The sequence below is a fragment of the Psittacula echo genome, assembly GCF_963264785.1.
Source record: "Psittacula echo genome assembly, chromosome: Z".
Lineage (NCBI taxonomy): Eukaryota > Metazoa > Chordata > Aves > Psittaciformes > Psittacidae > Psittacula > Psittacula echo.
Window position 1 is genome coordinate 73,489,255 of NC_137742.1, and position 144,179 is coordinate 73,633,433.

Sequence of the window (144,179 nt, forward strand, 5' to 3'; positions counted from 1 at the left end):
ATTGTCCCCTACCTCCACCTGGCTGGAGGCAGGGTCCCTCTAACAGTCATCACAACGTTGGACACCTAAGTCGTGTTGAAAGGAATTATTCTTCGTTATCACAGGAGCTGGAGTAAAATCAGCTCTTCCGCTCCATCTGGGAACCTGCTCACCAGAGACTGAAGCCGCAGCTCTCATGGGATGATTAGTCTTGACCCTTGTTCCTATTTTCAATTCATGCACCCGTTCCTCCAAAGCTGAAGCAGGTTTTCCATCCCACTTCGTCATGTCTTCTTCATGATCCCGCAGGTAAAACCATAGGGTGGCCCGTGGTGTTTGCCTTCTATATCTTCTGTCTTGAACAATAGGACGTCTTTTGTTAACAGCTGAGACGTATGTTGGTACACGTGAGGAGCTGGATAAATCAGACAGATCGTCCCTCAATTGTTTGACATCCTGGGACAGTTTTTCCACAGCTGAGATGATGGAAGGGGTGAGATTGTCTTCGAACTCTCGGAGTTTGTGAATCATTTCATCCACTGTTGGTGTTACTATGTCACCCCAGGTTACCATTGCCAATGAATGGGCATATGATGACGGTGCATTCCGTGTAAGTTTTCGCCACATGGGTCGTGTACATTCGACTTCATCTGGGTCTATGGGTATATCTCCGTTATTCGGTTTGGTGTGATAGATCATCTCTACGATGGCTGATTCCCTCAGAGACTGGATGCCTTTGTCTAAAGTAGTCCACTTGGCCGAACGACTCGTAACATCATCCTTGTATGGAAACCTTTCTTTCACAGCTGCCAAGAGCCGCCTCCAAAGACTGAGGGACTTTTTCTCTCTTGCAATTGCTTTGTCAATTCCCCCTTCTCTAGCAAGTGATCCCAGCTGCTTGGCTTCCGTACCTCCTAGTTTGTGACCATCGGCCCCATTGTCCCAGCATCGTAGCAACCAGGTGATGATGTGCTCCCCTGGTTGACGGGTAAAATCTTTTCGCATATTCCGTAGCTCGGTTGAGGTCCGAGGTCGAGAAGTCACTTCTTCTTCTTCTTCTTCATCATGGGATGATGACTCCTGATCAGGTGGTGGCCCGGGTGGTGAATACATTGTTTCTTCATCTTGCTTCACCCTTCTTGCCTCTTTTTTGCTTTTTCTCTTGCATATGGGGGCAATCGATATTGGTACGAATTGGTCCTCTGGTTTAGCTGCAGTGATTATCACTGTGCTTTGAGTAGCAACTGTACTTGTCGCGGGGGGTGGTGTAGCTGCTGTGGTTGGGGCTGGGGTAGCTTCGCTATCTGTTGCAGTTGAAGTTTGAGTAGTGGCTGTACTTGTCGCTGGGAGTGGTGTAGCTGCTGTGGTTGGAGCTGGGGTAGCTTCGCTGTCTGTTGCAGTTGAAGTTTGAGTAGTGGCTGTACTTGTCGCTGGGGTAGCTGCACTGTCTGTTGCAGTTGAAGTTTGAGTAGTGGCTGTACTTGTCGCTAGGGGTGGTGTAGCTGCTGTGCTCGGAGCTGGAGTAGCTGCGCTGTCTGTTGCTTCGCCCTCAGATCCAGGGACATTTCTTTCCTTTTGAAGGTGCTGGATAGTGTTGAACAAGGCCCGGTAAGCATAGGCCAAGCCCCAGCACGTTGACATGATTTGTCCCTCTCTGGTATGACCAGGATGACAACACACCTCATTTAAGTGTTTTACTAATTCTTCTGGATTTTGCACTTGTTCGGTGGTGAAGTTCCAAAACACTGGAGGGGCCTACTGACCTAGATACTTGCCCATACTATCCCACACACTGCCCCACCACACCGCGGCGCACAGCACCATGCCATGCCGTGAGGCACTGCTCTGTGCAGCCCTGTGCCAAGCAGCACCATACACTGCCGTGCTGCTGCGTGCCACGTGTCATGCCGTGCTTTGCCTGCCGCACCACCCGCACTCATGGCTGTCCAGCCTCGGGGAAAATCTCTCGGTCCCCCTATTTTGTCGTCTAACCCCAGACAAGGCCCAAACCCGACTCTGCTTAACTCTTGAGATCAGACGTAATGGTTGTGGACAAAACACACTCTGTATGCGTGCCAACATGGTGACCCCCATCACAATCAGCAAACAGGTCTCAACAATATTAAAAGGCCACTCAAAAACTTCAAAACTCTCAAACGATGCTGTAAACGGTCTGGAAGGGGCACTGGGAGGGTAAAAGAATGTCTCCTTCATAGGTTGACCACCCAGGAAGGAGAAAAAAGATGTATAGTTGCTAAGCATTTGTATTATATACCTCCCAAAGTATAAAGGTGGTGACCACACTGGGAACATAAGCCAGATCAGTTTCATGATCAATTTTTCTATTGTATTACAAGTCATTACCATAAAATATAATGAGACAATAACCTTAGCCCAAGCCCCACACTTGAAAAACACTAACACAGCAAATACCGGCTCTAAGTAACCTACGGCATATTGAGACTGTGAGATCAAAAACAACAACTTTGAGAGCCAATAAATCAGCATTGTGACAAGTGACTATCAATCCAAAACACTGAATGCTTATCACAAATACGATTAGACACACTCCGGTCAGATCTGTCATTATCTCAACCCTTCGAGCCCCACGTTGGGCGCCAAAATAGAACTGTCGTGGTTTAAGCCCAAGATGTAAATCAGAACCACGCAGTCTACTGCCCCCCCCCACCTTTCTTCCCTCCGCTTCTGGAGGGACGGGGAGGAGAATCAAAAGAATGCAGCTCCCACGGGTTGAGATAAGAACAGTTTAATAACTAAGGTATAACACAAATCACCACTGCTGCCACCAACAATAACAACGACAAGAGAAATAACAAGGGAAGAGAATACGATACCGCCCGCCGGAAAAGACAGCCCAACCGACCAGGGGACGTGCCCTTCCGGGAAGCTCCCAGTTACATCCCCTGGCATGACGTGCTGTGGTATGGAACACCTCCTCGGCCAGTCTGGGTCAGGTGTCCTGTCCCCGCTTCCTCCCGGCCCCTCCTCCTCCCTGGCAGAGCATGAGACTCACAAAGTCCTTGGTCAGTCTAAACATCAGTGTTATCAGTTTTTTGTTCCCAAGCCAAAAGTCAAAAACACAGTGCTGCAACAGCTACTAAGAAGGAGAAAAAAAAAAAAAAAAAAAAAACAAACCAAAAAAACCTGACTGCCACTGCTGAACCCAGGACACAGAACTATATCGCTAACTACGAATATCACATGTATAGGAACTAAATACTTTAGTTTCTATTATTTTACATAGATTTTCAATATAATTTCTAATTCCCTTCTTTCCCTTTCTTCCCCCAACAAGGGACAACACAGCGCTAACCAAACAAAAGTCTTCTATATTTTCAAAATGTCTGAATGATGTGGCAAATTAACTGTTATATAATTAAACTGCAAGACGGATGGGTTTAATTTAACACCACTTGCAATTAACCACATTCCTGATTTTAACAACGTGTAAGTGTTCAAATCAAAGCATATGGGATGAAAGTACTTTTCAGACAACTTCATTTTTCCAGTCTAGGTGAGCATTCCAGATTTTCTTTGCCAGCACAGCTGTGTTAATATCCGACAAATGTGTTCCCAAGTTCAATATAGTTTCCAGCAGCAACTTGTGATTTTTCTAGAATATGTAATCCTGGAATCTTATTCAAAAGCAAATATCAACCATATCATGGTATTTTGGTGTAACTGAGGACTTTTAGAAGTTAAAGCTGTGTAATCATAAATCAAACCATTTTCCAATGTACCTGTGATGATTAAAATGCTACAGTGTAGATCTGGAAATCGAGTATCCTGGTCTCAGAAACAGATTAGCTTTCTAAGAGCAATGTGGTTTCTAATGGCTTAAATCAAAGAGAATTCAGAGTATGTCTAACCACTACCAGGCAGCAAAACAAACCCTTGTTAGTCATTGATTGATATTATTACACAAAATTATTTTTCTATCACTAATAATATGTATATTAAACTGGCATCAACTTCACCATCTCATGTTATGATTTTGATGGGCTTTTCTGCCCTTTGCTGATTAAATAGTCATCCCCAATAAATATAGCTATGTATCCAAGAAAAATGCCCTATTATAAGAAATGTTACCACACAATAAGGTGATTTGGACCAGCAGTTTAAGCTGCCATACTTAGGACTGCAAAGCTAGAGATGGTTTGAAACTGCTCTGTTCTTCTGGTCGGCCATTTTTGGCAACTCAAACAGGACAGCTCTTACAGAAATCTGAAGAGATTAGGTGAAATGAGAGTTACTGCAATAGTCCCAGAAGGCTGGAGAGCAAGTAAGTTTTACCCCATATACCTGTATTGCAGTCCGTCTCTATGGCATGTCGGCAGGGGACAAAGCTGTAAATATATCGATACATTAATGGATTTGTTCTCAAAAGAATCTATATTATTTTATGCTTCATCTTTTAAGTGTATTTGATTTAGAAATCTTTTTGCTAAGATTTTGCTTGTTTTCCTTCATTTTTTTATATCTTTTAACATGGAAACTCTAAATCAGGTTCCTGGAAGCTTGCAAATGCTGGGCAGTTGTGGAGAAGTACTTCAATAGCTTGGGCATTTACTTTGGGTTTCTCCTACTGACACAAGGACTAGATTTTTGATATAGAGTACCGATGATGGAACTAAACTCATGCAGGCTTTTGTCATGTAAAATTCAGCATTTGGGTATCTCCATAGTGGTGCTAGCAACCAGGAAGAGGAGCTGAACTTGGTTCACAGCATAAACACAGCCAAAATTAAACCAAAGAAGACTGTGGAATGCAGAAATTCGTGATTTCTGTATGACAAAAGACCAAGATTTGTCATTTTATAGCTCAGCAATGTCAAAGATCAAGTGAAAACCTTTAAAAGACAAAAAGAAAGAAGAAGTGTTCTAAAGTCTACAACTCAGAGAGATACAAGCATTTTGGAATATATTCCTGCATCCTGAAGTTCACAAAAGCTCGCAAAATCAAGTATGTGTTCTGTGTACCTGGTGTCTTCTTTTACTAGATACAAAGGTTGTAGTCTGATATTTGCTCTAAAAGGTACAGAAAATCCACAAAGGATTCACTTTGCTATTTATGTTAAAGGAATGCATAAGTATCAAGTGTATGTTCTGTTTAGCTCTAGAGCTACAAGTTATGTAACTAAACTTTTGTAAGTAAATTTTTTCCACAATGTAGTGCAGATTTTTTAGCTTTCTTTCTCCCATGGAATTGCTTTAGCATTTTTAAATTCTTTTTTGTCAGGTGATATCCAGTTTAAGTTGCAGTCATTATTGATACTACAATTATCACATCTCACACTGATACCTTTTCTATATTCCACTCAAATCTGAATTTTAACATGGATGGGTTGTTTTGTATTCAGTGACAGGTTATGATTATTCTTCTTTTTTTTTTTCTTAGGTATTGAAAATCAGTTCCTATGATATTAGGGTAGTGTTGGCTTGCTCAGTACTACATTTTGACAGATGGTGGATATGGCTTCTGAACAAGAGTCCAAACAAAATGTAGTTCATTTCAATTCTTTTAGTGGCATTGTAAGGACTCTTCAAAACTAGAGTTCACAGAAATATTGTTGAATGAAGTACAGACGAAAGATGGCAAAGTAAAAATAAACTTATTCTTGCCATTCTAGTTCAGTATTTACTGATTGGGTTATCAAGGCTTATGGGTGTTTTTCTTGGATATATTACCATGTTATAACTGCCTGGAAGCAGTTTAAGACTATCCAGCTTCTCTTCCAATTGTAAGATCTCGACTTTTGGCTATGAATAAAGTCCTATTACACGGGGGTTACGATTACACGTTTTCATTTTAAGATAGGCATTCTCTTTTCATCTTTTAGCAATTGCTTTTACTTGGCAGAAGCCCTGACATAGACCATGCATTATTATGTCTGTTTCCACAGATAAAACTGGTTCTCTTCTGGGATTCAAATGAAGATTTCTCATGGAACAGAGCTGCTAAAACTAGTTTTAGCATATATTTCTGTAATATATAAAAAAATCTACTCCATTTTAAAACATTTAAAACTAAATAAAAAAAACAACAACCAAACGTTTGTTAAAAAAAGTGTTAACCTTCCCCCACCCCCTTTTCCACTACTGCATGATAAGTGGATTGTAGTTAAAACTGTTCTACAGAGGAGATTATTGTAGGTACAGTTTGCTTACTTTGACTTCTGCTTGTGTCATAAACACAAAGATCAATCATTTTACTTATTTTTTAAAGCTGTTCACAGTTATTTCCCAAGGAGTGTTAACACATATGGTAACCATGTCAAGAAGAAAGCACCTAGTTACAGCACTTCCTTTCAAATTACAGTTTGATCAAGATCACCCTGCTGTGACAGAGGCAGAGAAGGGCTTTCGGGTGCTATAAAAGAGTTGTCATAACTATGGACTCTACCTCATAAGCAGGCAATTAGTTGAGATAAAACCTTGAATGCTGCATGTATATGGTGCAGACTTGAAGTCTGTGATGCAGTCTAACGAAGAGGTGTCCCAGGTAGTGCAGATTAGCACATTTTTCAGCAGCCTTCCAGCTGCTTGGTATTTGCTACTTTGTCCTGCTTACCTCCAGCTATTATGATTTATCATTGCTTCTGGTACATAGGGAGTGCATCTGAAGCAGTTCAGGTATCCTGTCTGCATTCTATCAAGCCTACATGCAATGTTAATATCCTCAAGTATACTCGAGTGCTGTTTTCACTCCTAATGCTAACAATAGCAGCAATAAACCTTCTTCTTCTCTTTCCCTTCTACCATCTTTTTTTCCAGCCTTTGGAGTCATTTCTTCTGTCAGGTACTTCCAGAAACTTTTAGAGTGCCAGCAGGTTTTATGCTGATACTGGCAGTGTCTTCATTTCCTGTAGTGCTATAGCTCCAGCTGCTTCTGTTTAACTTATGTGTCTGGAGAAAGAAGTTCTGGAGGACAAACACGACCTCTATTTCATCATTTATTTAGAAAATTATTCTGAACTACTTACTGAGACAAAAAACATTAGTGACACCTACCCTTCATTACCCTAGAAGATCACTGCAAAAACATTCCTTAGAGGGTGTGCAACCTCCTCTACCTCCATAGCAGACCTTGAAGGATATCATACAGGAATTTAAGGCATTACTTGTGTTCAGAGAATAAATCTAGCTTAGATGCTGTCAGGTGGGCGTTGAAGAATCTGACTGATACGAAGAAACAGTAATGCATGACAGGTTTAAAATTAGTCACTGTATCCTCTCCAAAGCAGGGTGACCTGCTTGGGGAGATGTAGCAGGGATGAAGATACCCAAGACAATAGAGCTATATCTATATTAGTATATTAAATAGTGACAGAGAAAGCTACCAGGCAATGGAATTCAATTTTGTCTGCTACTAAACTCTTACAAAATTCTCCACCATTATTTATTTCTTTATTTATTTTGGGCTGGTGTCAGCTAGGGCTTTTACTTGTCTTTCTGTGTGTGCCTTAGAAGCTAGTATGGGGTAGGAGGTCATTTCTAATAGGCAGCTCTGACACCTTTTAAAAGATAGTTTAATAATGCAGACAGAATTTGTTCTGTTCTAGTTCCTCAGTGTTAGGCTATGGTCCTCTCTTAGTTTACTAACAGTGAGTTTCTAGGATATTCTTGACTATCTAACAGCAGAGTACAAACAGGAATCTTGCTGCAATTTGTCACACATTCTCAAGAGAGTAAAATGATGGAAAATCTTTTCTTTAGGGTAAAATTGTCCCTTAAATTAAGGAAACATCTATGATCACAGAAAGGAAGCTACACTACTTTATTCCAATGAGTTGAATTAAACATTCAATTCTTGAAAATTTGCATGGTGGCATTGTGTAATGGATGTAAAGCTGAATTAGATTCAACTCTCTAACTGGGGTTACCTAATAGCCCTAGAAACAGGGCTGTAGACAGGGGAAAGAATGAGAAGTGCTTGGGTTGGGTGCTGTTGTGATTTAAGCCCAGTCGGTAGCTCAGAACCACACAGCTGTTTGACCTCCTGGAGGGATGGGAAGGAGAACCAAAAGAATGCAGATCCCATGAGTTAAGATAAGAATAGTTCAGTAACTAAGGTATAACACAAAACCACTACTGCTGCCACCAATAATAATGATAAGGGATATAACAAGGGGAGAGAATACAATTGTTCATCACCTGCTGACCAATACCCAGTCCAACTCGAGCAGCGATCTGGGCTCCCAGGTAACTCCTCCCAGCTAATATACTGGGCATGACGTGCTGTGGTATGGAATACCCCTTTGGCTAGTATGGGTCAGGTGTCCTGTCTTTGCTCCCTCCGAGCTTCTTGTGCCCCTCCTCACAGGGGCAGAGCATGAGAGACTGAACAGCCCTTGATCAGAGTAAACATTACTTAGCAACAACTAAAAACATCAGTGTATTATCAGCGTTCTTCCTAGGCTAACAGTCAAAACCACAGCATTGCGTCAGCTACTAAGAAGCAGAAAAATGACTGCTACTGCTGAACCCAGGACAGGTGCATTGACAGTTTAAATGTGACTGAGTCTTTTGGAAGAGGTCAGCAATGAAAGGTCTTGAGACACTGGGAACAACTCAAGAAGAACCAAAACATCTTACTGTAACTTTCCCAAAGCAGCATATTGCTACTGGCTGGCTCTGAATATTTAAATGCTTTGGTATAAGGCAACAAATTTAGAGGTTTCTCAGATGATTAAAATCTGTTTATCTGATTTATAGATGCATTTTGCTTATTTATTTCTGAATAAGTTCCCCAGTTGCATCTTCCCAATAATGGAGCAGATTGCCCTACTGTGTTTTTGAATACAATTATTTTTTCTTCTTTCCAAATCTTTAAATTGAATTCAGGAATGTGAACCTTTTTAAAAAAGTAAAAAAGCCAAGCAAAAGATAATAATATTGATAAAAAAATGTGATATTTTGCTTTGTTGTAATTCAGTGTGTGACCCACACAAGAGATTTTTAACTTGGTGGAAAGCATAAACTGGGTGGAACTGGGTGGAATACAATGTGAGTTGTACATTTTCAGTATAAACTAACACAAAGTCTGGTTTTTGGGGGTGGTTGGGGTTTTGGGGGGATTTTTTGTTTGTTTGTTTTGTTTTGCTTTTGTTTTTTTTTTTTAATTGACTGGATTTAAAAAAAAGATTCCAAGAATATTCCAAATAAGTTAATAGAGAATTCTGTTTTTATCTGGTTATTTTAAATGTATTACTTTTTCCATTATAAGAACTTTAGAAGTACCATTTTACAACCAAAGGTCATTCACTTCAGTGGTCTTTATGACCAGACTGAGCAGTACGCATGCTCTCATTTACAACTGAGCACTGAAATCTCCCTAATACCACTTCTGAATATGGAGCATTCCATAGACTTCAGTAGAATAAAACTGCTATTTTAATAAATGTAGGAAACAGTTTATGGGTCAGAAGTGGGGTTAAAAATGTACTCAGAGTGTTTTGTATATAAGAAATCTTCATCTCATCTATATAAAATATTCAGTCTAAGTTACCAAAGTATTACATCCAAGAAAAGCTGCTTAAAGTGGAACTTAGAGGGAGAGTGACTGTATCAAAATATAAAATTATTCTCTTGGACACACTGATTACCTTCTGTGGTGCTTTTGAGCATGTCCTCCCCGACTTTGGTGCAACTGATTACAGTTTCGGCAAGAGGTATTGTCAATCAGAATAATGCAATGTCGCAAAAGCCAGGAGTGTCTGAACTCCTCAAGGTGAGGATGGAATTCAGTGCAGATCTTCTTGTCTGGGTGGCAGCTTTAAACAGGAAGTGTTTATGGAAGCGGGTACTTCACTACCAAAAGCAGACTACAACAGCACTGTAGAAAATTATGATTCCTCCTCTGACTGAAAGAATGGCTGGAGATAGATACATTTATAGTGTATGGATCTCAAACAGCCTCTGATTTGCAGCTTAGTTGCCTTTCCGGGGTGTTTCTTGCTTGATTTCCTTTTGCTGAAACCAAACTACTATAAATAGAGCACTTATTGAGCTCAAGGAATAGGATCTCTTCAAGGAAAGATCATTAGAGCACCAAGCAGTGCATCAGAGTGCATCACCAACCAGAGCATCAGAGCATCCATGAAAAGAGGCAAAGCCTGCCCAGGAATGACACTCATTTGACAGTGTTTACATAAACAATTTTACTGTAATTACAGCTCATTTAGATGCTTCTCAGAAAGGATAATGCCACGAAAAGATGCTCAGTGGAAAAATGTTCCTGCCTGGTAGACTTAAAGATCTCGGGTAATAACAGTTATTAGAGGACAAATACCAAAAGTAAACCTGACTATTTCTCAAATGTCAAACTATGCATGATATATGCCTTTCAATAGACTACTGCCATGGATTTTACTTTATGCTTCTCAAAGCTAGCTAGAAAATGTTGACCAAAACAACTTTTTTTTTTCTTGGAGAACCTGTTCTATGATCATTTTGTGAAATTGTCTCAATTTTAATAAAAAAATTTCCAAGGGGACAGATTTCAAAGTTCCAGTTGTAGTCTTTAAGTTGTCAATGGAATGTTTTGGAAATTTGTTTTGCTTTTAATTTCTTTTAAGATATCTTACTGTTAACACTACATTGATTGATTATGTCACATATAGGTGGCATAGTTCTGAAAAATAAACTGTTTCAGCTGGTCACACATTTGAACTAACATGGACAAAATACAATATTTAAATTAATATATTACCATATACCCATCAAAATAGTGTACATATTTTATATATGAGAAGATTTAATATTTGAAAATTATTGATTAAAATTTAAAAATTTATACACTTGCTGATCTCATAAAACATAACCATGCAAATATTTTAAACTGAAACAGAAATTGAAATATGAGAATTTTGGATTCTGAAATTTCATTTCATGAGACATTCTTAAATATTTTTATATTGTGGAATGAAACAATTTGAAACTTCATGTGTGGCCAAGAGGAAATTCTGAATATTGATTTACTTTATAATCAAGAAAATCTTCATTATTTAACAATTTTTTTTCTCAGTTAAATGTGAATACTTTAGCCAGCATGTAAAATAAATGAAAAGCATCTTAAAAAAATCTCTAATAATTAGGACACTTATTCCGTTCTTGTACCAGTATTCTTTCCTCTCTTTTTTCTTATTTCTTTTCTATCTTTTTTTCCTTTTTCACTCCCTATGAATTATGATTTTTAATTTTACATTTGGTCCTTTCTGTGACATGATAATCTTTCCCTCTTGAAGTCTCTTTGTGTATGATTCAGTAGTTAAATATTATTGAATCTGGTCTAAAACTGCTTTCAAAATAGAAAGTGAGCTATGCCATCACATTTTAAGGAAAACCACTGTAGAGTATTGCTTGATATTTAGTGCAGCAACATGGTCCGATTTTTTACTTGCTTAATCTTTCAGCTACTGAAGGTAGTGGTTGATTTAGTAAGGGAGCATTTATTAATTTTTACCTTGAAATTTTTTTATATCTCTGCATTAGATCTTATTGCTTTGCAAGAAATATATTTTTTTTCTTAAACAAATTATTTAAATTTAAGACAAATTGTTACCTTCATTTTCTTGCTGTCACTATTGAATATCTTTAAATTGGTCAGTAAATCCTTTTATTTAAATAAAAGTGAATTTGATTTTACAGTTGTGGGTAAGGCTCTTCAGGTTTCTTTGCTTCAATAGGTATAGATTTATAAATAATGCATGAGCTCTATTGCTTATGCAGTCTCATATCTTGATATAATTAAAAGAAACAAGCATTTTCACTGGAACAAAGTACTTCAGCAAATTGGGTAATCTAAATCACAATTGTGGAGTGCAGAGGTGGTTGATCATATGGCTTTTCTTAAGCTGGCGTGTCTTTAGAGATATTAGTGTATTAATTGTAGCTTGCTTGCTTATACAAACACAAAATTGCTAAAAGAAAATTAATGGGATTTCAAAATTAATTATTTAAATGTTAGCAAATAGCAGAATGTATATTGACTGTGGAAATTTAGTTCACCTGACTGAATGCATGTATTTTACTTTCCACAGGACCTCCTACTTCATTGAGTGTTATTAGTAGATTCTGCACACTTACTGATCTGTTCAAACTATGCTCTGTGGACAATGTTAATAACTTACTCTCGAAATTGTTGTGGTATCTATCCTTATGATTTCAATGTTAATTAATTACTTTCATAGCATAGCTTTGAGGTGAGGGAGTGACACTAATCCCACTGTAGGAGAACACTCTCGCAGTTGCTGCATCTGTTTTTTTGTTGTCTTTACCTTGAAGGTAAGTTCATTACAAACCACTTTCATCCTAAAAGCACTGAAATCATGTTTGATTTTTAACATGTGAAGGTATGAGAACCAGCAAGGAAACAATAAAATGGATGGAGAATGTTTACATTGTACTCATTTTAGCATAAGATTGGAGTTAAGCTTGAACAAAGGCTGAGAGATTGTAATAAACTTTACAAAAAATAAATCTTTGTATAACCCTAAAAATAGGTATCAGCATAAGAATAACATGTTTAACTTAGTGTGAATGTGGTTTCTGGACAGTTTACATAGTTTAAAAAAATTCTTAATACATAACAAATCTGCAAATAATTATCGTCTTACTTGCCTTGTTTTGAAAACTATTAAACTGCCTTTATATCAACCCATGAGTTTTCTCACTTGTACCCTTCTGATTCTCTCCTCCATCCCACCAGGGTGGAGTAAGCAAGCAGCTGTGTGGTGCTTAGTTGCTGGCCAGGGTTAAAACACAAGAGACCTGATAAAGTGTATACAAATGCATGTTGTGCAGAGTAGGATCAGATGTTGTCTGTCCTTTATTTGAATGGACAGTCACCACATAGAGAGGAATTTGAACTGAAGACAGTAAATGACAATTTAATATTTACATTATTCAATAAAACTGCCTTGTGAATTGAACGTAATGCTCTACAGCAGGTTCATTCATGTTAGATTATTTCACTTGCCCCTTTTTTATTTATATTTATGTGTGGGCTGACTATGAGACTGTTCCAATTCTTTTTGATAGAAATACAGTCCTCCTGGAAATGGTCCTTAATGTTCCTCTTGGGCCTGTCTGAGTTGATGCAGCTAGATTTCATAAATGAGGGAGCAAGTTTAGGTCTATTTTAAAATAATAAGTATACTCCAATGCTCTGACTCTGTTCATAACCTGTACTCAGGCTGAAGAACCCTGGCTTGTTATCTGTGTGGATAGCGTATTGTTTGTTGACTCCATTGAGCTCTGTGCTTATCAGCTTTTGAAGACTTAACACATTGCTAGTATTTTAATCCTCTTCTGTGGAAAAAGAAGGATGACAGTTTTCACTTCTGTCCTCCACAGAATCAGCGATATATGTCTTTCTTTCTAGGATATTCAAAGCCCACAGAATGTGGGAATCAGGAATGCAAGACGTGTTCCCTCAGCTTTACTGTGAACAGAAGAACTGGCCAACCACATAACCAAGAGTTTCCATTCTTGGATGTTCAAGGGATCTTCAGATTAAAGGGCATTTTTTTAGAAGCCAGGAATAGTAGTTGGCAGCTCAATGTTCAGTCCAAAAGCATAGGAAATGTCTGGGAAAAACAAAGAATAAACCAGAATATACCACTATTGTACTGTCAAAATACTGAAGTAAAAAATACAGAGAAGGTAACAAGGATGACTGAAATTATTCATAATTTTTACAGGAAAAGAAACTAATTAGACTAGGACTCTCCAGCCTGGAAAAGCAAAGACAAAAGCAAGAGATGACAGATCCCTGCAAAATCAGATATGGTAAGGAGGGGGTGAGTGTAGACTGCTCATGGTTCCTTTTAGCAAAAAAACTGGCAGGCATCTACTGAAATAAGCAGGCAGCAGGTTTTTTCTGGTCTTTCTTTAAGGGAAAGGCTTTTTTCCAAGTGTACTTAATATCAGATTGTGGAATTAATTTCCACAGAAGATTGTAAAGGCCAAAAGTGTAAGTGAATCGGAACAAGAAAAAATTAGGCCAATTAATGGAAGATAAGTCCATGGGGACTATTGAATGCAGTCACATGAACGTCACAAAACCACTGATTTCAGGGAAGGCATGCCAACAGAGGAATTACTTTGTACATGCTTTAGAGAACAAACATTACAGGACTGCTGAAGGCGAATGGGCTGAACCAATATGACAGTCCTTAAACTCAAAAGGTTGGGAGTTACCTGACCTGGCCTAATTCCATCAAAATATATACATACTCAAAAAAAGAGCTTTTCACTTTTACCTCCTTTTCTCTCTTTCTGCTCTTGATATGCTGTGGGCCTTAGTTGAGCATTTTATTTTAATCGCTTTTTTCCTCCCAGAAAATATAAGAAAGGGAAGTATGAAAATAAAATTTCAGTACCAGATTTACAGCCACTTTTTACTGAGCAATAAATCCCCATTATGGAAAAAAAGGCTCAGAGGAGATGGGCAAGGGCAATGTCTCCCCATGAAGGTCAGAGAATAATGCAGGGTTGACTGACCATAACTGTTGCAAAGAAGCTGACTTTATCCCAACACGAAAGAGACCTGAGGGCAGCCCCCGTTTTGGGTAAACAGCTATCAGCAGTTGCGTGGATCAGCTGGTGGTGTAAAAGTTTTTCCCTGAGCTGATTAAACCACTGTGAAAGTCTCACTGTCTCAGGCAGCCCAGCATAGGGGGTGTGGAAACATGGCTTGTCTCATAATAAAGTATAAAAATCAGGCAACTAGCAAAATAATTTTGAAGAGGGCAATGGGCTTGAGCTGGCTTCAACCAACGTATGTTCTCCCAGTGACTTGGGAGGCCCAGCGCTGAGATAGGGAGCTTCTCATAGAAACCCGTAACGCGACTCACATTGGTATTGTGAATGAACTTCATATTGAAATTGCTGTATTTTGCAAAATGTAACTTGTATTGTGTTTTCAGCATATTTTGCATTACTCTGCTGAATTAGAAATACCATGTAACTTCTGCCCATTTATTTTGATTCTATAATAGCCTCTGTTTTCTTCTCTGAAAATGATGTGTCATGACACTTTAGTTCCAGTTTGGAGTGTTTGTAGATATAGTACTGACTACAATGTAGGCTTCGGTTTATTTTTCAGAACACATTCTGATGGTTGATGAATGTACATTGTATAAATAAGATAGCAAAAAGTAATTTTAATCTTTTCTGCACATTCATTTTATCATTTGCAGCACAAATAAATCTCAGCTCACCCTATCTACTTTGGACTTCACTTTCTTGTTGGTTTCATAGATTTTACCTTTCCAAATATTAAATATTGAGTTTTTCAATACTCTCCATTCATAGCTGCACTCCAAACACTCATACCTTATTTTTAAAAAATCCCAACTATATCTCTACCTTTTTTTTTTTTTTCCTGGGTAATTTCAGAGCTGAGGAACTGTTGAGCTCCCTGATAATCTTATCGTGTGTTGAAAACACATGCTTTCTAACGTAGATTTTCCTCCGACAATTATATGTCTGTTGGTGTGTTCTGGTTTCTCAACTTTTATTTCCACAAGTTAATCTGGAATCAGTAATTAAATTGAGCATGCATACCTTTAGTTTTGCATTTAATTCTTAGCTTTTTGTTGACCAAACAAGTTGATGAAACCATTTAAGTTGAAAACACCTGCAATTTTATTACTTTATTTACTTTTGCACAGCCCAGTTGATATACAGTTACTACTGAATATGTGAGCTGAGTCAGCTGTTGTATTCACTTGGCTGACAATACATTGTTTCATTTGAGATACGCTAAGGTTATCATTGTTAAATCTGCCATTTCAGGGTGATGACTAATCTGATTTAATTTAATTTTGGTAACACTAACACATAGAGTTATGACAACCATTAATGCAAACCCTGATTTACAATTCAAAGTTTCGTTGTCTCTCCTGTGATGGTTGGCCGACATATTAACTTTATCATGACAGAAAGTGTGGGCATGGATAATGTACATGTGATAGAGCAAAACCTGTAGTCCTTGTAAAGTACATTAAGTATATATATACTTTCGAGTCATTTGAAGCTTGTCTTCTGTCAGGCTTTCCATTTGTTAATAGCAGACACAAATAGTAAGAATGGAAGTGTCATGTTGCAGCAGTGTGCTCTTGTTAAACCATTTGCTTACCTCTGCATTTACTTTAACTATGCAAGCTGTAAAGTTACATAAATATACAGCCACATGCATACATATTTGTCCCTTTGGATAGCAACACACTTTCAGCTGGCTCTACAGAAAACTGGAAGTTGTTTCTTGACACTGATCTTCAGATGATAGTTTTCTATGTCAGTGGAATGTACAACGTTGGTACGATTCGTCCTAAAATTGCTTATCCTGTTTTGTCCTGGAACAAACTGGCAACATACACATTTCCTTGTGAGAGCAGTTCTCTTGTGAGACATGTCCACCAGATGCACTGCTGTTGCACCTCTGGCATCCTAGCTGTGGCAGTTTACATCACATTTTCCCATTATGCTTGCCACGGTTGTGCTCTCAGACTTGGCAGTGATGCCTGCCATTTTTACAGATAAAATTTTTTTGTTTGAGCTTGAAAGCTTTTTTTTAAGTTGATACTTGATTGAAAGCCCTTTTTAAGTTGATATTTGATCTCATAATTGCAGCTGATCAGTTCATATCATCATTGATTTGATAACTTAGACCCAGCTTAAAATCATTAAGCTCCTAGACCACGACAAATCTTTCCGCTTTGGAAATTACAGCTATACTATTTCCTTTGAGAGAAAATTATCTTACTTTGTAAGTCCATTATGATTTTATTCTTTTTATTTCATTTTTCATCTCCTATTTCTCTATATTCATTTACTCCAAGCAGTTTGACACTGTAGTTCTTCATGTTTTCTCTCTGTCAGCATACTTTCTGTTTCTGCAGACATTGATTTTGTGTTCCAGAAATATATCTGTAGAGTTTGCTTCTTCTTTAGTAACTGATTCTTCAAAGCCCTTTTGTTATTAAGGCCCATTAGTCTAGCAAATTCAACGCCAATCTTTTTCTTTTTCTTTTTTTTTTTTAAATCTCTATTGTGTAGTTTTTCTTAACACAGGTTTTTGACCTTTCACTCATTCCCTTACCTGAGAAATCAGTGAAATTATTTCTTCTCCCTTCTGCCCCCATCAGGTTGTCATTTGAGTGTATTTCTCTACCATCATTTTATGAAATTGTATTTTGACTATTTGAAAACTTTATTTTCATGATTTCTAAATAGCCTTTCTTTCTAAGAAAACAGACTACAATACTATAGCTTGAAACAATTGTTTTCAATAATAAAATAAAAAATTGACCCCTGAAAAGATTTTCAGCTACTTGGATTCCCTTATGGATGCTATTTGCTAAGGGAAAAATACTAGCTCTCTGGCAAAGAAATTAGCACCCTCGTTTTGGCCTAACACGGAAGAAATTTGAAAATTACTCTAGCAATCATTGAAATTACCTGTAAATTATAATTACATATATATGTGTGTGTGTATTTTTAAACCGGACTACACCTTTGAGGTAATAACAGAATCAGATGTTCAGTCTGTATCACATTGACTAAGGAAGATAAAGTATGGTATTATGATAGAAGCACTGTCCAAGTCAGTGAATTTTGACTATGTGGGAAAATAGTGTTACAGACTAGTAACAAATAAACATTCTCATCAGACACTACAGTAACATTTCCAAACTGAAATTTTATAGTTTTGACTAAAAGCTGTTGTTTAGTTTGGGCTTTTTTATCTACAGAGAAAAAAAAAAAAAAAAAATGTAGAAATTGCATAGAATATAACATTCCAAAAAAAATACTTTTATTAGCTCCTGCAGTTATCACTTATCTAGCCCTAAGCTCCAGGCATGAATATCTTTAATGTTCAATATGCATGTCATGCTCCTACAATAGTAACTTTCAAGGGAAGTGTAAGGAGAGCATTAACTGGAACACATTCACTTTATGACATGTTGTTATATGAAAGTAAAGCAATTATATCCTGTCATGACTGCATCCTCTCAAATTTCAGCTCTCTAACAGATGCTTTACTGCATTCAGTCTCTTTATACTTTATTATCACAGAAGAAATGCAGGTTTTTAAATGAGAATTATATAGCATACATAAAAAACAATATTATGAAGTTTAAAATAACACTTTATAGACAGTTAGCTTGGTAAGTAATAATGGCAGATCTTAGTTTTTCTAGTGTATTCATTAGTAGCAACACTCTCACCCAAACTCAGACCTCCCTGTACCTGAAAAAAACCCCATAAAGTCTTTTAAGCATCAGCTTTATTTCAAAGTGATCTAGCTACATGCAGCAAAATAATAAAGTATGATTTCTGTTTTAAATTGTTTTTCATACAAACCAGTGTTAAAGGTTTTTGTGTAGTAGCTGTTTCCAATTCCTAATTGCACACAGGTGGATAGGCCAAATAGCACTGGAGGCAAAGGTGTAAGATCCCTCCCTGGAACAGGAAAAGGGGAAACGAGAATCATAGAATTATAGAAGGCTGAAATAGAGACTGTTTTGGGTACATTAGATGTATTCAGATTGGATGGGCTCGGTATAAAAGATCTGACTCCACCTCATATTCAGCATTGGCCATTTAGAGAAAAATTTTGTAATATTAAAAATGTTAATGTACCAGAAAAGACCTCCAGAGGCTGAATCAGTCTACCTGTGCATCTATCCCAATTACATTTTATGTTTTCTTCTGTTCCTGACACTGTGTTTTTAAAGTTGCTCCCCTAATACTTCAATAATATTGCAACTCCAGAAATAAATTCAGACAAGTTGGAATTATTTTCACATTAATGAAAGACAAAGTAGGTACTAGCAATCTTATTTCATCTTTAGCAGGTCTGCCCTTTGAAAGCTTATTATTATAATGGCCAGGAATAACTGAGGCCCTGAAAATTCTAAAATGACTAGGTCATGTTGCAGACAAAGTTACAGCATTTTAACTTTACTGCAAGAAAAAACTTATGTCCTTTATTTCTTTTATTGAAAATAGACTTTGTGAAGAGCTAAATTAATTTCTGATTCTCAGCTAAGGTTTAAAATAACCCTTTCATTCCATTTCTCAAAGTACGTACACATTGACATGTTTCCAGATTTACATGAAGAGAAAAAAACTATACCATTTACAACTTTATTTTAGCACAGAAAAGAAGGAGAGCCTTACAGGTTTATTGGCATTAAAGATAACTTTTATTCATAAAGATACAAATCACACATAGTTTGGAATTTACATAAAAGTTGAACTGTATTAGTGAACTCAAAGATATAACCTTTTTTTTTTTCTTTTAATTTTTTTCTTTGCTATGTCTCTTTTTTTCACAGTATCACACAGTATCACAGTATGCTAGAGATTGGAAGGGACCTCAAAAGATCATCCAGTCCAATCCCCCTGCCGGAGCAGGAACACCTAGATGAGGTTACACAGGAATGTGTCCAGGCGGGTTTTGAATGTCTCCAGAGAAGGAGACTCCACAACCCCCCTGGGCAGCCTGTTCCAGTGTTCCGTCACCCTCACTGAGAAGAAGTTTCTTCTCAAGTTTAAGTGGAACCTCTTGTGTTCCAGTTTGTACCCATTACCCCTTGTCCTATCATTGTTTGCCACTGAGAAGAGCCTGGCTCCATCCTCGTGGCACTCCCCCTTTATATATTTATATACACTAATAAGGTCACCCCTCAGTCTCCTCTTCTCCAGACTATAGAAACCTAGCTCCCTCAGTCTTTCCTCCTAAGGGAGATGCTCCACTTTCTTTTTACTTCTTCTTTTCTTTTTTCTTTTTAGTCTATTTTCTATTCAAACATTGAAGATTAAATACTATCCAGATTATATGACCTAACAGAAATCTCATAAGTCCAGTGAGTCTGTGATTGAAAAATAGAATGGAATTTCTTTTTATTAGACAGATGAAGCTGACAAAGAGACCTTTCTCCCTTGCCTCTTTTACTACATCAAGAGTAAGAACATCATCAGCAGGTTTATTCTTTTTGTGTATAATATTGCAATTTATTGATATGGTGATTCCTTGTTATCGATCTAAAACTTAATAACATATGTATAGAAGACATAATTAAGCCTGGGAGGGATGGCATTAAAGAATTCAGCAGTTTAATAAGTACCTTTTTATTTTCTGGGGTTTTTTTCTGGTTTTGACTGAAGAAAGCATCCCAGTTTAGCAAATCATAGAATCATAGAATAGTTAGGGTTGGAAAGGACCTTAAGATCATCTAGTTCCAACCCCCCCGCCATGGGCACAGACACCTCACACTAAACCATGCCACCCAAGGCCTCATTCAACCTGGCCTTGAACACTGACAAGGATGGAGCATTCACAACCTCCCTGCACAACCCATTCCAGTGCCTCACCACCCTCACAGTAAAGAATTTCTTCCTTATATCCAATCTAAACTTCCCCTGTTTAAGTTTTAACCCATTACCCCTTGTCCTGTCACTACAGTCCCTGATGAATAGTCCCTCCCCAGCATCCTTGTAGGCACCCTTCAGATACTGGAAGACTGTTATGAGGTCTGCAGGCAGCCTTCTCTTCTCCAGGCTGAACAGCCCCAACTTTCTCAGCCTGTCTCCATATGGGAGGTGCTCCAGTCCCCTGATCATCCTCGTGGCCCTTCTCCGGACTTGTTCCAACAGTTCCATGTCCTTTTTATGTTGAGGACACCAGAACTGCACACAATACTCCAAGTGAGGTCTCACAAGAGCAGAGCAGAAAGGCAGGATCACCTCCTTCGACCTGCTGGTCACGATCCTTTTGATGCAGCCCAGGATACAGTTGGCTTTCTGGGCTGCGAGCGGACACTGCTGGCTCATGTTCATTTTTTCATCGACCAACACCCCCAAGTCCTTCTCTGCAGGGCTGCTCTGAATCTCTTCTCTACCCAACCTGTAGCTGTGCCTGGGATTGCTCTGATCCAGGTGTAAGACATTGCACTTGGCATGGTTAAACTTCCTCAGGTTGGCATCAGCCCACCTCACAAGCATGTCGAGGTCCCTCTGGATGGCATCCCTTCCCTCCAGCGTATCAACCAAACCATACAGCTTGAAGTCATCAGCAAGCTTTCTGAGAGTGCACTCAATCCCACTGGCCATGTCACCAACAAAGATGTTGAACAAGACTGGTCCCAACACCAATCCCTCAGGGACACCACTCATTACAGGTCTCCAGCCGGACATTGAGCCATTGACCACAACTCCCTTGTGTGCGGTCATCCAGCCAGTTCTTTATCCACCGAGTGGTCCACCCATCAAATTGATGTCTCTCCAATTTAGAGACAAGGATGTCATGTGGCACAGTGTCGAACGCTTTGCACAAGCCTAGGTAGATGACATCAACTGCTCTGCTCCTGTCTATCAGTTCTGTGGTCCCTTCATCGAAGGCTACCAAATTGGTCAGGCAGGATTTCCCCCTAGTGAAGCCATGCTGGCTGTCACCAACCACCTCCTTGTTTTTCATGTGCCTTAGCATGCCTTCCAGGAGAATCTGCTCCAAGAGTTTGCCAGGCACAGAGGTGAGACTGACTGGTCTGTAATTCCCCGGGTCATCCATTTTCCCCTTCTTGAAAATGGGGGTTATATTTCCCTTTTCCCAGTTGTTGGGAACTTCACCTGACTGCCATGATTTTTCAAATATGATGGCCAGTGGCTTAGCAACTTAATTCGTCAGCTCCTTCAGGACCCGCGGATGGATTTCATCAGGTCCCATGGACTTGTGTATGTTCAGGTTCTTAAGATGGTTTCAAACCTGATCCTCTCCTACAGTGGGCCTAGGGTCTTCATTTTCACAGTCGCTGTGTCTGCCTTCCAAGACTTGGGTGGTGCGATCAGAGACTTTGGCAGTGAAGACTGAGGCAAAGAAGTCATTAAGAACCTCAGGCTTCTCCAAATCCAGGGTAGCCAGTTCTCCCGATAGCTTCCAGAGGGCGCCTACGTTGTCCCTAGTCTGTCTTTTACTCGCTACGTACCTATAGAATCCCTTCCTATTATCCTTAACATCCCTAGCCAAGTTCAATTCTAACTGGGCCTTAGCCTTCCTAACCTGGTCCCTAGCTTCCCAGACAGCACCCCTGTATTCTTCCCAGGCCGCCTGTCCCTGCTTCCACCTTCTATAAGCCCCTTTTTTCCTTTGAATTTTCCTGAGCAGCTCCTTATCCATCCAAGGAGGTCTCCTGGCCCTCCTGCTGCACTTCCTTCTAGTTGGGATGCAACACTTCTGAGCTTGTAGCTCAGTCTTGCGCCCCCCTGCCCTCTAGGGCTGTATGCCATGGAACCTTACTGAGCAGGTTCCTGAAGAAGCCAAAGTCTGCTCTCTTGAAGTCCAGGGCAGTGAGCTTGCTGCACGCTCTTATGAATTGTTATGAAGATCTTGTTAAAGACTCTCTGAATTCAGTCTACAGAAGAAAAAGAAAAAAAAATATTTGCAAGGAGTCAATTCTTATACATTAAAAATAAAATACAATGCACAATTTAACACGAAGTCAAAATACTTTAGAAATAGTTTGAAAAATGAATGTATGTGGTAGATATATAAAAAGATTTAGTTGTTATTTTGAGCAGAACAGTTCAAACATTTAAATGTTCAAACATTATGTTTAGATTCTACCTAAATGTGGAGTTATGAGGCACCTGTACATTTAAAAATTCACCCAGTTGTACGTTTTCTGAGTATTACTCATAGCTTAGGTATATTTAGCTGCGAAGGTTGTGGTTTATTCACTACTAGAAGGTGAACTATTTCTCTTAGTTTTCAGGGTCTGACATTACAGATATTCTGAGTATACATGTCTGGAAATTGTTCAAATGAAATGCAGTACTGCATTTGAAACACATCTTATTGCAGTACTACCAATAAACCCAGTCAACTTTTGCATTTTTTTCTGTTTGAATGTATAGTTAGATATTTATCATAACCTTAGTACTCCAATGGCATTTTCTTATTATCAGAAATTTTGCTGAAATTAGAGATGCAACAATACAGATTTAGAGCATTATTCACCCTTCAGTCTTTAAACCAAGCCCCAAAATCCAAAGTATGGCACAGCAAGTTGACCAGGACTGATGAGTAGTTGCTTAACAGGACACTAAGGTAAAATCTATGTGAAATATGAATTGGTTCTGCCCTTTGTAAATTGGTAGGAGTGGGCACAGATTGAGACAGCTTCTGTAATGTTGTCTGTGAGCTGCTTTACTTTGGTGCTTTGACTTCAACAGCTCGTTTAAACTTTCCACATAAATAATATAGAATGTTAGCTACATATCTGCAGCATGAGTGGGACTCTTGTCTTTCTTTAAATTCTTCAAAATGCAGCTTTTCAAAATCATGGGATGACTGTAGTCTCCAGTTTATTCCAGTGTATGCATTAGATGAAATTTTTTTTTCAAACACAAAATTTTATTACTGATTTTAATGCTTGAAATGCTTCCTATATTTGGCACTTCTCCTTAATCTTTATTTATTTCTATAAATAATTAGACTACATATGCACCCTGTTCATAATTTTAGATCATGAATACGACTATGGCATTTTAAAAGTATCTCCATCTGTTCTTAGATGTGGTAAAAAAAAAGAATGAATCTGAAGAAAACATACATGTATGTAGAAACATACAAATTATATCTGTAAGAACTAAACAGTACCCTAATACAGAGTACTTTAGTTTGAAATACTTCCTTTTTTTCTTTTTTTTATTAAATAAAGCCTTATCTAAAAAAAAAAAAAAAAAAAAAAAAAAAAAAAAAAAAATTATTATGAATGTAATTTCTGAAGTAGTACAGGGGGAAATGCAGTCCACTACATACTGCAATGCAATGCTTGGCTCTGTCTTCCTTTATGCATTTATTATTTTGTAAGCATAGCTAAAGATTCTTGAGGACATATCTTACTGAGGAAGATATATGTCTGATTTTTCCTGCTGCCTCTCTGAAGAAGCGCGACTTTGAGTTGCAGGAGAAGACCACAGCTGTCCTTTTGTTCATAGGCCAACTGTAAACTGCAGCAAAGAACATTCTTGATATTGACACATGAATCACTCCATGTAACACATGTACAAGCATTAATCAATATATAAAATCTAACCATAGTATCTGATACATGTTTACATGTCCATAAATAAGCTGTTAATATAATGCCTAGAGATATGCAAGTGCATGCACAAAGCCAGTCATCAGGAAATTGTTTCTAAAAAATCTCTTTAATAGCCATTGCATGTATGCAGGTGAGTGGTGGTATATTTCACGCCCACCCCTCCCCCCTCGTGTTCCCCCTTATTGTTTTATTTAAATGAATCCAGTTACCTTTAGGTTGAAAAGCTTTGAGATGCTTCCCTGAGAATCCTAAAATACAAGGGCAGAAAATGGAGGTGACAAGGATAATACTGCAACGTCAGCTTTTAGAGATTCAGCTACTGCTCACATAAAAATGTTACAACAACAGTAAATCTGTGCTTCAGTACACACAAAAAATCTTACTTAGCAGGAGAATTGATTTAATTTTTTATATGGACCAAGGATAACTTAGGCACATTAAAGATAATTTAGTTTAGAGCATTCCCTACAACAGAAACGCTTTTCAAGTGGTGTATTGTCCTAAATCTTTTGTGTGGCAAACAGATTTAGGTCTACCAACTACTGAAATGGACTCCGTTGCAGTAAACTATTATTTTAGCTAAAATGCTAAACCATTTTAAATTCCTGACTGATAAAATAGTTCAACCTGCTACCAAAAAAGCAAAATGTATCCAGGAAAAAGAGAACTTTAAGTCTTGGCTCTGTAAAACCCTAAGAACCCCATCTGAGTCCAAAACTTCTTAAAATGGGCTCATCTGCATGCATAGTGCCATGTTAGGAGAATACATATGCTTCAAATTAAGGAAAATGGGACAATTTTTTCTTAATATTTTGCAAAATTTAGATCTCTATTTTCTCCTTTTGCTGGGCAGTCCCTGATGGATAGCATTTCTTCAAAGAGTTTATCACTGTCCTAATTTGAAATCTATCTCTTGTTACTTAGTCTGCTGTAATTAATGAGTTAATTGCAGGATGTATTATATATCTCCACTGTGTCCTGACAAACAACTCATTCTGTATTACTTATCAACCCCAGACTCTTTGCTTTTTTCACCCAGAGTTTATTTCAAATAACACATGTTGCTAATATTTCTGGTTTTGATTGTGTAACCTATTGCCTTGACTTTACATTTCTTTTGAGAACTGCCTCATTTCTTGTACGGATAGCTTGTTTCAGCAATTTACCCTTCTATGTTTTTCTCTGTTATATCTATGCTTAATTAGGTGGAATTTCTTTCTTCCTCTGTAGGAAGGACTACAGAGCCTGGGAGAGGTGGTTAGGGGCTCTGGAGCTCAGTCTTCTCATCAATTCTCCAGGATAAAGGGAAGGACCTTAAAAAGGCTAGGTGGATTTGCCAAGTTAATAAATGGATAGAACAATGGTGCCATAGTCAGCGGCTTGAGTATTTAGAACATGGGACCCGATTTGGGAGGACAGGTCTACTGGAGGCTGATGGAGCTGGTCTGACAAAGAAGGGGAAGAGCAGTATTGGTAGGAGGCTTGCCAGGCTGGTCAAGAAAACTTTAAACTAGATGTGTTGAGTGAGGGGGGCATCATTCCATCCTAACACTTCCAGTCAGTTGCCAGCACCTATAATAGATGCGCAGAGCCACGTAGAGATATTCCAGCTGCTCCAGCCAATGAGCCAGCTTCATTTGGAGCTTGGCTCAGATGCCTTTATACAAACACCCCTAGCATGGGGAATAAACAAGAGGAATTAGAGATGTGTACACATCTACAGGGATATGATATAATAGGTATCACAGAAACATAGTGGGATGGCTCATATGACTGTAGTGTTGGAATGGAAGGTTACAGGCTGTTTAGAAAAGGCAGGCCCAGCAGACAGAGAGGGAGAATTGCTATTTATGTTAGGGATAGTCTGGAGAGTATGGAACTCTGTCTGGGGACAGGTGACGAGCCAACAGAGAGTTTGTGGTTCAGGGTTAAAGGAAGAACAGCTATGGGGGACATTACTGTAGGGACCTGTTACAGACCACTTGATCAAGAGAATTCTGTGGATGAAGCGCTCTATAGACAGATTGGAGCAGCCTCACATTCGCAGGCCCTTATCCTCATGAGGGACTTCAGCCATCCTGATATCTGCTGGAGGGACGGCACAGCCCAGCACAAGCAATCCAGGAGGTTTCTCGACTGTGTAGAAGACAGCTCATTTCTGCAAGTAATAGAGGAGCCCACAAGGAGAGGTGTCATGCTTGACCTTGTGCTCACCAACAGGGAGAGGCTAGCTGGGAATGTGACGCTCCAAGGCAGCCTTGGTTGTAGCAATCATGAGATGGTCAAGTTCAAGATCCTCAGGACAGTGAGAAGAGCATGCAGCAAGCCTATAGACTACTGTGCTTCAGATTTGTGACTAAAACAGTGTTGATAGCACACTGGTATTTCAGCTATTGCTGAGCAGTGCTTGCACATCATCAAGACTTTCTCTTTTTACTATACTGCCCTCATGCCCTCCTTCCCCAGCAAGTAGGCTTGAGGGGTGGGAAAGGAGGTGGGAATACTACACAGTCATTAATATGTGGATGCACATATGCACACACATGTAATCCGTAAAACTCATTATATTTCAATCATTACCATTGGAGGATCTTAGCAGGGAGGAATCATGATACATGATAGTAGCAGATATAGTAACTCTGATTACTAGAAACAGAATAAATTAGGTAATGAATTAGAGTCCCTGAATATGTCTGTGCATCTCTCCCTGTCGCTATAAGGCATTTGGCAAAAATCAGCACTATTAAAAAAAAGGTAAGATGAAGCTCTTGCACATATGCAGTCCAATGGTTTATATGATGGAAATAAGTACAAATGAAAGAACTGAAGAAATCAGACATTATTTCCAGATGTGTGTGTAAAATTGCTGTAGTAAAATTATTTTTAACCTTTAGTAAATCTAATTAAACCAAATTAAAATTTCAACCTTCATATTCATTGCACAAATTCAGTAGTGCTCATGTGGTGTTTTCTCAATAAAATTTATCAATAAGTCAGGTCTTCCACATCATTACACAGCTCAACTTAAATAACATCCTTTGTATTATGTTTCTATCTCTAAATCAAAGGTTTATTTATATAAAATCTCTTAGTTATCTCATATTGTACTTCTCTGAAGTAACTGCAAGTTTGGTGGTTCTCAGGAAAATGCTGCCCCACCACTTTAATGTTTTCATTTTCCCATTTCTTTGCAGCCAGGGAAAAAGACCACTTGTCCATGGTAGCAGTTCTTTGCTTACTTTAGTGTACTTCTTCACAAATGTGGTTAGCTGTGTATGCTATGTCAACAACAGTCAGGTAATCTATTCAGTAATTTATATTTTAGAATTATCTCATTAGTTACTTTGCAAGAACATATAATTATACCATTTGATTCTCACATGATTATTATGTATGTTTCTTCACAATTTGCCTATCTGTAGTCCACAATCATATATATATTTACGAATATAATATCTCTTTATGTGGGATTGTAACCTTATCTAGGTGTTCCTGCTCTGGCAGGGGGATTGGACTAGATGATCTTTTGAGGTCCCTTCCAATCTCTAACATACTGTGATACTGTGATACTGTGGTTCCAGTGAGGGCTGAAGTCCCAGCTTTACCATCTCAGGCAGCCACCAGTTGCTGATGGAAGTAATCAGCTGCATAGTAAAGGTGCCTTTAAGAGAGAAGTATTCACTTTTTAAACACAAAGTGGTCAGTCTCACTTTAGCCGACACCAATGGACTGAAGTAAACAATTATGACAGTCAACAATTGCTTTCTTGAAATTCTTTACCCAGAGCTAAATATTTGGTGTGCTTTCAATCCTATTACTGTTAAAATGCTGTACTTTAAGCATATGTGTAACATAAAAGTTACAGATGTTTTTAATAACTTATACTGGGAAAGTTATCTTTCTATTGAACAAGGTAATAAGTAATTTTTCTCCCACTTCCATTCTTCAGAATAATGTTAACACAGATGCTATTGAAATTTATATACAATTATAAATAATTTTAATTTATAAAGGAATTGTAGAACAAAATTCTGCTTTGTAACATTCTATTTCAGAGTGTCTAGCAAGTACAACTACTGTTAGAGATAACTTCGCATTATTTTTCACTTTTCACTTTTCTTTTTCTTTTTCTTTAATAAAACAGCTGTCCTCAAGAAAGGAGACATTCAATGTGAAAAAAAGATTTGTTTTTTTGTTTTCTTTCAGCAAGACTTCTGGTTTGGAGAGAATTCTTGAATGAGTTAATACTTCAGTAGATAATGTGAAGGATAAGCTATTCATTCTGCAAGTAATAGAGGAGCCGACAACGAGAGCTGCCATGCTTGACCTCGTGCTCACCAACTGGGAAGGGCTGATTGGAAATGTGACACTTCAGGGCAGCCTTGGTTGTAGCAATCATGAGTTGGTGGAGTTCAAGATCCTCAGGACAGTGAGAAAAGCATGCAGCAAGCTCACTGCTCTGGACTTCAAGAGAGCAGACTTTGGCCTCTTCAGGAACTTGCTCATAAGGTTCCATGGCATACAGCCCTAGAGGGCAGGGGGAGCCAAGAGTGTTCATTGATTTTCAAGAATCACTTGCTACAAGCTCAGGACTGTTGCTTCCTGACTGAAAGGAAGTGCAGCAGGAGGGCCAGGAGACCTCTTTGGACGGATAAGGAGCTGCTCAGGAAAATTCAAAGGAAAAAAGAAGGAAAAAGGGTTTATAAAAGGTGGAAGCAAGGACAAGCGGCCTGGGAAGAATACAGGGATGCTGTCTGGGAAGCTAGGGACCAGGTTAGGAAGGCTAAGGCCCAGTTAGAATTAAACTTGGCTAGGAATGTGAAAGATAACAGGGAGGGATTCTACAGGTGTATTGTGTATAAAAGACAGACTAGGGACAATGCAGGGCATCTCCAGAAGTGATCAGAAGAACTGGCTACCCTGGATTTGGAGAAGGCTGAGGTTCTTAATGACTTCTTTGCCTCAGTCTTCACTGGAAAAGGCTCCGAACACACCACCCAAGTATTGGAAGGCACACAGGGACTGTGAGAATTAAGACCTTAGGTCCACTGTAGGAGAGGATCTGGTTCGAGACCATCTTAAGAACCTGAACATACACAAGTCCACGAGACCTGATGAAATCCATCCGCGGGTCCTGAAGGAGCTGACGAATTAAGTTGCTAAGCCACTGGCCATCATATTTGAAAAATCATGGCAGTCAGGTGAAGTTCCTGATGACTGGAAAAAGGGAAATATAACCCCCATTTTCAAGAAGGGGAAAATGAATGACCCAGGGAACTACAGACCAATCAGTCTCACCTCTGTGCCTGGCAAAATCTTGGAGCAGATTCTCCTGGAAGGCATGCTAAGGCACATGAAAAACAAGGAGGTGGTTGGTGACAGCCAGCATGGCTTCACTAACGGGAAATCCTGCCTGACCAATTTGGTGGCCTTCTATGATGGGGCTACGGAACTGATGGACAGGGGCAGAGCAGTTGACGTCATCTACCTGGACTTGTGCAAAGCGTTCGACACTGTGCCACATGACATCCTTGTCTCTAAATTGGAGAGACATCAATTTGATGGGTGGACCACTCGGTGGATAAAGAACTGGCTGGATGACCGCACACAAGGGAGTTGTGGTCAATGGCTCAATGTCCGGCTGGAGACCTGTAATGAGTGGTGTCCCTGAGGGATTGGTGTTGGGATCGGTCTTGTTCAACATCTTTGTTGGTGACATGGCCAGTGGGATTGAGTGCACTCTCAGAAAGCTTGCTGATGACACCAAGCTGTGTGGTTCGGTTGATAAGCTGGAGGGAAGGAATGCCATCCAGAGGGACCTTGATATGCTTGTGAGGTGGGCTGATGCCAACCTGAGGAAGTTTAACCATGCCAAGTGCAATGTCTTACACCTGGATTGGAGCAATCCCAGGCACGCCTACAGATTGAGTAGAGAAGAGATTCAAAGCAGCCCTGTGGAGGAGTTGGGGGTGTTGATCGATAGTAAACTTAACAAGAGCTAGCAGTGCGCGTTCATAGCCCAGAAAGCCAGCCGTATCCTGGGCTGCATCAAAAGGAGCATAACCAGCAGGTCGAAGGAGATGATCCTGCCTCTCTACTCTCCTCTCGTGAGACCTCACTTGGAGTATTGTGTACAGTTCTGGTGTCCTCAACATAAAAAGGACATGGAACTGTTGGAACAAGTCCGGAGGAGGGCCACGAGGATGATCAGGGGACTGGAGCACCTCCTGTATGAAGACAGGCTGAGAAAGTTGGGGCTGTTCAGCCTGGAGAAGAGAAGGCTGCCTGCAGACCTCATAGCAGCCTTCCAGCATCTGAAGGGGGTTTATAAGAATGCTGGGGAGGGAGTATTAGTGATAGTACAAGGGGTAAAGGGTTGAAACTTAAACAGGAGAAGTTTAGATTGGATATAAGGGGGAAGTTCTTTACTGTGAGGGTGGTGAGGCACTGGAATGGGTTGCGCAGGGAGGTTGTGAATGCTCCATCCTTGTTCAAGGCCAGGCTGGACAGAGCCTTGGGTGACATCATTTAATGTGAGGTGTCTGTGCCCATGGCAGGGGGGTTGGGACTTAATGATCTTAAGCTTCTTTCCAACCCTGACTATTTAATGATTCTATGATTCTAAAAGCATTTGTGAAGCATAATTTTCACTGGCCCTGCATATATTTATTGGGATTTGTAGAGCAAGTCTCTTTCCTCACACTAAATTTGTACCTTGCCTTTATGTCATGCGGAATGTGGCTACCGCCTAAATTCTGACTTGGATCTTTAAATACATATGATTTAGCTATATTTCAGGCTTGCAAAAAGATGAGTCTGCAGTTTCACAGGACATACTGCAATTTCCCCCAAAACTAAGCCTTTATGAATGAACCAAATAATTCTTTAAATTTCTGATAACTTAGTCTAGCATTTTTTCCCATCCCTGGTGCAACTCGTCATAGGTTCCTGGATCTTTAAATGTGTAGAAGTTCACACATCCAATTTCTTTACACTATAATTTCCTTCAAGAAGAACATAAAAGCTTTACAGAGGCTCAGACTGACAGGGGTGGGAGCAACAGTTAAGACTTTGCTTCGGTTTTGCTAAGTGTTTGTTTTCTTTCTCAGACCATGTAATGGAAATGTGACATACACAAGTGATGGCAAGAGAAAAAATTCTAATTTGCTGGGCTTTCTCAACTGCCTCACAGCATAAAGTGTTACTTCTGATGCTGAAGACTGCTGAATTAAACATGTATTTCTATAGATCTCCTTAGTCACATGGTCCAGAAACTTGGTGACAATGGCATCCAAAAGGTTGCAATGTTTGGATAGCGAAGGACACCACTGGAAGCTGAAGAAAGTTTGAAATATCAAATGAGCTGAATTTTCTTTTCCACCTTCCATTTCTTTTTAGAATAAGCCAGAACAGCCCAGATACTCACTTTGCTGCTGTGAGACCTTCCCTTTCATTTCAACCTCATTTAAACAGCTGAGAAGACCAATTGCATACAGTAAAGCCTCAGTGAGGAAGTCAGGTTTTAAATGGTTTTGCTTGTGAGATACAGAAACTCGAAGGGCATCATGAACACACAAGTTACAGAGAGACTGGCATATTTTTTCACTGCAAGGGAAACAGCAGAGCAACCTTGGACTAACTGCCCACAGAAGACCATTCCTACAGGATATGTAGAAATCAAGTGGCTGAAAGGAGAGGGCAGTTAAGTGTTTCAGCAGAGTTAAAAACATGGTGATTGCAAAGGTCTGACTGAAGCAGTGGCTTCAGTTAATGTTCACTTGAGACCTGAGACAGAAATAGAAAGTCTGGTTTACTTCATACAAAATTGAACATACAAAGTAACATTTTTTAACTGAAAAGTAAAAAATTTCAGTCTTAGTTGACTAAAATGTCCTTCTTGAGACAGATGATACTACTTGCAATATTGGAGCAACCCATTAAAACAGACAGATGAAACATGCTAAAACTTACTGGACCAAGAAGAAACTTGGACATAAGAATGTGCTTTGACACAATGATTTCAAGATCAAATTGGCTTAAACAATAAAATTCTTATCTAGAACTGTAATTATCAGAATCAAGGAGATGGAGATACAGAGGCTGTGACAGACAGCAAGCCAGGGCATTACTGGGCACATGGGAAAAAAGGCGCAAGAAAGGCAGCAGAGTTTGCATGGGCTATTCAGCAGCTACAGAGAGCACACAATGTGGGTAAAGACCACACTGAAAACTAGTACTCTCTGGTGCAATATAACAGTAAGCTATCTTTAAATATATTATTCTAATGTTAAGCAGCATTATTCAGCACAGTTCACCTTATGAAAATGCTACTTTCATTTGAATGATAAAGGATCAAATTCATTTTGCAGGAGTTTGAAGACATTTCCCAGGATTTAGGAAGTCATCTGTAACGTAAAATCTAAAGATGAAAATGAGCAAATGACAAGCAATCCAAGAGATTAAAAAAACTTCCTGTGCTTTTCAGTGGACAAAGCAAAACAAATACGAAATGCGGTGGGCCACTGACTAGATCTGGGGAGTCAGGGCAAAGAAAAAAATATTCTGTATACAAACCCAAAGAACTGGTAGCCTGACAGAAAAACATATCTATTATGGACAAAAAAAGGAGCATTTGTTTGGTATAGGATCTGTCAGTAAAGAAAGAGGTCTGTAAATACACAACAAAGTTTCATCTGGAGAGAGTCCATTTCTTCAAATTGCTTTTTGGGTTGCCCTATAAAAAGAATTTCACAAGGGAATACAACAGAATAGCATAGCCAGGATAAAAGTTAACCTAGCAAAGAACAACAATTTTTTGGAACAAGCTTAAGCTCATTCATCACCAACTTGCTTGCTTCCCCAAACTACAAGAGTACCAAGATCCCTGCAAAATAAGAACTTTATTCTTGAAAATCATGAGCCTGAATTCTAAAATCATTGTTCAAAGAATGCCGCTTTGCAAGATTAACAACTCAAATCTTGATAATCTGAGATGCTGACAGAAATGCTCAGAGGAGTTCTAATGTGAGACACATTAAGTTGTCCAGATGAAGATTCTGAGAAAGGTCTGCTAAAGCCCTGTTGTCATTTAAGCCCAGCCAGTAGCTCAGAACCACGCAGCCAGCCACTCACCCCTCTCCTTCTTTCCCCTTGCTCCCGGTGGGATGGGGAGGAGAATTGAAAGAATGTAATTCCCACGGGTTGAGATAAGAACAGTCCAGTAACTAAGATATAACAAACCACTACTGCTACCACCAATAATAATAATGATAAGGGAAATAACAAGAGGAGAGAATATAAACCTAAAAAGGGAAGATGAAAAAAACAATAAACACAAGTGCTGCACAATACAATTGCTCACCACCCACCAACAGATACCCAGCCCGACCCAAGCAGCAGTCTGGGCCTGCCGGGTGACTTCCTCCAGTTTATATACTGGGTATAATGTGTTGTGGTATGGAATACCCCTTTGATTATTTCAAGTCATGTGTCCTGTTTCTGCTTCTTCCTGGCTTCTTGTGCCCCTCCTGACTGCCAGAGCACGACACAGAAAAGTCCTTGATCAGGGTAAGTGCTAATGAGCAACAACTAAAACGTTGGTGCATTATCAGCATTGTTCTCAGATAAAGCTGAAACACAGCACTGCACCAGCTACCAAGAATGAGAAATAGCTGAACCCAGGACAAGCTCATTGACAATGGCATGGTCAAAGCAGGCTAATGCATTACAAGTGCTTATGAAAGCTGACTGCCAATACACTCATAGTGAGAGGTACTCCCATATTATTCTATAAAATCTGCAACACATTGACATTTGGGAATCAAGTGCCACCTAGAACTCATCATAAATCTTATATTGTTATTCACAAAAGGGTTTCCTGAGCCCTTCCTCATCTTGACAATACGGAGTTTTTCTGTGCTTTGTACCAGAGCTTGGGCTGGTAGGACCTGGCTCCAAAGCAATTTCCAGTCACTGCCAGGGGAGGAATGACATAGTACAGTACAGCTCTCTTCTGCTTCGTATTCCCTTTGCTTTCCATTTTTTATTTCAAGGCAAGGATGTGGAAAGGAAGCACAGTCATAGATATAGCAAATACGTGCTTTGCACTGTGGAAATTCTCCACTAAGAGTACACAACCAAACTACAGTGCTTTGCAGCAGCTTAGCAAAATCATTTCAAATTACTTGTTTCTGGGCGCAAATCTGTGTTAATCTTGAATTTTTATTTATCTTAGGACCAAGACAGATTTTCCCACTCTCCAGTCAGCCAAAATAGACAAGTGAAAATAATTTCTCAAAATTCTGCCCAGGTAGGTGATGATTTCCTGTTCAAGCACTTCAGACTCACATTTGTCCTTTCTGCAATAATTGGAGAACACATATGTCTTGCAACTTACAGGCAACATGTACGTTTACATACATATTCCTTTGCTTCATGCATTATTTTATTTCAGTCAGGTCTGAACCAATGATTTCAAAACCTCCGAATATCCTTTAGTTTTAATGTTAAAGTTCACAATCTGTAATAAGCTTAGTAAATCAAATTTACTTTCCACAGCATTTCTCTGAACTATAAAAATAGTCATTGAGCTATTCATTTCCATAAAAACTATCTATTTTTGATTTTGTGAAATAATTTCCCTTAAAGAGCTCTGAAACATAAAGTATTCTAAGTAAAAATAAAAAGTTCTCTCACTTTTATTTAATGCAAATCATACTTTTAAAAGTCAAAAGTCTGAAGTTCATACAGTGTTTATACATCTTCAGATGAAAAACTCTCAATATTGAAAGGCATCTAAAAGGCTTCTGTGATGAATAAGATTTCGAATGCTTTTTCTCTGTCACCAAAATATGGAGAAAATTTATTTTTCTCTCTATGATCTTTGAGCAGACTATAAGTAATAGGATTAGATCATTAATGCATTTTCTATGACATATATTTTTACTTTTTGGAACTTCAAGTTTTTAGTCTAAGATATAATATTTAATGAAATACACAAAGTAAAATTAGAGAATTTCTTTCTCGTTATGTTCTTGTTACATTTAGTGGCTTCCTATTTTGAATAAAAGACTGGAAGGTAGGAAGGATGAAGTGATATCTTAATCCTGACAAAGTCAATAGAAATTGTGACATTTACTTCAGCAGAATCAAAAACTAGACCACAGATCTGCTTCACGCGTCTGCCTTCTAGCTTGGGTGACATACCTAGCTTGGGTGACATACATTTAAAGAATGACTTGCCTGAAGGGGCCACTGCTTAAAGATCTGACTTGAAATGTGGTAGATGAGGGTTCTGTCCCATCTTAAGCAGTAGGCAATGGTATAAGCCTCTTGCTGTCACTCATACTGTAAAATTTCATTGAAAGCTGTCATTAAAAATTAGCTTGATCATAGCAACTGAAGTTTCACAAAACCACAGCAGAGGGTATACTGTGAAGTTATAGCATCTGTTGTCTGTAACACAGTAACAGTTTGCGTGTGTGCTTTTGTCTGCAGCAAATGGGAGTTTATGTTGAGGTAGCTTAGCTGACAACAAAAACGTCTTGCTTGTTCATCTGCTCATACAAGGTCTGTAAATTGCTGCTAAGGACAGCCAAAAACCTTCTCTAACAGCAACTGGAGTCTAAATCCTTTGTATGCCAGGTGGATGCATGTTGACGCGGAGGTCACGAACAATGCTGAGACGACCAATGTGATCAAGCAATTGCCAAAGTTTATTGCGCAGACACCGGGTTATATACCAATCTTATTCTTCCAGCTTACGTCATATCCTTGGATACAGCAATTCCATTGGCTAACATACAAAAGTTAACTTGCGTCATATACGTAGATACAGCAATTCCATTGGCTAACATTCAAACGTTAACAAATGCCAGCTTACTAAACATTACTTGCCAACCACAACTTTTTAACGTCTTAATTCAACAGTTTCACATCCTACTTCTAACCGTATATATACCAGCAATCTTACTTCCTCCAATGCTCTAATTATATGAAGGCTCAGGTTCTCTTTATTTCAATCACAGGAGTATGAGTTCTGTCCAAGACCCCTTGCCTCTGCTCACAGCTATGACGAACCTGCCCACAAATCCCCCCTTTTGTTTTTGAGCAGGGGCATTTATTTCAGTTCTTATATATGTCCATTCTCCATCATGAACGCGTTGACAATTCCTTCCGGTGGAGCTGTCGCTGGATAAGCCACACTTTGGATAGTACCTTTGCAGTCAACGCCCTTCCACAAGCAAATATTCCACACGCTATGCACAAGATCACTATGAGCATTAATAACAACTGTACCAAACTATATATCAACGGTTTTAACCAACCACTAACTCCCAGGTTCTTCAACCAATCATCTAATCCCATCTCAACTTGTATCTTATTAACATGCTCTTGCAATTCCCGAATTCTTGTGTGTATAGATTTTGAATGATCAGACAAATTAAAACAACACAGTCCATCAAAATCATCACACCCATGTCCATGAGCTAGCAACAAAAAATCTATAGCGGCGCAATTTTGCAAAATAGCTTTACGATTGCCATCAACGTCTTTCATCAGGTCAGTCAAAACATCCGACATGAGATTAGCTTGTTTTGCGGCCCAACATGCCAGCTTCTGCAAATTGGTATTAGCAATCGCTGCCGCACAGCCAGGAAAAAAATATGCTAGCTAACAGATTCTCTGCTTTTCCTATTAGAGCTACTGAGTCATTACAGGTTGCTGACAAGGTGTCTAAAGCGTGTTTACTTTGGGTTCTATTCCGCACCCTTAAGAGTTCCACCGATGGTGCCAGAAGGCTGAGCCTTCCCAAATAACAAGGCACTCCAAGTGGAAATTTTGGGATACCTTGCCAAGCGCGATCGCCACAAATCAAAAAGACTCCCTTAGGCAAAGCCAACAACATGTTTGGGAAAAGTTCATGTTGCTTATAAAAGGTTTAGAGAAGAGGAACAGCTTTCTAGGAGGATTTACACTTGAAGGAGACAAAGAGGCTGTATGACCTGCATTATCAGTGGAATTCCTCTCTGTAGAAGAAACAAGCAGGCTTTTACACTGTCAGAGCAGAAAAAGCCATCATTAGCCAGATGTCAGCTCTGAGGCATTACTATAACGGGTAGCTCAGCGAGAGAGCACACAGATTTTATGTTGCTCTAAATCTCCATGTTCATATTCTGGTGTCAGGCATGGAAAAATACATGTGTGTACAGGCCCTTGTATAGGCTGAGTTTTCTCAAAGCATAGGTAGGACAAGTAGACTAGAGCACTGCCTTTGCTAGCGATGTAACATGTAACACTGCTCTTTAGTGTGATGTTAAAAGCCCTCCTGCCTTGCATGGAATAAGGTGAGTGGCACCATACCTGACGGACACAATGCAATTTGATTGATGGCCTGTCAGCTCCTTTCCTTCTCAGTCCTCAAGTATCCCCTCCCAGCTGTAAAACCCCCACACTGTTTAGCCCTTTGCTGGGTGGTGAACACTGGGTAAGCCAAAGGCCCCATGTCGGCAAATTCCTCGTTTACAATTGCATCCCTCATAAACCCGCGCCAACGATGTGCCGGATTTCTCCCCCCTCCCGATCCTGCCGGTTTTCCCCCCGCCTCCGGATCCTTTCCCCGACTCCTCCCCCAGAATCCCTTCCTTCGATATGAGGGTGGAGCAGACAGCCCAGCAGCGCCTCCCCCGGCCTCCAGAGCTTCCAGCTTTTTCAGGATCAGTTGAAGTTGTTCATCTGCCGGGTCAGCTGCCCTCTGTCGGTGAGCTGAACAGACCGCTCGGAATCAGAATCGGAGTCGGAGTCGGAGTCGGGAGGATGTGAGTCCGGTTCTGACTCCGGGGATCCCGGATCAGGGTCCTGTGCAGCCTCGGGGTCTTTTCCCTCGGGATCTGGGACGCAGGTGGTCGTTCCTTTTACTCTTACTGCGCTCTGTGATTGCTGTCAAAACTTTTTCCTCCCCGCCAGTTGTGACAGTTTTTGGGGAACAGTTGCAGGCACAGTAGGAGGAGCAAACGCCATGGATATCGTGCCCGCCCCTGTTCCTGAATGTTCTGAAGAGGGGGCGGTGGCCATAAGTACAGACGCCACCGCCGCCCGTTCAGATTTCATTTCTTTTAGAGTGTCTAACATCAACCTCCACAGAGTGGAGTGCGTTTGTGTTTCTTTTGTCCCCTTACTAATCTCATCCCACAGTGCTTGTCCTATACGCTCCCACTCAGAAGTCTCGAACGCAGCTTGCACAGTGGGGATAAAGCCATGATCACGGGACCATTTCAACAGCCTTTGCAAGGCAGCACTATCATATTGCACTCCTCTCTTAGAGAGAATGTGTTGGAGCTCACAGCTACAACAAACCTGCCCACAGATGCAGAACAGTCTACATTACCAAACTGATAGATCTGATATCTTCCACTGACCAGAAATTCAGATTTGGACATAGAGAAGACTTACTTTTATTGAAACTTATAAAGGCATGTGCTGGTTTTGACTGGGATAGAGTTAATTTTCTTCGTAGTAGCTAGTATGTTTTGGATGTTTGGGACTATGTTTTGGATTTTTGATGAAAACAGAGTTGACAATATAGGGATGTTTTCCTTATTGCTAAGCAGTGCTTACACAGAGAAAAGGCCCTTCCTGCACCTCACACCACATCGCAAGCGAGCAGGCTGGGGCTACACAAGGAGTTGTCAGGGGACACAGCTGGAACAGCTGACTCCAATATATGGGTATCCCTCTCCATATGGTGTCATGGAGGGGAAGCATGACACTGTATGTCATACGGTGCATATAAAGCTGGGAGAAGAAGAAGGAAGAGGAATGTTCAGAGTGATGGCATTTTGTTTTCCCAAATAACCCTTACCTGTGATGGAGACCTGCTGTCCCGGAGATAGCTGAACACCCACCTGACCATGAGAAGTGGTGGTCTTGTTTTTCTTAGCTTTTGTGCCCGGCTTTTGCTTTACCTGTTAAACTGTGTTTATCTCAACCCATGAGTTTTCTCTTTTACCCTTCTAATTCTCATGCCATTCCACTAGGGTGGAGTGAGTAAGTGGCTGTGTGGTACTTAGTTGCCAGTGGGGGTAAACCACAAGGTGACATAAAAGTGTTGCTGAATTGCAATTTTCTAATTAGGAAACAAAAAAAGGGGGAAAAAATCACAACAAGCTGTAGTCTTGATCTCAGCAAATGCGTCAAAGAGATAAGTAAGAAAATACTGCTAGAGGCATATGGGAAGCTCTTTTGTGTGACTTTATCTAACACAAAGCAATGGAAGTCAGGCAATTTTGTAGTATCTATCTATATAGTTTAACTACCATTAAATTAAGAAAAATTAAAATTAGCAATAACAAAAAAGAGTATTAGTTTCCAAAGAGTGAATGGCTCCTGATGTGGTTCAAATTCAGACAAAAAGCTTCTTTCCCGTCCTCCAAATCTGTATAGACTAGGCAGGTATCCTGCAGGGAACTATTAGTAAAATCATGGTTCTCACCGTAAGGCCATTCACTGTTACTAAAATATAGTAGAACCTCACAAATCTATCATATATCTTCTCAGAAAATCTCTTTCCAGTTCTCACACATGGAAAATTCATGCCATAATCTCTCGTATTATATTTTCACTACAATGTGTTTAGGAACTATATGACCCTACATGCAGTAATGAGTTATGAAGTGTTACAAATAATGAAACTAAAGCATAGCCTTTCAAATTAATTAAAAAATAATATAATGTTTTATCTGCCTTGCTTTTATAACCATGACTACACACTTGAACAAAAATATCAATATGCAATCTACTTGTAATCTACATGCAATCTACTTGCAATCAATGCAATCTACTTCCTTCACGCACTAATCGATGTGTAAAGCAAGTACTATTATGTCTTTCAGAAACTTCCTTGAACTTTTTTTCTTCAGTAGCAACTTGAAGAGTAGTCTGGTAGCAGGTGTGCTGACATGTTAACTACAATTAATCACACTGATCCTTATCTTAAGTTTGCCTACTGCCAGTTAGTAAAAAGCAGGACTTAAAATTTCAGGCAGACCCAATCAACATTGCTTCTGAATCAATATGTTGGTGCAGAGTTTTTTGCATGACTCTGGGCTGTGTGGAAGCCTAAATTCATCTTTCTGTGCTTCCAGGTCTTTGAGCTCTAAAAGCTTGCCTAAAGCACAGAACAGAACAGAGCTTGTTCTAAACCAACTTGAGCTTTTTGTGCAGCGTTTGAATGAAGCATGCAAGAACAGAGATGATTGGCCTGACTATGATCTCACTTCCTATTTTCGATGGCCTACTGGAAACACCATAAAACCAATACAGAGCAGACATTTGTCTTCCTGTTGTCCCATGTAGTAAGGAATTTTTCTCGGACAACTGACCTGAGGTCTCCTAAAACCAGCACAGACTCCATGCAGCTAAGTTAAAACTAACCCTAACCATAAGCTGTAGCCCCTAACCTCTAATCCTAACACCATAACCCTAAACTCTAATGACCATAACCATAATGCTAATGACTCTAAGCCAAACTTGAACCCTAAACCCTAGCCTCAACCATGACCGCTTACTCTAACTCCTAAGAAGAGCCACTTTGGATCAACATTTCACTGCAGGATGAGCAAACACCAAAACTCAGGACTAACCCAATGCTAGCATATTGTCATGATCTTTCTTCACCTTTTCTTCTGCAATATGATATAATCAGAAAGAGGAGTGCTTTCTGGAGCTGTAATCATTTATCTAATTATTTTTTAATTATTTAAATTTAAATTATTAAATTAGCAGATTAATAAACTACAAGGATGGAAATATGGCCAGAAATTTTCTGTAATTCCTTCCATTTGACCAAAAGAAACTTTTAAGTAAATAGTAGTCTCCTAGCTAACTGTGCTTTATGTTCCATAAAGATAAATTCTTCAGACTCCAAAACACAATTGTATATGAACAGTGAAGTGAACACAGGCTTAGGCACATTCTTAAATGTGTTTACAAAGGAGACAACTGTTTTGGTCTTTCAGGAAGGACAACTCAAGAAAAAAGGTGGACACACCGTATGTATTTCTTACCTCAGCTTCTTTAGTACGCCTGAGTCAGTCATCCTCCTTCATTCAACTTGTACCTTTTGTGGACTCTCAACATTTTTTCCCATTTATTTTATTGGACCAGATACAGCTTTTTCCCTCTCTGTCAGTTCCCAAACCCTTAACCCCTTCATCCCCATCCTTCTTATATGTCTACTTCCTCTTCTCTTTTTTTCTTCTGTGATTTTCCCAGTGTCATTTAATCCTTATTTCTGTTTCACCATTTCTTCTCTTCATCCCAACTATAAGAAATACAGGATGATTATTTTCCCTAAGGGCAGACTGCCTTGAGCCTCACTGGAAAAATATGGGAAAGTAACATAGCTCATCATTATCAAATTTCACACATATGAAATGAATGGTATAGCCATTTGGATTTAAAGCAGTAAGGTTTTAGCCTTCCTGAAAGGCATACTAGCTGATAACCATTTTGAATTAGCAGAAAATTTGCATGTCTTTAATGAAAATCTATAGGACACTTACAATATCCTATGTCACAAAAGTAAGATCATGACAACTGACAATGTCTTCTTTTAGGTTGGCCTCTATCTGTATGATCACTCTCCTTGAAATGTTAATATAATTCATATTTTACCATTATATAAAAGTGTGCCTCAATCACAGAATTTTGCAATATAATAAACACAACAGTGAGTGCCCATGAATTAAACATCCTTCTTGGCTGTTACACTGCAATTTCATCTGGGGACTTCTGCACTGGATAAATACGTTAGTGCACAGAAGAATGTAAAACAGAGAATATGGCTTCATTGGGATTTAGTTCCAATGCTTTCTAATGAATTGCTGTAGCGTTTATTCTAGAGAAAAGGATGTTCTCTTCCTATCACACACACAAAGAAATGGTTAAGAGATTCAGATAAGCTTACTGCAACAGTCTCCACATTATTGATCCTTTGTTTTCTCTGCAAGGCAATTGCAAACACTGAGTCATCATTGCATGTTAGTCACAAACATGACAGGGAAGGTGGATCTGAATATGTATTCTGACCTGCTTTTTGTGTCTTTGAACATCAAGAGAAATTTAAGCGTTGCAAACCTAACCTTGAGTCCTATGCAGTGGAATAATTACACAAAAATGCAGTTTACTGCATCATCTTTAATTCTGCTGTCTAAAGAAAAGCTGTTGCTTTATGAAGCTTATATATGTAAAATGCTGCTATTTGCAATGTCAGTAATGCTGAAAGTGCAATACAGGACTATGCCTCTACTATAATAACAATTAGATTACATTTCAGACAAGAGGATAGCTAACAAAAGTGATATATAGGTGGTGACAAATAGAAGCATAGAAGATATTCAAATTTTGGCTGTAAGAGTACTTCTGCAAAGTATTAGTGTCCTGTGCATGTTAGCATTAAGCAAACAATGGGAATGTCTGGTGTCTGCTTGAGCCATTAATGAAAATATCACTTAAGGATATTGATGAAAACTAATTAGTACTCAAAAATTTCTCAAAGAATCATTCACTGTTTTAACTGATGTTTCTTTTTTACAACAAAGTTTGAATAGTTAATACTATTAAACACATTGCATAGGACTAAATCACAGTTAAGTGTTAAACACATGCAAGGATGAAGCATCAGCCATGCCTATTTTTGAAACAAAAGCAAGAACAAAAACATGACCTTTTCAAAATAGTCTATTAAAAGCTACTATATGGAAATCAGAACACTCTACTTGCTGTAATTTGAGCAGATTTACATAAAAATTATACATTAAACATTTAGTTAGAAAAGACCTGAAAAAGTTACTTCATTCATCCTTCCCCCATGGGTTAAGAATCTAGAGATTTGTGTAACTTAATCCTAAAGGCATCCAGTGATGGAAATGCTACAGCTTCTCCTCTCTTTAAGTGTTTCTCTGTCTTCAGTGATAGCGAGGGCTGAATTAAGTCAGAAGATATTTCTAGGCACCCACACACAACATGAAATACTCTTAATGCAAAAAGGAGTAATGTATTTTAACAAATGTAAACGTTTCAAGCTACTTTATTCAGCATGAAATGCTTTCTTTCAAGAACTCTTTGCCGTAGGAGCTAATTAGCACTCTGAAATTTGAAATGCTTAAACACATGATTATTTGTATTATTCACATTTTTGCTCCTTCAGTGGTCTTCATGAAAGAAATTTTACTGTCATCACCAGCTGCCATGAAATATGATTTACTGAACATGTTTCTGGGTTCACAGAACTAAACCATCTCTTAAAGTCATGTAAAATAAATCATACGCTTGTTAGAGTTATGAAGTGCTGTTGATGATAAATTAAAGAAAGGTAATTAAAGGAATTGGTGAAGTACTAGATATGAATGTTTAAATTCTCTATAGAGTAATCTCATTTTGTGTTTTAAGAAACTTTGTCATTGCAAAGGAAACATACCACCTGGCTCAATTATGTTATATGTATGCTCATATCTATATTCTACATGTGTCTGTACTTGAGTATATTACAGAACTAGAGAATAAGACTAGGAGGGAAACCTTGTCAGAAATGCTATGAGATGAGTCTTCGTTGCTGTAATCACAGCTGTAAGGCTATTTCTGAAACAGAGAGGACCAGGACTGATTTGGAAGAGACTAAACAAGCTTACAATTTACCCTGGATCAACTTTTAAATGACTCCTGTGACTCTTGGAACCTGCTACACAGATAACCACAGAGCTTAGAATAATAGGATGCACAGAAGATGAAGACAGTGAATCACCACAAGATCAAATCAATTGAGACAACAGGTGGTGGAGTTGCTAACAGCAGAACTCTTGAAGAACAGGGTAGGTAGCAGTGGCAGCAGCAGCAGAAATCTCCCATTACTGTCACCAGAAGCAGGGAGCTCAGATCACCACTGACAACTTTCTTTTGATTATCATACTAACAAAGCATGAACTTTGACAAAACTGGGCAACTGCAGCAGTGATAAAATCAGAACTGATGTTAGCAGGCAACGATTCAGCATCACACACCATCTCTCCTGCCTTGAAAGAACAGATGAAGCCCAATGTAATGGACTTATATAACTCAACAAACTTTTATAGGGATGGCCCATGAACGCAGCAATGATATCTGTCCATAAGTATTTATATATCTATATCTATCTATATGTCTATACCTATATTTATATCTGTATCTATCTATATCCATAGACACAGAAAAAATGATAGTATATTGGAAACTGTGGGATCTGAGAATGATGTAAACGGTATGGAATAAGGAATGGATACTGTCCTGGCTTAGCTGGGAGAGTTATTTTTCTTCCTAGTAGCTGGTGCAGTGCTGTGTTTTGGCTGTAGTCTGAAAACAATGCGGATAACACACCAAGGTTTTTAGTTGTTGTTAAGTAATGCTTACCCTGATCAAGGACTTTTCAGTCTCTGATGCTCTCTCAGTGAACAGGGAGCAGAGAAAGGACACCTGATCCTAACTAGCCGAAGGGGTATTCATATCACAGAGCATGCCCAGTGTATAACCTGGGGGGAGTTACCTGGAAGGGACCAATCGCTTCTTGAGTCAGGCTAGGTATCGATCAGCAGATGGTGAGCAATTGTATTATGCATCACTTGTGTTTTCTGAATTTTCTATTTTTTTTTTTAATTGTCATTCCCTATTATTATTATAGTTATTGTTGGTATTCTTTCTATTATCACTGTTTTTTACTTTATTTTAGTTATCAAACTGTTCTTATCTCAACCCATGGATTTTACATTCTTTCAATTCTCCTCCTCATCCAGCCCAGGGAGAGGGAAAGAGGGAGCTGAGCGAGCAGTTGCGTGGTGCTGAGTTACCATCTGGGCTTAAACCACTATGTATGAGTCAGGTACTTGAGTGATATCCCAAATGCTGCCGTGTGACAGGGGATGTGCTGGGTTACCTCTCAGGATCCCATAGTCGTCTTCTGACCCAGCAATATGCTTTTGTGCTAGCAGAATGTTAGGCATGGGAATGGCCTCATTTTTCAGGAAAATGACCACAGATTATTAATGTGTGCTTTTGGAAAAGCTTTTCTTTGTATTTTACTCAAGTGTAAACTGACAGTTTTACATTTTAATAACTGAATAAAAGTTTTGGAGTTTTAACTGTTTAGAGCTTGTAGTTACAATATTAGATAGGGTGCTGGGAGCATTGTAAAGCAAATGCTGGTACTGTTGGTGGTACTTAAAACACACAGGCATAAAAAACCCCCGAAAACATCTATTTGCCCAGATGAGGCTGCAGTGGCTACCTGTACATAGAGTCATCTGGAGTCAACTTTTTTGGTGCTTGTAGATGATGAAGATCAGTTTTCAGTCAGACTGATTGCAAGTGTAGTGAGCACAAAGAAAAAAGGGCACTGCTGGACAAGGCATCTCATGACACCCATCACTCTCAGTCCTCAAGTCTCTTGGATGCAAGCAAGGATTCCTTGTGTGGATTGAGGATTAGTCCATATAAAGTAGGAAGGGAGATGGATTTTAAGCTTCAATGGGAATGCAGCAGAAGATGGGGAAGAAGAAGCTGAAGACACACTGCTTTCTGAATGTGCACATGGCCTGGCATGAAACTGAGAGCTGCTGTGGCTAACAAATATTGTAAGCAGCCACTGGTGTCTGTGGGTGGAATCAAGCAAAACCACCAGTGAAGATGGGTGAATTTAGGATCTTCTGTATACATTTTCAATTATCTGTTGCTGATGAGCCTGTCTAATTATAAAAGCAATCTAAGAGACAAAAATAATGTAATGTATAAAAAAAGAGCACTACAGATGTTCATCAGGGCTAACAAGACAGATGGAATCCTGGCTTTTAAGCTGAACAAGTGATGCAGTTTTTACAATGGTATTAAATAGGGTTTTACACTGAATACACTTTTTTATTTTCTAGAAGAGACTATCTGATATGAATTATACCAAGTGAAATTTGAAGTTGATGCTCACAGATAGAATGGGTTTTTCTCCTTTTGCTACTGATGCTATTTAGAGTTCACTTCCTGAGACTCGGTTATCAAAGTCACAGCAGAGAAGAGCACAAAAACCAGTTTGATCTGGCTTGTGTGGAAAATTGCAGTTTCCATTCCATTCCACTGAAGCTGAATTAAACCTCTCCTATTAAACAAAATTGATTTTTAGAACATAACAACTATTAGCAGCCTTGACTTTCTCAAGGATTTCTCTAACCTTTCTTCACTTTTAATGCCTGTGAGGGAATATTCTCTGAGGAAACAAAAAAACATGTTTATCTCCAAATCTGCTTGCATCTTGCTGCGAAATGTCTGTTAACCAAACAGTGCTGCAGATAACATATCAGATTAAATAGACACCGGGAAGATTCTGTCTCCTTGACATAGAAGAGCTCCTGCTCTAAACTTAAGCTAGAAGGAGAGGAGTCACACTAGATTTGTCACAAATCCTTCCTGGATCCCCGTGGGAGAGTGATGTTGGTGTTGAAGCCTGCTCTATAAAAGCAAACTTAAGGGCTGTGGGCAGATGCCTGTCACATCAAATGAGGGTAGTCCAGGACAGCCCAAACACTTCAAGGAAGGCAAAGAAAAGTGGATGTAACTCATTATTTCTTTTTTATGTTGCATTATACGTTTAAAAGGGGTTTTGTTTGTTTTGGGGCTTCGTGGTGTTTTTTTTTTTTTTTTTTTTTTTTTTTTTTTTTTTTTTGAGGGATGGAGGCGTTGGTTTTTATTGGGGTTTTTTTGGTGCTTTTCAGGAAAACCATGCTACAAGTAGGAAAGCAACGGTCATGTTGACACCGTGTAAATGGAACGGGGAGCGCGAGCTGGGCGGTGGGTTTGGCCGGGATCGGGGTTATCCTCCCGAGGCGCATGTCCAGAGGCGGCCGCTTCCCTTCTGCCTTTTCCATCCTCCCGGCCCCGCGTTCTCCCGCTGAGTGTCGGGGCTGGGTGAGATGCGGGGCTGGGAAAACGTCACCCAACATTCAAGGTCCATCAGGGCTGAGTAAATAAATAACTAAATATAAAATTGACAACACCCTAAACCTCCTCAGGAAAGGAAGCGTGACGCTCCTTTAGTGGTACCGGCAGAGCCGGTCCCTGATCAAACTTTCCGACGCTCAGTAGACGACGCGGTACAAGGTGCCCCAAGCGGCCGCTCTCCAAACACAGCGGGAACTCAACAGAAGGAGAGCTCCAGCCTTAGGTCTCCTCGGCTCCAACCCGGCACCGCCCGTAGCCGCTGCCGGTCTCAGCGCCGGGTGCCCGCCCCGCGCGGCGCCCATTGGCCGCGCTTCGGCCGCCACCGCCCCGCCGTGAGGAGGGCGGTGCCAGCGTCGCCCCTGGGCCGCCACCGCGGTCGCGAGGGGGCCGCAGCGGAACCGGGGCGGCAGCGGTAGTAGCAGCGACGGCAGCAGCTGCAGTAGCAGCCGCAGTAGCAGCAGCGGCAGCAGCGGCGGCGGGAGAGGGAGGAGAGCGTCTCGGCAACGGCACGACGCACCAGTGCCCCCGGCCGAAGACGGCGAGCGTCCGCCTAGGAGCCCGGCTGCTTGATCAGGAGAGAGCAGGATGAAAGACAGACAAACTTAGCTGCCAAACAACCCCAAGCGCCCGCGCCCGCCTTGGCGTTTATTTTTATTTCCTTTAATAGTTGCTAAAAAAAAAAAAAAAAAAAAAAAAAAAAAAAAAGAAAGAAAGAAAGAAGAAAAGAAATATTACTGTGTTTTCGGCGATCCTTGCCGCGTGTGGAGTTGTTTTTCCGCACAACCCTGACAAACAAAGGAAAAGGGGGAGGGGGACCGTCGCGTTTCGCAGAAGACATGCGTTCAGTCAGGAAGAGGTGGACTGTGTGCACGATAAGTCTCCTCCTCATCTTTTATAAGACAAAAGAAATAGCGCGGACCGAGGAGCGTCAGGAGGCACCTCTCGCCGGGTAATTGCGGGGCGCCGAGCTGGGAGGGCTCCCCCGAGGGTCGGTATCGCCGTCTGAGGTACTTTCCCTGGCCCCACGGGGGTCTCTTCAGGTTCCTCCGGCGGTGGCTGGTCACAGGTCGGGCTGGGGGAAGGCATGGGGGGAGAGGGGGTTGTGCGGGACGGGTTACGAGCAAGTTGAGGTGTCGGAGATCAGTGGCTGGAGGTAACGGGGACGGGCGGGGGATGCCCGGTGCTGCGTCCACCCAGCCCCGGTAATAAAACCGCGGAATTCACCTGACTGAGCCTGCTCTCCGAGGACCGGGCCTGCTGGAGCAGCGGTGGCGACTGCCGGAGCGCGTTGTGCCTCGTTTCCTGCTTTGGAAGCCTTTAGGGAGCAGCGTGCCGAGGTGCGCGGCCGCTGGCAGCTCCAGGTGCTCCTACCTCTCTGTCCTTAAAGTTTGCCTTAACTTAGGTGCTCCTTGGGGATATTTGCGGGACACCCCCCTTAGTTCCCGAGGCCCCTCCGCTGGAAACTCTTGGTCTGTCGCCGGGACCCTGGTACCTATTTTCAGTCTCCTACCTGTCTTCGGTTGAAAATAAAAGGCGAAAAGTCTCTTTCCATGTTTTTGTTTGCATCTCAGCTATCTGTGTTGCGGATTAAGTTTGTGTACGTGCTTGCCTGTATTCTCCGGTTTTCTCCCAACTTGCAGCTGCTCTGTGAAGATGCTGTGTTTACAACCAAGCCTGTTTTCCATTGGAGGGGTGTAATTTTCTTTCGTTTTCGCAGAAGGGATGCATAAATTCCGCGGTGGCTTGGTGAAATCAGCAAAGGCGGGGAAGGGGCTCACACTTTGCTTGTGCAGACCGACTGTGGGGCAGATTCGTCCTTGGTGTAAGCCCCTGCCTTAATTTGAAGAGGAGGCATAAGGAGCTTGTAAGTGTGTGTACGGGCCTGAAGAAAGCTGGGACAGGTACAACCTACTTCGTGCCCTGCGGTTCCCAGCATTAAAGGCAGAAAGTGCATCTCTTTTCCCCAGCCCTTGCCGGAGCAGGCTGTGGGCAGCAGGGCACAGCTGGGGACAGCTGTGTGTCAGTGGCCTCGGCACCTCCCCGGAGCAGGGAGCAGGAGCTGGCCACGCCTGTCTGTCTGCATTGTTAAAGATGCGATGTTTGCTTCCCTTGGTGTTAAAAGGTGTTCAGAACTTGCTGCTAACTCCCTCTTGCTCAGCCGAGTTGTAAGCCCAGTTCCTGCCGTAATGCTGTGGTATTAGCACGCTTACGAGATGTATGGAAGTTTTGGGGTCATAGGTGTGCAAAAATACATGTGGAAATAAGTGTGTAAGGGAGATTCAGCATTAAAGATACCCATATATCTTAATATGTACTCCTTCCTGTCAGACTAGAGGTAGCTACTAAAATGATTCAGAAATTAGTCACTGGGTAGAACCCATATATATTTGCAGAAACAGAAAAGCCCTCTTCAGTTTGCAACACATTGTTTTGCATGATCTAAAAGGTACTAAAATGAACTAATGATTTAATATTAAAAGAAAGAAAATAAGTATATTTAGTCATCAATATGTATATCCTTAACACCACTTTGAAACATAGCTGTCATTTAGTGACATCTCTACTTTGGTATCAGTGAGATTTCTTGTGCAGTCTCGTGCTTTTGCTAAAGATACTGGAATATAGTTTCTTTTCCCAGCTTCTCATACCATCCATTACTGAATGAAGTAGGAAAAAGACCCCCAGGTGCATTACTAGTGTCTGCTGCCACTATAGATGTTACACTTGCCTTTCTCCTGAGGGAAGGGCTCATGCCATTTGGTTATTTTTGACTGGCCGCATGAGCAAGCAAAGTCAGTTTTCTGTGGGATTTTTTTACTTCCAGAAGTACCAGTAATGTAGAACTGTGAATGTGTGAGGTGGTTGTTATTAGTGACACTAATCCCAGGTGAATCCCAGACATTCAAAAATGGACAATGTGCATTTCTGAAGTATGCACTGTGTTCTCATAGCAAGTGTCCTAGGACAGTAATTGTGAAAGCATGCCCTTCTAGATAGTAATGTCCCTTTAAAAGTTAAGGAAGTAGTGAAACATGCTTACTGCGTGGAATGTGTGTAATCTGCTGCTGATATGGAATATGCTTGAAAGCAGTTATTTGTATTTAATGAACTGTCTTGATGAGAAGATATGGTCTTATTATACTTGTCTGATTGGTCACTGAGGCAATGTAATTCCAAGTGAACGTTGATACTTGTCAGCCACAAGTTGCTGTCACGCTGTGGCAGTCTTTCGTTTCCATCAGAGAGGATTTGCAGTGATCCTAGAAGATACAAAGTAGCCTGAATTTGTTTCACAGTTGTTTGCACAATGAAGGATTTTCTGGAGTAAGTTTAGTTTTTTATCTGCTAGTTCATTTAATATTACTTTAGGTGAAAATTGAATAAAACAATACCAATAAAAGGGAAAGGATCATGTAAGTGAGCACCTTTGTGCTCATTGTAGAAGTTTAACACAAACTGCCTAGGAACTCCTTTTACTTCCTGACCACTTAATTTAATGTAGTTTTACTGCAGACTCTGTAGGTCACTGCGGATTTAAATTGTGAATATGGAAGACAACCGTATTTCAAAGGCTTAGGTGCTTTAGGTTTTGGCAACATGTTTTGTTGTCAAGTTTTGTCACCTGTGTTACTGTTCACGTGCCTACTGGATATTGTTTAACCCAGCATAAAATGAAGACATCTCTGTAGTGCTTCTAGACTGAGTACTTTGCCTGGAAGTATTTTGGTAATCTCATTTTAGATGTGTAAACTCCATGCCGGAAAACATAAGTAATAAATATATTTATAACCATTATCGAATTTTCTTAAGGGAAAAAAAAAAAACAAACCCAAAACAAACCACCACTTTAAAATAGCAAAAAGTATTACCTACATTCTGTTTTTTTTTTTGATTCAGGGAGTTGTGCAGCATCCTCCCATATCCTTAAGTTGGTGATTTAGGTAATTTACATATATATCTTGTACCTAGGGTTACCTGAAGTTGTAAGCTTTTCGGTAGGTGGCAGTCTTACCTATGAGTCTGCGCAATGTCAATATTCAGAGTGTTGGTGTAAACAGGGTGAGGGAGGGAGTGCTTTGCTAGCAATGCTGGCTTGTTTTTGATGAGGTGTAGAATATTAATTTATTAGTTACAGGGCTTTTGCATTCACAGCAATTTTTGAAAATGACTAGGTTACCAGTTTTATTAATTTAGCTTAATTAATGTCCCGTTTCAGGTTAGTTTGAATTTAGTTTGCTATATAATTTAGCAAATGTTAATACTTTTTATATATATTATATGCAACAATAATGTTGCTGTAGCTCTTTCTAAGGGCAAGGATCCAATTGTTTTAAGAATTTACAATCACAGGGAAACAAGGGTCAGTGATTCCCTAGAAAGCTTACAGATTCACATCTTTTCTATTCTGTTGTTTGAGTGGCTGGTCAAAAGTTCTGTATGCAAACTAAGTGAAGTTGCTGTTATTGGCAGTATTTTGGAGCAAGCATATTTAACAGATAAAGAGATTTCTATATGTTACTGTTATTATATATTTCTGCATGACTGATACAAAGTGTTCTGTGTGGTAGAATGATTAACAGCTATGTTTGAACTCAGCTGAGTGTTGCTCTGGCACCCAAATGGAAACAATTTGGAAGGCAATAGAAACCTATGGACCTAAAACTAGATTTTAGACATAACACCTTCAGTTGTGCTTGTGTTTTTCTAGCTTCTCTGCTAAAATTATGATACCTTATCACAGGTTAATGATCATCACCCACAGCTTACTGTATTTTTTTTTTTATTTTTTTAAGCTCACCTTACCAAAATTTATGACTATGTTAAGATTGATGAAGAGGATAAGACAACTGGGGTTGCTTAGATGTATGCATATGAAAGTTTCAGGAAGCCTTGAGGAAATTTTGTAGTTTGTATGCTTCTGAACTCCAGATTTCTGTGCATGAAAGTCTCTTAGCATTGATAGGAGCGAAAGGGAGTCTACTAGGCCATCATTATAGAACGTGAACAATTGCTGGTCAAAGGCTTGAAAGTTAACACTTAATTCTTAGTTGAGTACGGGAATATGGAAGTTCAGAATATGTCTCACAAACATAGTAAAGTTTGGGTCAAACGTCACAATTTGGAATTTATTGTTACACTTATTTCATTATAAATATAAAGGTGCTCTTAAACTGCATATCCAAGTATTAGTTACAGATGTCCCATACATTTCTCACAGGTATAGTTTATTTGCTTTGGCAAACAGAGAGACAATTCCTTCTTTTTGTTATGAATAAATGTATGTATCACTGATGCTTGTGACATAAATTTCTTAAAACCAGAGTTAGCCTTGATGTAATTCTGTCTTTTCTATATTGTGTTGCAGAGATGGTGAATTGAGTTTGAGTAGATCAATGATCAATAGCTCTGATAAGACAATTCAAAAGAGTGGCTCCTCAATCTTCCACCATCCTGTAGAAGGCTGGAAAATCAATTCTTCTTTGGTCATGGAAATAAGGTGAGTGTTCTAGATAAAAAGCAGTTCATTATATATTATCTGTAATTCTTTTCATTTCATAATGCCTGTAATTCCTGTGGTCTGGAAAACAGTTGTTTGGTTTATGGCTCCAGGTAGATGTTTTATAACTGTATACAGAGTTCAGTGTTAAATGCAAATAAACTATATTAGACTCCGAAGTCAAGCCATCCTTCATAAGAATAAATAAAGTGTTTCTATCTGACCGTGTCAATCAGACCCTTGCAGTCAGTATCTATATGATGCATGTCCACATTTGAGTTCTCTAGAACTCCATAGAACACTCTTGCAGTCAGAGGTGAGAAACTGGCACTTTTAGGACATGATTTCCTCTCATCCTAAAGGTCTGCAATAGAACAGATGGAAGTACCCTGAACATACCAATTTTTCTTCCTTAACTACAAAGGGAGCTTAAGGAGTCAAGAGCTAGGATATCAGGTGCTGCAAATCCAACCCTATCTGTGGCTGGCCCAAGTCATAAGTTCTCATGTTGACAGTAGCCATATCTTATGCAGGTTTTTTTCTAAATTTTGAGAGGGTGAAAAGAGCCTTAAGGTAATGTTGAGGTGGGAAGGAACAGTATTAGAGTTAACATGAGTTCTGGTGTGTCTTAGTAGTTACAGTTGGTCTGCTCACCTTGGGGCCTGAAAAGCAGCAGCCTGTAGTGTTTTTTATTGCGATCATATTTTCCCTGTCTTATTTGGGAAGATGGCCAGTAAGAGAAATTTACGGAGCATGGGTTGGCAGTGTGAAGAGCCAGGAACATCATATTCTGTGAAAAACAATAGAAAATATATATTTTTAGGAGAAATCAGGCACATGGCTGCTCCCCAGACACCTGGGTTTCCTACTGGTGAAGGCCTGGTGGTTGCCCTAAGATGCAGCTCAGGAATGATGTTTTCTCCCAGGACCGTCCCTTCTGCTGTATCCTGTTTGACAAGTGTATGGTTGTTCCATAAAGGCTAAGTTCTGCTCCGAGGTAGTCCAGGAAAGATAAGCAGATTTTCTGTATCAGTAACAGTATTCAAAATTTGTATGCACGTAACTGCCAGTTTAAGTTGGAGAAATACGGAATAAGTTCAGAATAACACCGCTGAAATTCCAGATCATAGGTTATGGTTCTGACAAGTAGAAGAAAATTGCATGCTGTGAATTTACTTGTGATGTAAATTGATTTGGAAGCCATTGAGTGACTATAGGTAGAGACAAATAACCCTTTTCAGTCATTTTGTTGAAAAATTAAGCGTCATATTTCAGAATCATGACAATTCATAATTCTACTCAAGCCAAACGTGAAACAACTAAAAATATTGCAATTACGTTTTGATTATAATTGAGAGAAAATGAAGCTTGGGTTTTGTTCATTTTTCACCTGCTCCAGAAGCAAAATACATCATTCAGACAAAGAGGCAAACCAGTAGACAATGCTTTAGATTTTTTTAAGCCTGTTACAACATGCGTATCATCTCAATCTACTAAAATAATGAGTTTCAAAACTATTTTTTTCCTTATTGTTGGATTGGGGAAAGTTTTTTCATTTTATAAATCACTAACATGTTCTCAAACAAATGATGCAATTATGTGGTATTTTTTCAGAATTGTACAGTGAAGGTTTTGTTTTGGATTTTTTTTTTGTCTCTGTAGAACAATGAAATGAAACATGTATCTTGTACACTGGTTTAAGCAGTCAAGCTTTCACTTTATCAGCATAATGTTTTTTCTGTACAGTAGAAAGCATAATGCTGAGGTTATTTAGATGTCCACATTACTAGTCTTGTTTTGAGATGAAATGGCTATACCAAACACTGGGGCAGAGAGCAGGTGTTTTCACTGAACCGGTAAAAGATTTTAGATTATGTGACTTAGGGCCAGAATTTTCCATGAACTATGTGAAATGAATCACTGCTACTGGAGAATACTATTCTTTCCAGAAATCCTTTTTGCTAGTGTGCATAGAATACTCAGTTATGGTACTCAGCAGTGAGGAAGGGAAGTTTGGCATTCTTTTCCCTGAGAAAGCAGTCCCCTATGATAATTGTTGCACTCTGATGTTGACTAATTGATATGCATTCTTTCACTTTTACAGGCAGTTTGCTATACACCTTTCTTCCTTGGCACAGCAATAAGAAGCATCTTAGCCGTAAATACTTTTACACTTACGGACGTATCATCAGGACTAACTTCCATTGTGTCTAGCAATCTCTTAGAGTGTTCTCATGGTTAAACTAACTGTTCAGCTCTACAAAGTACGTTACATGCACTGTGTAGACTGTGAAGATGATTCATACTCTATTATTGCAACTGTAAATGTGAACAGTGATGCTCCTGTGGTGTAAGGTTGACAACAGCAAATCACAGTAAGAATGAAACAAAAAAAACCTAGTGCCTGTTGAATAATGTATAAAAAGGTATTGGTTCTTAGCAGTGGAGAAGTAATTTGTGAAACCGTTAGTGTACAGCATAAAGACATTTCATAAAACTTATAATAAATGGCATAAATGGCAGCTGGTTTTGAGTCTTATATCAGTTTGACACCCACACTAGCAATTTTAAAACACAGAAGATATTTGATAGTTTTGCTTTGTGCAAGGGCTGTTGATCACTGTTATGTACCTCCTTGGCTGGCAGATGGAGTATTATGCTTTCTTATTTGCTTTGTTGACCATGGGCATCATCTCTGGCCATCTTATTTTTATTCAGGTTAGTGACCAGTCTATCAGTCTCAAAAGTCCTATGAATTCTTGACGAGGCCAGGCACAGGTAGGAGTCAATGAATCGAAAAGCTCCTTCATGGCAGGGGGGTTGAATCTAGATGATCTTAAGGTCCTTTTCAACCCTGACTATTGTATGATTCTACGATTCATCAGGACCCCTTGGAGGCGATGAAAAGCTTACATGGGTCACAAGATGTTCTGTGTGACTTTGCAGCCACTAGTGTCAGCCTGTGGAATGTAGCAGCGATTTTGAGAGAGCAGCAGGCTCTTAGGGATGTTAAGCAGGCTTTAGAAGAAAGAGCTAGAATTTCTGTGATTCAGGTGGAAATTATAGGTATTATTAATTACTTGTGACTGTAACAAATTTGCTGCCTTGCCAATTGTGATTTGTCTTGTAATTTTTCCAACTGATGTTACATTCTGCTTGACAACAACTTTAAAGAAAAATTAGTAATGCCTGTGCCTAAGGAAAGGCATGAGACTGCTTGTTTTGCTCCCTTTCTGTCTGAATGATTTCAGTCATGAAACAGAGAGAGAATCTGCTACCTTCAAGGTTTTGTGTCTTAAGTCCTTTCTACTTTCTGTAGCAATCTGAAGGTTTTCCAGTTACGGAAATCAGGAAATTTCAGTTGTATTGAAGGCCGTAGTCTCAGAAAGGAGTCATTTAGCTAAGATATTACAAACCTGTCTGAGGAGATCTTTCACACAGGACTGATGCCAGCACATCTGTGACGTTTCAGTATGTGACTTTCTTCTTCGCCTTATTTTTGATTTAATGTGCGCATTTATGTTGGAAGAAGCAGATGAAGGTTTTGAATTGCAGGGAAAGGCAAAAAAAAAAAAGTTAAAAAAACGTGTTGAGGATGCATTTAATCACTTTGCAGTGTAACAGAGAACTCGAGTGGAAATTTCCTGTCAGAAAAAAGTGAGAACTCCCAAGATGTTAACAGCATCAGAAAAAAAGTGCAACTTCCTCCTTAGAAAGGTTCAGATTATTATCACTGTTTATCTTTCAAGTTAATATAAACCAGCTATGATAACTCCCTGAAGCGTAAGCAGTAAATACTGAAGTGGCATTGGAGCGGTACAATTGCTGTGAAGCTTTTGAAACAACATTTTGGGGCCACTTGCACTGTTTCCTTCAGGGCTTGTCTTTAAGACATGCAGACTGAGCCTTTCTTATTATTAGTTACAGTAAACCTTAAGGGTTTTTTTTGCCTCTTTAGACCCTTTCCTCAACTGAAAAGTCAGTATTCACTGCAAGTTTGAGTAATTAACTCTTTTGACGCTTTTCTTTTTACTCTAAATTGCTTAACTTCATGAAAAAGGTGACATATGGCTGGCCTTCTTATGGTAAGCAGTAGTTGAGTCATGCTCTGTTTAAAAGCCCTCTTTTCCTTTTGCATCTCCACTGAGGATTTGTACTAGTAGTTGCTTCAGCTAGTGACCTTTCTGATCAAGGGAGAATGGGGTGCCCTAAAGGGCATGAGGAGGGCTAGAATGGGAACTTACGTTTGTGGGGTGCTCCGTGGGCTAGGAAATGCCAGGAACTTTTCCACAGTTAGCTGAAGTTAGGCATTTTTTTAACTAATCCAAATTGGGGGTTGGACTAGATTACTTTTTAAGTCCCCTTCGAACCCAAACTGTTTTATGATTCTAAATGCTGCTTCCCTTGAAGGGTTGTTCTTAAAACTCCCTTTCAGTCAGACTAAAGCCAGCCATCTTCAAGGGCAGGCTGTGACCTTGTGTTACCACACACTTTGTTCTTGGGTTTGTTTTTTTTTAATTAAACTGATTCAGCTGGCTAAAGATATGCTTTACCTATGTTGTAGTTCTTGGTGATTTCAAAGGATGAGAGCTTCCAGATGGGGAGTGCAAAGCAGTGTCTAGACTTGCTAGGGTTAAAAAATCAAATTGTTTAAAGACCTATGTCAGAGGAAGTCTGCAGGAGAGCAACAAGAGGGGTAGAAATCTACAACACACGACTTGTCCAATAAATCAAAAATGAAAAACGGATGGCTTCTAAGTGTCAGGTAAATGAAGGGTACTGCCAAGAATATGGAATAGTCTGTCCTCCAAAGGCACAAGAACAGTATTCATTTGCTGTGGGAAAGACCAGAGCTAGCATGAGCAACATTGTGCTGCTGGTAAGGCTAGGGAAGCACTGACATAGACTTCATGAGGAGTTTGCTGAGTCCCCACCACAGGAGATTGTTAGGAATATATTACATAGACATAGACTGTGGTTGATATATTATAGAATCATAGAATGGTTTGGGTTGGAAGGGACCTTAAAGCTCATCCAGTTCCAACCCCCTGCCATGGGCAGGGACACCTTCTGCTATACCAGGTTGCTCAAAGCCCCTTCCAACCTGGCCTGTGTATATAGATAAAGGCACATAATCAGTGGTGGCAGAGTGTGGACTGGGTAATCACTTAGTCCTTCTCTGTTTCCATAATGTAGTTTCTTGTGAGCTAGCCCAGCTTCCCGGGTACTGTGGATATACTTCAGGGGTGTCCCCTCATTGTTGAGGTCCAGAAAAGTCCAGATACCCCAGCAGCGAGGATATGTGGCATTGTCTTGATCAAAAGGAATAATTTTCCCAGGGAAAGTGTTGAAGGTCATATTTCAGTGTTCTTGACAATGTATAAAATTAATACATTTATTTGTAATGTGAAATGTTTAAGTGATTTAGTTTCTTTCCTTAATCCACACACGTGAGGCAGGTAAGGGAGAGTTTACCCTTATATAATAGTTGTGTAGTGCAAAGACTACAGTACAAAATAAAGCCAGGAAAATGCACATAAACAGAAGAATGTTACCATGTTACCCCATAGCAATACGTATTTACAGGATTTGGAAAGCTTTCAAAGCATTTTCAATGCTGTCTGTTACATGTACTTTATCAGATAACTGGGAGTTGTAGTTGGTATTTAAATATTATGAACATCTGTTTCTGGTTACAAAAGCAGAACCTTAGGTCAACCACAGATAGTGACACCATGTTTCTGTGAGTCAAATAAACATGTTGCACACATCTGCTTGGGGGAGCCATATCTGCCTCTCCTGCTCACAGAGGGTTCAGGCAACACCCTTAGTACAGTTTCATTTATCAAAACAAAGCTTGAAGACCAATTCAAAGAAAACAACTTCTTTACACATTTTAGCTTAAGGTTGGAGAACACCTCTGCTTCAGGGTTTATTAAAAATCATGCTGGTTTTTTCTTCATCTAACACAGCTTACTTTTGAATTTTATATGCAGCTGGATGTGGGTTAGCACTTATTTTAAATTATTTTGTCAGGTCTGTTTAATCAGAATAACCTTGTTGTGCTATTTCCAATGCTCTTTGTGGGACAGAACAGAGGTTTAAACAAGTTCTTATTATTAGCCAGCATCGAGACTGACTGAGACGCTCATGTATGTACTTTCAGTTTTTGTCATATCCCTTGGTATTTTTTTTTGTCTCAGCACTTAAATGGAAATAGGAAGTGCTACTATACCCATGGTACAGATGAGTCAGTAGCACAGAGGAACTTAAAATAATAGCATGAAGTCTGCATTCTTAATTGTATATTTTTCAGTATTGAAAGATACCTGGATACAGTCAAATTAATCAATTAAAATATTTTCATGTCAGCATTATTTTGCATCTCTTATACAAGGATTCTTATGTGTACTGTAATACCTGTGCATACATTTAATTGAATGCGCTACTGACAACTTTAGGTAAGAAAACAGATGAGAAGATACTAAGATTCAGTGACTTTTGCCCATCTCAATATTTTATTGAAAAATAAGATCCTTAGACATCTGGAAATTTCAGCTCTGTTAAATAAGTGGCTGATTAATTCAGATCCACTTAAAACCCTTTGGAGAATTTATATGAGCATGTGTGAGCACATAGATAATTAAGTTTTTACTGTAAGTAACCAAATTAATAGTGGAAGCCAAGGTGCTTTTATTTTCTTGGCACTGTTTGCATAACTTCACTGCCTTCCTCTTATGTTTCAAAATATTACACAAGATACTCTATTCATGCACAAATGTTGCTATTTGTTTACTAACAGAAACTGTATTAGGACCATACATTCTAGGTATCAGGAATGGGTGCTTCAGATTATTAAAGTGAATTTTCTGGTGATCACATGTGACTTTTTTATGCAGAGCCTGAGGATTCTGTGTATTTCATGGTTTCTTTGGCTTTTTGCATCTTGTTTGTGGTCACCCCTTCTAATGTCAGAGTGCATGTGAAGTGAGTCTGGATAGTTCAGCTGATGCTATTGATAACTTCTGATGCCTTCATCTTGTCCTTTAGTGCCACAGCTCTTGAGGCTCTGTTCTTAGGTAAGGAATCATTTTAGTAATTTGTAATACTTCTAGATCGGCCAATTCCTTTTTTCATGCTCTTTCCCATTTTGTATTAATTTCTGTATTTGTTGCAGATTATCCACAAAATGAAGCTTAACACAAACCCATGGAGAGTCTTTCAGCTTACAGGCTGAAGTGAAGTCTTCATCTTCCTTTTGCCTAGTCTTACCAAAAGCTGTAGACACTCAGGATTTTAAGACTGTTTATCCTTCTCCATTATTCTGAGCCCCTCATATGCCTCAACACAAGCTTTGTTGAAAAAAGCTTTCTTTGGTCTGAAGCAGCTTCATTCATACATGACTGGTGTAACAGACTGGCCCAGGCAGCCTCTTCTTTCTTTTCTTCTCTCTTTTTTTTTTTTTTTTTTTTTTTTTGGTCAAAGTTTAATAAACAAGAGGAAACACTTGAAAAAATATTTTTATCATGTTTCACTTCTCTGTGGCTTGTAAGATCAGTTTCAGGGTATTTTGTATCACTAGTTGCAAGGTTCAGACGTGTCATTGCCTCAAGAGGAAAGAATAAGAGCTGGTTGATGAGGAGAGTGTTCCGATAGTTCATCCTTTTCTACTTGTGGGGGATTATTTCCCCTTTATGTCTCTGAGTCAGTGTTGCAACTGCTAGTGACATCTCTAGTTATATTTTCCTGTTTTGATCTCTAAGGAAGTTCTGCTCTAGAAGCTTATTACATAAAAATAGCGTTCTCTTAGTCAACCAAATGTCTGTTCTGTTTCACATTCCACCTCACCTGCTGACAGCTGTGGAAAATACAAAGTTCTTGTTTTTCTGCTTGTCTTGTTAGAGTTGCAGAGCCAGAAGTTTCTATTTGAATTAACAAGCAGTGAACCTTGCCCGAGCTCAGCACTCCCCATCTCTTCCTTAAGTTATTCTGCTTCAGTATATGCTTCAGTTCACATGTGATCTTTATGTATCTTCACAAACAAACATGCTTTGCAGAGCAGGGATGAACACCAGCTTGTAAGGTTTAGCTTATTTGCGACCCTGAGGTAGCAGTGGTTCCTGCAACTCTGACCTGTATTCTTTTTCAGCTTTTTACAGCAAGGATAAGTGTGTACTGAAAAGTGCTCAACATGACCAGTGCAAGTACCAGTCATTACGTAGTTGCAGTCATTAAAAGTGTCTTTTTTCAATTTAGTGTGTGTGGTTTTTCAGACCCATGCCCCTACTCCTGTAAGCACCTACAATTACTGTAACTTTTTCAGCTGACATTTAAGCAGACATTCTTCATCTGTTACTTGCTGTAGACTGATAGTATACAACAGTTTCATTACTGTAGTTCTCTTGACCTATGGTAGCCTCTTAAACCTTCATCTCGTCTGAACCCAACTAATAGTTAATTAATTGCAGAGAAGAAAGATAAAAGATGGGTTAACCTGATCATTAAAGCAATGTTGGAGTTCTTAAGTGTTTCTATGAGTTCAGCTAACAGCTTGACTAGACCTTGAGCTGCAGTAGTTTAATTTGCAGCATGTTTTTAAGCTAATTTTGCTTAAATTGGTACAAAAGACTGTGGGTGTTCGTATTTCAAGTTAATTAGGGTAACTTTGGCTGAACTTCAGTTAATTAGGATCAAGTTTACATTAAACTGAATATGTTTTCTTATGGTAAAATAAGAATCTATAAGAAAACATGGCTATTCCTAAACCAAGCTGATTTTTGAGAGATGAGATGGTAGTGAAGCATTTATTTCTTAAATCATAAATAACTCATATATTTAACTATGTTTCTGATTTTATTTCAAATATGTGTTTATTCCAAAGTTTTGCAGAATAGTTAAAAATAGTATGCCTTCCAGTTTCCAAAATTGTCTTCCCTTGTCTCTCAGTGCCTTTATAGAAGGTCATTAAGCTCTATCACCGTAGTATTTATATGTCATATTGTAACAAAGATTTCAACTCTCTCCTAACAACTTTGCTCTAACTCCATCCTAGAGCATGGGAAATTACTCCTTAGTCTGTCTGACACTCTCTGCCCTCTGCTTTACGTTGTATGCACTGTACAGTCTGTATTACTTAATAGTATTACTTAATAGACTCCACATGAGCAGTGAGTGTTGTGTTTTATCTCTGCATTTTTCTATCAACACAGAAAGAGCATTCTTCAATTCTTGGATGCTGAAAGAGATGTATCTGTTGTCAAAAGCAGTTTCAAGCCAGGAGATGTAATCCATTATGTACTGGACAGACGTCGTACCCTTAACATTTCTCGGGATTTGCACAGCCTTCTCCCTGAAGTTTCCCCAATGAAGAATCGCCGATTTAAAATGTGTGCAGTTGTTGGGAATTCTGGTATCCTTCTGGATAGTGGATGTGGAAAAGAGATTGATAGCCATGATTTTGTAATAAGGTGAGTTTTCATCTGCTGTTGAAGGTACAGCCTGCTATGTTTATTGGAGAAAAGCTGGGAGAAGTGTTTTAATTTCAGATTTCAGGCAGTATCTGAAACTAATCTGAAATGGTATCTTTTGCTGTGTGATTCCCCAAATTTAAATACGTGCTCATATTGTTGACAAGAGGATTATTTTTGCAGTGAAAATGAAACAGGAGGCAGAGGAGAGAGGTTTCTGCTACGTGTTTTTGCTGTTTGTTGATTTTATTCCAGACAAAATAAATAATATTCTTATGAAGGCCTTGGTACAACAAATGCAAAATGTTTTATCTTTAAAAAATACTCTTTCTTAGCTCTTGACTGATAAAGATGGCCTATTATAAATTACTACATTACTACATTACTTACATGCAGCATGGGGTAAAATTTCAGCGTGATATATTGATGTAGAAACAGATGGCTACCGTTAAGGTAATTGGAAGTCACACATCTAAATCCTTTCACATTGCTCTAAAAATGTATCCCTTCAGTTTGGGAAAAAATATTATGCTTCACTTGTTCATTCATTCTTCAAACACTCACAATAGAATACCTTTGGATTTCACATATTAATAGGAAATAAAGAGTAATAGCTGGCCTAATTTGACAGCCTGGCGTTATATTTATATAGAGAAAGGTGGGCAAAAGATGGGTTCTTTTGCTTCTGAAGCAGATGTTTTGATTGGTTTGGTTTGAAGAAAGGTGAAAGAGCAGAAAACAGAGGGGCAGTGACAGAAAACAGTATAGAAATGGTTGTCATTGCTAGTAATTTGCTTTTCCTTTTCTCACATTGAAGGAGGATGGTGGCAAAAAAAACTATCAAAAGGCTACGGAAAAGAAAAATAATAGTTTTTCAGTACATAAATCAAAACAGGATATACTCATGAAAGTTGCATTTTATTTGAAAAGTGTACTAGCAAGTGGCAACTGAGACAGTAACACACCACTCTTTCATTTTCCTTAATTTTGCTTGTACCACTAGTCTTTAAAATTAGCATACTTATTGCAGAAGAAATCCCAAAATACGTACCAAATTTTAAACCACATTTAGCCTATGACATGGTTTATACCCTTTCAGAGATTAAATGTGGTTCATTTAACAGGACTACAGAAAAATTTAGAAGCTAGATCTTCCAGATGAAAACAACATATTTTTACTTAAGTCATGTGCTGGATTTCTTCGAAGTCATCTCCATGCTCTTCCTTATATTTTAACTAGCCATGAAGCTAGGTGATGATATCTGATAGGGGATTTTAACTAATTCAAGCCATGTGCAGTAAAGATATTCTTAAAGATTAGCATATGAATAAAAGAATGGTGAAACTTAATAGGAACATTAGGAAGCTATTGTTGCTGCTCAGTTATTTAGACTGGAGGAACATGTGGGCTAGTGAAATGATCAGTGTAACTAGGCTGATGATACTGTGGATAATAAACTTGGTCAGGTAAGGAGTAGAGTTCTTGACACTGTGGCCGTTAGAGGATTTTAATATAGTGAAATTTTTGGATTTACAAATCAAAGTTAAAACATTTTTGAAATTCACAGATTATCTCACAGGTTAGACTGTATGATATTAGGATTATGGTATCAAAATGTACCATGATACTCTGTTACTTTCTTTGCTTTCAGCTGATTTCTCTAAAAGTAAAATGCATTTATTCTACTCACCACCGATGCTGTTCTGAAAAGCAGTTGCTGTATGTACTGTATGCAGCTAGGTGAGCAACATCTTTGTAGAATCTCCTGGTGCCGAGTGCATTATGCCTATGTGCTGTGACAAGTATGTCATACTGTTTTGGTTAAATATGTCATACAGTTAATTTTAATAGTACTGTATGTTCTTTTTGAGATCTGAAACAAGTGGTTTTGAGAGAGTTGTTTCTTAAAGCAGTAGTTCTAATGTTAGTTCTACAACAACTATACCATTAATTAAATGAGAAAACTGATAGTGAACATCTGAGAAAGTGAAAAGGACACAACAGGCATCCAGCAGTACGTGCATTACAGTACAATAGACTTAATATCCTGAATCTTAATGCTGCTATAAAGGTGGTATGAAGATGTTAGCAATGACTGATAAAGACACAGAATATATGCTTTATTAAGGGTAAAGAAGATTGTCACTGCCCAGTACTTAATTTTTTTTTATGGTATCTGTCAATGTCTTTGAAACTAATCCAAAGTTCTGATAACTGTCTGTCTACCTTTTATACATTCATGCCTATTCAGTGCCTTCTATATAACAATGCCTCTCAAAGAACATTGATCAAGTAGAGACACCAGATAATTAGAGTACACCTATTATGAAAAATGTTTAAAAATAGGCACCTAAACTAGAGTAAGTATGCCTGCAAGCCAACATAGAATTCTGTCAGCAAATTTTACAAGTAAAACAGTGCAATTCTTCTTCAGACATCCATGTGCTGCTGTCTTCTCTCCCCTCGTTAATAAATAAATTTGTTGGTTTATCCTGTGCAAAGAGGAAGATAATCTAACTTCCTCTTTGATGTCTTGGTTTTGTGGGAAACCAATTGCGATATGAGCAGAAGACAGGGTATCTGTTCAGGAAGCAGAAAAGTCAGATCTTCTGACCATATCATGGACCCATGGTTGCTCATTTAAAGAGAACAATTTAAATTTCTCTACTAATAGTAATACATGAGCAAAGAGTGGCAGTAGCTTCTTTCTTCTGTATTGTTCCTTTGGCTGATAGGGAAAAACAGTCATAAATTTGTAAGAGTTAAAAGATTTAGGATATTAATGTACTTACATTCTGGAACTTTTCTTCTGTTTCTGTAACTTGTTTCAGCTTTTATGTCAAAGGATTTAATACACATCGCTTGGATCATAAGCATTGTGCCAGCGGAGCCTGCAGATACCTTGAAGGCGAAGTTGCCTTAAAAGATTTATTTTAAAGCATGGTTCTTTCCTTAAAAATAACATTTCAGTATATCATGGCTAGCCCATCAGACCTTTTTCACCTCTCAACTGTGGCAGCTCTATTCCTACAAATTATTACACTACATTGAAACGTTAAATGAAAGCAGAAGAAAGCCATTGTCTTCAGATGTTCTTGCACAGCCATTAAGGTGCCTGAGAAAAGGGGAGCACCAGTGTAGCTGTTCAGTGTTTCCTGTCAAGTTAGACATGGGTGGCTTCCACCTCAGGAGAACCTTGGAGAAGGCCTGACTTCTTGTGGCTACATTTTCCCTTTTTGGCTTCACCTCACCCCTTCTTCAGCTGCTGGAAGGATCCTTACATGACCGCTACTCCAGGCAGCTCACCATGAAGTGAAAGCTGATACAGGGATGTCTTCTTACAAAGTCAATCCCTTCCTCAGTTACTAGGTAGCACCTGATGCTACTTACACTGGTAGACCACAGTAATGGGTACCGTCTGTGAGAATTTATAATTCCAACTTTGGTGCACTTCCTTTTCTTTAAAGGGAAGTTGATTCTTAAGTAGGTGATGTGGGTGAAGATGTAAGGACAGAAGTTTAGAAGGCTCAAAAAACAACTGTAGTTTTATCAGGAGCCAAGCAAGTGTACAGAACATGTGAGAATCCATACATTTTACTAATCATTAGATTCAGCAGGAGGAAATTGGACGTTTGTGCCTGGGTATTTTTTGTAAATCTCCCTTTTTAGGGGTAGATGTGTGTGAAAGTTACTACAGTGCTTTGCTGCTGCACACCTTTATTTGAAGAACTGGGTGCAATTTGTTCTTAAAATGTCAAGAATCTTTGAATTCAAGGTTGCAATTTTGATTTTTACAGGAATCTAGATATGAACCTGAATATAAAAGCTTGCAGACTATTCAAGAAAGTGTGTGTGTTATCAGTACTAGTTCAAGTAATGCCTTATGTTTCAGAAAAGTTTAATATTATGTCCTCCAGCAACAATCTAATTTTAATTTTTTGGCTTCTCAAAGTGTATGTGATTAGTATTGTGAGATGGATATTTTCAGCTTTGGACAAGGAGGAGATATTAATGAAACAAGGCATGTTTCTGCAGCAATTTTGTGCAGCTTGGGCTTTAGAGTGGTTTCTAAATATTTATTTCAACCAATAAACCTGAAGTGCACAGATTGTTAAAGGATTAACAAATGTACAGATTCATGCCCAATTCTTGTATTATTACTCTATGAAGAATATGTTCTCAATGTCAAATAAATTGGAAATAGTTATCACTTTAGCTCAAATTTTCATGGGTTTTATTTAAAACATGAAAATATATGAAAATATAACATGAAAATATTGATATATGGTCCATGAATATTATGTATTGGACATTTGCATGTATATACATGGAATTTATTAGTTTTATTAATAACCAAGCTAATTCAACTGAGAATCTCTGTGGAATAACTGACGTATCATTTAAGCTTACTTTTGTGGATATGATTTTATTATTTTCTTTGTTAAGCTCTGGTATATGAAAGTATGTTATGGATGTGTGTTTGGGCCATAAAAGTGTCACAGCAAACCCAGGGCTGATTACTTTGATGTGTGGTATAGTAGCACTTACTCTGTTCTTCAGTCTTTTCTTATGGCGTGCAACTCCAGCCACTGGCAGTTTGGTTCTTTTCTCCCAAATTTTTCTTAATGTATCCCAATGTAATCAGTATATGCAACAGACAGATGTGGAAGAAGCAGAATTTCAATCACTAAGTCTGTATATCTTAGGATCTCAGTTATTCTACAGATACCCAAAACCCATGTGATGCTTCAGACAGATAGCGATGTTTGCTTTCATCCCAGATCTCTTCTTAATGATAGCATTGCAGTGCATGTTCTTGTTCAAAATCTTCTGCTATCACACTGAAAGCTTGTTTTGGGAACTCCTGCATTTTTATTGTGAATGTTTTTAACATATATTTGCCTTTCAGTATCATGGTTACACACATATACTATGTAAATTAGGTGGCCCTGTAAATTTACTCATTACCTAAGTCATATAATTGCTGCTTGATAGTAAGTTGCTCTGAGGTTCAGATATGGTCTGAGCTGACGTCATGGGAAGAACAGGGACCACAGCATTAATTTGAGGTACCTTGCATATTATTACCTCCTTCCAAAGAAAAAAAAAAAAAAAAAAAAAAATTAAAAGGGTTTCTGTTGTTGTGTATAAATTCCTAGGCACATAAAGGTAAAGCTTGTGGTGCAAGCTCCTCATCATTAGTTGTCAATACCTTCGGTGTTCTGTGCCTTACTACAGATGAGCTAGAATTAGGGAATATAGCAAGCTAAGGGCATTGCAGTGCTTATTTCAAAGTTGTTCAGTTAATAGGCTTCTTAGTTTGACCTAGAAGAAAATAAGTATGTGTTTATGTGTATCTCTGACACTTTCTTGAAAGGGTCCTGAGAATTGACACATCATTGACGTCTGCTAGCAAACATAAAAATTCCAACAACTGCATGAAACTGTGGCATAGCACTAAAATGCATTAGAGGTTAAGGTAAAAATCTCTGAGGTAACAAAAGATATTTACATATTTACATATAGTACTTAAGACTATATGCAAATACACAATAGCTAGTTTTGTTAGCCCTGAAATATATAATAAAGCTGTGGACAAGCTTTTTAGCAGGGCCTGTTGTGATAGGACAAGCAGTAATGGTTTTAAACTAAAAGAGGGGAGACTCAGGCTTTATGTAAGGAAGGCGTTTTTTACTGTGAGAGTGGTAAAATACTGAAATATGTTCCCCAGAGAGGTGGTAGATGCACCATCCCTGGAAACATTCAAGGTGAGGTTGGACCTGAGCAATCTCTTCTAGTAGTGGAAGGTGTTCCTGTGCATTGCAGGGGGTTGATGACTTTTGAAGGTCCCTTCTAACTGAAACTATTCTGTGATTTTGTGATACCTTTTTATAAAATTTTCTTGAACTCATCTGTAAATATAAATTACTTGGTACTAGCAGTTTAGGATGTTACAGTTCATCACAAGCACATAAACTCTTGAACTCATATGGAAACACTTCTGACGTAACTGCCCCATTTAATCACTGCTGAAGAACGTGCTGATTCTAATTAATGGGGTTTAGCAGGTGTTTTATATTTTCTGACTTTGTGGATAGCTGTGGAGTAAATACCATTCTCATTTAATAAGCACTAAAATCCTTCCTTGAAGAAAGTAATCACTAAGAAAATGAGAAGGGACTTAATGAGGGTAATATTTTTATAACTTGGTGAACTACAACTAATTTAGTAATGTTTATTTTCTTTAAAGAGCTAAAAACTTGTGTAGAGCTTGTCTTGCATTCATGTTCTACTAAAATAATAATCTTAGTGTACTGCTAACAGCAGCTAGTTCTTAGGAAACAAAGCCTTTCAAAAGCGCAGATTTATTTATTACATTATTTCAAACTTCAGCACTGCTACTAATTCAAATTTATATAACTGAATTTTTGAAAAATCAAAGTTAAGAGGTGCTCAGCATTTGGAAAGCAAAATGCTTTGCCTACCTCTAATATTATAATCAGGTATCTATTTTGAGACAGTAAGGTTTGAAAAATATGACTGATACACTAAATAACTATTCATAGAAAAAACCATTGTTACTGAGCACATTTGAATTGCTTATTACTTACTGAAGTTGTGCACTATTTGATATTAAGTATACCACTGATTAAGCAGTAATGACATTCAAGGTAAGCAGGCATTAGAACTAATAGAATACTACTTATATAAGAAATATAATAATTGGCAAATGTTTTGAAGGACCTACTTCTGACATTGCTTCTTAGAATCCTTCACCTCAAAAGAACAGTTTGTTAAATTGTGAAAATAATATTCTATCAGGGTACTTATTTAGGGCTTACCAGCTACAGGCTATTTCACTGAGAATGTTTTGGAGGTGATTAGTTTCACTTGGATCACACCAGTCACTGAAATCACAGTTAATTTCTTAATTGCATTTTGTCACCTGTATCCAGTGGAGAATGCTGCCTCTGTGTGAATACATATATCTGTATTTATACAACTGAAGTAAAAACCTGCTGAACAAAGGCCTGGTGAGATCTTTTTCTCAAGTCCAGAGAAGAACATAAAGCTACTTCAAAACTAAACAAGACTTGAAAATGAGACATTGAGGAAAAATGGAAATATTAATATTTTCCAAAAAATAATTTCTAAATTAAATGAAAATAGTAAATTTCAAAACATCCAATCAGCTGCAGTGATAAAACTAGACACCAAAACACTGAACACTCATTAACATGGGGTAAAGTTTATTTGAAAAAATTTAAATACTGTATTGTAAAAACAAAAAAAGAAAAGGGCAATGACTAACCTATATAAATTAGACCTTAATTGGCTGTCACAGCTTCCTTTAGGAGTTTGAGCTGTTGGTAACATGATGACAAACAAACCCTCAGGAAAGGTATCGGGTGTTAGAAAACATGCCCTTATACATAAGTGCTACCCAAGCTGTTGATGCATTTGAAAGCATGATGACGTGGTTTTCAAATGTACAAAGAACTTTTTTTTTCTCACAGCATTATGTGCATTGAGTGGTTTAAAAAAAGTATGTTGAACAAGTACCTACTTTGGATAAAATGCTGACATAATGGTGCATAAAATCACTGGTATTTTTTTCTCATGTTAAATTGAAATGGGCTTACATGTTCATTTTCAGCTTTGCTTTCATGCGTGCTTTTTTCTGAGTTAATGTTTCATACTTATTTTTCCATTAATTTCTTCCTCTTCAGGTGCAATCTAGCTCCTGTGGTGGAGTTTGCTGCTGATGTGGGAACTAAATCTGATTTTATCACCATGAACCCATCAGTTGTACAAAGAGCATTTGGAGGCTTTCGAAATGAGAGTGACAGAGAAAAATTTGTGCATAGACTATCCATGCTGAATGAGAGTGTCCTTTGGATTCCTGCTTTCATGGTCAAAGGTGGAGAGAAGCACGTGGAGTGGGTTAATGCATTAATCCTTAAGAATAAATTGAAAGTGCGAACTGCCTATCCATCGCTGAGACTTATTCATGCTGTCAGAGGGTAAGTATTTGGAAAAGACTGGTCTGTCCTTGGAACAATGAAGCTCGTAACTAGAATTCCTAGCTGGCAGAAAAGACCTCAAGTAAAGTGTTAAAAGGATTATATTTTTGTTGTTGTTGTAATAGATTGCATTTATGATATAATGTTTGTTTGGTAGTAAATGTATTTCACCTATTTAGCCTGCTGTAATGCAAACAACATTAGCACCATAACTTTTCGCTTTCAATTTTATGTATAAAAAATTTTATGATCATTATAGTGATAAATTAATGAAAAAATAGTCTGAATTCAGAGGATATTTGTGAGTTACTGAATTGGGGGCAGCCAAAGTGCTACATGTTTTTTGGGAGGGCAAGATTGTGGCGATAAAAAGGAGAATTTAAATAGCATATGGGGTAAGGTTACAACCATGTAAATAATGAAGCCTGGAAGATCTGAAAATAATGATGCCCTTCCTAAAACGTCTAGGATTTTGTAGCAATCTTCCTCCTTTTGAATTTGGCCAGATGCTTGGGCAGTTCAAAAACATGATCAGAATGACTGAAAACATTAATGCAGCAAGTTGTTTAAAAAAAAAAAAAAAAAAAAAAGGATAAATTCAGCTTGTGTTCCTTGAATTACAGTTTCTGTGAGATTTTGAGAGGTGCCATAAAGTATTTGTATTGGCTCGTATACCAGTTACTGATTATGTATTGGCCTAAAAAGTTGATACTGTTAAAGCAGCAGAGGTAAGATCAGAAGGGATGTTTAAAAGGCTACCAAAATCCAGTGTGAAAGTATGAGAATAAAACTTAGAAATATGTTATTCTTCAGGATGTTAGGACTTTTGAATATAGAACTTTGAATGGGACTTTTCTGCTTCTGCTGTGTCTCAGATAGATTAACTGCTGTTTTCTTCATGTGTACACTTCTGGCACAGGGAGAAGATAATCTCTTCCCTTTGGAATTCGGAAATCCTTTGAAAATTCTTAATTTTTTTACTCTGTTGGTCAGTTTCCATAGTTACTGGATAGTTGTTCTGTTGCACAGCTAAACTTCAGCTATTTATGGGCCTTGAATGTTGAATTTTCAAGTAATCAAAATGTCTGTAACACATGGGTTATAGGTGTAGTAAGTTTTGTGTGTATATAAATCTGAATAAGATAACTTCCAGTTTACAAACAGCTGTTCTTATTTCCATTTACTAAATCTGGGCAGAATTTTCAGAGGTAAATGGTAATTCAGAATGTGCAGTCTTTCAGGTGACCAAGGTCCTTTAGGGGGCTTTGTCTTTAAAAAAAGAGTTAGCACCTACGTGGTGTTTGTGGAAGAAAGGCAACAAAAGCTTTGCCACCAGAATTGGTGCTGAGAATTTAGACTGTATTTCATATTATACCTATCAGTGTCATCTGGAATGACTGCACAAATCTGTCAGATTGTTGAGTCTGTGCTCTAAAGCTTAGATCCCCCATTTCAAGCCTTTTTGTTTAATCACCTTGCTTTCCCTTTTTTGTTCATGTGGGAAGTAACGAAATATAATCATGTATTCTTTACTGTTCTTTTTTTTTAATCTGAGTAAGAACAAAGCAGGAAGTCAAATTTATCTTTGGTCTAGCTCTTGACTTTACAAAGTGAGATGCATGAGGTAAATATGTCTTTGTGAGTCAAATTTGGAAGTGGTTCAGTTAGCAGTAAAATGCTTGAAACAAATATTCTTTAGATTTCTTAGACAGCAGCCCATACTAATGAGGTTTGTATTACAGCAGTTAAATCTAGGGGAAGCGGATTGTCTCTTTAAATGTCAAATTACATCTCTCCAAGTTCTGTTGGGTTTATATGTCAAATGGAATGCCATGTTAGTATGAGAAATTAATAACTAAAAATGGTTCTCAAATTAAATGGATCCTAAGCTAAAAATTCGTATTTTCTACAAATAAGTAAAATAACTTGAAAAATAAATTAAAATTTAAAGCTGCATAACCTGCTAATCAAATCAGTCCATTTTGAGCAGTAAGATTTGGGAAAGTTTAAGCAAGTTACAACTGCTAACTTCAGGTTGAAACTAATGGACAACTAAGTCTGCTGCCATTTAAAACAGTGTGTGCAACTTACATAGTTAGTTTTAAAAAAAATCTTTGTGGTAGTGTATTCTGTCTATTAAGCTCATGGTTATGTCAAATTCAATGTAAACTGATGATCTGTGAGCCTGTGAAGAGACACTACCTAGAAGGAACTCCTTATTTTATGAATCTCAACTATTTTCATGCATTTGTTTTGATACATTTGAGATATTTATATTTGATGCTTTTGCAAACTCTTCACTTGCAACTTTGTCTTTTGTGACCAAGTTAACAGTGATAACCTAGTGACAATCTGTGGTGCTGCAAAAAAAAAAAAAAAAAAAAAAAAAAGGGTGAACTAAATAGTGTGAAGATTCCTGTTACTTTGTGAAAAGCAAAAACAGGAAATCTACCCACAAAATGTACATCTTAAAACACACGGTAAGACCTGTGCAGAGCATCAAATCTCCCTTGTAGAGTCCCTAAATATATGTACAAGACTGTAAATGCCTGGCTTACACTATGTGTTTCAGCCTTTTAAGCTGCAAGAGGGAGATGCCATTTGACGAAAGCACGATAAGGAAAGCTGAACTGCAAGAAGCAGTTTTCATAGACTCTTACTTCACAAGGAAACTACTTTCCTCTGCAAACTTTATTTAGTGGATTGTGAAATAGTTCAAATAAATCAAATGTAGCTCAATGAATTTCATTGAAGGCTACTGAAGTTTAGAGCAGAGAAATGGAAATTTGCAATCACTGTACTGTATTAATATTTAGAACATCTCCAAACTCCTCAACCTCCATAAATGTAGGTTCCATTCACTTCTTTTATTTCCAGTTTCTTGTCTTGGTAATTCCAAAGCATTCTGGCTTTACTCTTTATTTGAGTATGTATATTTTGCAATAAATAGTACTTCATATGAAGCTAATAAGAGCTGTTCTAAATTAGGCTTTGAAGATAAGAAAATCAGTAAAGAAAGTCAGTGTGGATCTTTTGTTGCTTTTTATATCTTGAAAGCCTCTCAAATTTTTAACTACTTAAGATTTTTGTTAGACCATGCCAAAGACGTCGTACTAGGAGGGTCTGCTGAAGAGCTGTCCTCAACTTGAAAACATAATCTTATGGAGACAAATAAAAGGTGGAATTTTATGTTTAATAAGCTAAAAGGTTTCATTAACCTGTTTCAGACATGAAATGCTGTTTTTGCACCCAGTCTGTTTTTCCTGTATAGAAAATACATGTAGATTACATAGATAGCAAAGGTCTATAGCATATCAATATCATTCAGTGTGTTGAAATGCAGCTGGTATTTGAAACTTTAATGCATTATATTGCAACTACTTATCTTCGTAATCCAAATATATAAAACACTGCTACAGGGCTGAAAACTGCCTAAAAAAGAGGTAACTGTCATGAAAATTGCAATTATAAAATCATCTTTGCTTTTGCAAAAACAAACAAGTTTTCAGTGTAAATTTAAATGGATATCAAGAGTTCATTGATATAATGCACGTCAAATTCTTACAATTATTGAAACATAATGTATTGTGTGCTTAGTAGTTTAGTAACTAACTAATCATCAATAAGTAAAGTTCATAATTCCAACCTGACATGTAAGTTCTAATAGAGGTGCTTAATGCTGAAGGGCACAGGCTGACAACCAGAAGGTTTGGAAAGTATTGTCTCTATTCCTTTTTGTGTGTTTTTCCTTCATCAGTCTTTAAAGCATAAAGCACAGGCACTTTCTAAAGACAGAACATTACCTTTCTTAGACTTCTGTTCTGATCTAGTGAAGCCAAATTCTGTATTCCTATGTATTGTTTTCTGTAATAATAGGGCAGTTTTGCGGCAGTCACATGCAACTGAAAAAATTATGATGAGATGAATTTTGATAAATAATTTTGATAAAAATATAAATCTGGATAATTTTGAAAAACTTTATTTTTTCCTGTCCATTTGTGCACTTTTTTGGGTCATAAAAGAGTAATATGGTATTGGAAAAAGAAATTACTTTTTTGCAGATCCCTTCCCTATTAGACTTCCACAAATTAAAGCAATTCCTCCAAAATCTCAAAGGGATCCAAAGGACAAAAAACAGATGATGCAAACATTAAGTCCATCATGATAATTACTTTTGTAATCAGTAGTATATTTTAAATAGCTGTTGGATTCAGATTTTTTACTTCAGTAGATTTAGATCAAGTGGTTTCATGTGATAAATTATTTTCTCTGTTTTGTTTTGTACTTCTTGATAAGCAAGTTTGTATTTCAAGTTAGAATATTGGATTTGGAAATCATTGCACGATTTCTTCACCAAGTGTTTCTAAAGGCTGTTTTATGGAACTTTGAATGTAATTGTGCATATCTTATTGACAAAATAATTGAGGTAATCAGTGCATAACAGAGTTCAAGATAGAACTAGAATCTGTAAATGAAGAATTTAACTGATTAAAAGGATCTGTTTGCTCTTTAATGCCACTGCCAAGAAAGTTAATTACAAAGTAACTAATCATGAGCAAACAACACAGCATTTTTTAAAATTTAACGTAGCAACAAATTTCAGAAACTTGATTTATTAATAAGCCTGAGATTTAATGCTGAACTCTTTCATTAGTATTATTTTTAATGCTTTTTTCCAAGTAAGGTGATAGTCTTTGAGGTGTGGACAGTGCCTATATAGAGTCTGGGCTCAGCAGCAGAGCTCTAATGGAATATGCATAAAACAGCAGGCAAACAGGAATTGAGTCTGCTGGGATTAGAGTCCGGGTCTTGTTTACTTTTGGTGTTGGCAGATAACCAAACCTGAAAGTAGTATCAGCAGATGCTTTCTGCTATGGATTTTGCCTTGCAGCTCCCTGGAGAGAGTAGAGAGGGCTCCTGAGACTAAGAATGTTGCTGGTACATAAGGTGGAGGCCAGAGTAAACTTCCAGTGATTTGCACAGGTCTTCTCCTGTTTCTAGCGAATATCTGAAGACATCTGCTAAAGAAGCAGAACACCCCCACCCCCACCAAGTAATATAATCTTTTATAGTATAGTAGTTTTCTGAGAATTTTCTTCTTGCATTTCCTCTTCCAACTCCACGGAACAAAATTCTCACACTCATCTTCATGTGTAAGAATGTTTTCTTGGCTTTTTTTCTTCCTGGATTGATCCCACAAACTATTAGTCACTCTGCAGTAATAGTGCTGAAATTGCTTCACATAAGATTCCTTCCCGTCTATTGGGTACGGAACAATCGCGTGGACATCCTGTGGGATTTGCCTAAGCTCAGCTTTCCTTCATGATGCTGCCTGTGAAAGAGCTGTGTTAGACTTGGTCTTGTATTAAACATGGCAGAGTTCCCACTGAAATATCTGTGGTTTGCCTGTGTAAAGAAAATGCTGTGCCTATTTATGGTCACTTTTCATTAGAGTCTTTTTTTCTTTTACTAGTGAGAGCAAACAGCTGTTGTTTGAATGTAGTGACCTTTCTCACAACTTTGCCATGGATCCAGAGTCCTTTACTGTGGGAATTACAGAAAAAATACTTTGAGAAACTCAAACATGCCAAAATCAAATAGTTTGCTGGCAGCTCTGTGCAACTAAAGAAGCAATTGCTGGGAGCAGTCCGTATCGTAAACACTTCTGTTTCTTTTTTTACTGCTAACTGACTTTTTTCTTTAACACTAAAATGTATTTCTTAAGCCATTTTTGAGTACATGAGTTAATAAATAACCACTGCAGAAAACAAAAAAATTAAAAAATGGGTGTTAAGCTAAAAATACAATGCTATTGTATCGCTGATTGCAGCGACCATGAGATGGTCGAATTCGAGATCCTCGGGACAGTGAGAAGAGCATGCAGCAAGCTCACTGCCCTGGACTTCAAGAGAGCAGACTTTGGCCTCTTCAGGAACCTGCTTAGTAAGGTTCTATGGGATACAGCCCTAGAAGGCAGGGGGGCCCAAAACTGTTGGTTGTTATTCAAGGATCACCTGCTACAAGCTCAGGAGTGTTGCATCCCAACTAGAAGGAAGTGCAGCAGGAGGGCCAGGAGACCTCCTTGGATGGATAAGGAGCTGCTCAGGAAAATTCAAAGGAAAAAAGGGGCTTATAGAAGGTGGAAGCAGGGACAGGCGTCCTGGGAAGAATACAGGGATGTTGTCTGGGAAGCTAGGGACCAGGTGAGGAAGGCTAAGGCCCAGTTAGAATTGAACTTGGCTAGGGATGTTAAGGATAACAGGAAGGGATTCTATAGGTACGTAGCAAATAAAAGACAGACTAGGGACAATGTAGGCGCCCTCTGGAAGCTATCGGGAGAACTGACTACCCTGGATTTGGAGAAGGCTGAGGTTCTTAATGACTTCTTTTCCTCGGTTTTCACTGACAAAGTTTCTGGCCACACCACCCAAGTCTTGGAAGGCAGACACAGCGACTGTGAGAATGAAGACCCTAGGCCCACTGTAGGAGAGGATCTGGTTTGAGACCATCTTAAAAACCTAAACGTACACAAGTCCACGAGACCTGATGAAATCCATCCACAGGTCCTGAAGGACCTGTTAAATGAAGTTGCTAAGCCACTGTCCATCATATTTGAAAAATCATGGCAGTCAGGTGAAGTTCCCAACGACTGGAAGAAGGGAAATATAACCCCCATTTTCAAGAAGGGGAAAATGGATGACCCAGGGAACTACAGACCAGTCAGTCTCACCTCTGTGCCTGGCAAAATCTTGGAGCAGATTCTCCTGGAAGGCATGCTAAGGCACATGAAAAACAAGGAGGTGGTTGGTGACAGCCAGCATGGCTTCACTATGAGGAAATCCTGCCTGACCAATTTGGTGGCCTTCTATGATGGGGCTACGGAACTGATGGACAGGGATAGAGCAGTTGACGTCATCTACCTGGACTTGTGCAAAGCATTTCACACTGTCCCACATGACATCCTTGTCTCTAAATTGGAGAGACATCAATTTGATGGGTGGACCACTCGGTGGATAAAGAACTGGCTGGATGGCCGCACGCAAAGAGTTGTGGTCAATGGCTCGATGTCCGGCTGGAGACTGGTAACGAGTGGTGTCCCTCAGGGATTGGTGCTGGGATCGGTCTTGTTCAACATCTTTGTTGGTGACATGGACAGTGGGATTGAGTGTGCCCTCAGCAAGTTTGCCAATGACACCAAGCTGTGTGGTTCAGTTGATACGCTGGAGGGAAGGGATGCCATCCAGAGGGACCTCGACACGCTTGTGAGGTGGGCTGATGCCAGCCTTATGAAGTTTAACCATGCCAAGTGCAAGGTCCTCCACCTGGGTCGGAGCAATCCCAGGCACAGCTACAGGTTGGGCAGAGAAGAGATTCAGAGCAGCCCTGCAGAGAAGGACTTGGGGGTGTTGGTCGATGAAAAAATGAACATGAGCCAGCAGTGTCCGCTCGCAGCCCAGAAAGCCAACTGTATCCTGGGCTGCATCAAAAGGAGCGTGACCAGCAGGTCGAAGGAGGTGATCCTGCCCCTCTGCTCTTGTGAGACCTCACTTGGAGTATTGTGTGCAGTTTTGGTGTCCTCAACATAAAAAGGACATGGAACTGTTGGAACAAGTCCAGAGGAGGGCCACGAGGATGATCAGGGGACTGGAGCACCTCCCATATGGAGACAGGCTGAGAAAGTTGGGGCTGTTCAGCCTGGAGAAGAGAAGGCTGCCTGCAGACCTCATAACAGCCTTCCAGTATCTGAAAGGGGCCTACAAGGATGCTGGGGAGGGACTATTCATCAGGGACAAGGGGTAATGGGTTCAAACTTAAACAGGGGAAGTTTAGATTGGCTATAAGGAAGAAGTTCTTTACTGAGAGGGTGGTGAGGCACTGGAATGGGTTGCCCAGGGAGGTTGTGAATGCTCCATCCTTGTCAGTGTTCAAGGCCAGGTTGGATGAGGCCTTGGGTGACATGGTTTAGTGTGAGGTGTCCCTGCCCATGGCAGGTGGGTTGGAACTAGATGATCTTAAGATCCTTTCCAACCCTAACTATTGTATGATTCTATGATTCTGTATTCAATATAAAATGACCATGTCTTTTGCATCATATCATACAAATATTATTAGGAAAAAAACAAAATGACACATTTCCCTACTTTCCAGTAGACAATACTTTTTTCATATATGTGGATATTAAAATAGATGTTCTTTATTACTGTATCCTTGGGCCCTTGTGTGACATATCAGCAGAGCTGGCTTTGTGTGATAACTTACACAAACAAATGGGATGCCTGTTAGTTCAGGTTTTCAGAACTTGGTCTGTTGTGTGAAGTTGTTCTTCGGAGACACTCCAGAGCTGTTCTTTCAGACTAGCAGCTGGTTACCATGGCTGCAAGGCCTGTGCACCTCATGAGGGTGCTTCCTCATCTGGTTAAAAGTTTCTCAGGATAAGCTTTTATTTCCTTTGTACAGATATCCGATTTTGTTGTGTTTCAGGAAGATTTAGTGGGGTCTGTTAAGAGATATGTCACCTTGCTGAGAGGAAAAGGAGAAGTTTTTCGATGTTGGCAAACACAGTTGAAGTAGAGGAGGACATAAAGGAGAAGCTGAATGTGCCCTAAACTGTCTGCCTTTTATATTTTTCATTGTGTGGTCCATTCCACAATGAATGACAATGAATGCTATGAAAAGGCACGTAATAATTGTAGGGAGAAAACCGTTATTTTTACTTGCCTTTTGATAATAAAATTCTGTAGGTTTCTGGTTTGGTGGATTTTTTGTAGGTTTTTTGGTTTTGTTTGGTTTTGGGGTTTTTTCATTCCTTTTGCTGTGGCAACTGCTTTGTTCCTGATTATCAGCAAGACCTGTAAAACTTACTCTTCTAAGGCTGAGTTTCTGATTTCAGCTAGAGGAGAGGAACAGAATTAGACTAAAAAAAATAGTAATCAAATCGCCCATTTTCAAGTTTCACTGCTTAGTTTATCTACCATGAGCAACAGCACTATATTTAATGCTAACTAGCAGCTAAGCAGGAAATCACAGTTTATTCATACAGTGTATTTGCAAATTTATATTTATTTTGACAGTTACTTTTCTACTGCATTATTTTTATTCTTCAATTATTTTTTATTTAATTTCTCTTGCATAAAATGTGTTCATTTCTGTGTTTCTGAAAATTATAAAATGGTGCAAAATTTATTAACTCTAATTTGACCATATCATACTTCTGTAACAAAAAGTGCGGCTGTGCAAATAGTATAAATAAGATGGAGGTGAACTTCTCTCTTTTTTATTTTTTATATGAGAGGTGAGCTATCTGTTGATTCTGTATGATACATGTGTTTATGAGGAAGTTCTGTCAAGTTTCCCTCTATTTTGAAGTGATATTTGTAAGGTAAAACAGAGTAATAATAATTCTGCTATTTTTTGTTTGTACTGTAATGTCTGCCAAGAGTTTTCAAAGGCACATGTATTTAGCTTTGATCTTACTGAGCTTTTGTGATGAGAAGCAGTTGTATTGAGCATCCAGGCAGTAACAGATTTATTAGAATTCTTAGTAAATTACTGAGGTAATGTGGAAATAAGCAAGCAAAGCTATAGCTTTATATGCTATATGGTACGGCATTTCCCTTTGGTCTATTCATGTCAGCTGGCCTGGCTATGTCCCTTGCCAGCTCTTTGCCCAGTACCAGTACCCAGTAAAAGTGGAGAGTTGTGATACTTTGTTATCATATGACAAATTCTACTAGTTCTAAATATATTTATTAATCTTCTTCTCTGATTTGATCCCTTAATCTGGAATTAAAAAAAAATAATAGGAAAACTGAGTTTAAAGTACAGCTGATTTTTATGTTTTCATCTTTGTTATGTGTTTTCAGGGGGGTAAGGGAAGGAACAAAGCAAAAAGCCCAAACAAAACTAATACAGAGAAGATGAAAATGGGTACACATGCCTGTGATAGATCCTTTTGTAATTCTTCTGTATTATACTTCCAGCTGCCACACTGGAGTTAGCAGAGCTAGGTCAAGAGCAGTATGGATGGCATTTCTTTCTGCATCAATGACCATGACAGATGAAAGATGACACCACCAGGTGCTGTCAGTTACCTTATACTCCAAGTCATTGAGTTGTTTGTGAAAATGAATAAACAGTCCAGTCCTTCAGTGAAATAATAGGCTGAGATAAGCCTTACAGTGGTGTCAGCATAGGAAGAAGGAGTTTGGCTTAGTATCTTCTGTAGCTTTGCTTTTTAGTTCATATGAGTTTCTTCAAGAATGCTTTAATAAATTTGTTTGAAGTCCCTGGGTTTTTGTTTGTACATGGAGAAAGACATTAAGTGCTTCAGGTCAGAAGCACTGGGTAGCATTTGGGCATTTTATGTCTGAAGTTACCAAATGCTAAGGCTAGTAGCTACCTTCCTCCCAAACACATCTGTCCATCTCTTCCTTTTACACAAGGAGTCCACGTATTTCTCAGTTGTGTGGAAGAAAAGATCCTGTTCATTCCTCTTTCTGAAGTGTGCTGGGTCTGGCTGGGTTGGAGTTAACTTTCCGTTAAAGTCCTTGGCCAGAATACAGGTGCTGTGTTTTGGATTTGTAGGTAGAGCAGTGTTCGTAACATGCCAATGGTTTGGCTGTTGCTGAGCAGTGCTTGCATAGCCTCAAAGCCGTCTTCATGTCTCACTCTCTCCCCACCACTGAGTAGGCTGGTAGTTGGCAAAAGTTTGAGAAAGGACGTAGCCAGGACAGCTGATCTGAACTGACCAAAGGGAAATGCCATGTCATTTAGCATCATGGTCAGCAAGCAGTAAAACTGTGACAGTGGAAGAAGGGCGGGTGATTTTCTTCCAAGGTGGCTGTTGCTGAGAGACCAGGTGGGCTTCAGTCTGCTTGCAGGTGGTGGTGAGTGAGTGCCTTTTTTTCCCCCCTTCTTTTATTCACATAGTAAGCTGTCTTTGACTTAATACATGAGTTTTCTTGCTTTTGCTCTTCCTGTTTTCTCCCCCATACCACTGAAGACATTGAAGAGGGAGCAAGACAATAGCTGTGTGTGTGAGAGTGGCCAAATGTAGGTTTTTTGGAGAGTAAGGGAAGCCTACTAGGCTGTTCCAATTTGCATCAAAGAATTAAGAGACTGAGTGAGAAAAATTCAGACACTAAGTAAGAAAAAGGGTGAGAATTGCATACTTGAGCATACCAAGTCTATCTTCCAAGAGGTTCCAAAAGCCTTCCCTTTCCAATGAAGGTGGTTGGAGTTAAGGGTGCTTACAGGCTTACAGAAGCACTCAGCACAATTGTACAACAAAGCTACACATTTCCTTGAGCTGTGGAAAGAAGCAAGATATGCATCACTGTCCCTGGAAGTGTTCAAAAGCTGTGTAGATGAGGCTTCTAATGACATGGTTTAGTAGTGGACTTGGCAGCGCTGGAGTAACGGTTGGACTTGGTGATCTTAAAGGTCTCTTCCAACCCAGTTGATTCTATGATTTCAGACACACGGGAGGTAAAGAGGTGATTAGGTGAGCACTGTCATGCCTTATGATGTTTTAAAGCACAGAACATATTTTGAATGAAAACAGCTGGCTCATCAGGGGACGGGTCTGGATTCTGCTACTTTGGTGTCAGGAGATGCACCATATGACTTAGATGATGGGTGCCTGTATTTTGCATGGAATGAGATTTAAATCTCTCACCAGTCCTCATTTCCTTCCTAGGCTAGACTGAAGTCTCTACCCCTCTGTAGATTCTGTCTTATGCATCAGTAGACTTTGTTCCTGTGAATTCTATTCTTAGGTGTCCTACTGTCCTTATGCTCATGTGTAGACATAAGGATGTGTCTGTACATGAATGGGAGATCACCATTGTGTGTGGCTTACATTACAAGTTTAATACGACAAGGTTACTGTGTTGAAGTCCTTTTTTGAAATTTGCCCTTCAGGTCTTCAAGAAGTAAATTAAGGGACCACAGAAAGTATTAAGAAAATAACCACTACTTCTAAAATGTAAAACCCCACTACTTTTATTTCTACCTTTTTTTTTTAATAATATTTCTGTATTGAAATAATAGTTTATACCTCATGTGGAGACAACATATTTACATTTTTCTTTCTGTATTTAGTGGGAAAAAGGGTCATCATTTGCATTTTTTGAAGCATCTTTTTAGAAGTGGTAAAAAAAAATTGACTTAGAGAAAGTCATTGCTAGAACTTGCCTTTTCATTTTAAATTTAGTTGCACTGTATTAGCTAGCATCAGTGAGATACAGGGGAATTTCCCACCAGAATGAGTAATCATTTTCTCTTCCCACTTGAAAGCAAAGAAGACCTGTAAAATGATCTGAGATAAGATCCTATTGAGAACAAGTGCAACTGCTGGTTTCAGAATATTTGGAAGGCTCATGAGAGGATTTTTTTTTTCTCAGTTTTTTCAGTCTCAGTATAATGGTGGGCACGCTCATCAGAGGTGTTGGCAGAGAGGAAGTAGTGTCTCTCGAGTCATACTGAAACTAACAGGTGGCACATGTTATTGCTTATATCAAAATGTCCAGGTTTGGATTAAATTTAATTTACAGAAGGGCAGTATGCTGTTTATTCCAGACTGCTCCTACAGTGTAAAACCCACCTGTGGGTTTTGCAGGCTTTGAAGGATTCACGTTTGGCATGAACTTGCCAGATGAAGCCTTTCTCACCTTTAGTCTGTAGGGGACAGAGCATAAAAGAAGGTAGACTACAGAACATAGCTCTAAGTGATGGCAAACTTTCAGAAAGCAGTCTCAGAGTTTCTTTTTATCTTACTTTGCAGAGCTAGCAGTCATTTTAAAATCACCAGAGCAAAACTCTGAGGGCTTATAAAGACAGAAACCCCTCCCTCAATGCTGCAGCACGTTCTCCTCTCTAAAGTAAAGCACCAGCTGGGAAGTTGCATAGCTGCATGAAACCTCACAAGCAGAGGTGTGAGCCATACTGGGGAGACTGTGTGCTGAGTAGATGGTGCAGCACAGCCAGCTGCAGGAGATCCCCTGGCGGTGTTCAAGGCCAGGTTGGACAGAGCCTTGGGTCACATGGTTTAGTGTGAGGCATCCCTGCCCATGGCCCGGGGGTTGGAACTGCATGATCTTAAGGTCCTTTCCAACCCTAACTATTCTGTGAGTCTATGATTCTATGATTACTGTAAGCCAGCATTGGAAGCAAAAAGCAGGGCTTGACCTGTAGACCAGTGTTGGCAATTGGGATTTCTGCTGTCTGCAAGGGGTTTGTCATGGGTTTTCATAGGGGAATTAATTTGCTGTAGTTTGTGGGTTTCTCTTGAGTCCCCAGGAACATTTTGTAGTAGGAGCAGGTCCTCAGAGATGACACTGGCTGGCTGTGGAGTCAGTTAGCTGGTGAACTGAATGAGTTCTGGGAAGGGAGAACATGTTTGAGAGAATATGGGTAGAGGAATTATTGGCTCTGGAAATCTCAACTATCTGATGTTGTTGGTATAATGGTCAGCTGATCAGAGGTGAAAAGTAAGAGGAAGCCTCTCTTTCTACTTTTGTTTTCAATTTTTTTTGAAATTCTATAAACTTGTTTGTAATAAGCAAAGCAAGTTCCAGGCGTGAAATATCTGGGAAATGTGCCAATGTGAAAAAATGCTTCATTTCTATAACATTGATGACTTGAAATTGAGTAGCTTGGATTCAGACCGAGGATCTTGCTTCAAATTACTGTTAATTATATGGCTGATGGTAATTTAGTAGATCCACTGGCAATACACTGTGACTTTTAGCATAATATTGAGTAACAGTAAGATGTTCAGGTTTTACTTAAAGGCTCTAATGAAGACAGTAACAAAAATTTTCTTTTAAATGAATTTTTTTTAACTATATTTATGCAGACTTTGATTTTTTTATTATTATTTTAATTGTAATCTTACAGTTTAGTGAAGTGGCTACATGATTTGGTTCAGGATTATCATAATTACTTTTTTTAAAAATTTGATTTATAACAGTAGTAATTAGACATTTTTCTGCTATATGCCTCTATTGATGCATGAAAAGTGGATGACATCCATGGAAAGAAAATAAAAGCACTTATGCAATGGAATGGACTCATATCTAAATTTTTTAGCAAATGCTAGCTGATCATCACAAGGTCTTCTGTCAGATTTCTCTAGAAATAGACCTTATAGCAGCCTTCAGATATCTGAAGGGGGCCTACAAGAATGCTAGAGAGGGACTCTTCATCAGGAACTATGGCAATAGGACAAGGGGTAACAGGTTTAAACTTAAACAGGGGAGATTTAGGTTAGGTATAAGGAAGAAGTTCTTCCTTGTGAGGGTGGTGAGGGGCTGGCACAGATTGCTCAGAGAAACTGTGGCTTCCCCGTCCCTGGCAGTGCTCAAGGTTAAATTGGGCAGGGCTTGGAGCAACCTGGTCTACTGTGAGGTGCCCCTTCCCGTGGCAGGGGTTTGGAACTGGATGATCCTTTAAGATCCTTTCCAACCCAAACCAGTCTGTGATTCTGTGATTCTATACTCCTTTCTGAAATCTGTCGTAGGAAAGAGAAATTGATGCAGAAGGCTGTTGTTGTATCAGCAGATCTTGGAGAAAAGCAAATTAAAGACAGGAAATCTTTCTGGAGGAAATCCAAAGCAATTTCTTTTGGGAAGTTACAGCTTGTAAAATCAGTAGTGGGATCTTCAGCCTCTCACGCAGGTATGGCATATTTGTTAGTGACCAAGTGTATCAGTGACTGGAAACAGTTTTTTCATGGTGTACTGCATGTCCTTGTGAAACCCGTTGGTGGGCTTGACAGAACTCCAGTCACATCTCATTGCTGCTAACAGGCATTTTGTTTGGCATTGTTTGCAGTGAAGCTAGAGCTTAAGAGGATGTGAAAAGTGAGCAGCAGCCCTTCTTTAAAGGCACTGTTCCATTGACGTTTCAACGTGTGGACTCCTGTGTATTGTTTAAGTGTGCTTTTCATATTTATTGAACTTTGTAAGGCAAATTCTCATTTCTGAGCTCTACATTAAGTTGTAAAGCAGCAGATTTTTTTCTGTTCAGTCACATTGTTCAACGCATACTTGCAGGTGCTTCAGGGAATGCTTTGTAAGTGTTTAAAGGTTTTGTGTAATTTCAATCCTGAGAACTTCTGGCTTCTTATTTTACTGAAGTCATTTGCTATTATTTGCATGAAGCCTGGCTCTTCTGGTTGCTTAATTCAGTGATGGCTTTGAGATTTGTTACAGCAAAATCAATAGCTTTTAGATCTCATTAATCTGCTCTGGTTCATTGCATTGACCAAATTTAAGGGCCTGTAATGGATATTTTGTATAATAATACCTAGAAGAGAGACTTCAGATTGTATTGATTTAATCAAAAGAGATCAGATTTTCTTCTGTATAATTGAAAATAGTCTAATGAGTAACATGGCATTGAACGTTTTAGTCTATCTACCTGAGACAATGTTAGATATTATTGACATTAGATATCAAGGGGAGTTAGTCACAAGTTGAAAGCAGTTTTAACCTGTTCATCAATCCAATGGGCAAAGAGCATCCTGAACGTATTCTCAAGTTCACAGACTACATTTTTCAACATCAGTTTCAGTATCAGTGCCATTCATTAAATGCTCCATGATACAGGGCATAGTATTCATCATGGGATCATGTTTATAAATTTCCCCCTGTTGCAGGGATACAGAATATAATATTCCATAGCAGGGAGCAGAATGTCCCATATTTGTGGCTTTTTGTCTTTTTTAGAGAAGATTTAATAGGTAATAGAAGTTGCTAGAAAAAGGGCTCTGAAGAATACAGGCCTGTGGAATAGATGTTTTGGGGAACAAACAAATTGTTCCAGGGTTTTCTGAATTAACAAAGAGAAATTTAACAAATTGAGTAGGTCCTTCCACTATTGTGTTCCTTGTTCCTTAATATGTATAGTGGACACACTGCATTTTATTCTTATTCCCCCTTTTTTTTTTCTTTTCTGAACGTGATAGCATTTGCATTGTTTTGAAAAGAGAGAAAATTCATTAGCTAGAAAATTCATCAGGATTTTTTAAACAGAAATATGTTTACTGGGCATAAATGTGAAAGCAGATACTCAGTATGAAAGACTAGATCTAATGGTGAAAGCTAGAAGTACATATTTCTAGCTTTAATTGCACGACTCCAGTAACATTCTGCTGCAGTTGCTATAGGAAAAATGCTGATCAGTTGCAAGTTGTAGGAATGCTTTCATAAAACTTTAAGAATTCTGTAAGTTTTTGAAATGTGTGGGGTTTTTATAAATCTGAACCAAAGTTACCTGTGTGTTTCAGAGTGCTTAGCAATGTCGTCCAGTCAATCTGCTGCACATAACTCTTATTGTAACTTGTCAGTAAGACTAAATTGTTCTTTTTTCCTTACTAGTCTTCAGCTGAATTGTTATCTTTGTTTAAACAAAAGATTTTTCCCTGTTCTTAATTTGACATGGGTTTTGCAAAGACGCATTCACTGCTGTGGTTGAAGAGGCTTATCCAATCCGTCCCTCTCTTGTTCCAAACCAAATTCTTTTTCCACTCCATTTGCCCATGTTTGACAGGGGAGATAGCTTTGCATGTGGTAATTTTCAATGAAAATTTTGTAGTGCCCTCAGCAATCCCCAGAAGAGGTCAGAACCCCAGGGCACAGTTTGACGAATCATGTAAGTTCAAGATTAACGTGATCATGTGGTTATGTTGTATTATATGTTATTTCACTGACATGAGTATGTATTAATTCAGTTGCAACTGAAAACTAAAATTACTTAATTTCTCTCATAGCTGAAATATAATCTGTGTAATTGCCATCATGTAACAGATATTTAATAGTTATGCAATAGTAAAATTATTGGTTTCCATTTATTTGAGGATTCGTCATTACTGTGCAGGGCATGGGTCAAATTAATTTCTTGGCAATGGAAACTGTGCTGACTCAAATCATTATCAAGTTTTCCTACCAAGGAGCTGCTTCAATAGACTTTTTGAGGCTTCAATAGCTACTCTGCTACATAAATAAAGGCTCTTTCAGGAAAGGAATATGACTGGTAGAAAGTAGGCTGCTTATTTATCATACTGCTCAATCTCTGTTAAAATTGCCCCTGTGGGCCACGTGGAATCGGACACACTCTTGCGTTCTATTTCTCAGTTTCACCTCCAGCAATACAAAACATCCCTATATGGTCTTGTGTCTCTGCCCTTTAGCTTGAGGCTGACCTCTGGTATCAACCCTGCTGATGTCAGACCAAACATTTGCCTAGGAATCTAGCCCACCATCACAGTTGGTCTGGATTAACACCTAGGTCCATGAAGTGTGCCAGCAGCAGGGAGCAGAGGTGCTGTCTCTTGTGCCTCCCCTGACTGGGGAGGGAGCCGCAGAGGATGAGAGGAAAGGAAGGATTTTCCAACAGTGGTTACCATTTGGGGCAAAGCTTTCCTTCAGCGGAGGAAAAAGTTCTGTTTCAAACCCGGACTGAACATGATGTAAGTCAAAATACAAACTTAGGCTGTGAGCGTCCTAATAACTTAAAACTCTTAGTGAAGTAAAATACTGGTTTCCTATGAATGCCAAATCGTGGTGGGTTTTTTTGTTGTTGTTTTTTTTTTTTTTTTTCTGTACACTACATGCTTTCTTTGTCTGTCACTTTGCCATACTTTTATTTTCTGGTTTGCTTTATTTGCCCCTACCTTTACATACATACATACATACATATATATATATATGTTTCTGTGTGTGAAAAAGTTTGGTAGGTGGTCTTATTTTACTGAAGAGAAAATCAGTTGTGAAGGCAAAGGTAGTTCCTTCTCTAAACCCAATAAAATATTCTGTGCCATCTCCAATCTAAATATGATTTTTATGCTCTTGCCATTCTTCTCTTTGTTTAATTACTTTTGTTTAATTCCAACTAATGCAAATAATCATTTTAGAGAAGGAAATAAGCAGTATTTAGACTATATATGAGAGGAAAATAAGCAATTGACTCTCTCTAAAACATACTTAAATTTCTAGCCCCATTTTCATAAAATACAATTGCTTTCTATTGCTTATTTTTATAACTGTTTTGTTAGGATTGGGCCCTGTGGGCTTTCCAGAATGGGAATCCAGCACTACTTTTCCTGCCAAAGTTTTTTGTTTGCACTGTCAGTATGCTTAAACTTTGTAAGTATTGTTTGCTTGTGTTGAACTATTGATTTGGGACTGAAGACATGATGGTGCTCCAGTCTTTAGTCTCTAAAGATTTGTATAAAAGTCTGATTTGCTTAACCCATTACAATGAGTTTAGAGATGTTTACATATTCCCTAATGTATGTTTAATCATGAAGGAAAACAGTACAGCTCAGTACTTATAAAAGTCACTGGTCTGAAGAAGTGTGTTCACTTGGAAAAGCAAAGACATGCTTTTGATTGAAGCACATCAGCACAACTCTATGAGCAAAGCAGCTCAGTGCCTTTCCCCCACTATGCTTAGTATATTCACATATGAATCAATGATCATGAGCAGTAGCATTCTCAAATTTTCTGAATATATTTCTCTCTTCAGTCATGAATGCCAGAGGACTATTGATGTTATCACTATTGGGTAGGTCTGTAGGACTATATGATAGAAGCATCCTTCCAGTCAACAAACTTGTCTTGCTCAGAAAAGCTTTGCTTGGTACTTTGTGCCTTCCTGCTTCGTTATAAAAGATGGCCAGATAGTGAAAGCTTGGACTTGTCACACAAAATCTGCATAGCACAGAAAGGGTAGAGCTGAACTGTCTTCTAGATTATACACAAACATAGTTTATGAGGTTCCAACCAGGTATTCTTACCAATTGTGTTGTAGGAAATGGGGAGATACTTGTGTAACAGGAAGGCATGGCGTTAATGAAAAGGTGATATGAGGAAAGATTCCTGTTTGATAATGTGAATGAAACCCAAAGAAACATTAACGTATCTTCATATCTTTGTACATGACCTGGCAATACACTCTTGCAGCCCAGAAAGCCAGACTTCTCCATAAAAACAAATGTGGCCAGCAGGTCGAGGGAAGTAATTCTGCCCCTCTACTCCACTCTGATGAGACCCTACCTGGAGTAGTGCATCCAGCTCTAGGGCCCTCAGTGCAAGAAGGACATAGACTTGCTGGAGTGAGTCCAGAGGAGTGACACAAAAATGATCAGAAGACTGGAACACCTCTCCTATGAAGTGGGTCTGAGAGAAATATGATTATTCAGCCTAGAGAGTAGAGGGCTGCAAGGAGACCTTATTGTTCATTTCAGCATTTAAAAGGGACTTATAAGAAAGGCAGAGAGAGAATTTTTTCCAAGGCCTCTAGTGGAAGGACAAGGGGCTGTGGTTTTGAACTGAAAGAAGATAGGTTTAAATTGGACAGAACAATGCTTTATGATGAGTGTGGTGAGATGCCGGCACAGGTTGCCCACGGAAGTTCTGCATGTCCCATCCCTGGAAGTGTTCAAGGCCAGGTTTGATAGATATTTGAGCAACCTGGTCTAGTGGAAGGTGTCCCTGCCCATAGCAGTTAGGATTAGACTAGGTGATCTTTAAATGTCCCTCCCAACCCAAATGATTTTGTGAGTCTGTAATTCATTGAATTTTGTATTTTACGCCATTATCTGTGTTGCAAGAATATGCATTGTCTAAGTATGTCACAGAAATAAGGTAGACATGGAACACCCCTCTGAGAGATGCATCTCTTTTCAGCAAACCTCAGGAAGGGGCTGATTTGCCAGAAATGAAAACCTTCTCTCCAGAAATCTATTAGCTTTCATAGTCTGTAAAACGTACTCTAGGTCTGTTCTACTGCAACTTTGCTATGTACCTATGTGCACATCTAGTGCACCTGTGATCTCTAAATAAATTATTTACAACTGGCTTCTTTTAAAATGAAAGTATTTTTTGCTCTTAAAAATGGTTATGTCCACTAGCTGAGGGAGCAACACTTTCCAGCAGAGTGCTAGAATGAGTGTCAGCTGTTGACTTCCGTGATTCTGAAGCAAGGCTAAGTGTCTGCATTGCTGTGCAACAGAAGACTAACCACGCTTACTGTCAAAAGGTTCAGTGCCCTTTTTGGCGTAAATGTATTCTTAAAGGCTGAAATTACTTTTGAAAAACATGTTTATGTGTATTCTTTGCAATTTTCAGGAGCTACCTAGGTAAGAAGTCTCTACTTTCTCTTCTGTAGTGTGATGTATCACAAAGAGTAGCTCTAACTACCCAAGCAGCAGATGAATGTTTCCAGCTGTTTTGAGAGCTGGAGGAAAACAACAGACTGGGCAAACTCCGCTATTTTGGAGCAGGAGGGAATACTGACTGGTAGACAGATCACAACATGTTGCAAAAGTAACAAGTGCAGCCTTGTGTAGTGGAGACAAGTGAATCATTTCTGTGGCTTAAAAGTCACTGTGAAAAGAGAAGTGATTGAAGTGCTGTCCCAGAAGCTTGAACACTTTGAGAAAAGAGGAAGTGAAAAGGAGCTGTGAAAAGGCCCATTCAAGTGTTTCTGTGTGAGAATGCTTGGTAGTTAAACGTAGCCTGAAGACAAAGGTGTCCCACAGATGTCAGCAAAAGGTTTGCTCAGTGAACTTGTTTCAGAAATTGTCATGAATGTGATCTGCATGGTGAGAAAAGCATGACAATAAAGAGAAGATGCATCTTTCCTTACAGCTGAAAAAAGTATTGTGTGGCTAATCATAGATGACAGTGAATAAATGATCTGGAAGACCAGTGATAAGCAGGAAAAAAAGCTTATACCAAAACTCAACAACAAAAATGATTTTGCCTTCTGGAAGCTATTAAGGGAATTTTTGAATGGACCAAATGCACACAAGAACTTGTTAAGTTGGTCTTAAAAATAATATGTCAACATTAGAGGATGTCTATGCATTCCAGCTTACCCAGTAAGCTATGAGAAGATGGTTAATGTGAAGTGAATAGAGGAAATGTGGTCATGATGATCCTTCAACCAGTAATCAGTGTAGGGTAGGTCAAGCTCAGTCTGTTAATAATAGCGTTATGTTATAAACAGTTCCATTTTGCAAACTTTCCTAGTGATCCTTATTTCCAACCCAATTCTCCAGCATTTACCAAAGTTTCACAAATTGTGATCTAGCATCAGCTGAGATTTACTATGTGCAAGCAGTTTTGCGTACTGGCATAAGTGTTTAGGGAAACAGCTTGGAGTTTTATAAATTTAAAATTTTGGTCATATGATTTAACTTTTGTTCATATTCTGGAATGCTTTGGTCATGATAGCAGTGAGCAGGGTGCCAGGTACCTCATTGCTAAGCTTTGCAGAGGTGTGGATAGCTTGATCTTCTCACAGCCATGTAAGAAGAGCTTGGTCTTGTAGGTGTGCTCAGAAGTGGTTCAGTGCCTGTTAAAAGTAAGCTTTCACGCAGATATGGTGCTATTTTCTTCCAGAAGTTACTCAAGTAGATGGAACACAATGACTCTCATTCTTTTGTACTGCAGCTTCGGTATACCGCACTTCCAAAGGCTCAAACTTGCCTCTTCCACCATCTGACGAGGTTGAGGCCTATGTTTTCGGCAGTCGTGCCCGATCTTGTATTGGGAGCTTTTCTGGGGAAAGGGATGTCATCTGCCTGTCCTGCTGGAATACTTCTACTTTAAAACCAAAAAAGGGAGGAATTTTGAAAGTCCTTGTTTATGAAGGAAGAATCAAGGACTCTGCAGCATAAGCATTTTATATTTTGAAACTAATGATGGGTTAACATACAAAAACTTTGTCATTTGTTTGTCAAGGATTGAAATATGGCTCTTTTCCTTTGCATGAATGCTTTTATCAAATGTTTAAAGAGATTTATTCATCCTGTGATTTCCTTATAAATCTAAGTCAATAATACTTATTTATTAGTTTATTTATTTATTTTTAAGATGAAAACTAAAAGAGCTAGCGTGGGTTCAAATAAAAGTATTCCGTTAGCTTGGAGATATTGCAGAAGTGGGACAGAAGTTGAAGCATGTTCCCATATCCTGTTAATTAGTCCTCAAGGCTTTCTCCTTCATATATAGGCCTTACTGCCCCATCCTTTCAAATATTATTATAGGGCATGTGGCTTATGTCTTCAGAAGATTGCAGTTGTTACACCAAAATCTTTTTATGTATGAGGAAAGATTTCATAGGCTTAACTGGTGTTCATTTTAGTGAGTGTTTCTTAATTCACTGGCAACAAAAGGGTAGTGTTATGCTGTATTTTGATACTTCTTTGTCCTTAGCAGATCCCTTTCCTATTAACGTGATTATCCAGAAGCTGATTAAAGCATCTCTAGGTGCAGATCATGCCTAGAGCAGTGGGGCAAAGCAAAACAGTTTCCTACATCAAGGAAGCTAACTTTTTTATTTTAAGGCAGGTAAAAGTGAGCTTTAATATGTTCTTATTTTAACATAGCGGGTATAGACTGTGTTAAAATTCTCTGCAGTGGTGGTGACACTGAATGGCAGTCTACTGGCCATGCTCTTATTTATCTGTGGCAATGCAAGTTATGTAACATGACTGTGTTCACCATTGATATCTTGGTATTTTCTTTCTTTTTCTAAGGAAGATTGCCAGGCAGACCACTGTTTCGCTCGAGTTGTCCTTGAAATCTGCTTTATTTAACATTAGTGAATTAAGTTAAAATAATGAATTAAAGGAGAATTTAAAAAGTTAAGGTAGTGAATGTTAAAGTAGTGAATTAAGCAGATTACAAGTTTGGGGAGTATTTCCACTCCTGATAATGTACATTATTCCTTTTAATGAAATGGCTCTTGTGTATGCTATTTCAAAATATTGTACATGGAAAGCTATTGTACATGCAAACACTCAGCAGTGTTTCTGTGCTGGGTAACAGTAACACTCTTAATTCTTTCACAATCTAGATTCCTTGTTCAGCCTCCTGTCCAAGGCATATCTCAGTCAGAAAAGGAAAATTATGCATTTTTATTTATACGTTCACATAAATTGATAGGGAATTGAAGGACCCTTCATATGATTTATGTGATTAATCCCACTGAAGACATGAAAACACAAGCAAAATCTTTATTCTTTCTCAGCGTAAGGAAGTTCTTTGAGCTAACACCTTCTAGAGAAAGCAGATGCTGGTCCAAGAACGTAAAAATGTCAGTTTGAGTAGATCCATCCGTAGCCTGTGGTCTTAGCAGTGCCAGATGCCAACACAGAGGCTTATTAGAAAAAGAGGAAATGTCAAGTGTTTACTCTGTGATAAGTGCTTTCATGGTCAGCAGCTTGAAGATGAAGCCGCTTCTCCTTGAGAAGGAGCTTCATCTGCACCACTGTGTTTGTGAATTTTAACAATATATGTCTTTTTAGCCTGTTGGCCATTTTGGTCATCCAAAATATTCTGTTGCAGTGAATTCCACTGTTCAGTGGCATCTTGTATAAAAATGTACTTCCATCTGTTTATTTCAGACCTACCATTGAATGACTTCACCAGGTCCATAGTTTTTATGTTACAGTGCTTGTGTTAAAAGTAGCAATTGAATCCCTATTTGCCACCTTTACACACTACATAATTTTGTATATGTCTCTTTGCCATGTCCCTTCTTAGTTGTCTCTATTTCAAGCTACTCTGTTTAATCTCCGCTCATACAGAAGTTATTTTATTGTTGTGACAACCTACGTCACTTTTCTCTTTGTCTTGTTCTACAATATTTTTGAGAAAGTACTTTTTTCAAGAAAACATACATCATCTGGCTTCTTCCAGTGACAGAGACACTCGAGTAACACTGGAATGTTTTGTCTTTTTTTGCACAATGTTTTGCTTCTACCTTCTTATTTATGCTAGCATTTTAACTTTTTAAATATCATATGAGATTTCTCAGAAACTCTTTTTAAAATATTCCCTCCATGTAACGGCTTTAAAAGGAACAGAATTTCAGTGACAGGCAAGCATGTATGATTGAGTTTGCTTGGAGATCAGCGTGCCATGCAATGAACAGAGCTTGGTATATATAACCTTTGGAGCTATTCAGGTTATAACATGTATTCATGTTATATGTATTCATGTATTCATTCAGTTTCAGTCTTGTTCAGAGAAAGGAGTTAAAAATCAGTTGAAATATGTCACAACCAAATTCTTAGCTCATTTATACTTAGAAATTCTGTCAAATTTGTAGGTATGGCAAATAAAGATGTTAAATATGCTGGCTTGTCTGATGTTTGAATGTAGCTGATCATACCAAGTTTCCCTTGTCTCACACGACATATATAATTCTGAATAGAATCATGGAATAGTTAGGGTTGGAAAGGACCTTAAGACCATCTAGTTCCAACCCCCCTGCCATGGGCAGGGACACCTCCCACTAAACCATGTCACCCAAGGCTCTGTCCAACCTGGCCTTGAACACTGCCAGGGATGGAGCATTCACAACTTCCCTGGGCAGCCCATTCCAGTGCCTCACCACCCTCTCAGTAAAGAATTTCTTCCTTATAGCCAATCTAAACTTCCCCTGTTTAAGTTTTAACCAGTTACCCCTTGTCCTATCACTACAGTCCCTAATGAATAGTCCCTCCCCAGCATCCTTATGCAGGCCCTCTTCGGATACTGGAAGGCTGCTATGAGGTCTCCACGCAGCCTTCTCTTCTCCAGGCTGAACAGCCCCAACTTTCTCAGCCTATCCTCATAGGGGAGGTGCTACAGTCCCTTCATCATCCTCATGGCCGTCCTCCAGACTTGTTCCAACAGTTCCATGTCCTTTTATGTTGAGGACACCAGAACTGTACACAATACTCCAAGTGACCTTGGAAAGCATGTTCCATGTTTTAATGTAGTCAGGAGCCATCTATTCCACAGTAGTAAGAGTTGTCATTAGAATTCCCTAGTATCCATTTAATGCAATGACAATCAGCACCAGGTGTTGCATATATTAGTCATTGTAATAGAGTCCTGTTAGAAGATCATTTTAACATTTACTATCTTTAAAACTGATGTCTATGGTTTTCATGTGTTTATTTGAATTTAATTTTTGTCAGTAGCTGCAGGAAGTCATCTGCCAGAAACATGCTATGCAATTAGCAGTTCTTCTGCAAACATGCTGATAGTAGTACGTTTCATTCTTATAAATGTAAAAATATCTTGCTAGGTATGGGTGAAAGTGTGGTGGTTTTGACTGTGGGTTAAACCGTAGGAGATAGTTTGATCTGGCAGAAAGAGATTCAATATTTTTAAAGACCAAAATACTGAGGTTCCATAAACACTTAAGATAAATGTGTCAAAGCAATCTTTTAACAGAGATTAAGGATGTAAAAAATTGATTTATCTCATATTCATCAGGGCAGAGTTTTACATTTTAATTACTTTTCTTCAATCTTCAGGTGTTGAAAGATTTTTTTCCTCTCATATTCCTTTCTTTCATGGTTCCTTTCATTTTTCCAGACCATTACAAAACATATCAATTTACTGCTCACTTACAAGGCTTAACATCAATGTACAGTAATTTTTAACTTGTACTGCATTGTAACTGAGCCCAGTGGCAAAAATTGGTTGCAATTGTTGAAGTGTTGTAGCCAGTAACTGAGGGCAATCATTTTGCCAGAAGGTTACTTCTGAACAAAGAAGGAATGTTTTATATTACATTCTGTTCACACCGTGGTTTTTATTTATTTCACTTTATTTCAGATTTCCTTCATGCAAGGTTAAGTAGTTTCAGGTCAGCTGGGGTTAAGAAAAGATGAATGCTTGTGAGGACTTAAAGAAAGTAAAATGTTACAAAGAAAAGAAATATGCTCAAATATATATTCAGAATTCCAGAGCTCGAATGAGAGTTTGTTGACATCAGCAGAAACAAACTCTTAAATTTCCACTTTCCAGTGTAATCCCGGTGGAGGTACAGCATGTGTGTGACTTGAGGTTCCTCTTAGAAGAAGTTTTCCATTTTCTGCTATTTTACTTGGAGTAGAAAGCCTTCTTACTGCTTCTGGGATGACAAAAATTGGTATGCAAATACATCAGATTACAAACATGTTACAATATAGGTATCTGTGGTTTGCTCTGTTAACTCGTATGCAGTTTAAGACCATCTCTAACCTCCGCAAGCATCTCTGAAGAACTACTGCTTTAAGAGGTTTTGCCAGCCTTTGCAGGCAATTCTCTGTATAACTTACATTTCCTGTTTGTTAAATTGTTGTGTTTGTTTTGGTTTTTTTTTCTCAGATCTGTCAGGTTGATTTTGAATTTTCAGTCTTACCCTCAGTAACTGATAATAGGTTTCAAACCAGTTTTTCTCCCCGGTATTTTGCTACATTTTTCTACTAATATTTTACTACAGAGTTACGGGTTTTAGCTTGCTTTTAGTTGTAGGAAAATAGTCTTCCACAAGAAAATGTAAAAGTATTTTTGTTTCTAACATTAGGAATTAGAATTTATTGTTTGTTGTCAGTGTGAATAAAAACAGAACGTGATTTATCTGACAAAGATAAGTCCCTTTTAAAATGGTAAAATAACAGATTTTTATAAACATCCTGTACATTGTGTATGAGGGAAGAACACTGCATGTTGTATACCTGAGTGGGAGCAAGGTTTTCTGCACTGTCTCCCACAATATTCTTCTATCCAGGTTAAGATACTGTACCATGGATGACTGGATTACTAAGAGGGTCAAAGTCTAGCTCAACAATTGGGCTGGATGCATAGCCTAATGGGAGCCTTAGGAAATCCAGCAAGGACAGAGTGCTGCACCTGGGAATGAGTTAACACTTGCAGCAGCACGGGCTAAGGGCTGACGGAGTGGCAGGGATCAGTTCTGTTGGAAGGACCCTGGACATCAGCAGAACCTTGATAGGCTAGAGAATTGGGCAAAGAGAAACCTAATGGGGTTCAGCTAGGGCCACTCTAGGGTACTGCACCTGGGGAGGAAAACCCCGAAGTGTCAGTGCCCGTTGGGGGTGATCTACTAAAAAGCTGTTCAGCTGAGAAGGACCTGTATTGGTGGATGACAAGTTGACCATGAGCTGGCAGTCCGCCCTTTTGGTCAGGAGAGACAAGAATATCCTGGGGTGCCTCGGGAGAAGCATGGCCAGCAGGTCAAGGGAGGTGATCCTCATTCTGCTCGACTATGGTGAGGCCACATGTGAAGAGCTGTGTCCAGTTCTGGGCTCCTCAGTACAAGAAAAACAAGGAGCTACTGAAGAGAGTCCAGTGGAGGCCACAAGGATGATCTGGGGTCTGGAGCATCTCTCTGAGCAGAGATTGCAGGACCTGGGCCTGTTTAGTCTAGAGAAGACTGAGGGGATGTATTTAAAGCATATAAATATCTCAAAGGCAGGTGCAGGAGGATGATGCCAGGCTCTTTTCAGTGGTGCCTAGCCACAGAACAAGGAGCAATGGCCATAAATTAAAACACAACAAGTTTCACCTCCACGTAAGTTGGAACTTCCTTACTTTGAGGGTGGCAAAGTACTGGAACAGGCTGCCCAGGGGAGCTTGTGGAGTCTCTCTCTCTGGAGACAATCAAAACTGGCCTGGACACGTTCCTGTGTGACCTGCTCCAGGTGGCTCTGCTCTGGCAGGGGGTTGTACTGGATGATCTCCAGAGGTCCCTTCCAACACTAGTATTCTGTGATTCTGTGATCTGGCAGGAAGCAAGAGCTCAAGTCATCAGTGCTCCTTGGCAGCAAAGGGCCAAAAACGTCTAGGGCTGTATTGACAGGAGGGTAGCTGGTCAAGTGAGGAAAGTGGTTGCCTCCCCTACCCAGCACTTGTTAGACCACATCCAGAGCACTGTGACCTACTTTAGCCCCCCCCCAATACAGGAAAGATATTGCCAACTGCAGCAAATTTTGCTGGGAGCTACAGAGGTGGTTGAGCTGGAGCACAGGCCCTGTTAGCAGTGGCTGAGGGACCTTACTTTGAGAAAGAGGTTGGACTAGAAATCTGCTGATGTCCCTTCCAGCCTGAATAACCTCATGGTTCTTGTAAAAGTCATTACTGAGATGTTTAATTTTTATACCTATGTCTCAATTTGAAATCAAATTATTTTATTTAATACATAAGTCTTTCTCCTTTACCCTAGTTTTTATTATTATCTTAGTAGAGATAATAGACTTTGCCAAAAATTGCATTTTTATATATAGAATGTTAAAACATGCAAGTCTTCTATTCATGGTGTTGAACTACATGTAAGAACTGGCTTTTGATAAGATAACAGCGTTAAAAAGAAAGGAAAAAACATTTTCTTTAAGCCTAAAGAACCAGAAAGTATGAAAATATTCCTGATACAAACCTTTTATTGACAATACTTATCTCCAGTCTTAACAATACTAAAAGATGTCTCTGACTATTTTCACTTTTGTATGTAACAATGAAACATGTAGATGATTACTATTTACATTTTAAAATCATGTGAGATCTCTTTGGAGTGTGTCTGCTCAGTAGAAAGAAAGGACTGTAGAAAAAAGAACCATATTGGACTGGATGAAAGAGGTCTGAAGTTTGTACCATGACTGACTATATAATATGTCTGAGGCAGGTAGAAAGCCTTTGGAGGCAAAGATGGCTTCAATTTGGGACAAGGAGATGAGGTGAAAATGGGATAATGTCAGATGAAAGGAGTAGGTGCAGAAGGGTATAGTTGGAACTGCTCGAGTTGGCTGAGCATACCTTTTTGTCATGAAAAAAACTAAATCCATGAACCTGCTTAAAATAACTAAGTACTGAACTAGCCTTTCTTTCATTTCAGACTGACATGAAACATGATACACTTATTTTATCTGGGATGCATACTTTTCTGCATAACAGATTACAATGTGAGGGAAGCAACTTCCCACAGATTCATTTGGCTGTCATTTCGTGCCATTCAACGTTTTGAAGAGACAAACCAGACATATTGTTACCTGATTAGGAAAACTGTCCTATAGCTTCAGTCAGATCTGTGCACTGTTGAGTACAAAACAAAACCTCTTCAAAATTATTAGCATAATATTTTGCTTTTCTGGAGAGTGCTGTTAGCAGCCAGGAAGCTTTGCATACTTAATCACAAAGGAATTGAAACTTCGCTTCTGTTTACTTCTGAAAATCACATTCTTAAAGTGTTACATGTATTATTTCCGTTTACTTTCTATTTAGCAAGCAATCTGTGAAGTAATCACGATCAGATATTCCATGTAGGACTGACTTGATAAGGTGAATTGGATACTGCAAGAGGTCAAAGTTTTATAGTAAGAGTCTGTTCCCTGATCTGGTTGAGGATTTTAACTACACTTTTCTAGCATTTGCAGGCATTGTGATTTCTTGTTAGGGTTAAAGCTTGAATTAAGAACCTTAGTTGGCCAGGTTTTCTTCAGCTTGGTGTGAAGTTTCACTTCTCTTCTTCTAGGTGAAATAAAGGTGTGCCAAAACAGTGTCATCATCTATAATCTCAGTTTAAAGAGAAGAATGAAACTTTTGCTTCTATTATAGTGTAAAATAAATGCATAACAGATAAAATAAGTTTACAGGATTTATTCATATGAAGTTGTATGAGAGTTTCTTAATGTACTTTTTCTTTCTTTGCAGCTATTGGCTGACAAACAAGGTCCACATTAAACGACCCAGCACTGGTCTTCTCATGTATACGCTTGCCACCAGATTTTGTGATGAAATTCACCTGTATGGATTTTGGCCATTCCCAAAGGATTTACATGGAAAACCAGTCAAGTACCATTATTATGATGATCTGAAGTATCGGTACTTTTCTAATGCCAGTCCTCACAGGATGCCATTAGAGTTTAAGACATTGTATGTACTACATAACAGAGGAGCACTTAAATTAACAACAGGGAAATGCATACAGTAATAAAGCTCATGTAAAGTACAACAAGAAGTACAGTATACACACTTTGTCATAAAGATGCTGTGGAATGTCTATCAGATCCCAGTGAAGATATGTTTCAATACCCACTAAGCCAGCAGAAAAAGGAATTTTATCAGAAGTATATAACCAGCTATTATACCTGTAAAGTGCTATATAGCTAAGCTATCTTGACTGCAAGGATTCAAGTAAGTGCCACTTTCACTAAGAACAAAGCTTGAATGTATGCTCAGTAGTGTTTACAGGTTCCAGTGACACATTCATCATGAACTAAACAAGAAAAATACAATCTGCTTACTGCTGACTTGCTTCTGTGGTCAGGCAGCCCTCAGAAGAAATCCCCAGTGGATGGAATATTTCTTGAGCAATTAAATGAGGCATTAGCAAAAAGATCATGATGGAATTGAGTAGAGAAAGTGAAGTCCATAAGATCAAACAAATCAGTCTTCAAACAAATGCCTTCAGTCAGGGGACTGCTTATGATCTTGTATTATAATCTCAGCTTTTGTTGCTGTTTTTCTTACTGCTGTTGGTTGGGTTTTGTTGCTTTTAAGTATTTGAGCCCTTAAAGAATTTTGAGAATGTAATTAAAGTATGTATCTTATGAAATTGTCTTCAGAAAAAAGACCATAAGGATTGGAGGGTGGAGGGAAATGTCAATCAAAAATCAAATATTTTATCGTTATTGTGATGCATCTTGCTGTCACACAACCCGTAACATCCCAATGGTTTTTCTGGCTACCACTGTCAATGCCCACTACATGGAGCCAGTCAGAGGTCATTTTGATCCGTTTTAAAAGAGTAGTTTTTCTGTTGTGTTCAGATATGAAAACATATGAGAAGGTGCCCTTATTTTTGGTACCAAAGATTACTTTTATACACATTATTTCTTTTCCTTGAAGAAAGAGTGTAGATTTATTATGATGTTTCGTTGCTGCTGAAGGGAACATATTCTTTTTGTTGGTTAAATTTTTTAGTTAAGCATCCCAAATCAAAGCTTCTTTTCTGACTTTTCATATAAAATTTCATTCTTCAGAAAAATCTGGAGTAAAGAAATTATTTCATACATTCAAATATGTATATGCATACACAATTTTTGTTCCTTATTTTAAAGGAAAATGCAAAGTCTAAAGAAACTCAGGTGACATTGGAACATGTCTAAAAAAAAAAAAAAAAAAAAAGGAGACCTAGCCAATTAAATGGAAAATAAAAGAACTGTAGATCAAACAGTTCTTTTAAAACTTAAATTTCTAACGATGTTGAATGATACTACTCGTTTGTATCAGTTGGATGTTCTGATGTGTAATTGAAATAACAGAGCTGCATTTTCTCACAGTGTTTTTTCTGAGCATCATTCCTGTTTATCCATGAAACCACTCTCTCATTTCACAAAGAAGAACAAGAAATTACAGGAAGGTAAGAGAGGGTAAAGTGTTAATGCAGCATATACTAACATAAAAAACCTGTTTGCATATGATATGTTTTAGTGCTAATGGAGCTGGTAAATGAAGAACACTGTGATTCCACTATTTTCATGTCAGGCTAGGTTAAGGAGAAAGCATGCAGATAAAATGTATGGGTATTTTCTCTTATGTTCTTAGCTCTACGATAGGCCCTCATCTCCAAATATGATCTTTCCTGTACCTATTGAATTTTGAACTAACTTGAGCAATTTCATATGTAGCACAACACTCAAACATTGACTAGCTAAAAGTGCCATTTATTACCCAGTTTTCCTCTCAAGTTCACCTGTATTTCATATGCATGACTAAAGGCCTGTGATTATGCAAATGTAGTAGCTAAATTATTGCCTTGCAGACTGTTTTGCAAAAAGTTTTTGGGAAATAGAAAGTTATTTTGCTGTATCTAAGACACAGTAGCATCTTTCCTAATTCATCAATCTTTGTTACCCAGGACAGTTTACTTTGGCTATACGCTAAGGTGTAGGATGTGACCTTAACATGATCACCACTGAAACTAAGGTATCATGAGAATCATGAGAACAGCAATACAGACTTGAATGTGTTTAGATTGATTTTGATAAGCCAGAGGGTGTTATTTGTACACTGTGTATACTTAGGAGTTTAGGACAAGGTTATTTCTTTGGTGAAAGGTTCCTGTTCTTTCTGTTAGGGTTTTGCTGCTGTTGATCTTTCAAAACTTATTTCATATACATTGACAGAATTCCTATTGAGATAAAGAATTCACAGCTGCCAGTCTCACAGAAGCTCAGAGAAGCATCTGTTTAGCTTTTATCTTTTCTTCTGGGAATGTCTTTTCTTCTTTCTAGTGTCAGGCCATCAACAAAAAAGTAATTCAAGTAGACTAAAATATTAACTGACAGGTGATCTTTTCACCCTTTCCTGTATACCTCCTGGCTTTGTATTACCCTGAGCAATTTGTGCATTTCTGTTGAGGCACCCCACATCCTGAATGAAAAACCAGAATACTTCCACCATGTGACTCTTTTTCCCTAAACGTGACCTCGAGCATAGCACCAAAGGCTTAGCTGCTGTATAGGTACTTTACAGTGGAATAAATGTTACCTTGTGGCTCTTCAGTGGGCAACATCTTAAACCTTCATAGCCGCCTTGGATGGTTTCTGTTGTTTAAATACATTCACACCTCCAGTGTTGCCTGCAGCACAGATCAGATAAGCAGGCTTTATTACAATTACCACTTTTATCATCTAACAGTCTCAACAAGTAATACGAAGGTAGATAGGGTAAAAAGAAGAAGGGTCCCTAATGTTGTAATGGTATCTGCTCTGGTGAGGAACAACTGAGGAATGCCCATCAGTTGAGTTTTCCTCAAATTGATCCTCATATCAGTCATACCAACTGCCAGCTGAAGTTCCAAAACTCATGTTAAAAATAAGAACTGGGAGGTACAACCAAGACAGCAGTGTATACTTTTCCAGTTCTTATGGGGGCTTTACATTGAACAACATCATTTAATTCAGATCAATTTATTGTGAGTTGTTTATTAATGTACATATTAATGTTTCTGCAGAGAGAGTCTTTCATATTACATAAAAATAATAGATATTTGATTGTTAAGTTTTCAGCTTTGGGACAGTTCTATCTCCCAGAGCTCTGAGCCATTCTCCAGACGTAAGATCTACTGAACCTTTCAAACCTTGTCTGGTTAACACAATCTAATATGTAATAAAGACTCTATCATTTTTTTCTTAAATAATATAAGCGACGTGCTTGAGGTCAACACCTTTTCTCTGACTACAATTTGAAGAAAAACAGGTGTGGGTTCATTAACCTTTTTTTTAGTGTTTAATCTGGTAAAGTGCTGAGCACTCTTTACAGTGACTTTCCTGGGTGAGACATGTCCAGGATGTATATGGGGATCCAGATTAGCATATTTCAGGATATAACCCTGAAATTGCACATTATTTATTTTTAAGAGCACTGTTAACTTTGTGTAAGGAAAAGCACAATTGTTTTAAATGTAAATAAAATTAAGGAAGAACGTTTACAGAGAGCTTCATTCTTGCACAGTACTATTGCTACTGAGCGTATGTAATAGAGTTTTTGTGCTTTAAAGTATTAATATGTATTCTGTAAGGATTGTCATGTTTGACACTGTTAATATTATTTCAAGTACAGCTATGGGGATTGTTTTTTATTTGTATAACTGTAAAATAAAGAAGTTTTTTCATTTTTCTGCTATATTGCGAACTATATTCCTTTGTAACACAGTTGTGATAATATTTTTCAGTTATGTGCTAATTGGAAAGATAATATGAAAGGAGATATGTGCTAATTGGAAAGATAATATGGAAGGAGAATGTCTGCTCCTTTAACTTGTGTGGTCAAGGACTTTCTCAGCACAAAAGGGGATATTAAGAAAAGGAGGAGGCCATAAACAAAAGCACAGACACAAACCGGTCCAAGAAATTATGAGGGAGGCAGTGATGAGATCAGTCATCATTGATGAGATGAAGCTGATCAGTCACGCTAACTGGTAAAGGTCTGTGAAGTGTAGGAATGTTTATTTCCATAAGATTATCTGATCAAGGGCCTTGTCAAATGGAGTACTGAGGAAGAGGGGGAAGCACAAAGTCTACTGAGACACAGACCTGACAAATCTCAGACCTTGAAGTCTTGAGGGCTGCAGGGGTGTTGGTGGACCTGTGCAAGTCGACGAGGCAATGTGCAGCTGAGAAAGAAAAGAGGCATAGACAGAAAAGGGGTCAGTTTCATGTAAACTGTTGCTGGTAAGAACGCTTGTCTGACGGAGCCCTGTGCCTGGTTACACAGTCTGTCCTAACTGCCTTTTTTTAACTACCTGTCTGCATAATCTCACGCTATCCCATGTGTGTGAGTTCTGCAAGCACTGCGTGTCAGCTGCTGGGGACCATCGTTGAGAGGAGTGGAGGCCGAAGTTAGACGAGGCTGAGCACTGCTGGTCTGTGCGGTCTGCTGTTGGTGTGAGTATGGGGGTCTCAGTTTCTCTACAACTACCTGAAAGGAGGTTGTAGCGAGGTGTTGGAACGCTTCTTCCAAGTTACATGTGAATGAATGAGAGGAAACAGCCTGAAGTTGTGCCAGTTAAGTTTTAGTTTGGATATTAGGAATAATTTCTTCTCTGAAACAGTTACTAAGCACTGGAACAGGCTGCCCAGATCAGCATTTGAGACAACATCCCTGAAGACATTTAAAAGACCTTCAGGTCTTAAAAAGTGTAGGTGAGGCACTTACTGACATGGTTTAGTGGTGGACTTGGCAGTTCTGGAGTAACAGTTCGACTTAGTGATCTTGAAGATACTCTGCAACCTAAATGATTCTCTGAGTCAGTGATTCAGTGCCAGCAGCTGAAGCTGGTCTTTAACTATGAGCTTCCCACTCTGGGCTGGGAAGGGGGTGTGTTCCCAAAACCCCCATGCTGGAAGTCACCAGCATGAGTGTGAGGCAAGTGAGGGGCTCAGGGCTGGTGACTGGTGCAGGAACACAGGTCACAGTCCATGTGCCTGGTGTCACTGCTAAGGGGTGGGTGTCTGTTTCCCCCCCAGACCTGAAGTGGATGGGGTGAGCATGTGAAATCACCAGTGAACTTCAATCTGGACCAACCAGCGAGCAGGAGACCCTGACTCAAGGCAGGGTGCCGGGCAGCAGAGGGTCTGTGCTGGTACTCAGGGGATCTGTGAACATCCTTGTGCTTGTGACCCTGGAGAGTGTCTGCCCTGTGTGCGCTGCACTGGTGACCTTCTGCCAGTGCTATGCCCAAAGGAGGAGGGTCTGGGCTGTCTGCTCTGGGACTGTGCGAGTCCTCTGGGGTGCTGCAGAGGCAGAGCATCCTCTGTATCAGCACTTGTGACCAGCTGTGTCAGTGTCCTCTGTGTGTGTGTCACAGGGACACTGGCTCACCTTCACTTCTGCAAATAGGAAAATGTCACCCTTGTTCCTGAGCCAGGAATCAGGCAGGGCAGAAGAGGGCCTGGGCTGGAACAGCTGGAGGAGGCCGCGATTTATAATGCCCCATTAATATGATTTGTTTTAAAATGTTTGAAGTGGTTCACATACGTGCAAAACATACCCAATGGTGGCCAGAATTAATCTCTGTATGCACTTCAGAATTCAAAATAAAATGAAAAAAATAGCTTGTAGAACTCATACACAGTACTTTAAAGCTTATTAGATCAATCAGTATCATGTTTCGATGAATAACAGATTTCTAAACCTTTACTGGCCATGCTGCAACAGCAAATGCACAACTCCATGCTGGCTATAGAAACTAGAAAAGTTCCCCAACCTTTTTTATAATGAATTTGATATTTTTATTCTTTATTTGCAGATTCAGCCTTCAGTTTGCGTGTATCTGAAACTGGTATGGCAGTCAATGATTTGCTTAGCTGTGTTCTTTTTCAAGGCACAGGCGCAAGAGTCCATATTTTGCTGAATCTTGCTTATAACTCTGTAATATTAGATTATTTTAAATGACTCTCAATTTTTATTGGAAAAGTGTTTTTTGTTACTTACTACAGCAAAAACATAACCATATAATTGATAATCGGTTACTGTCTCCATGAAAAAATCCTGCACTGTGATGAAGACCTGCTTGCATCGGCAATATTCATATGTGCTTTCTCCTGCAGCCTTTAACACTGACCTTGTGAGCCCTGCCTTTCTGTATTCAGTTTATACCTTCTTACCTTCTGTTTGGTTTTTTATGTCCCAAAATAAATACATTTATTAGTGAAGAAGATGTTTTCACCATTTTCTTGTTGCAAAACCGTAAAGATATTTGATGCGATTCAAGTGCTGCCTCTAAGCCTTATGAAACATGATTATCAATATGAAAGACAGTTTCTCAAAAGGAGGAGTACAGCCAAAGGAAATGTAATTTCTACAGTTTAGTTATGGCACTGAGGTGATAACAGAGCTAGCCAACTTTTTCTTGGGGGCTAAAATATATTCTAAGGGAAGTGAAATAAGAAACATAAAATGACAAACATGAAATAAGACAGGCCTACTCTAAAGGAGACGTCATTCCTTGAGTCTCAGTGCTCTTCAATTGTTTTAGAGCAAACAGGAAACATCTCCCCTTAAAAAATATCTGTTTATTAAAGTCGGACTCAGTCTTCTCAGAGTAATTCCATTGTCTCTATGTTGTTACAGACATACTTGAGGTATTCTCACCTTTACCACTGATTTTACATTGTCATAATTTGAGTGGAAAGAGTGGAGTTGATTCTGTTTAGTGCAGAACATCTTTAAAATTAAATAGTATTTAGTCTTTTGAAAGAGTGAGGAAAAACATGTGTTGTGGTTTAAGCCCAGGCCGTAAATTAGAACCACGCAGTCTACTTCCCCCCCCACACCCCCCCAGAGGGATGGGGAGGAGAATCGAAAGAATGTAACTCCCACGGGTTGAGATAAAACAGTCCAGTAACTAAGGTATAACACAAATCACTACTGCTGCCACCAATAATAATAATGATAAGAGAAATAACAAGGGAAGAGAATACGATACCGCCCGCTGGAAAAGAGCCCGACAGAAAAGAGGACGTGCCCTTCCGGGTAGCTCCTAGTTACATCCCCGGGCATGACGTGCTGTGATATGGAATACCTCTTTGGCTAGTTTGGGTCAGGTGTTCTGTCCCTGCTTCCTCTCGGCTTCTCCTCCTCCTCGGCAGAGCATGAGACTCACAAAGTCCTTGATCAGGGTAAACACTCTGACCAGCAACTGAAAACATCGGCTTTATCAGTATTATTCCCAGGCCGAAAGTCAAAACCACAGCACTGCACCAGCTACTAAGAAGGAGAAAAAGTGACTGCTGCTGCTGAACCCAGGACAACATGTCTCTAAGCACGTCAGATATTACCTGTACATCAAAGACTCAGAGAAGAAATACAGGCTTCATTCTTTTGCTATTAAAGTGCTACCATCTAGAGTTAGATGGGAAGTTTTGTTTCCTTTCTTCTCTATGGGCTAGCAACTTTATGATGCACCAAGAAGTATCTTGTGTTGAAGAGCCAGGAGGCATCTTATAACTTGTCTCCATTCTGAGAGGCAGATAGCTGCCCAAAATACAACTCCTATAAGCTCAGGCAAATGTTAAACCCCACAACGTTTTCAGTCAGGAACAGCAAGCTGCTGTGCTAAGACTCCAAATACCAAAACTACACATATAGACAATTCCAAACACAGTGTATTTTTTTTTTTATTTATTTTTTCAATTTCTCAGCTCTTTATTTTCTCCAGAGAAAAATAATTAATGAAATAGTATTTTTGCCTAAGCAATAGCATTTTTTATTGTGTGTCTGTCACTGAACTCATATGTGTTTCATAAAATAATGCTTCCAGTTTTTCCAGAATAGCTTAAATGGGACTGTTTTATTTCTCCTTAGGACTAGACTATTTTGTAGGTCATTACTATTAATTATTTTTTTCTTTTGTTTATTGTGGTTGAACAGCTTTAAGTGTTACTCATGTCTGTGCAGATAGCATATACAGAACAATTTATGAGTCTGCTGAAGCCTTCAGCTCCTGCCTTTAAACATAATCCTCTTCTAATGGACAGTTAAAAGCATTCCTGGGGATCCCCTTGCCAAAAGAAAGCCTATTAACACTCTGGCATACTACCCAGGAGTTAAGCTCCAGACCACTGTAAAGCTGTGAAAGTAATTATTTCCAGTGTCAGAACAGGCATGGAGAGTCAGTCAAGGCCTGACTGTCTGAAGATATGCTTGGTGCACAGAAGGAATCTTTCCAAATAGTCACCATCATCCTTAATATTCATATATATCTGTAACAAATGCTTTAAGATGATGTATGCTTTTTATAATTGGTCTTGCCTGAAGTTAAGTAATCCCCCAATTTCTGAAATCCTGGCAAAGGGAAATTATGCTCACAAAAGTGTTTCGCTAATACGGAAGGTCTGGAACAGGCTGTTTCACCGGATGGTAGCAGCTCTGTGTTTACTGGTGCACACCTGTATTCAAACAAATAGTACCTTAACAAGAAAACCCTTCTTGATGAGCTAGCTGTGCTCTCCAAGTAGTTTTTCTTAAACTCCTTTTGCTTCCCTGTTATCTCATGAAAACTGTTCACAGTAGCTTCTGTTTCTTTCACAGATTGACAGCTGCTATTAAATATGACTAATCTGTCTGGTTTTGCTATCAGGTTTCTTAGACCCACTTTCATGACTCAGCAGCTGTTCTGGAGCATTCAAGTCCTTGTCTCCATCCATTGCCTTGTTGCACTAACAAGAAACAGCTTCAGGTCTGATAACTTCAAGAACAGTTGCCTAAGCCGCCAGTTCTCACATTGTTTTCCTACATAGTCCTCTGACTGCAGGAAAACTAGAATCAAAGTGAAAGGTAATGACATTGTGATAGTATAAAGATGGCAAGAAAAAATCCAACCAGTAACAAAATAAGAGCAGATGCTTTCAAGTTTCCGCTTCCTGAATCCCCAGCTGTATGGCATTCTCCCTTTCCTCTCCATGGCTGTCCATTTGCTCTCCAAATTCTCTGTTCTTACTGCTGCTGCAACATTGGCAAACGCAAGCTGATTCCTGTATCTGTGTGTGAGAAGAGACTATTTGAAGCTTGAGGTAGTGTCATGTAGCAATGCACCAGCCTGGAAGAAGAATAGCTATTGTGATATGATACTCCACACAGTTGAATTGCTTCTTTTAGAAGAAAGATAGTGAAGCCTGAGCTTTGCATCATGGCAATGCTTTCGGCTCTGATTATACAGCGCTAGAAGAGTGCTGTGTGAAGCATGAGCAGCATTCAGCGCTGTACTAGCTCTAACTCTGTTCATCAAACAAGTCATCCTGTGAATAGTACAATGTGTAAAGCCTGATTTTACTCAAATTTATGTCCTGAAGCAACCCCAGCTCCTCCCATGCCAGTTGCATCACTGCTTTTCCACCTTCTACTTTTCCACTTCCAGTGTCTTCCAGAGCTCTCTCACTGAGCTGCTTCCTTTTCAATAATCCTGCATCCTTCCAGTATTCACCTTTGCAGCGTGGGACAGAGGACCTGTTTTGCAAAGACAGGAGAAGCTCGCAACCCAGGCAAGTAAAGGATCCTATGATGCCAGTCTGCAGCTATGGAAGGGCTAATATGCTCGTGCTAACAGATAACAAATACCATTTAGGGAGTGGAGACATTGCTGCTGAGGGACTGCTGAGGGACTACTTGTCTTTCCTGCAACAGCAAAAGTGCTGTTCACTCTCCCTTTCCAAAAGATTTTAAGAAATTCAAAATGGATCAAACAGCTACTCTTATAGCAAATATGGCTGAATTTGATCAAGTGATTAGTACAGAATTGCTTAGCTTGGAAAGGGCCTGTTGAGATCGTCCAGCCCAAGTCCTCCTACTAAAGCCAGGTCAGCTTGAGCATTTTGTCCAGGACCATGATGGGTTTTGAAAGTCCCCAATGATGAAGACTCCACAACTTCTCTGGACAGCCTGGTCAGGTATTTGACCGCTCTTACAGTAAAAGAAGCATTTTATCGTGTCCATATACAATTTCCATTTTTTCAGTTGTGCTCATTGCCTCTTGTCCTGTGAATTGCTGAGAAGAGCCTGGTTTCCTTTTCTTCATTCACAGCAATCAGGATGATTAGACCTCCCTGAGCCTTCTCCAGGATAAACAGTCACAGCTCTTTCAGCCTTGCTTTTTTAAGCTTCTTCATGGACCTGTGTTGCACTCATTTGCTAAGTTATTAGAATGAACTGACAGACAAGTAGTAGCAGCATAGAAACCTTACTGCCTTAACAAACCAGCTGAAGTGAGCTATAAGTAAGCTGTAAGTCACAGAACTATGTGACTGTACATAGGACTGAAAAAATATCTGAAGAGAAGTAGTATATTTATTTTCTCAATTAATGTAAACCCTAGTTCCCACTCTCTACTACTAATACTAGTATTTCAACCCCCCCTCACTGAGGGTATCAGTTGTGACACAAAGGCAGTTGAGTAGAAATTTAGTCCATATTGTCTCCCTTTGATTTTTAGTAGCTTCTCTGGAGCATATGACAAACTTTGGAAAGATTATGTGGAATTCATGATAGTAAAAGTAACTTGCTTTTGAAGAACTATAAGAGAGTTATCATGAAGCCCAGGATAATTTTGGTCTTAGATTCTTGATTCACTAGACCATATTATAGTTGTATAGCCTTAACATGGCTTCTGGCTTAAGCAGATCTTTAGGTGACTGTGATGAAGCAAGTGATTCCAGAGACACTTGTGTATTGGTTACTGTCATATCTTGGAAAAGGTGATAGTTAATGGAAAATCTGCTAGAAACATATGCATTTATTTTGATCCTTATTTTTAGAGCTAAGTATACCAATATGTCTGGAAGCTGGCTTGCAGGCAGGCACTTACATAAAAAAAAAAGATAACGATTTGGATTTTCTCCAATTTGCTGTTGAAACCAGTTACACGAAAATGAGAACTTCGTGTTTTGAAAGCCAGTAGTTCTCTAAAAGTAGGAAAGATTTTTCGTCTCATTATCCTGTTTATTTTGGGGCTTGTTTGACTAGCACATAGCAGCAGAATATGTGTTTAGAATTATTTGGCATGGAAATAGTTTGTATAAAGTGTATTTCTTAGCAATTGCTTGACTTTTTTTTTAACTAATATACAGCAAATCATTGATAAATTTCAGTTTCAGTTCAGTTGCTGCCATAATGAAAGTCAACAGACAGAAAAGAAGTAGCAAAGTTAAGATGAATGTCCTTCTGATTTTATATAGTGCACATCTAAATGGAGTCTTGGTCACTATGCAGAAGATTTAACCTCATATAGAAATGCTGCTAGCTGATTAAAATTTGTCATGGAAACTTCGAAGATGGTGCTTATACTTCCTTGTGTGGATTTTTGGTTTTGCTGGGATTTTGTTTCTTTCTTTCTTTCTTTGTTTTGTGGTTGGTTGGTTTAGTTGATTTGGGATTTTCTTAACCTTTTTTTACCTAAGAAAACACTGTTTTAAGAAAGATGTTTCCTTTTAAGAATGTTCATGTTTACCTGCTTCTTTGATAATTGCTACAGAATATAAAAGCTCTGTATCCTATATATACCCACAAACATGAAGAGGAAATCAGCAGAAACCTTGTAAACTTGCAAAACACCTGTGTAGATAACCCTCGGTGCCAGGGCAATCACTCTGTTTTTCACAGGTCACCTCTCCAGGTCCTCAGCTGCACCTTCCTAGGCAGCTGGAGCATAGCACTTTGACAATTCTGTAGCATGGTGGCAAGAAGTCATTAACCATGAGCAATGAACCGTTAGTGACCATTTAGACATAGTTTCTTATTTTCAGGTCAAAATTCTAGAAAGAAAGGTTAGATATGCAGGCTGTATGAAAGAAATGGTAGAAGATCTACAGAAAATTACTTGGTTGCTGTTTATATCAGCTTTTGGACTTCACAGGGCATGACAGTACCCTCTGCAGGACACAGTATGGCAGGACTGAGGCTCTGAAAATATCTGTTTTGCGGTAGCACTGTTCTGCTTAGCTGTTTAAGAGAAGCATATAGGTTCTAATTCAAGCCAATTCTTCTTGAGTTGCTTAAAAAAAACAGTAAGTACTTTACAGAGTAGGATAGATAAAATATGCAAGTAGATGTTTACTTAATTTATGAAGTATAGAAGTACTGCTGACCAGTAAATTAGTTAAATGCATTTGGTGCAATAAAATTGATCTGTAAATTTTTTAAGCAAGCTTCTATTTTGCAAAAGGCAAATTACCTTTTACTTGTTACTTTTGAATGCAGAATGCACTGTAAATCAGGAAAGAGCCATAATACATGTGACTTTAGACAGAGCTCATTAATAAGGTATATATCAGACCTATGGATTTTTTTCCCTGCTGATCTTGCTGTTGAAGTGGCTGATGATGCAGCTGGCAAAGAATGCTTTTCTTTTCCTTCTATTATGGAGGAGACACAATCTAAAGTGAAAAGGAGGACAGGTAGAAAATAGATATATGTTATATTACACTGACAGCAAAGCAAAAATCTCACTTGGTGTGATTACTTTAGATGATCAGCATATGTATAAGGCCAGCTTACATTCTGATAGTGATGTAGGCAAGATTGCTGTCCCACAATTTCTTATGCTCAAGTAATATTGAAGACTCTTAGACTTCTGTTGCCTGACTTAGATTAAGTTCTCAGGGCCACCCAAATCACCATCTTGGCTTATACTTTGATACAACATGTAAAATATGTGCAGAGAAGCAGTTTAGATTTTAGCTGTTTGAAAATGTATTGTGTCTGACGAAACCAGGTTTTCCTCAGCACTTAATCAAAGTAGTTTTCAGTGTATTGCTTCACACACAAAACCCCCCATCACTGGGTGTGGATATTGGCAAAACATACTTTGTTTCCAAATTTGATTTGGACCAACAGTATACATAAAATTTCTCTCTGGTGGTAACCAACAGTATACATAAAACTTCTCTCTGGTGGTATGTAGGATAAACTGAAATATTTCCTTCCAGCAGGAATTTATCATTCAGAGACAGTGAAATTAGAACATGTTCACTGCTGTGGCTGCTTTGTTGCAGTTAGCCTAGAGTATGGATGGGAAACAGATGCAGCAAGAACAAGGTCACCGAGCAGTGATGTTTGACACGTGTTGTGAGTAGTAATACTTGCAATTTTTTTCTTAATTGAAGAATAGAGATTTTGTTGCTTAAGGAAAGACATTCTGGAATAAAGACTGAAACCACTGGCAGAAATAAGTACATGAAATGAAACCTAGTCCAGGAAAGCAATGAGTAATAATGAGGTAATGGAAAAATTATGAGCACTGTAAACATAATAAGAGGGAGAGGTAGTACGTGCTTAGAAAGCTGATGTTAATGGTGTGACCCTGTTGCTGATGCTATGTAAGCGGGAGTGTGGTCAGCTGTGCAATTGTTCCTTTCAAGCAGCTGAGACAACCCTGCTGCATGAGCCTCCTTGAGGCTGTGAGGCAAGGGACAGGGCTGTTCAGTTTTCATCTGAGGGTATTGCAGGGCACAAGAGGTGAATGAAGACAAGTGGGTTTTTTAGGTGCTTCTAGCGTATACCATTCGGGTGAGAGTGCTCCAGAGCAGCACAACAATAAACTCATTCGTGTTATTTAAGATACTCAGGCTATTTGAATCTTAAGCTGTTTAAATGAGATTCATGAGTGCAGAAGCTTTATAAAGATTCCTGGTTTTGCCTTCAGTTTACTGGTCCTTGAACGCTTACACTAGCTTTAACTCATAATGTTAGGCAGATCTACTGGAATGAAAGAAGAACAAAAACACTTGTCTGTGCATTAGCTAGCACTGACAAAGCACAGTGGTGATTTTAATAAAATATTGCATATATTACCACATGTTGTCAGTAATTAGTTGTTTGGTTGTGTTTTTTTTTAACAAAACCTACCTTTAAGCAAGTGAGCAGGTACCCTGTGTCACTGCTGGTTGCAGTCAGGCTCTCCTCTTACTTTAAAAACTTTCCTACAGCAAAGCCAGGAAGAGATATATTGTTTTCTGATGCTATATGTGCTATACAGAGAAAAAGGAAAGGAGTATTTGTGTTTTCTCTTACCAGTATGAAAACCCAGAAGGACAGAGAAGTAATCAAGAGGAGATAACATCTTGTGTATATATATACAAATACATTAGAAAAGTGCCAAGAGCTTAAGGTGAAAAAACATTTTTGAGAGGAAACAGTGACCAGAACTGAAGCCAGACGAATTCCAGGAGGAAATAACTGACCATTTTAGCATGTTTAAGTAGTCTGACATACACTTAGGAATGGATATACATGGTAGCTGGGAAGAGCAAGACCTTTCTGGAGGAACTACCCTCCTGAATCTTGTAGGGAGAGAAGAAGAACTAAAGCAGGGTCTAAAGGCTTGTCACAAGGCCTTTGCTTTTACTCTTCTTCCACTTTTCAGAAATTAGTCCAAAAGTGCCTTATTTTAAAGAGGTAAAAAGTTCTTGGTTGGAATGTTGTATGAACACATTTGCACATTAAGAAATGCGTTAGGTATCTTTAGTTTGGTAAAGGAGCCATGAAGTTGGAATAGATCAAAAAAGAACCAGGTAAGCCTTCAGTGCTTCTCCCACCCTTGACAGGACCTGTGCAGGAGCTCCTGCAGACTGCACTCAAGAGTACCAGCAGTTCAGTCAGCACTGCCTGACAGTTATCCCATGATTAGAAGCTGTTCTGGCAGGAAGGTAAAGATGTGCAGCCAGGGCACCTAGCAGCCACCTCACTAAGGAAGGAGGCTCTAAAGAAAATACAGGAGCTTTAGGATATTGGAGCTGTGTGTTACCTGGAAATGTCTCTTAGCCCGTTTATCTACCCTGAACTGTTTTAAGCCAATAAATGTATGTTTATTGGGAGGTGAAAAGCAGTTTGTTCAGCACCAGTAATTTCAGTTCATTTTTTCCATGATTCTGGACACTAGTGTAATCAAAATTCAAATATAAGAAAAAAAATTCTTTAAACATGAGTGCCATTGTCTTTGACTCTAAAAGTTCTAGCAGAAGTTCAGCTTCTCCCTTTCTTGTAGTCTTTTCTCAAATATGATTTTTAAATAATAAAACACTATTGACTGCAATATAGAAATAAATCAGAAACTGGTAATCAAAACCACTTCTAGTCTTGCATGCTCTGTGAAACACAGCATGAAACTGTATGGCATAGTTTCATACACAGACTTGAAGTACAAGAGATGATGCTGAAGCTGGTTTACATTACCACAGTACTGCCAGAAGCTTTGAGGTGAAAAGGAGTTGAATTTTTCTTCTAGATAGTTTAGTAGTCTGTATCAGTCTGACACAAAATGAATGTTACAAAAATCAGTCTTAATTCTCCAGGTAGCTTTTTAATAGTGGATATATTGAAATATAGAGAAAATATACATATAATTATATATATATAGTATAGTCAGTTCAGTGACAAAAATCTTCTGCCTGACGGCAATGGCATTTTTTGCTGTAAGTGTTGGGGAAAAGAAGAGAAAAAGGAAAAAAAGAACTGAATTAGAGGGCTACAGGTTTGAACATACTTGAAAAGGGAAGAGCATTAAAACATATTTCAGTCCACAATAACCTATTTTAAATGCCAGCATGTTAAATCTCCCATTTATCAGTCAGGCCATTTGCCAGTGGTGTAGAATAAGCACTGAATTAGTATGTGGTGACTATTTCATCAGCTCTCCATTCTGATTGCCTGCATTTTATTCCCACAGAAAAAAAGAAAAAGAAGCCTATTACAGTGCTCAGAGTAATTGTATGATCAGATCATGAGTGTGAGGAGAAAGCAAACCCCTATTAGTGCTCGTAACTAGAACATGTGAGTCATAATTTTGATTTATCAGCTCTGAGAAGGTCCTTTTTAGCATAAACTCTAATGTTTCTTGATAGTATGAAAAAAACCCTCACAGTATATATAGAAACAGGAAAACTTAAATACAAAGTAAGTCTTAGCAATAGTTGGGGATTCCCACAATTTTCTTTTCTTTTGTTTGCCTGTGTAGCTGCCATTTCATTGTTCTAACATTTCTAATCTCTTGGGGACACTTACATTGCTGGCTGAATTTCCTGAATTTTCACCCAGCTGTGGTGCACAATGTCAGCATAATACAGAAGTTACATTCAAAATCTTATAATTAGGCAAAGAGGAAACAAAGTTTACATATAAATACAAGAATTTATTGTTAGTATCACCAACATCTGGACAATGTAATTTAAAAATCCTTATTGGTTTATATCTAACCCTTACATAAAAATAATAGTAATAATTTGAATACAGGGGAAAAAAAGGCTTGGTAAATGTAGCAATAGAATTTAAATCATAATGCAATGACTTAGTTTCCGTGTTTTTTACTGGTGCTATCTCATCCTTTTTCTGCTTTCAGTCCTAATATCAGTGTGGTCATTCTCATGGCTTATGGTGAGTTATAGAGAGTTGTCAATATCCAGTGTCCTTTGCCAAGAGAAATGTGTTCATGTTGGTCATTTCTTTCTCACTCTAGGATCCTCTTGGGGTCATTTTTATGTTTGCTAACATATCTTTACGTTTTGCTTTTTCTTCATTAGTCTGCAGCCGCATGTTACACCCAAATTTACCATATGCATAGTTCAGATGTCTTTGTGTATGTTGCACACCATTTCTTGGTTACCTAAAATCAGATTTTATTTCCAGCAACAAGTCTGCAATTTTTAACAGGCTACTGGAGGGTTATTTATTGTTGTGGGGTTTCCAGGACCAAGCCTGTGCCTCATCTCTCATCCCAGTCTCCTATAACCACATCCTGTGCCTCCACTTTGCAAAGCTTCTGCTGTTGTAGTAGACCTGTGCTTCTCTACACAATGTGTCAGAATAGTAGCATGCTACAAAGGATGACTGCTTGTTACTATTAACATGAAAAATGTTGTGGTGCCATTCAAAGAAATATAATAAAACAAATTAGCCATAGATAGCTTGTCAGTTAGAGGAATTGCTGTCAAAGCTAAACCAGGCAAAACAAAGCTTCAGGCAAGTCAAGAAAACTCAGATACAGACCAACCTGTGACAAGCCTCATTCCCATGGCCTGGCAGATCCACTATGAAATGTATGGCCTGTTACTAACAATGGCAAGAGGGTTTCAGATGGTTACATACATGACTGGGAGTCAGCATGACCATGAGCTTAACGGCAGTCTGTGGTATCTCGCCTCTAAAGTACCACTGACCTAACATTTGTGAAGTGGTTTCTCTTCCTCCTTTTTTTAGCCCCAGAATTTTCATTTTAGAATTGCAAAAAACAAGTCATCTGAATGCCTTTCAAAATTGTACTTGTGGAAATCAACATGGGGTGAGTAAGGGAAGGAAGTGTAGCATTTTAATTTAGTGGGAAATTTCCAAGAAATCTGTATCAAGAAAAAATTTATACCAAAGGTGTTAGGATGTTGATGGTTATTTTTTACATTTCTCTTGTTGTATTAATCATAGGTTAAGACAGTATAGAATAAAAGCTCTTGACTTTGTAAAATACTTGTAATAACGAAACATGCCATTTTGGGTTGAACTGCTTTAAGATGACTATTGAAGATAAAAGGCAGGCTAAACATAAAGGGGTAAAAGAAAGACAACGGAGCCACAAATGAACAGATGTAGCATTTCTTAATTAGGGATGCCACAACTGCTAAGACCACAGACTAGTTTTTAAAGCTGTTTGCACAAGGCTTGAGCATCATTGTAGAGTGCTCAGGAAGCATACTTAACTCAATTTGTCCTTTGCACATGTATACATGAGAGTACAAAGTGGTTTTGGTGGTGGTGCTTTTTTGTCAACCATGTCTGATATATAAAGAAGAAATGGGTGGTAATTCTGTTATTTTTTGGTGGCCAAGCTTATGGCCTTTCTTTTAAAGCAGTTACCCAAAGCCCTCCAGCAATGATCTGTCCTCATGAGCTTACATGGATTTAGGCTAGATTTACTAAAGAATATGGCATATTACTTCACCATTATTATTGTGAAGAAGTTACTGGAAGTCAGGGACTAGTGTTTTAAAGCAGCTGGTTACTGCTTAGGAGCTCTGGAGCAACTTGCATTGCCTAACAGGACACAGCTTGGATGGGTGTCTGACCTGGTCTGTGATGCAATTCCAGATGTACATACCCAATAGTGATTCAGCCAGAGAGGTAAATCAGAGAACGTGTAAGTGACTGTATCCCTTAAAAAAGAACCCAGGCAATCTGAGATATCAGAAGCTCCACAAGTTGTCTCAGCTATTAGGTCTAGCTAACAAAGCATCACTGCGTAATTTATAATGTTAGCTGAAAAATGACAGAACATTTTTTCAAAGGTAATATTTAATGCTCAAAAATCAATAAAATCTTCATCAGTCCTTGTGACTTTCCCAGATAGCAGGCAAGGATTAGCTGGTCAATGATTTAAAATTTTCAAGCTCCTTATAGTCAAAGTAATGAAAGCCTACACAAATTTTTGTTCAGTGAAAGAGCAATATATTAAGCAGTCCATTAAGTTGGCAAATATATGTGAAATAAGAAATTATGGCAGGCTAATCTCTCCTTTGTATGAAGTAAGAAATTAGTGTAACCTTTTTGGCATTTTCCAAATATATGGTACGGTCCCCTTTTTCGGGTACATCATGCTTTTAAAATTAATTCTGTCTTGTAGATATCACAGTTGAACAGCAGAGGAAGACAGCAAAGTTGTTAATCATTTGGTGAGAATAAGTCTTCATTTAGGTGTAAAGTTGTAGTTACTTTTACAGTAGTCCTTAGGGTTCTATATTTTCTTTCTTCTTTTCTATCAAGTGCTATTGCTTCACATGTATAATTGCCTAAGAACAGTGAATGGTCATATTCTATTTACCCAGGAAAAATATGTCAATCATAGCAAGACTTCTATGAGGTTTAGAAGAATCCCATAGGCCCTAGCAAAGCCTATTCCACTTCATGCTTAGTATAAACTGCTAGGCCAATATTAAAACTTTTGATGTTCAGGCAGACATGCGGAGGATTTGTACCTGGAATAGTCAAAGTAAAATGTTCACAAACTGACCAGTGTCCTGGGTTCAGCAGCAGCAGTCAGTTTTTCTTCTTCTTAGTAGCTGGTGCAGCGCTGTGGTTTTGACTTTCGGCCTGGGAAAATATTGATAAAGTCGATGTTTTCAGTTGCTGGTCAGAATGTTTATCCTGACCAAGGACTTTGTGAGTCTCATGCTCTGCCAGGGAGGAGGAGAAGGTGGGAGGAAGCAGGGACAGGACACCTGACCCAAACTAGCCAAAGAGGTATTCCATACCACAGCACGTCATGCCGAGGATGTAGAACTGAGAGTTCCCGGAAGGGCTGGATCATGGCAGGGTGGGGGTGAGGTACCGGTTGGTGAGCGGTTGTATTCTCTTTCTTGTTATTTCCTTTATCATTATTACTATTAGTGGTAGCAGTAGTGATTTGTGTTATACCTTAGTTATTAAATTGTTCTTATCTCAACCCGTGGGAGTTGCATTCTTTTGATTCTCCTCCCCGTCCCTCCAGGAGCGGAGGGAAGAAAGGTGGGGGGGGGGGAAGTGGACTTCGTGGTTCTGATTTACGGCCTGGGCTTAAACCACGACAACCAGTCACAGAATTTTCATGTTCAAGATGAAACCATTTCAAAGGCTATGCTTTTCAGTATTTGGTAGGTGAGGCATTTCTGGATGAAAAATCCTGATTTTTCAAAATCCGTCATGCTGAACATCCCAGAATAGAGGCAACCATAATCTTAAGTTATTTAGAAAGATTTCGCCATTATGCATGCTTTCAAAAATGAGAATGAATAAATATAGTTAATATTTTTTCCAAATAACTTTGCTGAGTTACTGCATCTTGAGAGCTTTGTGAAAGACACAAGGTGTCATGGTCTCGCTCTTGTGGTGTGCTGATCATTGACATCTTACAACGTCTTCTACAGCAGGTAAAATCTTTCAGCACCCCAGAGAAATTCTTACAGTGGAAAAACTTCACAAAGAGAATAAACTGCAATAATATACAAATAGCAAATATGAAAGAGAGTAAAGGAATGACTTCACTGGAGATTGCAACCCTCTGAGCACACTGAATGCAAGACAACTTTGAGCCTAAACCTATTTTATTGCGTAACTTAAATCCATTGCAATGCTGGTATTTTCTGCATCTTAACAGAATTCTTTAGCTTAGTTTCAAGATATGCTAACAGAACTAAATGTATTTTGATTTTCTCTTAGTTCCTTCTGTTTAGCTCAAAATATGGGCAAAAAGAACTTTCATATGATCATGTCCTCGGGCGATGTTCACAGAAGAAAACTGATGGAAGTTTTAGTTTAAAGGGCCTGTAAATGCCTAAACAGATGACTCTGTATACAATATTATTTCTGCCTATGCCTGGAATCAGATTAAATTTAGTGCTGAGTAGGATGAAATTTACTATAATAATTTCATCTGTAATCAGATGAGATTATGTGCTCAGTATGATCCTATTACTGACAGGACATTACCCTCTGAAAATGCAGTGATATGCAAGTATATTTTGTACTGCTTCTGTGCAAAAAATAATAAACATCTACCTAAAGATGGTTGATACTTGGAAACCATGTACTCAAGGGATGGTAGTATTATTCTTAACAATGACAGAGGAAAGAAAAGAAAAAAGAAAAGAAAAAGAAAGAAGAGAAGAGAAGAGAAGAGAAGAGAAGAGAAGAGAAGAGAAGAGAAGAGAAAAGAAAAGAAAAGAAAAGAAAAGAAAAGAAAAGAAAAGAGAAAAGAAAAGAGAAGAAAAGAGAAGAAAAGAGAAGAAAAGAAAAGAAAAGAAAAGAAAAGAAAAGAAAAGAAAAGAAAAGAAAAGAAAAGAAAAGAAAAGAAAAGAAAAGAAAAGAAAAGAAAAGAAAAGAAAAGAAAAGAAAAGAAAAGAAAAGAAAAGAAAAAGACAAGCATGTTGTGTAGGACCCAGAATGCCATACCAAGTAATTTACTCCTTTAGTAGTCAAAATCCACTTAGCTGAAGGGAGACCTTTTATAGTAAGAATGTGACATTATTGTAGGCAAAATCTTGAGCACATATGCACTCTGCAATTTATGTATTAGAATGTCTAGAAATTACATGCTTCATCCTGAAAGAATGAACAGGAAATTAACTTACTTCCTCTGTATTATGACGTGAGTTCCTAAGATGCACCTGATGGGCAAGCCACTTAGTTACTCAAGTAGCAGCTAAGTAGCTTGTAGTAACTCCAGTTACGACACTGAATATGCTCTTTAAGATCTCACTTAGCCCAGTACTTTACCCCTCTTCTAATGTTGGGGTTCTCAAACTCAAGTACTCCCTGCAGACAAAAATGGCCAATCAGATTTTTTTAAACCATCATTAACACATTTTCCCACTGTACGATCAGCTGCAGAACAAAGCATCTCCAGAGCTAAGCAATACATTCTATTTGTTAAGCAGTATAGATCTGTACCCAGATTCATAGGAAAGTAAGATGTAATTACTTGGGTTTTGGCTGGAGAGTGTTTTGAGTTTAGCTTTAGACAATTAAATTCAAGTCCTGCATCCCTGTCCATCTTCTGGGAGGGATGCAACACAGAGCTTGTCAATAGAAATACGTGCCAGCTTGCTGACAGAGAAGCACTCATGGTAGCAATATTTAGAGTAAAATAGCCTCATTCTCCTGCTGTAATAGTCCATTCATTCCAGGGACAGTAGAACCAATCTACTCCAGGACTGTAAATATATATTTTGGCAATTTCTGCATATTTTAGGTAAAATCTATGTACTTTTTAATGCACACGTTTTGGGTTGCTTGGGTTTTTTTGTTTTTTCTTCAGCTTTTAGGACAGAAACTGACAGTACAAGCTACGTAAAAAAAAATAAAAATTGACAAATATATTTAAGTGTTTCAAACCTAGTGGAAAGGAGCTTCTTACCAAAGTGTTACTTAAAATAAAGCTTGGTTTTGATGAACTGTAAAACATCAGCTTCTCAACATGCTTCTCATTTGAGCATGTAAAGAACAAAGTAACAAACCAGCACTTAACTGAATACCGAAAGAGGGGAGTGGGGATGTGTCTGTGTGTCTTTCTAAACATATGATTGTAAAACCTCAATTTATACATGAATAAGGAAACTTGGTAGGGAAAGATGTACATTTGACTTTTTTTTTTTTCAAGAAACAGTGCAAACCCACAAGCAAAAGGCAGAAAATATAGTCCTTTTATGTTTTGTGTATGTTTTACATTTATCATTGAGGAAATCGTAACTTCTTCTATTCTGAAGACCTTAGAAAGAAAGAATAAACTACATAATGCGTCTCTCATTCAAAATTTTATTTTGTGTTTGTAGTTCCACAAGCTTTGTTCTTGAAAAACAGATAACATTCATGTCGTCATTTTTGTAATTCACTGTCTTATATTGTCTTATATATTGTCTTTTTATTTTCCTAAACAATTCAGCTATTTCATACCACTTTCTGATAAATGTGTTTTGTAAGTTTTTCTCTAAAATATGCACAGAATATTTATGCAAATTTTCAGAAGGCAATATTTTCCAAACACATATCACTTAATGGGATGGCTACATCTCTGGCATCTTTATTTTGCTCGGTTAAAGCAAAACTACAAAGTTGTGTTTGTGCATTTCTGTGTTTCTGGATCCATGGAGTGACCCCTCAGCAATACAAAAATAGTCTTCTAGCTCAGATGAGCCTTGCTGAAGTGAACTTGAGAAACCTGTCAGTCACTGAACTGGTACAAGAACTCCTGTGATTGTGGCCACTCTGTGTGCAGGAAACTGCCTGGGAGCCACTGTGGAAAACCCAGCACCTGGATTTTTGTTTCTGATATCAGCCAGACACAGCAGAGAGTTTTAACTAAACTTTTTGTAGAGGTCACTGATGCAGAGACCTGGGCAAATCCTAGCAAAATCCATGATCCCTCTACACACAGTGAGAATTTTTTCGAACATGGATGCACTTATAGGGACAAGGCTTGTCATTTATAACCTGAGAGAGTTAATATATTCTGAAAAACACCCAGATGAGGACTAGACATTGATGGCATTAAATACCCTTAGGCTGAGATGGTGCTTGGCAGATGATTATGTAATATACCACAGGTGTTCATGTATTTCTAAAAATAACCACATTTTCTAGTAAAAACCACAGGAGTACATCAGTGATTCAAAACGATGTTTCTTATTGCTCAAGTGAATATACTTAATTCTTTGCAAATTTTTTAAAAAATTTACATTCATTCAGACTGGAAATTTGGCTGAAATAATATATAGGGAAAAAAAAAAAAAAAGGAATGGCTAATCCCATGTGGTGTTCATGTTGTGCTTTGAATTGTTCTGGTCAGCATGGTGCAAGATCAGAGTGATAGGACACTGTCACAGTCCTCGTTGTATCACCACAGCCTTTTCCTTTGCCCTGCCAGTCACATAAGGAAGAGGAAGTTAAATCAATGGTGGGCTGATAAGCTACAGAAAGCAAACAGCTTTACTGCCTGAGCACCATGTGTTTCTTGCATCCTGGCCATTTCAGAGGCTATTGTGGTGGATTGACATGGAGAGCAGCAATACAGTTGTATTTGGGAAGTTTCTTCACAGAATGTCCTGTGCACCAGCTTACAAAAAGGTCATCATGAATATTGGAAGAGGAACTGTCCCGTTTTCATTTTTTACTAACCATATTCAGACATGGGAATGAATTGAAACAGAATATGGTACCTATATAATTTTCAGGGTGTTTTGCATGTCTTTTTTGCTTGCAGCCTAGTAAATATTGTAAGATGACATCAGAGAAATCCTTTCAAAAAGAGTATGCAAAAGGCATTAATTAAAATTATTGAATGAGCATTTAATTTAGGGTCACTTGCTTAGGACTAGTGATAGCTCACCATGGAATTTTTATTCAGTAACCCTTCACATCTTTGTTGCTCACTTGCAGGTTGTGCAGTTGTTTTGGCAGTGGATTTTAATTCCATGTTAATCACAATCTTTAGGACTCCATTCATATTATTTCACATTTTATGCTGCAAGGCACTGTCAGGAATGAATTTGTTCTGTTGGGAGTCTGCAGTTAACATCCCAGAAAAGCGGCTATGATTAGCTAAATCAAAGTCTTTCAAAGACAGCAGCCATAGCCCAGCTGAAGTGCTGCAGCTGATGTCACTCTGTTAAAACTGTCTTCTTTTCAATCAGTGGATAGAACAGATCATTTTATTTAATTCACAAAGTACATATAATGAACTGCCTCTTGCAGACTGAAACTTTGGGAGGTGACAAATGGGAAACAGGCTGGGAGTTTGTCTCCGGGCATTTTTTGTTTGTTTGTTTTGCTTGGTTTTTTGCTTACTTCTTGCTTCTGTACTTTGGTTCATATTATAATAAACCCACTGATTCTTCTCATCCCAGCTTAATACTGAATGGCCCTCAGATGTATTTGTTGTACAGAAATACTACTTTTGTGCTTTGTAGTTCACAACATATGACGGAGCAGAACCCAAAGAGCTACTCACCATTTCACAGATGAGTGTGTGGTAGCTCTATGTGTGTTGCACTTGGGCTCACTGACCTGCTTACTGATAGAAATGGAGTTTTGGAAATAATCTTATATCACAGTTTTGCGGTACTGTAGCCCAAATCTACCAGCCTTCAACAGGGCAAACCTCTTCCTTTGACATGACCTTGCACTTGTTATAAAGGGTGTGATTACAGCTGATGGCAAAACCGGGAAAGGTTCTGATTTTGAGAAAGTTTTTAAAAACAGAGGTTAAACAAAATTTAGCAAAAATTTTAGCAAAAAGCTGTAGAAGGAAAAAGAGGTTTATTTTTCTTCAGAACTTACGTTTACTTTTCATTAGTCAGAGATAACATATACTTTTGGTCATATTAATTTAAAGTAAAAATGAGTTGTCTCTTGTCCTCCTGCCTCCCTCACACACACTTACTCTTTACCCACCCCCATCCTCCCTTTTTTTTCTCCTTCTCTTCCTTCTTCTTTCCCTTTTGCTCTCTTTCACGCTGTCTTTCTCACTCTATGCCTCTCTCACACATCCTCTGTCTCTGACTCTGTCTCCCTCATGCTCTGCTTCTCTTCTTAACCCTAGCTCCCACGTTCTGCTCTCTCCCCCTCTTTGCCTTAGAAACAGATTTTCTCGGGATGCTTTTCTCCCCCTAGTTCAAAATTCTTTATCATAGGGATTAACATCTCTCTCTTCCGTGCACCACCCCAAACTTACGAGAAGAAAGCTTATTTTTTGAAAATCTTTCCTGTCTTCCAGCCCCTCAGAATCTCGATGTCTAGATTTTCTTAGGGAAATCATGAGCGCTAGGGAAATCATGAGCACTAGTAAATATACAGATTTAGCCATGGCAAGCAAAACAAATATCCTAGGATATTGAAAAGGAATGCGTTGCAATTTTTAAAAAGTATGACACTCTGGTCTCTGATTTTCTGCTCAACTATTCGTTATTCTTTTACTTTCCTACAAATTCATATTTGCAGACAAGTATGCTGTTTTGCAGCTGAGTGTCTCAGCTGAGATTGGGCTATGTGAATAGCTGCTAATTTGGATGTTCGCTCCTTGACATCTGATGATTTGATTTCTGGTTCTTGACGTTTACTCAATTACAAATGTAGAAAACCCTACTTTGGACCTCCTTGCTATGTCCCTGAGTTCCTGAGATGGATTAACTCTTATTGGACAAGAACCTTTTAACGTATATATATGAGATGTAAGAAAATACTCCAAATATTTACTTACAATACCTGTAAAAATCTCTTTTATTTTAAAAATGACATGCATTTCTTGTGTCTTCAGATCAATCCTTTGTGAATGGAAGATATTTGAAATAGTTCACACAAAAGTTATGAAATTGAAAATTCACCTAATAAAGCTGCTTTTTTACCCTTAGTTTAAGGTAAATGGCATTTGTAAAGTAAACAGCTTTGACTTAGCCTGCCCCTTTGCTAGAACTAGTTAATCTCTTTCTGTGGAATACTTGCAAACAAGACTGTATGTCGTGGTTTAAGCCAGTCGGCAAGTCAGCCATGCAGTTTCTACTCCCACCTGGAGGGATGGGAAGGAGAATCAAAAGAATGTAACTCCCATGGGTTGAAATAGAAACAGTCCAGTAACTAAGGTATAACACAAATCACTACTGCTGCCACCGAGAATAATAATAAGAGAAATAACAAGGGAAGAGAATACAATACCACCCACCGAAAACGAGCCCGACAGAGCAGAGAGCGTGCCTTTCCGAATCACTCCCAGTTACATCCCCGGGCATGACGTGCTATGGTATGGAATACCTCTTTGGCTAGTTTGGGTCAGGTGTCCTGTCCCTGCTTCCTCCCGGCTTCCCCTCCTAACCCTGGCAGAGCATGAGACTCACAAAGTCCTTGGTCAGGGTAAACATTCTGACCAGCAACTGAAAACATTGGCTTTATCAGTATTATACCCAGGCCAAAAGTAAAAACCACAGCACTGCACCAACTACTAAGAAGGAGAAAAAGTGACTGCTGCTGCTGAACCCAGGACACTGTATTTAAATGATTCTTGTCTTGCCTTCCCCTGCCTTGCCTTGCCTTGCCTTGCCTTGCCTTGCCTTGCCTTGCCTTGCCTTGCCTTGCCTTGCCTTGCCTTGCCTTGCCTTGCCTTGCCTTGCCTTGCCTTCCCTTCCCTTCCCTTCCCTTCCCTTCCCTTCCCTTCCCTCTGTTATCATATTTTAATTTTTACAAGTTTGGTTTTTCCTTGAATAATTTTTCCTGGAAATGACTTATGGTTTAGAAGAAAAAATTAAAGTGTTCAGGTTTTGCCTTTTTACTTCTTTACTAAAAAGTATATAACAAAAGAATAAATAATTCTTCAACCCAATTTTAATCACTGGCTACAATGATAGGTAATAGTAACATAGAAATGTAAGTCCTGAACAGTCACTTCTGGCAGATGGTGATATATTAAACCTCTAGTTTTGTCTTAAATGTAAAGATATCATTATTCCCCTTTACTTTTTTATGACTAGTTTAGCCTTGTAACCAAATATATTGCTTTCTCAGCTGAACATTCAGCTGAGGTTGCTCTGTGAGAGTACTAGCTGATATTGATGTTTGCTTCTGTTGATCTGATTTCACCTGGTTTGCACAGATTTGACATGAGATCATTTAACTTCTGCTGAGGAGCTGTCATTAACAATCAGATATTATGAACAAGCTGAAGTATGATTAAAGAGAACAAGCTATTTGAGAAGAAGAGGGATCCTACATCTCACTGCAAGCAGTCTGAAAGGAAAGTGGCCATCAGTTAAAGCATTAGCCAAGCGGCGGTCAGCACGCCGATAGCAGAAGTGGAAACAACTGGCTTGAGAAACGCTCTTCTTTCAGCACAAATTATTTGTGTCATCCAACTCACTCACCACTGTAAAGAATAAAGCAGGTAGGAATCATGCCTAGGCACACCAATAATTACTGTATATTATCCGTATTACGCTGCTATAATCTAGAACCATGTGTAACTAGAATGCTGTTGCACACTTTACATATATAACCAGGAACACGGCAGCTAAGAAAATGCTTTAAATGATCCCTGTGTAATCACAGGCGCCTATCATGATTTGTCTGGAAACTGGTGATATGCAGTTCTAGATATTTTAAAAAACTTTGCCTGTGGCAAATGAGTATTTCTCAACTAAGAGTAAACATGGTTGATTGTAACATCAGAAGAAATGGAGTTTCTAAGAGGTCAAGGAAAGGTGAAAAATAGAGGGGCTATATCACACAACAGCAGAATGAAGAAGTAGAAATACATGATGAAAGGTCTTTCCTTTCCTTCAGACCTACTGTGAATTTTGTGCATGCATAAATCAAAACAGATGAAGGGGGAAAGGATCTTTCTTTAGATGAATGGTAGCATTACAAACCGTATGTGTGACAAAAGAAATATGTTCACCCTCATGGTGCTAAAAACGTTTCTTCAGACGCTCTGAAGTTTCCAAAGTCTTTTAACACATCTGCAACAAAACACAAAGAGGTCATCATCACCTTAACCTCACCTTGTATGAAAAGGAATGAAACAATACCTCAGAAATCTTTTAAAAATTGCATATGTGATCCTTATTTGTTCACAAATTGCTGAATTTTATTCACACACAGATAGGCAGCAAATACGTTTAAAAACAGACAGGACAAACAAAACTGTAAAAACAGTAGCATTTACTTTCCACTCCAAAGATCCCTCTGTTTTCAGTGGCAAGGTTTCATATTTATGCATTGTCATCTCAGCTTTCAGTTGTACATGCATAACTATAGTACTGCAACAGAGACTTTTACAAGGACCCATAACCAAAGATGTTAGCTTTTAAAGTGACACTGTTATATTTTTGCAAATTTGGAGAACGTCAAAATCTAGAAATAACACACTTTCATCACTGAATGTGATAGGCTGGCTAGACAGGATGTTGTTCTCAAATCCTCTGGTATGGTTGCCTCCAAGTGGAGTCTGTGTGCTTTGATGACCTATTCTTTCTTCATTCTTTTTATCCATGACTCTGACACGTATTCTGAGATCTGCTTTTCTGCTTGTTCGCCTACCCATCTGCTAGGGAGTTACTGGACTTCCTGACAGTGCACACAGGATAATTAGGAAGATATTTAATGGTCTTTAACTTTGAGAGACTGATATATTAGAAAACTGTTGTCTTCCTGCTCATGTTAGTCTGTTTCAGATCAAGTTCTACAACACAGAAGAGTCTTTAAATTGTTTTCTATTTTGAGCCCAGAAGTTTTTCATTTTGCTAATTCCCAAATGTCATGGAATTAGTTTCTTGCTTTACTAATTTTGAGTGTGTACTTGTACATATTTTGTTTCATAGGTTTAGAAGACATACATACATAGTCCTAATAGATAAGTGTATGTATAACTAACATTTGAAGGTAAATGCGTGCATATTAAACAAACATATATATATATGCATAACCTAACTAAATTGCATATAATATTTCTTGCAGAATTTTTAGTTACTTACAAAGCAGTGTCAATTTATTATTTTGTTTTATGTGTTATGTGTTCTTAGTTAACTAATCCCTTTTTTTCATTGTGAGTTTTATCTTCCTTTCTTCCTCAGGGGTCTAGAAGCCCCTGATGTGTAGACTGAGAAGAAAAAGGAAGCCTTTTATGATATTGACTCTTAGAAAGCAGATAGTTCATTAGCTGTGCATTATCTACAACACTGTTAATCATTACTAGGGCAATTAACCTAACTTTTAGCAAGCATGTCTCTTGTTTGCTAAGTGGCCATTTCTTTCTGGCATTTTTACTCAAAAAAAAGCAGTCCTTCAGCCTGAGTGTGTTCACAGAGCAATGTGAGCTTTGCTGGAAAAAAGGCTGTTTTACCCCAGCTGAGGTTAATGCCTCCATGTGTACTCTCCCCCTGACACACTTCACCTTATTTCACTTCTGTCTTGAATGACTGTCCTCCAACAGAAGAAAAAAAACAATATGAAAGGGAGAAGTCAACAGTTTCAGATCACACTGCAAAAGACTTTGCACACTGATTTATAGGAGAAATGAAAGTCTCACCCCCTCTTTCACTTCCTGGACCAGTGCTTGTCTGAACAATGTGGAAACACCAGTGAGAGGGAAGAAGAGTTTCATGAGATCCGAGAGTTTGCATTTGTAAATTTCATCTGATATTGAAAATGCATTTTAGAGTAAGATCATTGTTTGTTTTGGTTTGGTTTGGTTTTTTTCAGGTTTTATTTTGTTTATTTTTTTCTTGAGCTTACAAAACTGTTCTTATTTAATCTATGGGGCTTGAGAAATTTTTCAAAATGTGCTGTGCTGTAGCAGCAGTAGAACTTCCGCAGAGTTCATAGCAGCATGTGTAAAGATGCCTAAAGGTCCTGTAAATTCAGCTCCCGAGGAATGATCTGTAAAACTGTAAAATTGGTTTTAAAAAATTGTGATTTTTAATTCTCAAAAAAAAAAAAAAAAAGAATTTTTTAGCATTTTTAAAAAAATAATTCCATACTCTCTGATGTTTTTCCCATAAAGTGTGACATTTGTTCCTCAATATACAAGGTAAAAATTATGGACAAGTGGCCTTACTTTGAAAAGAAGATGAAATATTGTTTTAAAACAGTATATCATTCAGGATAAGAACTTAATCAGATCAGTAGTGGCAGGTCTCACAAAGAAAACTCTGCCTATACTCATGAAATAAAAATGTATATTTTGTAAGGAATAAAGAATAATAAAAATGATGAAAAATTCCTACACTTATTATCTAGTCTTGGTAAAATATACATGTTCTACAGTGTAAAATATAGTTTAAAATTCTGAAATTGAACTGTTATGTGGACGATAAATGGTATAGAAGTGTTATAACAACTAATTAAAGAAAAATTTCCTAAAAATAGCCTCTATTATTATTTTCGCATATGAGCAGTATTGCAAAATTAAATATACCTCATCTAAACAAGATATTTTGGATCTTACTTTACAAGCTATGTTACTACAGCCCACACGATCGTGGCTTTCTGTGTGTAAAATTAAGCTATGCAAACTGTTTCTTAAGTTACTGCTTAACTCATACTTAAGAAATATATATTAATGAATGATGCTAATAATTACTTTAATCTGATCAAATAAAGAAAATTACTGCTGCTTCCTCAAGGTCACCAAGAAGGATCATGATTACTTTTAGATTTCTTTAGGTAATGGAGATGTAAGTGAAAACATGAAAAGGTTGGATGGGGGATAAGCAAATATCAGTCATTTGGTCACTGAACATACAAAGACAAGAAATGAAATTAAACAGGTTAAGCATTGAAAAGAAAAATGGTATGATGACATTAATGCTGTGCCTTTGAGGGCATCTCTTTTCCAGATGCTGTTCATAATATCTTTGAAACACAGTTTTTGCTGATAGAAACAAGAGGTAATCAAAACAAATAGTGGAAAGAAGAGACATTTGGACTATGCTTGTATGATTTAAGATCAAAAATATTACACTATTCATGCTCTCAGAGCAAAACAGTTGAACATCTATTTTGTTTTTAAAAATTCCATGGAAGTACCCAAGAAAGAAAAAAAAACTTATAAAAAAATATTATCAACTATACAAAATGAATCAAACCCTTAAAATCCCCAAAAATGCCAAATAAATGATTTAAATAACAACAGAAACAAGACCAAATATTTTGTCTCAGACTTATGAAGCCTAAATGACTTCTAAATCTCCAATGTTTCCTATTTGGTGTCTCGAGACCTTCAAGAGCTTCTACCAACATAAATTGTTAAAAGCAGAGAATTTTGTCCGTCCGCATCCAGGCATTCTTATAATGAATGTAAGGAATTATAAAAGGACAGGGGAGAATGGAAGTTTTTGGTCTGTTAGCCAGCAGTATCCTAGGCAGCCAAGAATCCTGTGATCAGTTCTGAGCCCCTCACTACAAGAGGAACATTGAGGTGCTGGAGTTGATCCACAGAAGGGCAACAGGGCTGGAGAAGGGTCTGGAGCACAAGTCTGATGAAGAATGGCTGACAGCCCTGGGGCTTTAGTCTGGAGAAGAGAAGGCTCAGGAGAGGCCTTATCGCTCTCTACAACTACCTGAAAGGAGGATAGAGCCAGCAGGTGGTTGGTCTCTTCTTCCAAGAAACAAGTGATAAGACAAGAGGAAATGGCCTTAAGGAGGAGGATCAGGAGGTTTAGAGGAAGATTTGGGACAATTTCTCCCCCAGAAGGGTGGCCAGGCATTGCAACAGGCTGCCCAGGGCAGTGGTGGAGTCATCATCCCTGGAAGTATTCACAAACTGTGTAGATGAGGCCCTCAGTGCCATGGGTCAGTGGTGGCCTTGGCAGTGCTGGGGCAAAGATTGGACTTGATGATCTTAAAGGTCTTTTCCAACCTAATTGATTCTATGATTCTATGTTTAGGCATTACTAATATTTGTGTTATCCTGCAAATCAGGATGATGTAATAACTGCATACACTGAAAAGTTTACCAAGTGTGTCCTTGGAAATGCAAAAGTAATCTGGCTTTGTGTCATCATGCTGAGCTCAAAACAATAGGGATAACTAAGGAAGAATAAGAAGTAGAATGTACCCAAGAATTTAACAATTACCCTATTAAGGTCATTGTTAAATTACCATAATAACACGTAGATAAAGATACAGCTCAGTTCTGAAACAACATTGTGGCCTACAGAGCTTGCAAAATCCAAAATAAACTTACCTTATACTAAGAGCTTTGTGCTGCATAAAATTTAATGGTAGTTGGCAGTAATGCTAAGTGCTCTAAGCATTTTGTTGTTGCTTTTGTGTGTATCCTTATATGTTTAGTAATGAGCAAAATGAACAAAGTGAGGAAAACTCTTGAAATGTACTTCAGAGCTTGGTCTGCAACCCATAAAGGCACTTCATTAAGATTAAGATCTAGTCAGTAAACTACTTTCAGTCATGAAAGGAAACTGGATAAAATCTTAACATGAAAAAGAAAAAGCCAGTCTTTCCTGTGTCTGAAAACTCTGCTACATCTGACAGAGCAAACACCTTTTTAGTATTAGAACAAAGTTAAACAAAAGCAAGCTATGGATTATAAGAAATGCCATTCATCCTATCTCACATTTATGTTGCAAATCCAGATACAATATTTAACTGAGGACATTTAGTGAGCTTTATTGCTGCTGCACATGTATTTCATTTGGGATAAAATTACACTCACTGATTAAATCAATCTAACACCCTTTCCAGACGCAGTGATCAATTAGATGAATTCAAGTATTGTAATTTTCTCTTGCTTTCTATGATCTTCTGGGGTATATTCCTTACTTCTTTATGCTGCAGGAAGTGAGGTGTTCTGATCTCTTGCTGGTAGACGGTGGAAGAACAACTCTCTCTTCTGGAATCACAGCAGGAGTTTAGGGAAGGCACTAGAAATTGTTGATTTGGTCTTACATTTTCTTTTAAAAATGTAGAGTTCTATGCGTACAGTAAAGTTTACCAAAAGGTATGTGGCTGAGAGGGGCAACAAGTTAACCATCTTAGTTAAGTCTGCAAAGAAGAGACAGAGTGGGAAATGGAAGAGATGGATTATAGAAATAGCATTCCCTGCCTAAAATACAGTGTAAGAAACAAGATCAGTACAGTCTTCCGTCCCCCATTTTAGAGGATTAGGTTGTCCTAATAGCAGCCTACCTGAAAGAAAATACCTACTGCAAGGCTCCACCTTTGTTGTTAAGCAAGTATTGGAAAACAGACGTGCTACGCAAGGGATGAGAAGAATTTTATCAAGCAAAGAAGGATTTATAAAATCATAGAATGGTGAGAATTGGAAATGACCTTAATACCATCCATTTCCGACACCCCTGCTATGGGAAGAGATAGCTTCTACTAAACCAGGCTGTTCCAATACCTGCCTAACCAGATCTTGAACATTGCCAGGGATGGAGCATTCACAGCTTCTCTGGGCAAAATGTTCCTGTGCCACATCACTCTCACAGTAAAGAATTTCTTCCTTATATCTAACCTGAATTTGCCCTGTTTAAGCTTGAACCCATTGCTCCTAGTCCTGTCACTACAGTCCTTGACAAAGTGTCCCTCTCTGGCATCCTTGTTGACCCCTTTAGGTACTGGAAGCTGCTTTAAGGTCTGCACACAGCTTTCTCTTCTTCAGGCTGAACAGCCCCAATTTTCTTAGCCTGTCACCTCAGTGTCTGGCAAGATCAAGGAGCAGATCCTCCTGGAAACTATGCTAAGGCACACTGTAGAAAAGGAGGTAATTAGACAGCAGCTGACATGGCTTTGTATTAAGGGCAACTTGTGCCAGACAAAGTTGGTGGCCTTCTGTGACAGGGTGATCGTGTGTGTGTATAAGGGAAGAGTGACTGACATAATATACCTGGACTTGTGCAATGCATTTGATATTGTCCTGCACAATATCCTTCTCTCTAAACTGAAGAGGCATGGATTAGACAGATGAACCACTGAGTGGATAAGGAATTGGATGGAATGGGCAACTCAAATTGTTGTGGTCAACATCTGGATGTCTAGATGGAGACTCATATTTATTTGTGTTCAACAGCTGAAGATAAATAAGTGAGAAATACTGGTCTTGTGCAAGAGGTTCTTCTTTTTATATTAGCTATTCAGACAAAAAATATCATGGTAAAGAGACACTCTATATATTTTGTTTACAAAGAATTATATATTGGAAACAAAATATTTGAGTTACCTCATAGCTTCTACAAAAGAATAGAGAAGAAAAAATTAATTTGGAGAAATTAAATTGGAGATAATACAAAACTGTTACAAAAGCTTATTAAGCATAAAGAATAAAAGAACTACTGAAGCTTTTAAAATAGTAATTAAAATAGCAGTGTCTTCTAGGACCAGATCATGATAACATACATTTAACTTTTTCTTCCATTATATTGAAATTATTACTGCTGAAACTTGTATCTCAGTAGTCTGTCAATAGCCTTATATGATAGCTGTACTTGGAGCATAAAAGCAGCACTATGATGTCTATTGAAAATTTGGTGCGTAAATACACATTAACTGAGCTATCGGCTTTCGTGTTCTGCCTAATTAGAAGGTAATGAGTAAAGCATGTACTGACACGAACAAACACTTTCCCTGCAGCAAATCATTTATGTTAGGTTCAGCATAATAAATAGCTTATAAAGGAAGCAGAGATCACTCAGTTGTCGTGGTTTAAGCCCAGGCCGTAAATCAGAACCACAAAGTCCACTTCCCCCCCCACACCTTTCTTCCCTCCGCTCCTGGAGGGACGGGGAGGAGAATCAAAAGAATGCAACTCCCACGGGTTGAGATAAGAACAGTTTAATAAGTAAGATATAACACAAATCACCACTGCCGCCACCAACAATAACAACGACAAGAGAAATAACAAGGGAAGAGAATACGATACCGCCCGCCGGAAAAGACAGCCCGACCGAAAAGGGGACGTGCCCTTCCGGGTAGCTCCCAGTTACATCCCCTGGCATGACGTGCTGTGGTATGGAACACCTCCTTGGCCAGTCTGGGTCAGGTGTCCTGTCCCCGCTTCCTCCCTGGCAGAGCATGAGACTCACAAAGTCCTTGGTCAGTCTAAACATCAGTGTTATCAGCTGGTCCCAGGCCAAAAGTCAAAAACACAGTGCTGCAACAGCTACTAAGAAGGAGAAAAAAAACCTGACTGCCACTGCTGAACCCAGGACACAGTGAAGTGTGATACTTTTTGTGCTTCCCAGTGAATGATGCCTGTCACAATTCTGTGTTTCCAGATTTTGTGATTTGTAAGATGGGATGCTACCAAATGTTGAGTTGGTAGAGCCTTATGCCCTTATTGATATGGTGCTAAACACCAATATTGCTCAAGAACTGTATCTGCAAGAAAACACAGTTCATAGACTAGAGGTTATTGACATTGTACCTTACAAAAATACATTATTTAGGCAAACAATGTGAAGTGATATTTGTTACAGTGTGTGTGTGTGAATTTGATTTATAAACTCTAAAATTTGTTTTGAGTTGAACCTGTGCTGTCCCCTAAAGACTTCACCATCTTCGTCTTCTTCTTTTCAAAACTGACTGCATGCTTAGTAATATGGTCCTCATTTTGCAGTCTATGTGGAGTGTACTACACTTGCCAACCTAGAACATGTATTCTGGAGAAGTGTGTTTTTCAAGCTTTTCTTTAGGTTTTTTTGCTGCTTTCCCATGCAACAGAAGAATCCAGCAGTGCTGGTCTTTTAGATCATTCTACTCTTATTGCAGTGATCAGGTCTACAGCTGTTTTGATTCAGTTCATACATCTAGTGAGGTGGATCAAGAACTGGTTGAAAGGAAGAAGGCAGAGAGTTGTGGTCAATGGGGCAGAATCTAGCTGGAGGTCTGTGACTAGCGGAGTCCCTCAGGGGTCAGTGCTGGGACCAGTGCTGTTTAATATTTTCATCAACGACCTGGATGAGGGAACTGAATGTACCCTCAGCAAGTTTGCTGATGACACTAAACTGGGAGGAGTGGCTGACACACCAGAAGGCTGTGTGGCCATTCAGAGAGACCTGGACAGGCTGGAGAGTTGGGCGGGGAGAAACTTGATGAAATTCAACAAGGGCAAGTGTAGAGTCCTGAATCTGGGGAGGAAACAACCCATGTACCAGTACAGGTTGGGGGTTGACCTGCTGGAAAGTAGTGAAGGGGAAAGGGACCTGGGGGTCCTGGTGGATGGGAGGATGACCATGAGCCAGCACTGTGCCCTTGCGGCCAAGAAGGCCAATGGCATCCTGGGGTGCATTAGAAAGGGTGTGGTCAGTAGGTCAAGAGAGGTCCTCCTCCCCCTCTACTCTGCCTTGGTGAGGCTGCATCTGGAATATTGTGTCCAGTTCTGGGCCCCTCAGTTCAAGAAGGATAGGGAATTGCTTGAAAGAGTGCAGTGCAGAGCCATAAAGATGATTAAGGGAGTGGAGCATCTCCCTTATGAGGGAAGGCTGAGGAAGCTGGGTCTCTTTATTTTGAAGAAGAGGAGACTGAGGGATGACCTCATCAAGGTGTCATCGCGCACGGAGGGAACACATGCACAATCAATATGATTGATAAAAGTGATCCGTTTATTGTGCTCAAATAATGGGTATATATAGTGTCAAACTGCCACGTACACACAGCTTCCCGTAGTGATTGGTTGGCATATACAGCATTGGGTACATTCCAGGTGCATTTCAGTGATTTCCCCTGCTCATATACACATCGTCCTCTCAAGGTCTCTGCTCCTAGTTCACAGACAATTTTTAGCTACAAGGTTGGCCGGCTGGTCTTCTATCTCTATTGGTTAACTTCCAGGGTTTTTCCACTGCTGGCAACTGTACACAACTGGTGTTTTTTCTCACTTTCACAGAATCTGTGCTTAATTAAGCTCAGACATGGGAACATGACCTTTGCTTGCTAACCATGTCTCCACATCAAGGTTTACAAATACGTAAAGGGTGAGTATCAGGATGATGGAGCTAGGCTTTTCTCAGTGATGTCCGGTGATAGGACAAGGGGTAATGGGTGTAAACTGGAGCATAAGAGGTTCCATGTGAACATCAGGAAAAACTTCTTTACTGTGAGAGTGACAGAGCACTGGAACAGGTTGCCCAGGGGGGTTGTGGAGTCTCCTACGTTGGAGATATTCAAGGCCCGGCTGAGCAAGTTCCTGTGTGATGTACTCTAGGTTACCCTGCTCTTGCAGGGGGGTTGGACTAGATGATCTTTCGAGGTCCCTTCCAACCCTTGGGATTCTGTGATTCTGTGACTTAGAAGAGGCAATTATTTGCAAATAAGGTGGTTCCTTTTCTTCATGATCTCCTCCTGGCCCATAAAGGAATCCAAACTGCTACATACCCTTCCAGAGGCTGTCTAGCTCTTTGATCCTTTCAGTCTTTTTATCTGGAGAGGGGAGGTTCTAGCAAAATCCAGCATGTGATAGGAATATAAGGGAGATTGTTATTGCCAGACACTTTCACTTGATTTTATTTGCTTGACTGTCCACTTTCTTTCTTATTCTTCTTCTTAAAAAGAAAATGAATCTCATAGGCAATTAGTCATACTGCGTGCAAATTTTATACTGGTCTTTGAGGTGTAACAATTCTGTTCCCCTACACCACAGCATGGATGTGTCATTTGAAAATACTTTGTATAGAATCCATCTCTTCTATTTTTATAAGGTTATTGGGAAGCCTTTCATCAATTTACAGTGAACACAGAAAGCAGAAGAAGGGATTATTGATGACTATGATATTTCCTGCCACCTGGAGAGGCTTAGCAGGTGATAAAGTGTAAGATTTGGAAATGCAGTTGTGGTACCTGGTTCCATGCCAGGACAGAGTTTATGAAAACTTCTTAGAGATATCTCTCTGAAGAACAAACCTGGGAGAATCTGATCATGTTTCTAGCTGTTTTAGCCACACAGGAACTGCAACCAATACTATAATAAAAGATGTTCTTTCCATTAATCCCCTACCAGCATATTCCTCACATTAACTCATAGTTATTCTAAAAGCAAAAATACTTTATTCAACTTGCATCATTCTCAGACAGAAATCTTGGATAAATATAGTTGCAAGTGGAAATACCTATACCTGAAACAGGTAACACAATAAGAATAACAGGCAGGTGGCCTGGGAAGAATACAGGGGTGCTGTCCGGGAAGCAAGGGACCAGGTGAGGAAGACTAAGGCCCAGTTAGAATTGAACTTGGCTAGGAATGTTAAGGATAGCAGGAAGGGATACTATAGGTATGTAGCGAATAAAAGACAGACTAGGGACAACATATGCCCCCTCTGGAAGCTATCGGGAGAACTGGCTACCCAGGATTTGGAGAAGGCTGAGGTTCTTAATGACTTCTTTGCCTCAGTCTTCACTGGCAAAGGCTCTGACTGCACCACCCAAGTCTTGGAAGGCGAACACAGGGACTGTGAGAATGAAGACCATAGGCCCACTGTAGGAGAAGATTGGGTTCGAGACCATCTTAAAAACCTAAACGTACACAAGTCCATGGGACCTGACGACATCCATCCGTGGGTCCTGAAGGAGCTGGCGAATGAAGTTGCGAAGCCACTGGCCATCATATTTGAAAAATCATGGCAGTCAGGTGAAGTTCCCGACAACTGGAAAAAGGGAAATATAACCCCCATTTTCAAGAAGGGGAATACAGGTGACCCAGGGAATTACAGACCAGTCAGTCTCATCTCTGTGCCTGGCAAAATCTTGGAGCAGATTCTCCTGGAAGGCATGCTAAGGCACATGAAAAACAAGGAGGTGGTTGGTGACAGCCAGCATGGCTTCACTAAGGGGAAATCCTGCCTGACCAATCTGGTGGCCTTCTGTGATGGGGCTACGAAACTGATGGACAGGGGCAGAGCAGTTGACGTCATCTACCTGGACTTGTGCAAAGCGTTCGACACTGTCCCACATGACATCCTTGTCTCTAAATTGGAGAGACATCAATTTGATAGATGAGTGGACCACTCAGTGGATAAAGAACTGGCTGGATGGCCGCACGCAAAGAGTTGTGGTCAATGGCTCGATGTCCGGCTGGAGACCAGTAACGAGTGGTGTCCCTCAGAGATGGATGTTGGGACCGGTCTTGTTCAATATCTTTGTTGGTGACATGGACAGTGGGATTGAGTGCGCCCTCAGCAAGTTTGCCGATGACACCAAGCTGTGTGGTTCGGTTGATACGCCGGAGGGAAGGAATGCCATCCAGAGGGACCTTGACATGCTTGTGAGGTGGGCTGATGCCAACCTTATGAGGTTTAACCATGCCAAGTGCAAGGTCCTCCACCTGGGTTGGAGCAATCCCGGCCACAGCTACAGGCTGGGCAGAGAAGAGATTCAGAGCAGCCCTGCAGAGAAGGACTTGGGGGTATTGGTCGATGAAAACATGAACATGAGCCGGCTTCAGTGTGCGCTCACAGCCCAGAAAGCCAACCGTATCCTGGGCTGCATCAAGAGGAGCGTGACCAGCAGGTCAAAGGAGGTGATCCTGCCCCTCTACTCTGCTCTCGTGAGACCTCACTTGGAGTATTGTGTGCAGTTCTGGTGTCCTCAACATAAAAAGGACATGGAACTGTTGGAACAAGTCCAGAGGAGGGCCACGAGGATGATCAGGGGACTGGAGCACCTCCCATATGGAGACAGGCTGAGAAAGTTGGGGCTGTGCAGCCTGGAGAAGAGAAGACTGCGTGAGGGTGGTGAGGCACTGGAATGGGTTGCCCAGGGAGGTTGTGAATGCTCCATCCCTGGCGGTGTTCAAGGCCAGGTTGGATGAGGCCTTGGGTGACATGGTTTAGTGTGAGGTGTCCCTGCCCATGGCAGGGGGTTGGAACTAGATGACCTTAAGGTCCTTTCTAACCCTAACTATTCTATGATTCTATGTAAGAGGCTGAGCTGAGAGACTCTTAAGACAGCTTGATAATATCCACTCTATAACTCTGTGAAACTCGTGGATCAAATACTAAGAGGAGATTGGATGTGATGCTTTCTACTGTCCTTAAAATTTGATTTCTTTCTTACAAGTAAAGTTCACAATTATCAGTTCCACTGACTAAATTCCCCACAGCAACTTGGGCAGATTTAGACACTCAAATATGCCTTCACAGAAACCAGCACATGGAGCACTAAAATCCTTAATATGCCTAACTGCAAATGCTGGAGAGATGAATATGCTGAAATTCTCTCTCCCTCTTAGTTGCTCCAAGGAAAAAAAGCTTCAAGGAAAGTTTCCTTATGAGGTTAAGTCTTAGTGGCAGAAACTGCTTGCAGTAGTGTTCATTTCACACAGTTAGGTGGGCATGGCCCACTGCATCATTATTTGCTTTTAAGAAATGAGCCAACTGGCTGTGGACAAAACCCCTTTTTTACACGGCGGTTTTATAGTATAATCTCCTGCTCTCCAGCACTTATACTGAATGGTGAGTGCCTTAGCTTGTGGGAGTCTGAGCCCACAGGTTCTCACTGAAGGTTTCTTCTCAAACTAGTGAGAGACAGTGTGCATGGAAGAGACTGTGTGTGTGTGGGTGCTATGTGTGCATGTAGTGACTGTGCATATGTAGAGGTGCATATGTGTGCAGGTATGTGTGTATGCAGATACTCTGTAGGAGTCCAGGAGCCTTCTGAAATCTGTGCCAGGTATGTGCCCTTCCCCTCTACCCCAAAAGGAGATATATTTGAGAAAGATCAAGAACATTAAATATTAAATATAAAATATTAGATATTAAACATTAAAAAGTAAACATTAAATAGTAAATCAGGAGAGAGAATGCATGAGTATCTTCTCTCCTGCATGGGTATTATATGTTAAACTGTAATTGAATTTCTCTGGTTAAAATACAGAGTAATCCTGACAATGTGCCTTGTGGACTTTTTGCTCCTGTGAAGGCTCTTAAAGACCTATGTTAGGATGTTCACAATATCACTCCTTCCATTTTGTAATGATCTTGTTTATTCCTCTCTGGTATAAGTTAAGACTGATAATCCTTCTGTACTTTAAAAGAAACAATCTGGCTTCAGCCTCATCCATTTCAAGTTTAGCAGGATAAAACGAGCATTTAATTTTATAATCCCAATGCTTCCTCTCAGTTTCTATGGATTCTGCTTCCTTTGTATTTTCATACTGCAATCAAGGAATAGCAATACTTATCTGAATTATAAATCAGACTTTTATTCAATCTACCCAATATAAGTAACAACTTATCTGTATTACTATTATTAAGGAACTTTATTATGACTGCTTTTTGGAGGCCACCAGGTGCTCTGCTCACTGTTCTTTGCATGATAAAGGATGCAAATATAACATTTTCTATAAACATTTTTTTAAAGAGGTATATGTTAATCTTTGGTTCTTATTTTCCCCTCTCTTTTCACACAAGTCAAGACAACAGATTATTTCTCTCGCTTTCATTTTCTAATCCATCAATTTTCAATTTTTGTTGTTCAATCATTTAGACATTTGCTATTCAAAGACTCTAGTTTATTCTGTAAAATCTCTGTTCTGGAGAATGTAGATCTTCTGCATTGCTCACTTCCATTTTGACTTCACTGATCTGTAATATCATTTGTTTCATCTCCTACTAACCCCAGCAACTGAGGCATAGAGATCATAAATTTGTTTAGTAATTTATTTTTTCTCCTTGTTTTTAGATCATCTTTTAGCTACTTAAATGGTGTGTAATGCCAAATTGCAGGCTTTTTCTCAGTCAGAGCAATTATTTAGAGCAGCTTCGTGAGATCAGCCTGCACATAAAAGGAAGAGATATCAGCCATGTACATTCCTGGTGTGGCTTTCTCCAGCTGTTTAAATGACTCTTTTGAATCTTAGCTCTTTAATCACTCCATCAAAACATATTGTCTTCCTCAAAAACAGACTCAATTCCAATTTCCTAATTCCTTCTCTGCATTCTTAAGAAAACATAGTAAAAAAAAAGTGCCTGCTGAAAACACTTACAAGGTGTGATGAAGTCCAGCTCCTCTTAATATAAGATCAAGAAACCTGACAAGCCATCTCTGATCAGCTGTGAATTGAATTAGAAGTTTAAAAGCTATATTGTATAATTTATCAAAAATTAATGTGTAATTAATGGGAAATATGTGATGAATAAGAAATCAGTTGCCAAATGGGGGGGAGTGAGCAAATGGCTTCATGGTTCTGAGTTACCGGATGGTCTTAAACCATGACAATAATATAAGGATTTCAGCTAGGTCTCTGTAGATAGGTAGGGAGAAGAAGGATTTTAGGCATTTACAGTACTCAAGGAGAAGAAAATTTATGTTTATTGGACAGAAAGAGGAAGTTTGACTACACTTAAAAAAGTATCTATTTCTCCCATAAGTGTTTACGAATGAGGATGATTTGCTTGTATCAAGGAGTGAAATTAAGTTCAGTAATCACTAGGGAAGGTGCTTTGTTGTGAAAGGCATAAGAATATTTTTTTAATCATTGGGGTGGTGTAATTTGGCACCTAAGATTTCCAAAAGAGAACTATAAAATCTTTAAGACAGGAGAAGGATGCTAACATTATGCTGACTTTAAAGAAAAAAAAAAAAAAAAAAAAAAAAAAGGAATAAAAACATCTGAAGGGAATGATATTAATAATGATGGGGCAGAGAGAGCCACACGGACAACAAAAAAGTTCTCGCAAGAATAACTTCATACATGGTTTGAAAGACACAAATTTAAGTCAGCTGATATTTTTACATGGAAAAAACATCTTCTCAAACAAGTCTAATTTTATTCTTTGCTGAAATAACAAATTTAATTAAGAAAGACAAATAGATATATTTGGATGTCATAAGTTATCTGACCATGCAACACACTGAGTAAAAGCTACAAAACCAATATAATAAAATCAATACACAAAATGTTCAATAAAATCTACCTAATGGATGGGTTTTGAGCTATAACTTAATAGCTACAGTACACAATAAATCATAAGAGTGCTCCTCTATCAACTTTACATGGAAGTAAAAACAAGGAAGAAGTTAATCCTGAGAATGAATTGATAAGCCTGACCCATTCCCATATACAACTTTTTAAAAAGGCAATGAAAAACTGAATACAGTATGGAAGAGAGATGTAAAACAAAGGTTTGAGAAATCAGAAAGCACTGCAACGTGACTGTAACAACTTTTTCTTTGGTTGGTTTTTGTTCTAAATGTGCCATATTTTCTGGGAAATGTGCTCTACATAAATGCAAATTAGTGTTTTCTTTCCATATAGCTGAATTAGTTTCAATACAGAGAAGAGCGATGTTTATCCTGGCTTTAAATGTTATGATAATAAACCACAATGCACATTTCTAGAGGTCAAAGACAATGTTCTCAAAGAAATATCCATGGCTGCCATACCACAGGCATTGGTTATTTTTAAGTGCTTTTTAATCACAACTTAAGTGATTCCTGAGTATTGTTGGAGTTAATCTTACCAGACAACTGCTCTTTCCTCTACAACAGAGATTTGATATGTGATACCAGTTAAACATGCTTCTGGTAAGGTGAATTTCTACCTTAGGCAAACTTTTTTTCCAGCAGTTTTATATTGAAATTTTTTCAGCATCTATCCTGCTTTCTAAGGTGAAAATCCACAAGATGAGTTACAGATAACTCACTGTATGGCTACCAACAATATTTCTCTTTAAATATCTCTGGAAAGCACTTTCATTTAGAAAGTACTCTGCACTCCTTTTCTAAAGGACTGTGCTGTTTGAAGATAAGGCTTCTACCTCTTACTGAGGATTGGTGTTAAAATGCATAATCAGCTTTTGTTGTTTAATATTTATACTGCCATAGAAACCAGAAGCTTTTATTAACTTGAACAGTTTGCTAACTTTCTATGTGGAAAGTCACCATACAAAAGTCCTGTGAGAAAACTTGAATACAGGGTCTTATACTGACATTTCTATTAATACATGCCTTGCTAGTACGGAAAACCCTTTGTACACTTTTGTACAGGTCATGGCAAAGGTGCACCTTTAGGGAAAAGCCTGTAAGGGGATAATATGGTTGTCTAAACTTGTAGTATGAGTCACCGCCATTGATTTTTCTAGTTGCTATTATTAAAAAAAAAAAAAAATCAAAACCTGTTTGCAAGTAGAAAAGGCAGTGTGTGAGATTGAGATTAAATGTTTGCAGAATTTGGTACATAGGAAACTTTACATCAATCTTTGACAGTGCCAATACTTTTAGCACTAAATATGGACAGTATAAGTCAAATGAAAGTATATAACAC

The 144,179-nt window shown here is 38.8% G+C and overlaps 1 protein-coding gene across 4 annotated transcripts; it reads left to right on the top strand.

Annotated features, from left to right (window-relative positions):
• The first annotated feature begins 47,481 nt into the window (after positions 1 to 47,481).
• ST8SIA4 (ST8 alpha-N-acetyl-neuraminide alpha-2,8-sialyltransferase 4) lies at positions 47,482 to 103,409 on the top strand. Of its 4 annotated transcripts, none has more exons than XR_013958840.1 (6): positions 47,482 to 48,078; positions 52,495 to 52,626; positions 61,836 to 62,093; positions 69,825 to 70,118; positions 99,623 to 100,105; positions 101,254 to 103,409. XR_013958840.1 is itself a non-coding variant. In XM_080638804.1 (6 exons), the coding sequence occupies exons 3-6, from the start codon at positions 52,523 to 52,525 to the stop codon at positions 99,900 to 99,902; spliced, it is 936 nt and encodes a 311-aa protein (XP_080494930.1). In that variant the 5' UTR covers positions 47,938 to 48,136; positions 48,847 to 48,993; positions 52,495 to 52,522; the 3' UTR covers positions 99,903 to 100,759. The 4 variants fall into 4 exon arrangements, 3 of the variants coding, with proteins under 3 accessions (XP_080494929.1, XP_080494930.1, XP_080494931.1); XM_080638804.1 differs by lacking the exon at positions 101,254 to 103,409 and adding an exon at positions 48,847 to 48,993 and having other exon boundaries at positions 47,938 to 48,136; positions 99,623 to 100,759; XM_080638805.1 differs by lacking the exon at positions 101,254 to 103,409 and adding an exon at positions 48,847 to 48,993 and having other exon boundaries at positions 47,986 to 48,078; positions 99,623 to 100,759.
• The last annotated feature ends 40,770 nt before the right edge of the window (positions 103,410 to 144,179 follow it).

Bases quoted from the DNA above. Each gene is read 5' to 3' on its own strand.
- ST8SIA4 (XM_080638803.1), top strand. From the start codon at position 47,966: ATGCGTTCAGTCAGGAAGAGGTGGACTGTGTGCACGATAAGTCTCCTC. The intron at 48,079-52,494 runs GTAATTGCGGGG...ATTGTGTTGCAG, and splicing joins CAGGAGGCACCTCTCGCCGG to AGATGGTGAATTGAGTTTGA. The intron at 62,094-69,824 runs GTGAGTTTTCAT...CTTCCTCTTCAG, and splicing joins AGCCATGATTTTGTAATAAG to GTGCAATCTAGCTCCTGTGG.